Here is a 144,179-nt window from a genome sequence, read left to right on the forward strand (position 1 = left end):
AGAAGGGGGCGCCCCTACGGTTACTGCTGGGATCCTAGACTTGATTCTAGGAGTTATTCCAAGAACAGTGCTCTTCTCCAACCCCACAGCTGCCTGACAAACCCTAAATCTATACTTGGGCTCCACACTCATCCTGTAACAGATTGCTGGGCTTCAGGGAGGCATGATTTGCTTTGTGATATTACGTGGATGTGTGCAGTGATTAGCTCTAACACAGCAAGACTCTCCTGTTCATTTTATTAAGGACTCACTATCGGTCAGGGGATACGAGATGATGATGACAACAACGTAAGAGGGATAGGACTAGAGAACTGGGTACAGTGGCTCACACCAGCAATCCTAGCATTTGGGGTGGCAGAGGTGGGAGGCTCACTTGAGCCCAGGAGTTTGAGACCAACCTGGGCAGCATAGCAAGACCCCATCTCTACAAAATAAAAATAAGAATAGTTGGGCATGGTACTGTGCACCTATAGTTCCAGCTACTCAGAAGGCTGGAGCAGGAGGATTGCTTGAGACCTGAAGGAGCCCAGGAGTTTGAAGCTGCAGTGAGCTATGATTGCGCCACTGCACTCCAGCCTGGGTGACAGAGCAAGACAGCCCTTTCAAAGAAAAAGAATAATAGCACTAGAAGCAGTAGCTGATGCCTATATATTGCTTACCATGTGCCTGACCATTTTAAACACTTTCTAGGCATTAGCTCATTTACTCTCCATAACAATCCTGACATGGGTACTGTTATTAACCCCATTTTACAGATGAGGCACTTGAGGCCCAGAGACATTAGATAACTTGCCCAGACTCATACAGCTAGTACTTGCTCAAGCCAGGACAAAGAAGAAATCACTTCTGTCCTCTAAGCTACTCGGGAAAGTCCTCATGTAAGTGGACCATTTGAATGCCCAGCATCTTATAAGACTCATTCCATGCTATTTGCAATGTTATGACATCTTTAAGTATTTCCTTTTGATGAAGAGAAACTGAGGCACACCCAGGCCCTGGCTGCCATTACTCCCACCACCTTCCTATGGCCAATGCAGGCTCTCCCTTTTCCTCCTGCTGAGGTCAGGTCCTCCATAGCCTGGACAGCATTGGAAGAAATCTGAGGACTCCTACACAGCGAGAACGTCAGTGCCATCCACCAGGACCACACCAGCAAGGTAGCTGCAGAGCCTGCCTGCGCCTGTTTGTATTCTAGTATTATGAATCCCCAAATAACAAATGTGTTAGCTTGGCTTTGTGAGTGAGTTTTATCCATGTTGCTGAGAGGGAAGACTGCATGGTTCTAATTATTTATTTTTCACTGTAAATATTTACCATGGCGTATTTGTGATGGACAGTGGGGATGCTTCAGGATTTTTTTTCTTTTTGCCATTGTATATAATGTCACTGTGAGCATTCTTGGGAACTGTATGGCACGTTCTCTGTCTCAAGGACATATTCAGAGGGCATCCCTGGGCCCTCTGAATATGAATCAGGAGCGTCTTCAGTTTTATCAGAAACCAAATTGTTTTCCAAAGTGTTTACAACAAATTGACCCCCAACACTACAAGCTTCCCACACTTGTCAAAATTGGAGTTGTCAGACTTTCAGATTTTCATCTGATGAATTTTAAACAATATCTCATTCTGGTTTTTCACTCTTATCTCCCTGGTGATGAACAAGGTATCATAACTTTTCAGTTTATTGATCATTCAAGTTTCCTCTCCCGTGCAGTGTCTATTTATGTATTTTGCCCTGTTAAAATTTGGGTTGTTTTTCTCGTTCTTACTGTTTTACAGGGTTTTATTTACATATATTTTGAACACTAGTTGTTTGTTGGTTGTAGGTATTACAGCATCTTCTTTCTGTTTGTGTTTCGCCTTTCATCTTTATGGTGTCTTTTGGTGTGCAGATGTATTTTATTTTAATACAGTTCAAATCTACCCATCTAATATGTTATCTTTGGAAATTTGGGGTCTTACTGAGAAATTCTTCTCTAACCTAAGGTCATAAAATATTGTATTTCTCCCTAAAGTTTTAATTGTGCCTTTTCATGTAAGTCTCCTGGAGTTGGTGTATGCCTATAGTTTAAAGTAGCAAAGCAATTTCAGTTTTTCCAAGTGGCTAACCTATTGTCCTGACACTGTCTATTTAACAGTTAATTTTTTTTTTTTTTTTTTTTTTTTGAGACGGAGTCTTTCTCTGTCGCCCAGGCTGGAGTGCTGTGGCACGGTCTCAGCTCACTGCCAGTCCCGCCTCCTGGGTTCACACCATTCTCCTGCCTCAGCCTCCCGAGTAGCTGGGACTACAGGTGCCCGCCACCACACCCAGCAATTTTTTTGTATTTTTAGTAGAGGCGGGGTTTCACTGTGTTTGCCAGGATGGTCTCAATCTCCTGACCTCGTGATCCGCCCGCCTCGGCCTCCTAAAGTGCTGGAACTACAGGCATGAGTCACTGCGCCTGGCCAACAGTTAATTTTTACATGACTGAACTGCCATCCCTCCTGTCACATACAACATGTCTTTGTATATGTCAGATGGTTACTGGGCTCTCTATCTCTGTCTTTAGTTTGTTCTCTCCTTCTCTCTCTCTCCCAACACCACACTGTCATCATCACTACAGTAATCCCTCAATATCCATGTAGATTGGTTCTAGGACCAATACCCACAAATACCAAAATCTATGGATGCTCAAGTCCCTGATATAGAATAAGTAGTATTTGCATATAAGTTACACATATCCTCCCATATGCTTTTTTTTGTTGTTGTTGTTGAGATGGAGTCTCACTCTTATTGTTGCCCAGGCTGGAGTGCAATGGTGCAATCTTGGCTCACTGCAACCTCCGCCTCCCGGGTTCAAGTGATTCTCCTGCCTCAGCCTCCTGAGTAGCTGGGATTACAGGTGCGTGCCATCACGCTTGGCTATTTTATGTATTTTTAGTAAAGACAGGGTTTTACCATGTTGGTCAGACTAGTCTCAAATTCCTGACCTCATGATCCGCCCCTCTTGGCCTTCCAAAGTGCTGGGATTACAGGTGTGAGCCACTGTGCCTGGCCCTCCCATATACTTTAAATCATCTCTAGATGACTCAGGGTGCCTAACACAATACTTACACATCACTTCATGTGCGTGGCTTCAATGTAGGAGTTGGTGCATGGTGAATTCAAGCTCTGCTTTTTGGACATTTGTGGAATTTTTTTCTGAATATTTTCTATCTGTGGTTGGTTGAACCCATGGATTCAGAACCTGCAGATACAGAAGGCAGACTAAATGTATAAGAAGGCTTAAAATCTGCTAGAACAAGTCCCCCACCTTGTTGACTTTCAGAAGCATCTTGGTTGCTCTTAACCCATTGCTGGAACTTTACCTTGAGTTTACATCCCTGCCTGGCCCTCACCTCTCAGTTTCCATCAAATTCTCTAACCATCACAGTTAAGTCCTTTCTGGCAGGTGTTTGCTGCAGCTCTGGGAACTAATGTGTGGGTCCTTGTGTTGTAAGAGAAGATCCACCTCTGAGGGCTGAGCCTACATTCTCCCACCATGGGCATCTCAGAACCTTCCGCCATGGAGAGCCAAGTCCTAACCCCACTCTGACCTCTCTCATTCCCAGCACCTTTCCAGCCAGTCCAACTCACTGGCTTCAGGTTCCTGCTCTACCACCTGGGAGGACTGGGGCAAGCTGTATAATCTCTCCATGCCTAAGTTTCCTCCTCTGTGAAACAAATCGTAAGATTATCAGCCTGATAGGGTTGCAAGGACTCAGTGACATCAGATGGAGCGCTTAGCACAGCACCTGGTGCATGGAGGGTATCATCTATGCTTTGCCACAAGTGTAGCCATTTGCATTTCTTCCATTTCTCTCAGCTCTTGCCTCCCCTGTGTCTCCTTTGCTAGAGGAAAGCTCTCGTAGGACCCTGCAGAGCCAGGTCAGCTGTGCAGGAGGACACCTGCAATTGAATGGTTCTCAAGTCAGATCCAGCCCATCTGCCACGTGGATCTGAAATGCATGCATTTCTCATCTCTGCTGCACACTGGCTATGTTCTCTTTTGGCTCCCTGTGGCCTCCCACAGGGAGGCTCCTTCCCCGCCTCCCACCTCCACTCCTGCACTCTCCACAGAGCAGCCAAGGTAATCATTCCGAAAGACAGATCAGATCATGTCATCTCCTGACTAAAGACAAACAGATGCTTTATTAAGGTATAATTTACATACCTTATGTTCACCCTTGTAAATATACAATTCAGTGGTTCTTCTTATATTCACAGTGTTGTACAACCATTTCTGCAATCTAATTTTAGAGCGTTTACATCACTCCAAAAAGAAAGCCCTAGCCCATTAGCAATCATTCCCCATCCTCCTACCCTAGCCCCTGGCAACTGCTAATCTGGTTTCTGTCTCTATGGATTTGTCTGTTCTGTATATTTCATAAAAATAGAATTAGGCAATATGTTGTCTTTTGTGACTGGTTTCTTTTGCTTTGCATAACGTCTTCAAGATTCATCATGTTGTAGCTTGCGTGAGTATTTCATGCCTTTTAATGGCTGAATAGTATTCCATTATATGGATAGATCACATTTTGTTTATTCATTCAGCAATTGATGGGCATTTGGGTTGCTTCTACTTTTTGGCAATACTGAATAATGCTGCTGTGAACATTCACAAATAAGTTTGTATATGGGCATGTTTTCAATTCTTTGGGTATATACCTAGAAGTGGAATTGCTAAGTCACACGGTAACTATGCTTAACATTTTGAGAAACTGTCAGACAGTTTTCTAAAGGGGCTATATCACTTTACAACCCCACTAGCAATGTATGAGGGTTCCAATTTCTCCACAACTTCACAACACTTATTGCTCTTTTTTTGTTTTGTTTTGAAGCCATCCTAATGAGTGTGAATTGTGGTTTTGATTAGAATTCTGCTAATGACTAATGATGTTGAGCACTTCTTCATGAGCTTATTGGCCATTTGTCAGTCTCTTTGGGGGAAAAAATGTCCATTCAGTTTTTTTGCCATTTAAAATATTGGGTTGTCTTTTTATTACTGAGTTGTAAGAGTTATTTATACATTCTGGATACCAATCCCTTATCAGAGATAGGAGTTGCAAATATTTTCTCCCATTCTGTGAGCTGGCTTTTCACTTTCTTGATGGTGTCCTTTGAAGCACAATGAAATTTAATTTTGATGAAGTCTTATTCTCTTTTTCTTTTGTCTCTCATGCTTTGGTTATCAGTTCTCAGAAACCATTGCCCAGCCTGAGATCATGAAGATTTGCACTTGTGTTTTCTTCTAAGAGATTAATAGTTTTAGCTCTTACATTGTTTTTATTGTACATGGTGTGAGGTAGGGGTCCCACTTCATTCTTTTGCATGTGAATATCCAGTTGTCCTAGCACCTTTGTTGAAAAGACTTCTTTCCTCATTTATTTGTCTTGCTACCCTTGTCAAAAATCAACTGCCACAAATGTAAGGGTGTATTTCTGGGCTCCTAATTTCATTCCATTGACCTATATGTAAGTCTTTAGCACACTACCCCGCCATCTTGATTCCTGTAGCTTTGCAGTAAGTTTTTACATCAGGGAGTGAGTCAATCTGAGCCCACACTCTCTCCATCCGTTTCCCCTCTTGCTCTGCGAGCCTTGGGACAAAATCAACATTTACTGCTGTGTTTCCTTCTGCCTGCAAGGCCTTCCATTCTTGACCTGATGAATTCTCAGTTATCCCAAAATGCCCAGCTAAAACTTCCCAACTTCTTGGAGCCTCTCAAGTCATATGGTTATCCCTCTTCTGTGTTTCCCACCTTTGTAGTAAACCACAAAGCCACCCACTGCACCAAAGTTGTAGGCCTTTCCTTCCTGCTCCTTAAGGTCAGTGAGGTAGCCTACTTCATCTTGGTATTGCCAGCACCCAGCACAAGGCCTGGCACCAAAGGACCACTCAGAGAAATGGAAGCATAAACAGGTGAAATATCTGGGACCCATGGAAGAAATGGATGTGCAATGGGGAAGACTCCAGGGGGACTCAACTTAGGAGGAACTTCGAGATTTCACCAAATAGTCAGTGTCAGCTCAACAGGTTGAATCTTAGCTCTGGAATTTAGAATGATGATTAGAAAAATATACAGACAACCACTTCTTTGTGGCATTGTCACAAGTGCCACCCTGTGAATTTAGAAAGCCAGGGTGTGACAAAACAAGAGAAGGTTCTGTTGGGGGTGGCAGGCAATGGTATGCAGTTGTGTCATCTTCAGAGACACCACAGCCCTGCTTTGAGAGGCCTCTGCCTTCAGGTTCAGTCCCAGGTGCTACTTGGCCAACATGAATTTAACCCGAAGGTCCTCCCAATGTTTTTTTTTTGCATAAATCCAACAGATGACAATGGACCTGCACCCTTGTGGTGAAACAGAGCTAGCACACCCTCCCCCAGGGGCCTGGTCTACTCCATGATACTGTGCTTCTTCATGTTGCTACAGCTTCAAAGAAATGTGGAATCGAAGGGGATAAGCCAAAGGCCAAGGTCTGGGCTCTGATCTAGGGGAATTCTCCAGCCAGAGTAGAGCCAGAGTAGAGCCCCTTTTCCTTTCTCCTTTACTGAGACCCAGACACTGCCAACCATTGCTTCCCTGAAGCAGAAGCCCAGTCCAGCCCTGAGGCACTGAGCCTGGTGGAGAAGAACGCACATCGTAGTTTCCTTTTCACAAGATCAACTGAGGCTGCAAACATCTATTAACGCCTGTTCTTGTCCCCGCCCCTGTCCCCCACACTCTACCAGTGGGCAGCAGCCATCAGCAGCAGTAAAGAGTTTCTTGTTTTCTTTTTATGTTGTTATTTTTAAAGACAGGGTCTCACTCTGTCACCCAGGCTGCAGTGTAGTGGTGCAATCACAGCTCACTGCAGCCTTGAACTCCTGGGCTCGAGCGATCCTTCCACCTTGGCCTCCCCTGGGTAGCTGGGACCACAGGCACATGCCACCATGCCCGGCTAATTTTTTTTATTATTTATTTATTTATGTATTTATTTTCTTAGTAGAGACAAGGTCTGTGTTGCCCAGGCTGATCTTGAACTCCTTGCTTCAAGCAATCCTCCCGCCTCGGCCTCCCAGAGTGCTGGGATTCCAGGTGTGAGCTACTGCACCCAGCCAGCAGCTAAGGGTTTACATGTACCGAGTGTTCTTTGTATGCCAGGCCTGCACTGGGTGTTTCACTCCTTTTAATTTTTGCAGCATCCCTAGAAAGTGGCACATTGCCCTTGCTTTACAGATGAGGAAACTGAGGCTCACAGAGGTATCACCAGAGGGTCCTTGATGAGCAGCCAGGATGAGACCACGGGCCTCGCTGGCTCCAGCTGAGCCCTGGGCTGGGCTGTAGTGTTTTCTCCCAAGCCAGGCAGCCTGACAGAGTCTGCACCAACAGCAGAACCTCGGGGACCTGCTGGAAGTTCATGGCATTTCTGGGTGTGGCTGAAATTGTTTCGCTTTAGGTCTGAACCAGGAATCAAGGGACAAGTCAGCCTCTTTCCTTCAGAGGATCGGCCTCTCCCCAAGGGAGGGGGACAACAGGTGGCACCAGAGGGACCCCCCACTAAACAAACCACGAGAAAGACTAACTGCCTGAAAGGTGTTGGGAAGTGAAACAGAAGAAGCCACATAACGGATCTGGGCAGGGAAGGGCCAAAGAGCAGCGAGGGAGACCAGCCCAAAGGCCCTTGCTCTGTCTGGGTTACAGATTTGGGGTGAGAATGGAAAGTGCCCCGCAGGCTTTCTCTCTGCAGCCTCAGCTCCGTCACAGCAGCTGACAGCTTTATGTGCCTGTGTCTGTGGAGCCGGAGCTGAGCCAGGGAGCGTCCCAATAAATTAAACTCTAAATCACAGCTGCCACCTTCCGGCGAACAGCCAGAAGCTCCCAGAGAGCTCCAGGGCATCTGAGCTGAGCCCACATGGCTCCGGCCTAGCAGCTTCAGCGAATTGTCTCTGGGAAGTGAGCCAAGGCCACAGACACACTCAGCGCCTGTGGTTAGAATAACCCTGTGCCGTGGGGCCTGTGGAAGCTCTGCCATGGCCAAGCTTGTCCCCAAGACACCAGAGAGCGTCTGCCTAGAGAGAGACAAGTGCCCTTCCCCAGCGTGTACTCTGCACCTACCCAGACCTGATGCCTGGAATCTCCGGCCCCTTGGGACAGTGGAAGATGCCCAGGCTGTGGATTCAAGTGGACCTAACCTATGATCCTCGCCCCTCACTTACCTGCTGTGTGACTCTGGGTAAATCACTCTGCCTCTCTGAGCTGTGGTTTGCCCATATGTAAAGTAGAGCTGGTAGCAACAATTGAGGTTGGGAGGATTCAGTGTCCAGTTCTCATGAAGGGTGCTCACCAGATGTGCCCTCCCTTCTCACGATGGCAAACAAAGATTCCTCATTCCCCACACAAGACTCCCACCTCTGGTGTCATCCGAAATCCCACAGGAGGTGCCCTGGGCATCTGGTTTATGGCACACAGTGAGATGGCAGGGATGAGACAGCGGGACAGGCCTGTGGGGTGGGAGGGGATGAACGACCTCGCCAGTGAATCCAGAGGAGGAGTTGGACACTGGCAATGCAGGCCCAGATGAGGCAGCAACGCATTCACATATTAACCAAGCCATGGAGGCCACCAGCTCCAGTCCCAGTCCTATTGCACAAGGTCGTCAGTGGCTCCAGGAGAGGCAGGAGCCACGATGGGAGGGGATTAGCCCCAGCTCCACTCAGCAGGCCTGAGCTGGCCTTTGTCCCTCTGGACTTCCCCAGGGCCGAGTGGACAGGAGCTGAGTTCATGAATGGGATGGCTGGATGGGCCTCCTATCAGTTGTCCCTTCACCCAAACATCCCCACAACAAGCCACTGGACTTTGTCCCCTCTGTCCCCTGACCCTAGAGTTCCTGGCTGCAAATCTGAGGCTGACCTTCTCTGAGGCTGCCTTTTAGCCTCTCTGTTCACAGCCTCAGCTCTCCGCCTTTAATATGCAGAAGACGTTACATTTTCAAGGACACAGCTGTGAATTGCTCACTTCCCTGGATGATCCTCACCATGTTTCCCATGTCGCTGTTCCCCGAGTGCATGTACAATAGTGTGAGAGCCTGGACTTCTGGGTGTCAGGCAGACCTGGCTGGGATCGATGCCCTAGTTACTCCATCCATCAAAAATGCAGATACAAATGCTAGGTCTGACATTGCACTGGCATTGAGAATGTTGACTTTGTGGTCTTGGCTTTTCAAAATATCTATAATGAACATTTAGTTCTTTTATTAAGGGGGTAGTGGGAGGAGAGCTTCAGTGTGTGTGTGTAGGTGTAGATTTGGATGGTCGTGCCTTGGTAGGTGAGTTTCTTCCTGGCCCAAGAAGCATGGAGCCCTCCCTTTGCAATTACTGGGGCAGTTCTGCCATCATTTCTAAGGATAAGAATCTGTGACCACAGACCCCAACCCAGAACTCTGGTCCCCATTGGCCGCTCAACCCTTAAAACAATCAAGGCTTCCCAAGGTGTAGAAGGAGATGCATTAGCACTGTCTGTAAGGAAATTAATCTGGCAAGAACCTGCTGAAGTTAAAACTCCACTTTCCCTTTGCCCCAACAATCTGGAGAGGCTTTGGGATTAAGACATTTGCTATAGTGTGGCGTGTGGTGGCGCGACACTGAAAACATCCCGCATAAACACCGAGAGGAAAACGGTGGAATAGCCTGTGGGCCTTCCCCAGCCTGGACTTCCACGCAGCCACTGAAAGAATGACCTCCAGCAATGTCTGCATGGCCTGGAGGGACTCCCAAGCTACAGGGAAGCCACAAAGGCGAGCTAAGGGGCACAGCCTGCTGAGAATGAGGCCCTGGTTTGTAAAGAACTCTGCTCAGAGCCTGCACTCAATCAATGTCAGGTATCAAGATGACTGTGTCCCCCACCCCCACCCTGCCTGGCCCCACACCCTCCTCCACCCTGTCCCCTGCAGCATCTTCTTGCAGTGCCTCGTGGGCTGGATCAATGACTTTTCGTTTCTGACTCCTGTTTGCCTGCCAGGAGAACAGCAACCTCAATCCCAAGATCTTCACCCACATGTGGCGCTTCAAGCAGCACGTCTAGCACTGGCTCATCCCCAGGGGGGCTCTGCCCTGAGGCTGGACTGCAGGGAGTCAGAACCTGATGCCTTAACCATCCCTCCCTGTGGACCCACTTTACAGGGTCAGTTTGGGCGGTCCCCAATGTGGCCCTAGCAGGCAGAACACCAGGTCTCATTTGCAAACCCGGCTCCAAGTCCTGCCCACTCTTTGTGGGTGACCAGGGGCCCTGAGTCCTCTCGCAGAGCTCCTGGGACCACACCTCTTGGCATCATGAGGAAAATAGACACAGAACCCATCCCTCTCCCCACCCTGCGTGCTGGGGACCGGGTACTCTGTGTTGGGAGGGACTCCCCAGCAAAGACTTAAGGATAGGCCCAGAGCCTGGTTCCCTGTGGCTTTCTCTCTCAATTCTCCTCTCCTTGTCTCTTTCTCCGTGGGAGGAGAGGGTGGTGCCTGGGACTCTCAGGGGAATGCCTCTGTCACTGTGTTCAAGGATGAGGCCCTCCAGATCTTCAGGTGGGAATATTAGGAAGAAGGAGGATTAGAACAGAGGGACTCTCCTCTGAAGAGGAGGATGCCTAGTGATATGAGACAACTGTGGCCAGAGATCCGAAGGGAGCCCCGGATTCCATGGGGCCCCGGGGGCCAGATGAGCAACAGGTAGATCTTCAGGGAGACACCCCCACAGGCTCTGCTGCTATGAGGAAGGGGCCTCGGAAGAGCTGGGAGCCCCTGTCACAGCCACATCCAAGGGCGGCTGAGGCCTTCCGAAGCTGGGAACCTGCGCAGAGTCTTGAGGGAAGGCTCCCAGAGATCCCTTCCCACCCTGAGTTCTGGATTCTGTCCCCTTGGGCTGAATGCAGAAAGAAGACCACAGGGGCCCTGCTGGAGATGAAGGCCATGCTGGAGGCCCACCCTGAGGTGGTGTCCCACTAACCGGTGGGGGTGCGCTTCACCCAAGGGATGACATCATACTGAGCCCCTGCTTCCAGCAGGACAGCTGCTACCTGAACATCAACCTGTACAGGTGACAGCTCACTGGGAAGTGGAGATAGGCCTGGGAGTCAGCCCTCAGAGTTGAACGGACCCCTCTCCTTCTCCAATTTTTCTGTATCACTTCTTTTTCTCTTTTGAGACAGTCTTGCTTTGTCACCCAGGCTGAAGTGCAGTGGTGCGATCTCGGCTCACTGCAACCTCTGCCTCCTGGGTTCAAGCAACTCTCCTGCTTCAGCCTCCCTAGTAGCTGAGATTACAGGAGTGCACCACCCCACCTGGCTAACGTTTTGTATTTTTAGCAGAGGTGGGTTTTCGCCATGTTGCCCAGGCTGGTTTCGAACTCCTAAGCTCAGGCAATTCACCCACCTCGGCCTCCCAAAGTGCTGGGATTACAGGCATGAACCACTGCGCCTGACCTCAATGTCACTTCTAATGTCACCTTCTCTAGGGGAACTTCCCTGATCCTGGCAGCTGGGGACAGTCTCTCTCTCTTCTGAGTTTCTATAGCTCTTCTGCTCCATAGACCTTTCCTTCACATACCATTTCCAGACTGTATTGTGTTAATATAAAAATCGTATGAATTCATAGATAATAGGAATAGCTACCATTTATGAAGCTGATATGCTGGAATGACAAATGTACTCTATCTCATGTACCTCCTCTAGTCAGTGATCCTGACAGCCTGGAATGCTGTGTTGAGAAGGATTCTGGGGCCAGATTGAAGTTCAGCAGAAGAGACCATCACATTCAATGCCAGGTGCCCATCACGGACTCATTTGCCCATCAGCCAGCCCTGCCTGCACCTGTGCTATGCCCACGCCCTTGACTGTGTCCTTTTCCCAGTTGTTTAGGCAGTGTTCTCCCAGATGAGGCTTATGTGCCCGGGTCATTTAAGAAGTTGATCTTGGCTGGGCACCGTGGCTCACACCTATGATCCCAGCACCTTGGGAGGTAAAGGCAGAAGTATTGCTTGAGCCCAGGAGTTCGAGACCAGCCTGGACAACATAGTAAGACCCTGTCTCTAGCTAGGCACAGTGACTTGCACCTGTAGTCCCAGCTACTAGGGAGGCTGACGTGGATCGCTTGAGCCCAGGAGGTCAAGGCTGCAGTGAGCCATGATTGTGCCAGTGCACTCCAGTCTGGGAGAAAGAGCAAGACCCTTTTTCAAAAAAAGAAGTTGATCATGAAAAAGGCAGGGTTAAGGGGCCAGCCCCACTGCACCCAGGTAGGACTGCAGGTGAGAGCCTCGCGGAGCAGCGGGGCAGCTGCGGTGCACCATGCACTGCCATGTCCAGCAGAGGGCACTGCTCTTCTCTGAGCCTCTGCCTTACCCACTACCTGGGAGATACGGGGCTGAGCCCCAGCTACCCATCTCCCCTCTCTTGCGTTCTTGTTCCAACAGCGCAGTGACTGCGATGCACTCAGAGTTTTCAGAGAAATTTCTCATCTTTCAGTCTATTTGATTCTCATAGAAACCCAATGAGCAGGATAAGGCATCATGAGCCCATTGAACAGATAGGAAAGTGAAGGTCTCTCAGAGGGGACAGGACTTATGTATTAATTAGCAGTGGAACTGGGGCCAGAACCTCCTCCACTATGTATCACACTGCTGGTTACAATGGAAATAGGGAGGTCAATACTGCATTTTAACATCCCCCTTCTTTACTGTCAAAAATGCTCCTCCGTTCTATTGGGATCTCTACATTGTGTGTGCGTGTGGTGCACACATGTTTGTCTCAGGGTACTAGTGTCGCACATGGAGGGTCCTGGACGCATACGTGCCTGGCTTGCAGCCCTGCTGACATGCCAGCCCTGGGACCAAGCCCGTTGCACCTGGTTGCTTCTACAGGTGCCACACTGTACCCCAAACAACTCTGAGAAAATGCATCCTGCCTTCCCAAAGTTCTGTGCCATCTGAGAAAAGCTAGACCCCACTGGGATGTTCCTTAATTTGCATCTGGATAAGGTGTTCTACTGAAGTCAGAGCAGAAAACAAGCCACCCCCACGCCTCTCCCCAGGCCCCCCTTGATGAGGCTGGAGCCCCAGCGTACCATTGGCCCAATGATGGGGGAACAGATGTCCCGTCCCAACCCCACAGTGATGAACTAGGTCCTGGATAGGGGCCCCCTTTATCCTCCCAAACCCCGCAGCTGGAGGTGGCCCGGCACCCACATCCCTGTTTACATCTTCAACAGGCACCCCATTCTGCAGTCACCTGCAATCGCCACATCCTCCTGTTTTCCCAGGAGAAAGAGGAGCCCTGATGTGTTATGTTTGACTAGGAGGTCAGGGGTTCAGTCACTCACAGATTCCACCCGGGTGTGGAAGTAAAATTTGCAGGGTCTGTAGCCTTGGGGGTTCCCTCTCCAGCCCTCTTTGGAAGGAGGCTTCTTGGCAAATGTTGGGGCACAGGGGTGGTGTGCACCCTGCTCTGATTTCTCTCACCCTTGAGGGTCTCTCAGGTGCTCAGGTGAAAGTCCACCTGCCCGGGGCTGCCCTCTGCCAGCGGGGTCTGCCTGGACATCAGCTCTCCCATAGCCTGACCAGCAGCATGTCTATTTCAGGGGTGTTTGGGGAATGGGACTTTTCTCACCTTCTTCTTAATAAAGACCAAGAATTGATTCCCTTCCTGTCTCCTCCTCTGCACCTCCAAGGTCATTCTTTGGAAGCAGGAGGCTCACTGATTACCCCAGGAGGTTTCCCTCCTAGGGTAACCAGTCTTGGACTTGCCTAGAAAATGCTTTGCATATCCCTTTTTTTCAAACCTCATTTCAATTTGCCTCTGATCTACCATGCCTTGCAGACTTCATGGAGCGCATTCCTTGATCACAGGCCATGCAGCAAGTGCTTGAGGGGAATAAAAAGAACCTTAAGGTAGGCTCCTACCCTCAAGCAATGCATATTCTAATCATTTATCTCATGAGAGATTAATATCCAAAATAAATTGAGAATTCCAATTCACCAGTGAAAATACAAATGATCCAATCAAAAAAAAGTGGGGAAAAGATTCAAAATAGACATTTCTCCAAAGAAGATAAACAAATAATATTTAAAAAGCACATGAAAAGATGCTCAACATCATTGAGCATCTTAGGGAAATGCAAATAAAACTACAATGAGAGACCACACTCCTTAGAATTAAAAAAAAAAAAAAAAAAAAATACCCAGAAAATAACAAGTGTCTGGTGAGGATATGGAGAAACTGGAACTCTTCTGCCTTGGGGGTTCCCTCAAAGCACAAATGTAATGGAAATGTAGCAGAAATGTAAAATGGGGCAGCCACTGTAGAAAATGGCACAGTGGTTTCTCAAAAAATTAAACAGAATTCCCATATGATCCAGAAATTCTACTTCTGGATATATATTCAAAATAACTCAAAGCAGGATCTCAAAGAGGTGTTTGTACCCCCATCTTTATAACAGCATTATTTACAACAGTCAAATGTCTATCAACAGACAAATGGAGGAACAACATGAGGTATATTCATACAATAGTATTATTCAGGCTTTAGAAGGAGGGAAATTCTGACACATGCAACAACAAAATGAACTTTGAGGACATTGTGCAGACTGAAATAAACAAGACACAAAAAGATAAATACTGTGTGATTCCATTTATACGGGGTATCTAGAAGAGTCCAATTCAGAAGCAAAGTAAACAGTGGTTCCCACAGGCTGGGGGTGTTGGGGAAAGAGCCGTTAGTGTTTAATGGGTACAGAGCTTCAGTTAGGGAAGATGAAAACGTTTTCTGGAGAGGGATGGGGGTGATGGTTGTGCAATAGTTCTAAGGAACTTAAAGTCCTTGAACTGTATACTTAGAGTGCTCACGATGGTAAAATTTAGGTTCTCTGTATTTCTATATATTTCTCTATTTCTATCAGGGCAGTAGGACCGGCTACATAATTTGCAGGCCTACCCAGTGCAAAATGAAAATGGAGGAGCCCTTGTTCCAAAATGTTTAAGAATTTCAAGAGGGTGACAGCAGTGCATTAAACTGAGTGCAGGGTCCTTTGGAGCACTACCCAGGTCATCCCCCATGAAACCGAGTGCAGGGTCCTTTGGAGCATCCCCCATGAGCACAGGGTCCTTTGGAGCACTCCCCAGGCCATCCCCCATGAGACCGAGTACAGGGTCCTTTGGAGCACTTACCCAGGTCATCCCTCATGAAGCCAGCCTGGCTGGGAGGTTTGTAACAGTTAGTTTTCTGTGTCAACTTACCAGGCTACAGTACCAAGTTATTTAATCAAACACACATCTCCGTGTTGCTGTGAAGATATTTTGTAGATGTGGTTAACAATCAGTTGACTTTAAGTAAAATAAATTACCCTTGATACTGTGAGTGGATCCCATGAAATCAGTTAAAAGGCCTTAAAAGCAAAAATCTAGGTTTTCAGGAGAAGATGAAATTCTGCCTCAAGACCAGAGCACTAACTCAGCCTGAGTTTCCAGTCTTTGGGGCTGCCCTACGGATTTCAGGCTTGCAAGATTATGCGAGCTAATTCCCTGAAATAACTCTCTTAATAGAAATATATATAGGTTCCATTTCTCTGAAGAACCCTGACTGATAGATAAGAAAGAAAAATGGATTGGTGAAGTTAATTAAAACAAAAGCACAGCAGGTTTTGAAAATCATCAAGTCCAAATCACCCGGATGTTCTGCATATGAGGAAACCAAGGTTCAGAGAAGTGATGAAACTTGTCCAGTGTCACACAGCAAGTTAGGAAAGGCAGTGTCTTCACACTTCTCCACCAAAGAGTGCCTGGTAGCCGTGTGTTTTCTATAGCTTATATTTTAATTTCTAAACGTCTATGAATTTTGCATTCTATTCCATTATATTATTGCGTTTTCCATTTTTAAGTAGTGTTTTATTTTCCAAATCGTTTTCCCTAACATTTCTGCTCTAGGAAGGAGTGCCACGCCTGTTTCGCGGCCTTCTGACCCCGCACGCCAACCCGATGGAAGTAGTGAAGACAGCAGGGACGCACAGCACAGTGGCTTAAGCCTGAAACCCTGAGGCTCAGTAAAACTTCAATTCCTAGAAGCCTAAGGCAATCGAATGTTCTGGAAATAGACTTTCCAGAACCAATGCACTTTCGGTTCAGCTTTTAGAGGCATATAAGACACTCTTTCTTTGATGTGGGATTTTTTTGGTGCTTGAGATCGTCTTTCCAGAGAGTTCTCCTTGCAGAGATCTTTTGATATAGAGCGGCGTGAATAGAGACCCTAAGTTGGGCGCTGAGGGGCATAGCTGATTCGATCCACCTGCCTCCCCGACCTCAGGCCGCTTCCTTTCCTGGTTTCCAGGCCCTCGCTTCTCCCAGCGCTGCTGTCCCCATCTAAGCCCAAGGCGCCGTGAGCCCGCGCTGCCCCCTTGTGGCCAAAGCCCTTCCCAGTTCAGGAAACGGGAACGCGTGGCGGCCAGGCTGGGAGGGGGGTCCGTGCGCATAACCCGGCTTCTGCGGGTAGCATCCAAGAAGTTGCAATCGCGTGGAAGGATGGGGAACGGCGCCTCCCTGGCTAGCGTGGAACTCAACCACAGCACAGCATTGAGACTGTTGGCCGTGAGCGGCTCTCAAAGCTGAATTTGAGGTGAGAGGTCGCCTGCCAACAGGACATGCGCAAATCTCACCATGTAGAGTGAGTGGCCTCTCCCCTCCAGGCGGCCACCTGGCCCCGCACTCCTCAGGTGCAGGGCAGAGAAAGGGAGGGGTCCAGGTGAGCTCTGAGCGTCCCGGGGTATACAGCACCTGACCACCACTCAGAAAGCCCCCCCACGAAAATACAAAGACTGGGAATTGGAGACAGACGCCACCTCACTTCGCTAGTGGGGGTTGGGTGGGGATAGCCGGACTTCGGCAGAGCCAACCTGGCCACCTGCATGGGAGGGGCCCCGGGGTAAGATGAGGCTTTGTGACCTAAGGAAGGCGGGTAGGTCGGGCTGACGGGGGAGAGGGGCCAGTGAAGCCCCCATCCCTAGGGTCACCGCTCAGCTGAAGGAATCTCACTCTGGGCCTTCACAGGGGTAGCATCCTGTTGGCCCCTGCCCGGGGGGATTCAGGTGGCCCCTGGTGGCAGCTGCCTGAACCCAGGCGAGGCACACAGGAGGACACCAAGCCCCGGCCTCCGACCTCAACCCTGCACAGCCTGCTAGCCCCACGCTAAAGTGATTGAGGAATGGCACAGAGACGGGAGCGGACCCCCAGGCAGGCACCAGGGGAATTGCCGAAAAGGAAGAGTTCGCTACAGGACAGTTGGTTTCAAACTGGAAGGGATGTCTCCGAGTCCCCTGCGAGAAAGGTCTTATCCTTAGGTCTGCGGTTACTATTTTATTTAGTTTAGTTTAGTTTTTTGAGACCAAGTCTCGCTCTGTCGCCCAGGCTGGAGTGCAATGGCGCGATCTCGGCTCGCTGCAACCTCCGCCTCCTGGATTCAAGCGATTTTCCTGCCTCAGCCTCCCAAGCAGCCGGGATCACAGGCTCCCGCCACCATGCTCAGTTAATTTTTGTATTTTTAGTACAGACGGGGTTTCACATGTTGGTCAGGTTGGTCTCGAATTCCTGACTTCAAGTGATCCACCCGCCTCAGCCTCCCAAAGTGCTGGGATTACAGTCGTGAGCCCCCGTGCCCGGCCAGGTCTGCGGTTACTAGAATGAGGCCAAAGTTGGGAGCTATTCCCAAAATGGAAGAATGGAAGACAGAAGAATAGCTGAGTACCCTCACCACAAAGTCCAGGGTGGGGCCTTGAGTCAGTAAAAAGGAAGAACTTCAAGGCAGTATCTCAGCAAAGACGCAATAAATATCTGAGCCTGGTGGTGTATCTTAGTTTCCACCCTGGTTTTCTTCCCCATGTGGCAGGGGTTTTCAGAGATTAAGAGAAGTCCAGACATTTCCAGAAAATTCTAAAACAGACTTACTGACATTTTGGTTGAAAATTTCTGACGCACACAGAGTGAGATGATTTTGTGCTGTGCTCGAGGTAATTGCAATTACAGTTTTAAAAACCAGTACCACCAGGCGTGGTGGTGTGCACCTGTAGTCCCAGCTACTAGGGAGGCCGAGGCAGGAGGATCACTTGAGCTCAGGAGTTGGAGGCTGCAGTGAGCTATGATTCCACCACAGCACTCCAGCCTAGACAACAGGGCAAGAACTCATCTCTATTTAAAAACAAACAAACAAAAATACCTCGTGTTCTCTAAGCATGTGGGCTAGTGAAGGGCACAGGTTTCAATGTGGAAAACAAATGCCTTCCTTTGACGGTGTCAGTGCATCTCTGTGGTTTTATACTCATGAAGTCATTTGTAAATACGTCAATGTCTTCTTATGAATGTGAGGCTGGAGTAAGTGTCCCCCTGCCACCCCCTCCTCATGATTAACCTGAAGGATGGGGGCTAGTCGTTATAGTATTGGGCATCTGAGTAGGACTAGGGGTGAAGGTGGGGTTCTGGGAGAATGTCTGGTACCAGTTCAAGGCCATGGTCTTTGTTCCTCTGGGTGTTGATGGCAACAAATGAGGACAGGCAGGTAGTATTGCTATACCTCTCCCTGTCCCCTGTCCTACCCTGAGGAGGTCCCCACCCTGCCTTGGGCTGGACCAGAGCTAGCTAGTGGCAGCTGTTGGAGCCCCAGTGAGCTAGCCCTCAGCGTGGCATGGTGGGGGCCGGGGCAGGAGGAGCTGTCCACACTGCGACGTGGCCCCAGCCAACACTGAGAGATGCTGTCATCTAGGAGGATTAGGACCAAGGAGCTGGGTTACAGATTAACCAGATCAGCATAGGAGAAGAGCAAACAAAGCGTTCATTATTAACCTTGTAAATGTGTCCCCAGGCTTGGCCTTCGTTGCTATCACATCGGCTGACTTAGTAATCATTGGTTCTTTAATAAACCCTGGAGACCCAAGCCCTCTGCATTGTCTCTAGAACTACTGTGTACTTCCTGGGTTTGCCACTATCCTATTTTCTAATGAGGCCCTGTGACCTCAGAGTCAGACCTGGGTTCATTACTAGCTTCAGCACTTACCAGTGGCACAACTGCAAAAACGTGGTCCCTGTTATTCCCACAGCCCAGCCTCTCTCACAGTGACCTCGCCCTGTGATGCGTCATGTCTCAGCCTCATGTTTCATTGTGGATAACAGCTCCTGGAACCGGTTTATTGTGGAGGCTCAGCTCATTTGAAGACACAAATGTGAACCTTTTATTCACTTTAAACAGTGTTCCATCACCTGGTAACATCTCAAGCAGACTCTATGACTTCCAGATAACTCCACAGTTAACAGAACAAGCCGTTTGCTTGAGACTGTCAGGCATTTCCACATCAAAGCGCTTTGCCTCCCACTCTGCTGCCTCCGATTCTACACCAGAGCTCTGCTCTGCACACCTGGGTGGCTTCCCGGCTCTCACCCCTTTCCTACTCTGGGCCACTTCACAGTGAGGGGCGGGCAACCCCAAAGTCCCTTCAGCAGCCTTTGTGGGCCACAGAGGCTTGGGGTGGTGCTCCCACATTCTGGCCTTACTAGCCACAAGACACTTATCTGATGCAGGTTATTCTGGGAAGCCTTTGTAATGTGGGGAAAATAACCCCTGCCTTGGAGAGAATTATGGGAACCTAGTGAAATTACGTGAAGTAATTGGCCCAGGGCCACTGTTACAGTTGTGCACACCGTGCACTGCACAAGTCCAGCGCCGTTTCACCTTGTATCCATGCGAGATTGTATCTTATTACGATTTTCTGGCAGATGACAGTCAAGTGTCAACATAGGGGCTCAGCAGGGTTGGTGCTGCTTCCCTTTCCAGACAGATGTCAGATCCCTCTCTTCTCAGCACATCAAGCCCTGCTCCCGCTTTGCCACAAGAGTCCTAGAAGCCAGACACTGAGGGCTCAGAGTCCGCAGTCCCCCAGCCAGAATGAGCCTCATCTCATCCCCACACCTTGGTGAAGTCATGTCGTGACTCAGTCTTCCCAGTGCCTCAGGTTGGAACCTCTGTCAGGGACGGAGGGACATCTAAGGACCCCCAAGCCCAGGTCACTGTGCAGAGGGAGGAGGTGCAGAGAAGGGGTCTCAGGAAGCCTCAGAACCAGCTCTGGGATCTTTCAGGGTGCTAGTATATAAGAGTGTAAAACAAACAAACCAAAAAAATCCAAAACACTGGATATAAAAGCTGGGCATGGTGGCTGATGCCTATAATCCCAGCACTTTGGGAGGCCGAGGCGGGTGGATCACTTGAGGTCAGGAGATCGAGGCCAGTCTGGCCAACATGGTGAAACCCCGTCTCTACTAAAAATACAAAAATTAGCTGGGTGTGGTGTTACGTGCCTGTAGTCCCAGCTACTCAGGAGGCTGAGGCAGGAGAACTGCTTGAACCTTGGAGTTGGAGGTTGTAGTGAGCCAAGATCACATGCTGCACTCCAACCTGGGCAACAGAGTGAGATTCCGTCTCGAAAAAAAAAAAAAAAAAAAAAGCAGCAACCAAAACCCCACTGAATATAGTGACTGCCAGAGTCTAGTAACATAAAAATGGAAGAGAGAAAGTAACTTTTGAACCAGTGTGACATTAATGTGACATATACTTTACAATTATGATCACTTAAACAAATACTTCTGACCCCATAATCCTAATTAACGTATATCAATAAGTGAATCACACTGACTTTACTCTGAATTTCCTCAACAGCCATACTAAAATACTTACCTTGGACATAAGCTAAGCTTTAAGTTTGTTGTTTATAACTTCAAAGAGAGACAAGGGACAGTGACTTAAGAATATTCTAAGCTATAAATTTACATGTGGACTTTGCTACACACCTCGGATGCAGACAGATGAGTTTTGTTCCATTGCAGTACGTCTGATGACCAGAATTCTATAGAGAACATTAATGAACGAAAAGCCTGAGCTTTAAGACTGAGATTGGTACCATGAGTAGTCATGGCCTCATGGCCACCTGCTGGCAGCGTAGGGTGCTGCAGCCCAGCTATGGTTCAGACTAAAAGCAGAGAAACTGCTGTGGTCCAGGGAAAGATAGGAAGACCATATAAACTGGCAGTGGACAGGAAATGCCAGTCAAGAAGGTGCCCCTGGGATGCTGAGCTCTTACAACTCGCAGTCAACAGCTCTTATAAATAAAACTGCTGCAGAAGTAACAGCTCTTACAAATAAAACTGGTCATTTGGACTTCTGGGCACCAAATGTTTTCACAAGGAAAACATCAATTTTGCATTATAATACCAAGTATACCTTACTGTTACTGCTTCTTCGCCTTAACTTTCAGCATATTCCTTTAGGAGATTGCCACGCCTTGGTCAGAATACATCGACAGTTTTGTTGTTTTTTTTTTTTTTTTTTGAGACTGAGTCTTGCTCTGTCACCCGGGCAGGAGTGCAGTAGCTGGATCTCAGCTCACTGCAAGCTCCGCCTCCCGGGTTTACGCCATTCTCCTGCCTCAGCCTCCCGTGTAGCTAGGACTACAGGCGCCCGCCACCTCGCCCAGCTAGTTTTTTGTATTTTTTAGTAGAGATGGGGTTTCACCGTATTACCCAGGATGGTCTCGATCTCCTGACCTCATGATCCGCCTGTCTCGGCCTCCCAAAGTGCTGGGGTTACAGGCTTGAGCCACCGCGCCCGGCCGACAGTTTTATAATAGAACAGAAAAGCTTCAGTTTTCAGGAATATATTTTAGTCGGCTTGTTGAAACACATCTCTCTTCCTGAAAGCAAGCAATTCTTGAAGTGGATCAACCTTGTCATCATATCCCTTTTATTCTCCACCGTATGACAGTCCCTGTAGCATCTTAGCCACTGCTTTTTTGTTTTTACTTATTTTCCACCCCAACCCCCCCACCCCACCGCCCACCCCCAGTAGCAAAATGAAGGCATGCCGGGACGCAGCAACTCAACATAAAAAGAGGACCCTCCATGCACTCAGCTCACAAGACAGTTTTATTGAATTAGTTGCATGCAGGAGCAGTTCTGTTCTTCCCATGAGCAGCAGATTCGAGTGTTATCGTGCAGGATCCAGAGCGGGGAGTGGCTGGGCGAAGTTGGGGGCCTGGAGGCTGGGGCCTGGTCACTTGGTGACATGCAGAGCTCTCTCTGGGGGGCTGCAGCTCATCTCGGGGGAGCTGGACTCAGATGCCCCCGTAGGTCCAAAAGCAACATTTACATCTCACTTCTCCCTGAAATAAAAAAGAGTTATCCACCAAATAAAACATCCTCCAAAGGAAAAATAAAATTCCCAGTAACTTCCTGGCTTTGTTCTTGGGCTCTGGCTCCAGGTGGAGTCATTCCCACCAGGCTATGGAGTCTGCACTTCGTCTGGTTTTTTGTTTTTGTTTTTTTGGCTCCCAGAGACTCACTGGGCCCTGCAGGCTGGCAGGAAAGGCCCGCCTGCTCACCTTTGCTTTTTGCGGTATTCCTGCAGCGCTTTCTCCACCACAGTCTCCATAAATTTAGGGTTCTTCCTGGAGACCTCTACAGGGACCGTCACAGTGATGGGATCAGAGTCAAAGAGCTTCACGACCACCTCAGTGACACCGGAAGGAACACCTGAGTCAGAAGTGTGGGAAGCCACCTAAATTGAACAAAAGAAAAGAGCTGAAACACTGTGGTCAAAATGTGTGCATTTTGCAACAGAAGTCAGGCTTCTGATAGGAAAGTCCTCCCGCTCCTCTGAGAAAACCCAGAGCGCTGACCCCAGTGCTTCTTACGCATCTAGACATCACTACAGCTCAGTGGACAAGTGAGCTGGTTCCCAGACACTCATGTGTTGGGGCAAATGCCATCTGCAAATGACCAGCCCAGGGAGCACCCCAAAGAATAAAAGTGGTTTCCAAACATTTGCTCTGGGCAGCCATTGACTAGAGTAGATGTCTACTCTAGAGTAGGTCAGACTAGAGTAGAAAAGGAATCCAGGGGACCTGGAGGGAAGAAAGAAAAGAAAAAGAAGGGTGCCCAGTACTAGAAATAAGTGTTTTTTATTTGATTTTTTTATTTTATATTTTATTTTGGTTTTTTCTTTTGGTTTGTTTGTTTGTTTTAAGAGACAGAGTCTCACTCTTCACCCAGGCTGGAGTGCCATGGTGTGATCACAGCTCACCGCAGCCTCCACCTCTGGGCTCAGGCAATCCTCCCACCTCAGCCTCCTGAATAGCTGGGACTACAAGTGTGTGCCACCACACCTGGCTGATTTTTGTATTTTTTGTAGAGAGGGAATCTTGCTATGTTGCCCAGACTGGTCTCAAATTCCTAGCCTCAAGTAATCCTCTTGCCTCGGCCTCCCAAAGTGCTGGGATTACACGCATGAGCCACCATATCTGGCCGAGAGAGAAGTTTTTATCACTGGCAGAGAATGATGTACTAATTCACAAGCCATTTTACATGCCAGAGGGCAGCCATGTAGCTTTGAGGAAAGAACAGAGGCTTCTGGTTTATTCATAGGTCTGTGCACCAAAACAAAAACAACAACAACAAAATACAGGCTTGGCAGTCAGGCAGTCAGGTTCGAACACCCACCCAAGTCACCCATCAGCTATCACACCTTGGACCTGGGCCAAGCTGTGGAACCTCTCTTAATTTGCTCCTCTGTAAAATAGAGTTATATTTTCCCTGAGTGGGTGATGAGGCTTCAAGGCAACAAGGGCACCTAACGTTTTCTATTTCCTGCCGTGTGAGAAATGCTTGGTCAAAAGCACACGTGCCCCTGCTCCCGATCACAGCTCAGGGTCCCCAACCACAGCATGTGGCTGGGACACAGCTCACCGTGGTGACCCGCAGATAGTACTGGTCTTCGCCTTGCGTGAGGTTTGCCAGCTGGGACACCCAGTTAAACTGCTCGTTCAGCTGCTCCAGCAAGGAGGAGGTGTTGAGCATCTTCCACTGGTAGGACTGCAGCAGCTCGTTGTATTTCCTGGTCAACCTCTCAGCGACCTGGAGGGACTCACTGAGCTCCCGCCGCAGCTGAGCCTGGGCGGGGTTGTTGGCCGAACAGTCTGCCCAGAGATGGAAGAAATGAAAGGCAGAGGTGTGAAGGAAAGGCTACAAAGGGATAGAAGTATGAATGAATGGAAGTCAGGACATGCAGCCGGGAACAAAAGCAGTGCTTCCCTAAGGGAAGGGCCACAAACTGGAATTGTCCACAACAAAATAAAGGTTTTGCCTCAGACTATGAATCTAGATGCTGCTTCCATCATCCAGAAAGTCTTTTGGGTTTTTTGTTTTTGTTTTTGTTTTTTTGAGACAGAGTTTTGCTCTGTTGCCTAGGCTGGAGTACAGTGGCGAGATCTTGGCTCACTGCAGCCTCGACTTCCCACACTTAGGCTATCCTCCAACCTCAGCCTCCTGAGTAGCTGGGGCTATAGGCACATGCCACCATGCCCAGTTAATTTTTGCATTTTTTGTAGAGATGGGGTTTCTCTATGTTTCCCAGGCTGGTCTCAAACTCCTGGGCTCAACCAATCTGCCGAAAGTGCTGGGATTACAGGTGTGAGCCACCATGCCCAGCCTGAGAAGCCTTGCTCTGGAAAAATATGTCAACTGACCTAAACAGTGTGCTTCATGACATCATTGATTTATCTTTGGGTGCCAGACCGTTATCTCTTTGGTGACAAACTGTGTTGACCACACTTCCAAAAGCACTGATCTCAAGTTCTCCATGTTCTCAGATCTGGAGTGGCTCTCACTGCCCTAGTCCCTCCCAGGAATCATTTCCAAAGAGGAGGAATATTACTCACAGCTGCCATTTGTGTGGTACCACCTGTGTGGTACCACCAGACACCACAGAAAGTTCTCTCTGGATATCCTTTTTCCCTAAGAATTGGATCTGTTCTGACTTAAGGATTAGCACTCCTATTTGACCAATAATGAAACTGAGGCCCACAGAAGTAGTAATAAGTAGCTTACCTACAGCCATAGAAGAAATGATCTCTGGGCCCAGGATCGAACCAGGGTCTTCAGCTCCAAAGCCTGGGCTCTTCCTACCCTGGGTCTGTGGTTCTGGACAATCCTCTAAGCTTGTCTTTTTTTTTTTTTTTTTTTTTTTTTGAGATAGTTTCACTCTTGTTGCCCAGGCTGGAGTGCAATGGCATGACCTGGCTCACTGCAACCTCCACCTCCCGGGTTCAAGCAATTCTCCTGCCTCAGCCTCCAGAGTAGCTGGGATTACAGGTGCCTGCCACCACCCCCGGGTGATTTTTTTGTATTTTTAGGAGAGACGAGGTTTCACCATGTTGGCCAGGCTGGTCTCAAACTCCTGACCTCAGGGGACCCGCCCACCTCGGCCTCTCAAAGTGCTGGGATTACAGGCATGAGCCAATGCACCCAGTCCAAGTTTGTCTTTTGAGCATGTCTGCAGAGGTGGCAGTTCCGGTGCCAAGAGTTCATGCAGCTGACACACTGGCACCTGGTGGCCAGGGGTCCTTGCCCGCCCACCTGCCCGCCCATGGCTGGTCACTGAGTTCATCAAGAGGGCAGGGAAAAGAGAATTCATTCCTCTTGGCCCTGAGCTGCAGGTTGCCAGATTCATTAAGAGCTGGAAACTGCCCACTAGCTCTTAAAACTACTATTTTTCTCCCCCTAAGTTATTTCAAAAATATCCAGAGGCAGGTATATCGGATGTGAGTTAGGGGAAGGGAGATTGTGCCTATGCTTTAGGATGATGACTGCAATTATTTATAGTAAAATAAAATGTTAGGTGGGGAAAGAAACAGAATTACTAACAAGATGCCAGGTTGAAAATAAACATGTAATGAATAATCTTCACTATTTTACCAAAAAATAATTTAAAAATAAAAAAAATCAGCCAGGCGTGGTGGCTCACACCTGTAATCCCAGCACTTTGGGAGGCTGAGGCAGGCTGATCACTTGAGGTCACGAGTTTGAGACCAGCCTGGCCAATATGGTGAAACCCTGTCTCTATTAAAAATACAAAAATTAGCCAGGCATGGTGGCGCACACCTGTAATCCCAGCTACACAGGAGGCTGGGGCAGGAGAATCGCTTGAACCCAGGAAGCAGAGGTTGCAGTGAGTGAAGACTGTGCTGCCGCATTCCAGCCTGGGTGATAGAGTGAGACTCTGTCTTAAAAAAATAAATAAATAAAATAAAATAAGAAAAATCCTTGAGAGCCGAGGATTAGTCTAGAATAGAGGTTCTCTACTGGGGTGACGCTGTCGCCCAGGGAGATTTAGCAAGTTCTGAAGTTAGTTGTCACAACGAAGGGAAGGGAGCTGCTGCCCTCTAGTGGGTAGAGGCCAGGAGTGCTGCCAAACACCCGTGACTGCTCAGGACAGCCCCCCACGACAAAGAATGACCTGGCCCAAAATGTCGGCACTGCTCACACCTGTAATCCCAGCACTCTGGGAGGCCGAGGTAGGAGGATCACTTGAGCCCAGGAGTTGGAGACCAGCTTGGGCAACATAGCAAGACCCCATCTCTACTAAAAATAAAAAAATTAGCCAAGCATGGTGGCGCACCCGTGTAGTCTGTTACTCAGGAGGCTGAGGCAGGTGGATCAGGCTGCAGCCACTGGGTGATAGAGAGCGACCCTGTCTCAAAAAAAAAAAAAAAAAAAAAAAAATCAATAGCACTGAAATTGAGAAATCCTGATCTAGAGGTCCCAGGCAGTACATGCTTATATGGTTGCAAGCACCTTAAATAACAGTAGGCAGTCCTCTTCAGTGTGGACTATTTAGCTCAGCTTACAGAATTACTCTTACCAATAATCCTCTAAGAATCTATCTCAGGCCAGGCACGGTGGCTCACACCTGTAATCCCAGAACTTTGGGAGGCTGAGGCGGGCAGATTACTTGAGGTCAGGAATTCAAGACCAGCCTGGCCAGCAAAGTGAAACCCTGTCTCTACTAAAAATACAAAAATTAGCTAGGTGTGGTGGTGCACACCTGCACTCCCAGCTACTGGGGAGGCTGAGGCAGGAGAATCACTTGAACCCAGGAGGCAGAGGTTGCAGTGAGCCAAGATAGAACCACTGTACTCCAGCTATAATCAATGACTGGTAAGACTGGCACCAGCTGCACTCTCAGCTGTAATCAATGACGATTAAGATTGGCGCCAGACCTGAGCCCAGCCTGCAACAACAGAGTAAAAATCAGCACAAGAGGTCCAACCTGGGCCCAGGCATCTGGACATCTTTTCTTCAGGCCCTAACGTGACTAACTTTCTTGTGGTGAGGTACCATGTAATTGATGCCACTCTATGATATTTTTATAGAAAAAACCCCAAGGCCTGGTTGTGCACTCATCTGCAGCGACTTACACTTCAGCCTCTTAAAGCACGACTGTTTATTTTGCAGTGGCTTCTAAAATTACAGGAGTGAGGCTAGGAATGTTTAACTAGACCCTGGCGGCCTGCCATGGGAAACTCAAACTAAGCATTAAGTAAGAGCAAAGCCACCAGACCGATGAGCTGTTTACAAGGGGAAACAATTAACTCTTTCTGAGTATGAACTGCTGTGTACCAGGAACTAGTCCGAACACTGTCACAGCTGTTATCTCTAAGTGGAAAGAAGTTAACCCATAAAGAGAGCTGATGAAACGGAGGGAGACAGTTGAAGGGAAATATTCCCTTTGCCTAGGGGACCAACCAGCCAACCAAAGGGACTGTTGCTTGGATTCCCAGGTACTGAGATCTGTGACTTCTGTGGCCAGAGGCTGCGAGGGGCCCTGGGAGAGAACACAGTGCCCTAGGATTGAAGCCCAGCTACCCATGTCGGGGTCAATCTTGGATAAGTTGTTAACCTTTTTACGGCTCAGTTTCCTCAGAGGGTCATTCTGAGGAAATGTATGTCGAGTGTTTAGAACAGTGCCTGGCCTCTGGTCAGTTTTGTTAAACAAAATACATACTGTCTGCAATTTCATAATCTGCAGAGGAAAATGAAGATGCCTACAATGCTTGGCACTTGGGAACAGAATCACTGGGGAGTCCCAGGGGGATGACTTTTTTCGACAAGCTTTTTTCAACACGGGCCCGATGGGGTGGAGGGCACTTTTACATCTCTATCGACGTCTCACCGACTTCAGGGACAGCCTCGCATCATCCTCTCATTCTAAGATGAGGAACCCAAGCCGCGTGAAGCTCAGGACCTGCCCCAGGTCACAGCTCAAAGGCGGCAGAGCTGGAATCCAAACGCTTATCTGTCTGACACCATAAAGGCAGTACCAGTGAGGCCCCAGTGACCCCAGGACAAAAGGTATAGGAAGGGGCAGCTTGTGGTCTGGACCCCGACTCACCCACAGACAAGATCTCCCGGCACTTGTCACACTGGTCCTTCATCCGCAGGCAGCCCGTGGAGTTGTGGCGGATCTCCCGGCACACAGTCCGGTCGTCGTCACCTTCTGGGGACACACGAGGGAAGAAGAGTCAGTCATCCAGCCATGCAGAGATGGAACCCACTGATTCCTATTGTTATTTTTATTTATTTTTTATTTAGAGACAGAGTCTCACTCTGTTGCCCAGGCTGGAGTGCAATGGTGTAATCATAGATCACTGCAGCCTCCAACTTCTAGGCTCAGGTGACTCTCTTGCCCCAGCCTCCCAAGTAGCTGGGACTACAGGTGTGCACCACCACACCCGGTTAATTTTTTTAAGTTTTTATTTTTGTAGAGAGAGGATCTCACTGTCTTGGCCAGGCTGGTCTCAAATTCCTGGCCTCAAGTGATCCTCCCGCCTTGGCCGCCCAAAGTGCTGGCATCACAGGCATGAGCCACCATGCCCAGCTCACTTTTCTTCCTCTTTAAATAAGGATAATATCACCCTTGTGATATTGCTGGGGAAAAATCGAGATGACACCCACTGAGCCCTCGGCATGGTTCTCAGCATCTAACGGGTTACTCAAAAGGCCGTGAGCTTCCACCCCTTCTCACCTCGTATGAATTCCGTGGGCGGGTGCTGGAAGGCCGGGCTGTGGAAGTGGATGTCCATGGCCTGCTGAGCCTCGTGTATCATCTCAAGGAAGGGCTGGAACATGGCGTGGAAGTTCAGGGGCTCATAGGGAGAAAAGGGCATCAAGCTGCGGACGATGCGGGACTTGGGAAAGAAGAAGTGAGGCCTCCGGTGGGGCAGGCTGAAGGGCAGGAAGTGGTAGGAGTCCTGGGGCTCCCGGGCGAAGAACCTGTCCTGGAAGAGCTCGTCCATGATGCTGGATGCGCGGCTGAAGCGGTCCTGCATGACATCCATCATGTGTGTCTGCTGCCGGTCGTTCTCCAGCAGGGAGTCTATGCGGTCGCCGTTTATCCAGAAGTAGAAGGGTGAGCTCTGGTTCAGGAACTCCTCGAGCTGGGACAGCCAGCATGGGCACAATTAGGAGAAGCTCACCAAGGCCATGGCCTTCTGGCCTCCCACTCCCTCGGGAGCCAGGCCAGGCCCTGCCCATGGCTGTAACAGTCACACAGCAAGTGACCAACAGCCCAGCGGGACCAGCCCCCAGCACCCCAACTGTCAGGTCCATGCCCTTTCCTTTTACCTCCCTCCATGGGGGACAGTTTTGAGACACCTGGGAGGCCATAAGAGTCACAAGGCCCAACATTTCAGGTTCATCCACGGTCATCTTTGGCCACCAATGATATCCACCCCCTGCTCAGCTAAGGGCCAACTGATGTGACTTCAGGGACTGGAGCAATTCACTGAGTCCCAATCAAAAAAGCCCTGCAGCAGAGGACAGGAGCAATACTAATACACTAAAAAAATCTTACATTGGCTGGGCACAGTGGCACACATCTGTAATCCCAACAATTTGGGAGGCTGAGGTCGGAGGATTATTGAGCTTAGGAGTTTGAGACCAGCCGGGGCAACTTGGCCAAACCCCATGTTTACAACAAAAATACAAAACTTAGCTGGGTATGGTGGTGTGTGCCTCTGGTCCCAGCTACTTAGGAGGCTGAGGTGGGAGGATCACCTGAACCCAGGAGGTCAAAGCTGCAGTGAAACATGATCACACCACTGCACCCCAGCCTGGGTGACAGAGTGAGACCCTGTCTCAAAAAAAAAAAAAAAAATTCTTAAATCCTTCCACATAAGTGGACACAGGGCTCTGCCATCCCACAAAGCGGTTATGTCATCCAGCTAAGCACTGCTGCATGAGTTTTCTAAGAGAAGGTAGATACCTGGCCTACATCCTTTTGATGACTCCACTCTCACTACTCATGCCAGACATCACCAATGGAGCATGGCACTCTGGGACCCAATGCAGCCAGCCAATACTAATCAATTGCATCTGGCATGTGGAATGAAGCATATTTCACTAGGCTCCCGTCCTTCCCCACTCAGCCTTGGCCACTGATGTGTCCCTTTTCACCTGGCGGCCAACCAGGCCCGAGCCACTTCTGCAGACGCGTGCGTAGAACTTCATGCAGGTCTGTTTCAGGCAGGGCTTACACTCTTCCCAGAGGGCCATCATGGTCTCATTGCACACTCCTGGGAACTCCTTCAGCTTTGTCTCTGATTCCCTGGTCTCATTTAGGGCATCCTACAGGAAGACACGAGGCTGGCTGAGCCACACAGAGACCACAGGCTCACACACTCAAGGAGGTGCTGGGTGCCAGGCCCTCTGCCCAGGGCAGGCCTTCCCACAGGATGGCCACCCAGCATGCAAGTGTGCACCCCTGCTCCAGTTCAGGCTTCCCTTCATTCACCCACCTGGAATCCCCTTCCCACTGGCTTGAAGAATCCACTCACCCTTTAAGATCCAACTGTTCCCTAACTCCTAGAAGCTTCCCAGCTCCTGGAACCCATGTGGACAGCACCTCTCTCTGATTTAGTGCGCTGATCATCTACTCAGTGACTACCCTCTCACTGAAGCCTCATTTTCTATTCTCTGCTTCTGGTATTTAAATTTCATCTTCCAAAGCAGGCTGCAGACTCCCTGAATCTTATCTTTCTATTGCAACCATGCCCCCTGGCATGCAAAGGGAATGGCAGGCTTTCAACACCAAAGCCACACCAGCTGTCAAAATTCTCTAATGGGTCCTTGCCATTTGACCCAATAATTCTCTAAGAATCTATCTCAGGCCAGGTGCAGCGGCTCACACCTGTAATCCCAGCACTTTGGGAGGCCAAGGCGGGCATATTACTTGAGGTCAGAAGTTCGAGACCAGCCTGGCCAACATGGTGAAACCCCGTCTCTACTAAAAATACAAAAATTAGCTGGTGTGGTGGTGCGCACCTGCACTCCCAGCTACTTGGGATGCTGAGGCAGGAGAATCGCTTGAACCCACAAGGCGGAGGTTGCAGTGAACCGAGATCAAACCACTACACTCCAGCCTGGGTGACAGAGCGAGACTCTGTCTCAAAAAACAAAACAAAACAAAACAAAGACTCTATCTCAAAGGAATCCCCTGACAAAGAAAAAGATGCTTAAAAATATTCGGTACAGTATTAACTTATGGCAAAAAAAATAAAATCAGAATCAACCCAGATGCTTAAAAGAGACAGGTTAAACAAACTGTGGTTCCTACAAAGAGTAAATGGTACATCATTACAAAGGATGTTTATAGTCCATTTTGAATATTATCATATGTACTGTTTATGTGAAAAATTCATAATTTTGTGCATAGCCACTGTCAAAAAAGCACAGAGGAAAAGAATAGGAAGAAATAGATCAAATGTTAACAGTGACTTGTCCTTGGGCAAAAGGATTATGGAAAAACTTTTCCTCTTCTACTTTTCTATATTAAAGTCTCTATAAATAAGTGTGTTAGTCTTCAAAAAAAAATTAGCCTATCCACACCCCAGAGTTACGTGAGGTCTTTGTCCTGCTCCATCATCCCCTGTTCCCTGCTGGGCAAAGACAGCCCACCTCCCTCTGAGCCAAGACACAAGTGCCACCCATGCTGCCTACTTCCTTTCCTTCTGGCTCACCTACTCCTCAACTAAGAAGTAGCTCTTAGTTGTAGCTCTTTGAGACACGCTCTTTTCTCCAAATGTGATGTGCTTTATTATAAAACCAGAATTGTTGAAGGTCAAACTCCAGTGATAACCACAAAAGTGTGAGCATGAGACATGCTCCTTCCCCAGGAGCTATTTGAGGATTCTCACAGAATGGTGAGAACTGGCCTGTTAATCCCAGCACTGTGGGAGGCCAAGGCAGGCAGACCAAGAGGCCAAAGTTAAGAGTTCGAGACCAGCCTGGCCAATATGGTGAAACCCCACCTCTACTAAAAATACAAAAAATTAGCTGGGTGTGGTGGCGCGTGCCTGTAATCCCAGCTACTCAGGAGGCTGAGGCGGGGAATCACTTGAACCCTGGAGGTGGAGGTTGCAGTGAGCTGAGATTGTGCCATTGCACTCCAGCCTGGGCAACAGAGCAAGACTCCATCTCAAAAAAAAAAAAAAAAAAAGAACGCTGAGAACTGATACTGAGGCCAAGAAAGGGCATGAAGCTTGAAAAAAAGGTAGAGCTGCATCCAGGCCAGCATTCCCTGAAGTGGCTTCCATGGAGCTGTGCTCAAAGCAGCCAGAAAAAAAAAAAAAATGAATTCCCTGGTCAATTTGGAAAACTCTGGGTTTCATGGAGTTACACAGGTTTCTTTACTGCACAACATCTCAGAGCCTTTGAAATGCTTTTAACATGCATGATGGATCATGAAGCTGGCAGGTAGCTACATCTTAGCATCTGAAGTAGGGCGACCGTGAGAGGAGGTTTGTAGGATACTCTTAAGGAGACTTGATTTCTTAAATAAGTTGTTCATTGAATTATAGTGTTTTAGTTTTGTCGAATCATTAAGCACAGGCTAGACCTGCTATATCCACTACTGGGCTTAAGATGTTTCTTCATGAAGTAGTCCAGAACTCTAGGAAGACGTGGGGTGCAGTGTGCCTGCCTTAACCCTAACCGTATCAACCCGACTAGATAAGCTTCCTGAAGGTTGGACACCACCCCCGTCTGGGCCCCCGCCGCCACCCCATCCAGAGCCTGCTTGGAACTACTACGTGGTCAGGGTTTAGAAGCATCTATTGAAATGAATCTGGGCATTAGGCCCTGGGCCAGGCTTATAACAAAACCTGATCCAAGATCTCACTCCCTGATGCTTTCAAAAGCGAATGAACCTTTCCTACTTCTTAACTACAGCCCCAGCATCAGCTGACACAGCCTGGGAGGACCGCGGGTCACCATGGCAACCCAGCAAGGCACCGTGCAGTGACCCCCTCCCTCCTTTCCAGTGGGATGGTCGAGGCAGGGCGGCGTTCGTGGCTTCTCCTGACCTCTTTCTTCTTCTTGGCTTCCTCTAGGTTGCTGAGCAGTGTCTTGCGCTCTTCGTTTGTCTTTTCTATGAGAGTCTTTATCTCTTTCACCCCGTTGACAGCATTTTGAATTTCCTTATTGAGGTACTTACTTCCCTGATCAGACATTTCTGCAAGAGAAGTGCAAGAGGTAGCATGAGGCAAGAAGAAGACGTGGCCTCGGGATGTAACCCTGGAATGAGCTGGAATGGCCAGAAAGGCCCGTTCAGTTCAGGGGCTGTCAAGGCTGGGACCCCCACCCCTGCCGGCAGGCAGCAGCATGGCCCCAGCCTTTCCCTGGCACAGGCTCCCATCACAGGCTCCTTGCTGACTACACCCTACTGCTCAGAAATGCAGACCATGGGAGCTGGCACACCCAGAGCTATGCCCAACCACTGCCATGTGCCCCTGGAGAATGAGCCGGGTGCAGAAGAAACTTGTCAAGGAAAAAAAAAAAAAAAAAACCAGAAGTGTCAGCTCTGAAGCATCAAAATATAAAATTTGTCATTTTGGACACAAATCTTTCTAGAGTTCAGTTTAACCAGACATGTGTATTTCTTTGTTCCAATGCAGTGCCAGGTGACAGGAATAAGATGAGTAAATAAGGCGTAGCACTGATAACAAATGCAGTGAAACACTGTGTCACATAAGTGCTACTTCACTGGTATTTATCCCATGCCAAGCACTGCGCCAAACACTTCATGTGCAGTTTACATAATGCTCCAGCCCCCTACCATGCCCACTTCACAGAGGGAGACATGGGAAGTGTGATATGATAGGTAGGGTCAAAGTGTCAATCAGGTAGGAGGAGTACATTGTGGAGGTCTAACATACAGGTGGTGCTTATAGTTAATAACACCATATTATAACTGGAAATTTGCTAAGAGAGTAGATTTTAAGTCTTCCCACCATCCCACCATACAAAGTGGTCATCATTTCAATGTATGTGCGTTTCAAAACATCATGTCATATACCTTAAATACACACAATTTTTATTTGTTAATTGTATCTCAATAAAACGGGGGGTGGGGGAAGTGTCATGAGATCAAGATAGTGGCCCAAAGTCACCCAGCTGAGAAGAGGTGAAACAGACTCACACCCATGTCTGATCTGGGTTTTTAACAATGATCCTGCAGAAGCAGTCAGCTCACAGGAGGGACAAGCTCTGGGCACTCCAAAGGGGAGAGGGATAAGAGCTCCAGTGGTCCAGACACAGCTTCGTGGAGGAGGCCTGGGAGCTGGGCCAAGGGGCCTGGGAAGGGAACAGCTGAATGAAATGCAGCAGCTGAAGGTGCTTGGGAAATGCCTGCAAATGCCGGCAGTCTAATGCACGCAGAGCCTGAACCAGGGGCCTGGGAGCAGAGGCTCAGAGGGGGCCCAGACACAGGCACCCAGACCCAGTGCAAAAGATAAAAACAGTCTGTAACACTGGGGCCTGATAGAGAGGCACTGAGCGGAGTTGGCTACCCTGCCCTCTGACCTCATCACCCTGTGGCCAGAGGAACATCACGCTTGGTGTACTCACCCTGGAGCTCATTGTCCGAGACCGTCTGGTCCCCCAGGACCTGCCCACTCTCCCAGGTCAGCAGTAGCCCCACAAACAGCAGCAGAGTCTTCATCGTGCCTCCAATTCTGGAGTCCTCGCACGCCTCTGTTTGCAGAGAACAGGAGACCATCATGGGAACAGCTTAGACAGCCTGCTGGCGTCCCGCCCACCTGCCGCCTGCAGCAGCTCCCCAGGGCCTCACTGCCCTCAGCTGTCCCCACAGCAGGCACTGCTGCACTTTTATTCCTGAGGAAATGGGGGAAAGAACCAGACTTGCCATGGACACCTCAAATGAAAGCGAAGGCAGGAGGTGCAGAGAGGGAGGGACTGCAGGACAGCAACGTTGAGTGGCCAAAACAAGAACCCTGGCATTGGAGGAGCCAGGCTCTTGTCCAAGCCACATCCTCCCCCGCAATCAGCGAGGCACACAGGCTTTCTGCATCCTGGCCTCCTTGTCCAGAGTGGTATCGATCATGTCAGACACTGAAAATACCCGCCTTAGGTCACGCATCCGTCCCTCCCCATGCCACCTCCACAGAGGGACTGCATCCCACAGACCAGCCACGTCCTCTGCATTGTGCATCTAAATCTTCACCCCAGCAGACACTCCCCATCCACCACAGCGCTGCAGCCCCCAGGGGGTCTCAGCACCACCTGAACTTGATTTTCAAGAGCTGGAGGCAGCAGCAGCCATTCCTTCACACTGAATCCATCTGCATCCCTAGTGGGAGGCTTGGACCTGGCTGCCTGTGCTTTCAGGGGTGGAAGTAGTGGAAGCCAGGAAGGACAATTCCCTTCAGAGAGTAGAGCGAGTTCGCAGTAGCCCGAGGAGCAACCTTCCCAGAGAAAACTCCCTTTGGAAGGATGAGTCCTTTTGCTCTGCCAGGCGCTCCACACGGCCCATCCCCTCTAAGCCCACAGCAGGCTGCCCTGCCAGTGTTCCTGCCACCACTGGGCTGGCTGCCCTGAGCCAGGGGGCACAGGCCACAGCCCCGGTCTTACACAATGGACCCTTTCCCAGAAGCTGAGGCTGTTGCATAAAACAGAAACCCCTCCCCCTGCACCCCACCCCTACCATCTCCCCTCCTAAGAACTGCTTATCTGAGCTCACCCATTTCCCATAACAAAACCAACAGGAAGGTGGGGTTCCCCTTCCTGCAATGGTTCACATCCAAAGCCCGCTCAACTCAGCAGGCCCATCTGGACACTCAGTAGCACATTAACAAGGAGTGCCTCTCACGAGAAGTAATCAGACACACAGAGCCAGGGAGCAGCGTGGGAGAAGAGATGGGGTCAGCGCCTTCCCCACAGACGGGGTGGGTGGTGGAGACCGGGCTCACCAGGAAGGCTGTGGTCTCACGGGCTCTGCCCCAGCTGCCCACTGAGCCCTGAAATGCCTCCAGCAGGAACAGAGCCTTTGTCATGCCGGAGAGAAAAAGCCAGCCAGAAACATCTCGGCCAGGGGCCCCTGAAAGCAACAACTTCTGGAAAAACCCATTCAGAACTAGGTTCTGACCAGAAGACAGGGTATTGGGCCCTGAAGAATGGGGCAGCCAAAGGCAAGATACAGGAAAGGAATTCCAGACTCAGCAGCGGGCATAGAGAGCCTGGGGTCCCTGGTGAGCCATCCAGCTCAGAGCTGGGAAGGGGGTCGTTCTCTCACCCAACCCCTCCACCTTAGCAGTGAGGCTGAAGCCCAGAGAGGGCATGGGACTCCCTAGGGCCCACAGCATGCTCATGGTAACCCCAGGATGAGCTCCCAGCCCTCCCGACCCCTAGTCCAGTGTTCTTTCCTTGATTCCAAGTCACTTAAATATCTGAGCCTCAGTTTCTTCATCTGTAAAATGGATCTAATCCACACCTCAGAGAGGAGAATGTGTTCTGTAAACAAGAGGGTCTTATGTAATCATAGTAAATTCTGACTACTTCAAAATTAGACTGAGGTCTGAGGCTGGGCATTGGCAGTGTCTAATCAACATGTCTGGAGAGGGGCAGGAAAACCGAGACAAGCACACAGAGGCCACCTGTGGTCCCCCGGACTGTGTGGCTCTGCTTTGGTGAAATGATTGACCACTTTTTAACGTACTTATGAATCACTGCAGGGCTGGTTATAATGTTGGTTCTGAGTCAGAATCGGCTTTTTCAGCCAGTCTGCAGGTGATGTGGATGCTGCTGATCCGAGGAATGTTCTAGAACCATGACTACAGAGCCGACCTCCTTTCCTTTGCTCAGACTCACCACCCCCTCATCTCCTCTGCCTCCTGGGAGCCTGGCTGCCAGCTGCTCTGGGTGGAAGAGCCATGTCAAGGCCAAGGCCCTCGAGTCCCCAGCACTCCCACACAGCCTTATTCCCCCTAAGAAGGCTTAAACCACCTGGCCTTGCTCCTTCTACCAGAAAAGGCCAGTTCTGTGGACAAAGGGGCTGTGCAGATGAAGAGGAGGAGGAGATGGGGTGGGGAGCAGGCTGACTTTGAGAGCAACTCTGCTCCAGGCACACTCTCCTGGGAGCTTTGAACTGAGCAACTTCCCAAAACATTTCCAAGCAGGGCAGGGCTGGAGGCTTAAGAAAATCAATGACCTGGTGGGGCGCAGTGATTCACGCCTGTCATCCCGGCACTTTGGGAGGCCAAGGCAGGCAGATTACTTGAGGAGTTCGAGACCAGCCTGGCTAAGGTGGTGAAACCCTGTCTCTACTAAAAATACAAATATAAGCCGGGTGTAGCAGCTTGTGTTTGTAGTCCCAGCTACTCAGAGGCTGAGACACGAGAATTGCTTGAATCTGGATGGCGGAGGTTGCAGTGAGCCGAGATCCTGCTACTGCACTCCAGCCTGGGCAACAGAGTGTGATTTGATCTCAGAAATAATAATGATAATAATAATAATAATAGAAAGAAATGAAGAAAGAAGAAAGAAAGAGAAAGAAAGAAAGAAAAAGAGAGAGAGAAAGAAGGAAAGAAAGAAAGAGAAAGAAAGAAAGAAAGAAAGAAAGAAAAAGAAAGAAAAAGAAAGAAAGGAAGAAAGAAAGAAAGAGAAAGAAAGAAAATCAATGACCATGAACAGGGAGCTGTGGGGAGGACGGGAAGACAGCGAAGAGGGCAACGGCTGGTGAGGGTTTTAATCCCAAAGCCCCGGCTCCTATCTGCCTCTTCAAATGGAGAAAACTAAACCAAAAGGAAAATAAGAAAAATAGTCACCTGTAATTCATACCACCCAGAGGCAAATGTTAGCACCGTGGTATATTTCCTTCTGTCTTCCATGCAGTTTATACAATCAGATCCTTCACATTCACCATCTTCAAATATTCTTTAACAACATACTTTTGTGGCTATGTAATACTCCACTTTCTCACGGACCCAAGTTTATTTTACTATTCTCACAAGATTGGCCGTTTCAGTTGTGCCCAATGCCCCACTACTATTATAACTTACATTCTCATGGGCATCTTTTTTTTTTTTTTTGTATCTGTACTTACCTTTAAATTCCTAACCTCTCCCTTTAAAAAATAAAAATAAAAATCAGCTTCTTTTTTTTTTTTTTTTTTTTTAACTAGGTCCAGAAATTCTGGAAGGTCAGGAGGCTTTGGCTGTAATCCCAATTCTGATACTTATTTGCTGTTTAGTGTTGGCACCAGTCCTAAACCTCTCCAGGTCTCAGATTATCATCTGTAAAATGAAACCGTGGAATCAGAGGTCTGAGGCCTGGTGGAGCTTGTGTGACTTTTCTCTGATGCACCTCAGATGCATTAGGAGGCAGAAAAAGTAGGATTTCGGTGGTTGCAGCATATACTTAAATCCGCAGGCTCATACTTACAGGCACAGTGTCCAGAGAGCTAGAGAATTTAGAAGAAGACTGGATGACTCATGCATGCAAGCCGAGAGCCACAACTGAGAGATCCGCATCTTCGCAGGGGACATGCTGCAGGAAGGAGCTCCGTGCAGGCCAGCTCCGTCACCTGCTAGCCTGGGTCTCCCGCAACGCGGCAGGTCTCCAAGTCTCAGTTTCCCCATCTTTGCGAAAGGATGATCATTATATCCGCTCTATTTATCCACCACAGAATTGTGGTTGGAGCTCGTGCGCTCAGGCAGCGGTTGCGCCGGGGCCCCTGGTTCAGCTGCCTGGTGATGGGGCTTCGGCCACCTCCCCTCCCTGGCTTCCTGGGCTCCGTCGAAAGCGCAAGGGTTGTGACTGCGAGCTCTGTCATCCCTCTCTGCCTGGCTACCAAACCCTGCCCGCCCATCCGTCCCGGTGTAGCTCTGCGCAAGGGTAGGGAAGATGGGGACATCTCACCGGTCAGCGGCACCCGGTGCCCGCGCGCTCCTCCTGGCGACGCCGCGTGGTGAGCACTGGGAGGCGCCTTATTTATAGCGGTCGGCTGGCACACACCCCCTTTGGGGCTGGCTGCAAACCTGCATGACTCACGCCCAAAGAATGCCGCGGAACTCAAGGGGAGCTTTCTGGAAGCCGGGAGGTGGGGGCCGGTGCAGCACCGGGCTAGGGGCGCCGGGGGGCGCATCATCACCGCGAATGGCTGTGCTGGCTCCAGGGGAGACCCTGAGGTGCGGCCGCTTGGTGCTCCCGGGAGGGAAGAGCCTGAACTCGCTTGCCCAGCTGGGCGCCCCTCTCACGCGGTTAGCCCGGCCCTCTGTCCCAGTCCAAAACACAGTCTCACAGTTCCCTGGCCCCATTGAACTTAACCTTCACATTACACACGCGCCACTTGGCCCATTTAAATAGTAAAGAGTCAGACATAAAGAGGGTGGGATGGAGAGGGGCCTTGTGCTGGAGAAGAGGGCACAGGAGGTATTGAAACGCCTTCTCCTGGAAACATCACACTGATGAGGTCCTTGGACTGAGCCGCCAGGCCTGGAAGAAACAGAATTGTGTTTAGGAGTGATCAGAGCAGATACGTGGAGAGCCTGAAGGCCTCTCTGGGCTCCTTGATCCACGGAGCTTAAGCAATCATTGTCCCCATCCTCTTGGAACCCAGCCAAGCAGGGTGGGCTTCATGGGTGTGGGACCCTCGCAGATCCACGTTTGGTTTAAGGGGCTACTGTGACAGTCTTGAAATTCTTCATAGTTTTTGAACCAGTGGCCCTGAATTTTTATTTTGCACTGAGCCTTCCCAATTAAGAAATCAGATCTGTGTCCAGAGGGGTTTGCTGGTCTCCAACTGCTGAAGTTCCTTCTGCTGAGAGCAGGGAGAATCCTGTGGCAGCCACCCCAACCCCTGACAAGGAGGGGGAAATCCAGGAACACTGGAGGTGCAGCTAATTCTTGGGGAAGAAACTGAGCCGTCCATTTTGGAGCCAGGGATGTTTGAGCCCCAGGAGAGAAGTCAAGGGGCTGACAGTTGGGGCAATGGGTCGACAGGGTGGGCACAGGCAGCCCCACTGGGGGTGGCAGACTTTGAAAACCGTGTGAAACAAAGGGGCTTAAAGGAGAGCTGTGTGGTCAGGGGCTGAGTTTTCCCGTTCAGGATCAGGACTATGGAGGCACAACATGGAGGCCCAGCGCCTTGTTTGCCCAATGTCCTAGAGCCGCTAGGACCCCAGCCCTTTTCAGGAGGCAGCCTGGGGGAATCTTCGAGGTCCATGAAAAAGTGGGAGAACCCGGACCAGGTCCATGAAAGCCTGATTACAGTCCTAGGTGTGCCCCGAGACACTGGGTGACCTTGGACCAATCACTTTGCCCCTGGGCCTTGGTTTCTTCCATCTGGACAATAAAGAATCGGGAATGGATCATCTCCATGGCTCCCTGCAACCTAACCTAGTGCCAAACCAAGTATAAGAACATTAGCCCAGAAGAAAAAAACAATGCCCCAGAAGAAGCTTCACTTTATTTTTCTTTAAAAAAAAAAAAAAAAAAAAAAAAGGAAGTCTAATTATCAGTAACAGCTACATTTTCTGTGGACAGCGCCTCCTCCTTATCAATGCCTGAGGTTAGCAGAATTGTTTTTGAGCTCGCTCCTTGTAACTTTTCTGTTCTGTAGCTCCCCCAGCATCCGGAACAGGAGGCATAAATCTAGTTATATTTTTAAAAATTAGACTTTGGAGGTCAGTCAGTGAGATCTGCCTTAGCCATCTGAATTAGGGGAAGGGAGGAGAGGAAGAAAGGATTTGGGAGAACATAGCATGATTCACAGAGTCACAGTTGATCCCTTGGGAATAACTACTTGATTATTCCCACTACTAATCAAACAAGGTTCAGAAGATCAAACTTTGAGGGAAAAAAAGGGTGAATTTTGAAAGCGCCATAAATGCATCACCAGATGTTTAATATTCTAAGTAGATCATAGAGATTGATTGGTTCAGGACTTGCACACTGCCTGATTCCTACTCCATCCCCAGCATCTGCACCAGGTGGTCATCCTGCCCGTGTTTGAACACCACCAATAACAGGCAGCTCACTACCTTCCGTGCAATCATTTATCTAGTAAAGCTTTTGATAAAGTTGGGGCCTTTTTTGATTGAGTCACAGTCTGGCTCATGTATGGGCCAATCCCGAGCCCAGTTCTGCCCTCTGGAGCCACAGAGAGAAAATCCAGCTTCTCTCTCCCATAGTGCCCCTTCTGATATTTGAAGGCAACTTAGTCTGCTTTTCCCAGTGACCTCCAAGCTTGCAGCTCCTTGCCTTGCCATGGTTTGCAGACTTTTCCCCAGCCCTTTGGCATTCTGGACCTCATCTCTCTTGAAACTCTTGGCCCAGCCCTGGGCCAGCCAATGTCAGCGGGGAGCCTTGGGCCAGCCAATGCCTGGGGGCCTGAGCACACAAAGCAGAGCAGAATCACTCCTTCCCTTGCCCTAAACACTCCAAATAAGCTTTATCAGATGCTGAGTCACTGGGCTGATTCATACAGAATGCATCATCTTCTTGGCAGGTGCTGCTGCTTTATCCTCTGTCTCCCATCATAGCTTTAGCTTGATTTCCTTTATTGGAGAGTCGGGGCCATGGGGAGGGCCAGGGAGCGACATGTAAAGACCCTTGCATTTATCTGTTTATCTATTTATGCTTTGTGCGCCATCTCTGGCTGCCTGGATGTCTCTGGGGCTGCTTCGCTACGCAGTGTCCTTATTACACATCCCCAACCAGGCTTTGTCTGGCTCAGCACCACGAGCAGCACAGCTCAGCCAACAGTTTGATACAGCTGGAACAAACTAGGAATGGGCAAGAGCAGTATCCTGTGGCCTGTGATTAAGAATCACTCTCAAATTGGCGTGGTGACTCATGCCTGTAATCCCAGAACTTTGGGAGGCTAAGGTGAGAGGATTGCTTGAGCCCAGGAGTTCAAGACCAGCCAGGGCAACGTCGCGAGACCCCGTTTCTACAAAAAATAAAAATAAAAAATTAGCTAAGCATGGTGGTGCACGCCTGCAATCTCAGCTACTCAGGAAGCTGAGATGGAGGATCGCTTGGGCCCATGAGGTCAAGGCTGCAGTGAGCAATGATCGCACCACTGCACGACAGCCTGGGCAGTAAAGTGAGACCCTGTCTCTGAAAAATAAAATAAAATAAAAAGGGAATCACTCTCTAAGGGGAGTGGGGAGGGAGGATGATGAGAGATTGGTCAACCAGTACACAGTTAAAGTCAGATGGGAGGGATAAGTTCTGGTATTCTGTTGCACAGCAGAGTTGACTATAGTTAACAATAATGTATTGTGTATTTCTTTTTATTTAACTTTTATTTTAGGTTCAGGGGTAAACGTGCAGGTTTGTTATAGAGGTAAACTTGTGTCATGAGGGTTCGTTGTACAGATTATTTCCTCACCCAGCTACTAAGCCTAGTGTCTAAAAGGTGTTTCTTCTGATTCTCTCCCTCCTCCCACCCTCCACCTTTATCTAGGCCCCAGTGTCTATTGCTCCCCTCTATGTGTCCATGTGTTCTCATCATTCAGCTCCCACTTATAAATGAGAACATGCGGAATGTTGTTTTCTATTCCTGTGCTACTTCACTTAGAATAACAGCCTCCAGCTCCATCCATGTTCCTGCAGAAGACATGATCTCGTTCTTTTTTATGGCTGCATAGCATTCCATGGTGTATATGTACCACATTTTCCTTATCCATCTGCCACTGATGGGCATTTAGGTTGATTCCATGTCTCTGCTATTGAGAATAGCACTGCAATGAACATATGAGTGCATGTGTCTTTATGGCAGAACAATTTATATTCCTATATATACCCAGTAATGAGATTGCTGGGTCAAATGTTAATTCTGTTTTTAGCTCTTTGAGGAATCGCCACACTGCTTTCCCAAATGGTTGAACTAATTTACATTCCCACCAACAGTGTACATTAGCCTTCCCTTTTATCCACAACCTCACCAGCATCTGTTATTTTTTGAATAATGTATTGTATATTTCAACATAGGTAGAAGAGAGAACTTACAATGTTCTTGCCACAAAGAAACGTTTGAGATGGATTTGCTAATTACCCTAATTTGATCATTACACAATGTGTATACATATCAAAACATCACATTGTACCCCACAAATATGTACCATTCTTGTGTCAATTTTATTTTTTTTTAAGACTTAGTAAAAGGCTGGGCGCAGTGGCTCACACCTGTAATCCAAACACTTTAGGAGGCCAACGTGGGGGGATCACGAGGTCAAGAGACCATCCTGGCCAACGTGGTGAAACCCCGTCGCTACTAAAAATACAAAAATTAGCTGGGCATGGTGGTATGCGCCTGTAGTCCCAGATACTTGGGAGGCTGAGGCAGGAGAATCACTTGAACCCGGGATCTGGAGGTTGCAGTGAGCTGAGATCGCGCCACTGCACTCCAGCCTGGCAACAGAGAGAGACTCTGTCTCAAAACAACAACAAAAACAAACAAACAAACAAAAAACCTTAGTAAAAAAGAAACACTTTCCAAGCTGTAATTATTTAATGGGTATATACATTTATTTAATCAATTACAGGCCCATGATAAACTGGTGGCTAATAAAATCATATCCAGTGAAATCAGCCCACAGACGATACAGAGGTATTCTGAGTGATTTTCCCCCGACCTCCATAAAGTCCAGAAACTTTCACTCCATCAGTGGGTGTGTCTCATCTTCCCATTCAGGAGCTTCTTGGGGAAAGTTCTGAGGCCAGCCAATCCTGAACTGCTTAGCATGTGCCTACAAGTAGACAAAGGTTGCTTATGCTACCTTCACTATCCCTCATGCTATTGACTGGCTATGTGGTCTGTATTTCACTCCAGAGTTGCTTTACCGTGACCTTTAGCTCCAATTATTAGGTGAGTGATCCCTTAAAAAAAAAATGGTGCCAGATCTGCCTTAAGTCAAACCTGCTTTTTCCACAACTACCCAGATGTCAATTAATAATTATTTTAGACCAATGGTTCTCAGCTACACAATGGCTATACAATGGAATCACCTGGGAGCTTTAAAAATTATCAGTGCCTGAGTCCCACCTCCAGAGGTTATGAATGAATGAATTGTGGGTGGAGCCAGAGCATCAGGATTTTAAAACTCTCCAAGTCATTTTAATGAGCACCTAAAGTCAAGGACCACTTCTGAATTTAACCCATCTTCTCACTGCACCTCTCTGTCATTATTAGAGCATCTGATATGGTTCTCATTTTACAGAAAATGTAAAGGGGTGCAAAGGAATCTTAGCAGGTTTTGTTTACATAGAGCTGAAGTCTGCCTCTTTATAACTTTTTTTTTTTGTTTTTTATTTTGTTTTATTTTGTTTTTTGATATGGAGTCTCACCCTGTTGGCCAGCCTGGAGTGCAGTGGCGTGATCTTGGCTCACTGTGACCTCTGCCTCCTGGGTTCAAGCGACTCTTGTGCCTTAGCTTACTGAGTAGCTGGGATTACAGGTGTGCGCCACCACGCCCAGCTAATTTTGTATTTTTAATAAAGACAGTGTTTCACCATGTTGGCCAGGCTTGTCTTGAACTCCTGACCTCAAGTGATCTGCCCCTCTTGGACTCCCAAAGTGCTGGGATTACGGGTATGAGCCACTGCACCCGGCCACCTCCTTGTAACTTCTTTGCCCCATATCTTATTTCTAAGGCAATACATAAGTTGACCCCTCCCCCACAAGAAAGCCCTTCAAACATTTGAAAACCAATATTGTATCTCCACTTAAATGTATTTCCTTATAGCATAAGGTCCCTCAACCTCCTCGCATTGAGTGGAGTTGCCAGATAACCTCACTCTCCTCATCCCTGCCCCCAAGGATGCTGCATTTCTTCATTGTCCCTCTGTGTGGCTTTTACACCAAACACGGGAGAACTGTTTTGACTGGCCAGGGGAGAGAGTGGCAGGACACTTTCTACCTGTGATTTGAGAGGTGTCACTCCCTGTGGTCCCAAGGCACTCTCTGCTTCCTTTTGTATTATCTTATAATACATTGTGCTTCTCAGATTGGCTCAAGCTGACTTCTGGGGAGGCTGTACTGCACGCAGAGACAAAGAGGCCACTGGCTCTGGTATTATTCAGAGATTTCGGGGGGAAAGTCAATGTTTGGTGAGTAAACTTCCCTTTCCCTTCCCTTTCTCCCTCTGGCTCTCCATTCCTTTCTTCCCTCCTTCCTCCCTTCCCTTCTCTTCCCTTCCCTTCCTTCCTTTCTCTCTGCCTTATTTTCAATTCCTCGCTAAATCTCCTGCTTCTAAAGTAAAGTGGTTGTCTATTTATATACATACATATACATATATTTATATTTAGAATATATGTGTGCATGTGTGTATATATGTGTGTATGTATATATCTATCTAGATATTGATATCTACTAAATGGATTTTGCCTTTTTATCTTTTCCAAAAAATAAATACAAAATTATATGATACATATTGCTTGGCTATCTACTCTTTTCTACTTAGTAAAATATTATGAACATCCCTCTGAGCTAATGCACAGACAGATCTAACTCATATTTTTAATAGCTATATAATATTCCATGGTGAGGCTGAGCATATGTTCTTCAGCCATTCCCCTTGTCCAAGTTTTTCCTGTCACTCTGAGCACTACCACAATAAACAGCCTTCTGCATGCATCCTAATTTGTTAGAGCCTTTATGGCTCTATATGAGGTAGAGAGTCCCACTGAGACGCCTGGATGAAAGAGAACATGTATTCCTAATGTTCATATATCTTACCTGATGACTTTCCCCAAAAGCTGCTGTGGCTTCCACCCTGTCTGAGAATGTCCATTACCCTATGTTGATCAGGCTGGTGTTGATCCTTTGAATTTTTGCCAATCTTGTGGGTGAAAAATGACATTTTTACCACCTTAATAATCTCTTTGTATATTTTTTGTTTTCAACTATTTATTTTTAAATAAAATTTCCCCTCTGTCACTTGTCTATCCATATTGTTTGCTCATTTTATCAAGTTATTCATCTTTTTTTCTATCAATTTATAGGTGCTCTTTAAATAAATAGAGAAAGTGACCCTTTGTGCGTTGTCAATGTTTTTCCAACCAGATTACCATTTTTTTAATCCTTGATTACCAAGGACTTTTTAAACTTTTTATGCAAGTGATTTTTGTTCATCTTTTTCTTTATAGTTTCTAAATCTCATGTCTTGTTTAAGAATGTCTTCTGCTGGCTAGAAGACAGCTATTCTAATTTCCTTCTAACTTTCTATTGCGTCAATTTCTTATTAGATATGTAATCAAAATGGAATTGATATGTTTATGGTGTATGTGTGTAGGACTGTGTATATGTGTGTAAGACTGTGTGTATGCAAGTATAAGAGAAGGATGAGGTAGGATCTAACTTCATTTTCTTCCAGATGTATAGCCAATTATGTCAACATAATATATCAAATAAATCACCCTAATCACACTGAGTTGAAATACCATTTTTTCACACATAAATTTTCCCAAATAAACTTGGATCTGTATCAGGACTTTCTAGTTTATTCCTCGGATTCCTCTCTTCTTGCATAATATACTGTTCTAATGACATAGCTTTTAAAAATATTATTTTATTTATTTTTGAGACAGGGTGTCACTCTGTCACCCAGGCTGGAGTGCAGTGTCATGATCACGGCTCACTGCAGCTTCGACCTCCCTAGCTCAAGCAATCCTCCCATCTCAGCCTCCCAAGTAGCTGAGACTATAGGTGCACACCATCAGGCCCAGTTAATTAAAAAAAAATTTATTTATGAGACAGGATGTCAGCATATTACCCTCCTCAGCCTCCCAAAGTGCTAGGATTACAGGTGTGAGCCGCCACTCCCAGCTGTAACTATCTACCTTAAAACTAATATTTAATATTGAGAAAGTCATCTTCTTCACTCTTCCTTTTCAAATTTTCTTGACTTTTCTTGGACATTAATTCTTCTATATAAACTTTAAATTAATTTTGCCCCATTGAAAAGACACGGCATTAGGCCTGGTGCATTGGCTCTTGCCTGTAATCACAGCAATTTGGGAGGCTGGGGCAAGAGGATCACTTGAGGCCAGGAGTTCAAGACCAGCCAGGGCAACATAGCGATAATCCCATCTCTACAAAAAATAAATTAAGAAATGAGCAGGGCATGGTGGTGTGTGCCTGTGGTCCTAGCTAGTTAAGAAGCTGAGGCAGGAGGATTTCTTGACCCCAGGAATTTGAGCCTGCAGTAAGCTATGACTGTACCACTACACTCCAGCCTGGGCAACAGAGGGCGACTCTGTCTCTAAAAAGAAAAAAATAATTAAAAGAAAAAACATGGCATTGTAATTATAATTGCATTAAATGTACATATTAGTTTTAGAAGAATTCACGTTTGTATTCTTTCTTCCTGTGTAGGACAATAACATATGTCTAGAGTTAATTCAAACTATTATTTTTATTTGTAAATGCATTTTCATACAATTTAAAAATATCAGCTCCTACCCTCAATTCAGTAAAACCATTATTATTGAATATTAAAATATATATTTTTTCATTGTGGTATGGCATGTAACTCTTATACAGTTTTTAAAAATAAAATGAAAGACTTCAAAGATATGTTTGCTACTTCTTTTCCATCATTATGGCAATGGAAAAATTAAAGAAATCCTGACTAAGCATTTTATATTGAAATTTATCAGATGATTGTTCACACCTTTTTCTGTCATTCAGCATTCAACTCCTGTCTTAGTCTGTTTTTTGTTGTCTACAATAGAATACAGAAAACTGGGTAATATATAAAGAATGAGAATGTACTTTTTACAATTATGGAAGAGGAGAAGTCCAGGTTGAGGGACTGCATCTGGTGAGGGCCTTCTTGCTGGTTGGGACTCTCTGCAGAGTCCCAAGGCAATGCAGGGCATCACATGATAAGGGGGCTGAGTGTGCCAGTTCAGGTCTCTCTTCCTCTTCTTATAAAGCCATCAGTCCCACTCCCATGATAATTCATTCATCCATTACCCCACTTATCCATTAATCCATGAATGGATTAGTCCATTTATGAGGGCAGAGACCTCATGACCCAATCACCTGGTAAAAGTCCCACCTCTCAACACTGCCACATTGAGGATTAAGTTTCAATGTGGATTCTGGAGGGGATAAATATTCAAACCACAGCAGCTCCCCTTCTTTAAGACACAGTTTAGCATGCAGTAGGTGCTTAATGAATGCTTGTTAAATTACCTGAAATAACTTTTCCATTAGTGCAATCTAAGATCCTATTTATTTTTGATTCATATCAAAGCTATACTATCCATGAGGATAGGAAACATATCTCTGGTTCATAGTACTTGGCTACACAAGCAAAATATATTAATTTAATAAATGAACAAAAGTCATGCATGACCAAATATCAACTAGATCTTTTGCTCTGAATTACTAAGCTTCATCCTTTACTAGTGAAAATGATGTGATACTAAATGTGGGGTTTTATCTCTCTTGAATTGTATCTTATCAGTGCACTATAGCCCTCTGTCAAGATTGTTCTGAATTTTGTTCTTCCAGTTTTGAGTAAGAAACAAACAGGTAAGCTGGACTTCTGGGTCTCCATCCAGAACACGGATAGAAATGTCCATCATGTCCTTCTTATCATGTTAAAAGCCCAACCTGCTACAGGGCTCCCATGAAGACATTTCTGTGTACCAAATGCTTTGGAGAATACCTTCCCCAAAGCAGTCCCATCTCTCCAGCTCTGATCCTTCTATTTTAATATGTCTAATTCCTCAACACCTGAAGACAGAGATGTTTCCAGTCCTATTTGCAGTAACCTAAATCGTAGGACTTCCTGCAGGGATCCCTTTTCATTGTCCAGTGGATCATTCAATTAAAAGACGCTTCCCATTCCCACACACCCTCAAGCCTCTTTCTTTTTTCATCTACATCCAGCCCCAAATGAAGTCAGCCACTTTCTTGCTGAATTTATAATTGATTCAGATGAAGAACCTAGGTAGTTTGTCTTTGCTGTTATTATATTAATCTGTGAGGGTTAAGCGCTGAAATATCCTTTGTAATTAAGCGACTTTTCTCAGAACTGTATCCTTACAGAGTTCATGAAATAAGGTTCATGAACCTAATTAATGAACCCAATTAATACCTAAGGTTCATAGGTATTAACTTGACCCTGTTAAACCCTCTGAAGATTTATCAAGCTACAAGAGGCCATGTTATATAGCATCACCCACTGGTTTAAGAGTGGTATTGCAATACACCTCTTTGCCATTATAGTACTCAAAAATTCCAGTACTGGTAAATGTACAGTGAGGCAAGAATCCATAGACATGGGAGATATCATAGGGGAAGTTCTGGGAGGAAGTAAGAAAAGAAAGGAGACTCTTGAATTGTGAAAATATCACATAGTTCAGAGGATGGCCTTTAAAAAGTAAATTTAACACTTAATCTGGACAAGTCTTCAATAGAGTATGTTGATGGACTTTTTTTTTTTTTCAGGGCATTCTATTTCTTATTGTAAATTGAAGTCAATATTAGAACTAAATTGAAGTTTTCACTTGATAGCCAACTTTGCTAGAACACAGTTATGACATTCCCTTGACTAGTCCTCTGTGTTCTCTCAAAAATATTTCGTTCTTCAACTTCCAAAGGATTGATTTTTGGGGGAGAAACCAAGGCAGCGACACTGCATGAAGCTCCAATTCATGACATTAGAAAGCTCATTAGGGAGAAAAGGTAAAAATTCTGCAGAGGTCTGGGTTGGAGAGGGGTTCGTTAATGAGTTAGGGTTCACCAACATCTTTGTTTCCCTTTTCTTCAGGGAAACAGAGCTAGGGGATTTTTTTCCCAGCCCCCTTAACCTCTAGTTGGAGCCATATGACCGAACTAAGGTCAATGGAACAAACGTGCCTGATAGCAATTGTGTGACTCCTCCAGGCCTAGCGCATGATTTTCTACACTGCACACTCCTCCTATCTCTCTCCTTTCTACCAAATCTTAGAGGCTACATATTGAAGATGGCAGCATCGCAAGATGGAAGGACACTGGATCCTTGAGTCAACATTTATAAGACAGACACCGAACTTGCCATGGATTGTGATGTGAATGAGAAGTAAACGATTATTGTGCTGTCACTAAAATCTCACAGTTATTTGTCAGAGCCAGGTATGACCATGTATGGTGCTACTTGCTCTAACAACTCTAGAAATTGATAGCTTGAAATGACATGCTGCTATACTAAAAATGGAAATATGGAAATACTGCATAGCAGGTGAGGACCCTGACATTAGGAGGCTGAAGATGATCCTTGGTGTTATGATAATTGGTAAACTGGGCCTATGATATTGAGGATAGCAGGCCCCATGCTATCTACCATGGAGTCAGCGTGCCTAGGGGCATCTGTTAGAAATAAGCAAAGTAGTGGTGTGTTCTCTGCTATTGCCTGTATTTAACGAAGGAACACAAGGAAGAGAAAAGTGAAATAATTGACTGGTTTGCAAAGAGAAGTGAATGGGAACAAAGTTCGGAAAATTTAAGCCTAAAGGGAAGGAAAACACCAACTGCCTGTAGATCCCAGATAACAGAAGTAAATTGCAAAACTTTCCAGTAGCCAAGGCCCTCTTAGACTTAGCCAGGTGGAATGATTAGATTAAGGATGTGGCTTTTCCAGTCAACTCTTGTAGCATCAAGGTAGCTGACTGCCCTTAGGGAGAGAGGCCTGGGGTAGAGGAAACAAATGAAAATAGTAGGTTTGGAAACTACAGCTAGGAAAAAACTCTGGGTGTGGTCACCGGCCCATGGAATGGACTAGAAGCAAATAGATGAGATTTTGCTAAGTGTTGAGGGACTATCATTGCCCAAAACCCCTACACGTCCAGACCTTCACCTGTACCTTTGAGGTAGAAAGTGGGACTTGACTCCAGAGATGGGGCTTGAACACCAGACCAAACTGAGGACTAGCTAAAACAGGGGCATGGCAGAAGGAACTTCCCATAAGACATGCCCATCAGGATGCCATGTCAATTTACCACTGTCATGCCAGCACCCAGATGTTACCACCCCTTTCCATGCAACGACCTGCAACCCAGAAGTCACCATCCTTTTCCTAGAAATGTCTGTATAAACCACTCCTTAATTTGCATATAATTAAAAGTGGGTATACATATGACTGCAGAACTGCCTCTGAGCGGCTAATCTGGGCACACTGCCTGTGGGGTGGCCCTGCTCTGCAAGGAGCAGTCCCTCTGTTGCCGATGTGCACTGCCATTTCAATACAAGTTACTGTCTAACACCACCAGCTCTCCCTTGATTCTTTCCCAGGTGAAGCCAACAACCCTCCCAGGCTAAGCCCCAATTTGAGGGCTCACCTGTCCTGCATCATCCTGACCTGTGGAGCTAAAAAACAACCTTGCTCCAAGAAGAAGTGGGCTGTGAGAAGTGAACAGCCCTCAGGAATGACTCATTCCCCAACATCCACTTTAGATGTGCATAAAGAGGGTGATACACCAGGAAGCACCTTCCAGAGGGCACATCTAAGGTGTCATGGACAAGAGAATTCTTCCAGAGATCTGCATCAGGGCCTAAACAAGCAATTTTCCCCACCCCAGGGTTAGAGATCTTTAGAACATCTGAGGGATCTCAACATTTCTGTAGATCAGTAGCAACTCTGTGTCTTTCATTCTTCCATTTTCTAAATGGGCATTTTGATTGTGATTATCAGATCCATATTCCTCCCATTTTATATGGGAGCTACAGGCTGACCTGATGAATAAGGATTACACAGAGAGCCTGGACTTTGATCTCAATGCAATGACCAGATGGGACTTTGAGTTGCCTCCATGGTGAGGGGTGAATGTGTTGTATATGTGAAAACAAAGGAGTGAACAGGTATTTGGTGACCAGGAAGGTGAACTATGTGGAGAATGCTGGTACCCCCTGATCTGTGTTTCTTCTCTCCTTCCAGGGCATATGGCTGCCTCTGTTTTAAAGCCCTCTTGCTGTTAGGTTGAGCCCAGTTTAGTGGGCTCTGGCCAATGGAATGTGGGTAAAAGTGCTGTATCCCACTTCCAGCCCAGTCCATAAAATTCTCCTATGCATGATCCTCCATTCTCTCTTCCATTTTGTAGCAACCTTAGGGGCCATTTGTTACAGATAATGGTATTACAAGATGGAAGAACCCTGGGTCCCTGAGTCATCATTTGGAAGAGAACTGCCTAACCCATATTGAATTGCAATGTGAGTGAGGAATAAGTTTTCATTGTATTAAAGATAATGGGGTGTGGGGATGGTTGCTACAGCAGCGATTGTTACTTACACTGACTAACATAAGGGTAGGGAATGCCTGTATTTAGAAAATACACCAGTTGGGCATGGTGGCTCATGCCTGTAATCCCAGCACTTTTAAGGTGGGCGGATCACCTGAGGTCAGGAGTTCTAGACCAGCTTGGCCAACATGGTGAAACCCTATCTCTACTACAAATACAAAAATTAGCTGGGCATGGTGGTGCACGCCTGTAGTCCCAGCTGCTCGGGAGGCTGAGGCAGGTGAATCACTTGAACTGGGGGGCAGAGGTTGCAGTGAGCCAAGACTGTGCCACTGTACTCCAGCCTGAGTGACAGAGTGAGACCCTGTCTCAAAAGAAAAGAAAAGGAAAAAGAAAAGAAGGCCAGGTATGGTGGCTCACACCGGTAATCTCAGCACTTTGGGAGGCTGAGGCAGGCTGATCTTGAGGTCAGGAGATTGAGACCATCCTTGCTAACAAGGTGAAACCCGGTCTCTACTAAAAATACAAAAAATTAGCCAGGTGTGGTGGCAGGCACCTGTAGTCCCAGCTATTCAGGAGGCTGAGGCAGGAGAATGGCGTGAACCCAGGAGGCGGAGCTTGCAGTGAGCCGAGATAGCACCACTGCACTCCAGCCTGGGTGACAGAGCAAGACTCCATTCCAAAAAAAACAAAAAAACAAAAAACAAAAAAGGAAGGAAGTGAGGGAGGAAAGAGAGGGAGGGAGGGAGGGAGGGAGGATGGAAGGAAGGAAGGAAGGAAGGAAGGAAGGAAGGAAGGAAGGAAGGAAGGAAGGAAGGAAGGAAGGAAAGAAAGAAAGAGAAATAAAAAATATGCCAATAGGAGAAGCTAACAGCGAAAGTCAAAGAAGTTTAGAAGGAGGACCAGAAGTATGTAGGATCAGATAAGCCAGAAAAGCGTCAAGAAGGAGCTGTCAATGGAGTTTGTGATGGGTGATTTTGTGTGTGAACTTAGGCCACAGTTCCCAGATAGCTGGTCAAGCACTATTCTAGATGTTTCTTTTTTTGTTTTTTTTTTGTTTGTTTTTTTTTTTTGTTTTTTTTGAGACGGAGTCTCACGCTGTTGCCCAGGCTGGAGTGCAGTGGCGCGATCTCGGCTCACTGCAAGCTCCGCCTCCCGGGTTCCCGCCATTCTCCTGCCTCAGCCTCCTGAGTAGCTGGGACTACAGGCGCCCGCCACCGCGCCCGGCTAATTTTTTGTATTTTTAGTAGAGACGGGGTTTCACTGTGGTCTCGATCTCCTGACCTTGTGATCCGCCCGCCTCGGCCTCCCAAAGTGCTGGGATTACAGGCTTGAGCCACCGCGCCCGGCCTATTCTAGATGTTTCTAAGATGAAGGTATTTTTTAGATGAGATTAACATTTACATCAGCAAACTTTGAATAAAGTGAATTACCTTCCATAATGTGATGGGTCTCATCCAATCAGTTGAGGGACTTAAGAGAAAAAAGATGTGGTGCCCTGAGAAAGAGAGAATTCTGCTTCCAGATTGCCATTAAACTTGAGCTGCAACATCACCTCTTTCCTGGGTCTCCAGCCTGTCAGTCTGCCCTGCAAATTTTGGACTTGCCAGCCTCCGTAATTGCATGAGCCAATTTCTTAAAATATTTATTTCTCTCTTTATCTATATAATATTTCTCTATACACCTATGTCTATGGATATGGATATATATATAAAGAGATGCATACATAGCTATATACATATGTCCTATTGGTTCTGTTTCTTTGGAGAACCCTCACTAATGGTGTTAAATGCTACAAAATGGTTGAAGAAGTTGCGGATTTTTGAGAAGGGTATTATATTTGGCAACTACGAGGAAGAGATCCCACCACCACGCCCGGCTAATATTTTTTTTTTGTATTTTTAGTAGAGACGGGGTTTCACCTTGTTAGCCAGGATGGTCTCGATCTCCTGACCTCATGATCCACACCCGCCTCGGCCTCCCAAAGTGCTGGGATTACAGGTGTGAACCATCTCTTTGCTGATGTGTTTGAGTTATCATAGCAACAGCTCAGGATGCCCACACCCTTTAACACCACAGGGGCAGGGTTAGGCCATTTTTCCCACCAACTAAAGAAAGCTTGGATAAAAACCAGGGTCATTTTTTGTTATTTCCTTTTTTTTTTTTTTTTTTAATGATGTAAGCTCTAATTTTATTTACTTTTTTTCTTTTTGATATGTCATAGTTGTATATATTTAGGGATACATGTGATATTTTGAGGCGTGTATGCAATGTGTAATGGCCAGACCAGGGTAACTGGGACATCCATCACCTCAAACATTTATCTTTTCTTTGTGTTGGGAACACTCCAATTTTTCTCTTTCAGCTATTTTTGAAATACACAATTAATTGTTGTTAACTCTAATTTCCCTACTGTAGTATCAAATACCTGTTCCTTCTATTTAGCTGTATTTCTGTACCCCTTAACCAACTTCTCTCCCTCTCCCCACCCACCTTCCTTCGCGGCCTCTGGTAACCACCGTTCTATGCTTTACCTCCATGATGTCCGTTTTTGTAGCTCCCTTATGTGAATGAAATCATGCAGCATTTGTCTTTCTATACCTGGCTAATTTCACTTAACATAATGACCTCCAGTTCCATCCATGTTGTTGCAGATGACGGGGTTTCATTCTTCTTTATGGCTGAATGGTATTCCATTGTGTACACATGCCACATTTTCTTTATCCATTCATCTGCTGATGGACACTTAGGTGGATTCCATATCTTGGCTATTCTGAATAGTGCTGCAATAAACATGGCAGTGTGCAGACGTCTCTTGGATATGCTGATTTCCTTTCCTTCGGGTATGTACCCAGCAGTGGTTGCTGGATCATTCAGTAGTCTATTTTTAGTTTTTTGAAGAACCTCCATACTGTTTTCCACAATGGCTGTACTACTTTACATTCCCACACTTTTTGTACTTTTCGTCAACAAATATTTGAGCACCCTCTGAGAGGCAGTGTGGTGGACCATGTCTTAGCATACAGGCATTGGGTTCAGCCTGCCTAGGTTCATATTCCAAAGGTCTCCACTTACTAGCTCCGTGGTGCTAAGGACATTATTTACCCTCTTCATACCTCAGTTTCCTCATCTGAAAAATGAAGGCAATAATACTGCTTACTTCATAGAGCGGACATGAAGATTAAATAAGTTAGCATACAGGTAACCTCCAAGGTAAATAAGTTAGCATACAGGTAACCTCCAAGGTGAGTATCTCCCTGGTGTTTACAAAACACTCTCCTGATCCATGCCCTAGTCCTGGGAGACTCAGATCGTGCGGCAAACTCGGAATCTAGATACAGGTAACAGGAGCACATGACTGTCACCAGGCAGGCAATGCCCTCTCTAAACCTCAGTCTCCTCGTCTGTAAAATGGGCAGCACAGTCCCTGGGATACCTCCCTCAGGTGAGGTGTTGTGAAGTTCTGCTGAGATCATGAAGAGAAGGGACTTTGCAATCTGTAAACTTGCCATGGCAAAATGGAGATTAGAGAAAACACAGCATTACCCTTGCTGATCTGATGGGATCTACAGACAGGGGTGGCTGTCCTTGTCCTCTTCTCTACTCCAGGCTTAGGAGACACTTTCTCTTCCCCTTGGGTCTCACCTACTTCACATCAGCATTAAATAGGGCTTGGGGATGGGGAGATGGTGCCGACTGTGGCATCAGGAGAGACCAGGCTGGCCTGTGCCACTTTGTGGTCCCGTTTCTCCCAGAACTTTTCTTCTTATAACATTCATCCCACTTCTGCACTGCTACTTGTTTCATTATCGGCTTTCCTAACCAGACTGGCCATGTGACATGTTCTCACACTTCCGGAGCTTGGGGCAGAGGCTGGTCCCTTGTAGTGAAACCGATTTGATATGGTCTGGCTGCCCTGTTTGCTTTTGGTTGCTTGCTTTTTGTTTTTTTGGTGTTTTCTTTTTCTTTTCTTTTCTTTTTTTTTTCCTTTTTCCATGAAGCTGAAGGCTACACCACTGAACACTGAAACTTAAAACTTAACCTTCATTCGCTACTTGATAGGTAACATTCATAGGTCACCATGGTAATGATCTCTTCAGTTGTTTTTTAGGAACTTGGACCAGCTCCTGCCCATCTCAAACTGGTGAGACCACTGGCCCTTCAACTGGGCAAGTGCCCCAAGAGGTGGCCTTTCAATGTCGGAGAGCCAAAAAACTCCACCCGTGGATCATGCTAACACTGCCATTTTCTGCACACATGTCCTATAAAATACCATGAGCTCAGACTACACTGGCATGGAATGAACCTGTTTCTTCATTTGTCTCCACTGCCAATCGCCTTTCCCCATGGCTTAGACCACTCTACTTCCCTAACCCATAAATATCCTTAAGTCTTACCTTCTGGGAGGTGGATTTCAGAGCTGTTCTCCTACCTCCTCTCTTGGTGCCCTTGCCAATGAGTCTTTTCTCTTTTCTAAAATCCATGTCACCTGATTGATTTCCTGCAGAGGCAGCTTGTGGGGTGGGCAGAGCAGACCTAGACCTGGCCAGCACCTGGGAGTTCAGTAAATGTTTGTTCAATCAATGAAAAATGACACGTGAGAATCCAGAGGGGCACGTATGACCAGTCTCAATTCCCTGCCTGCAGTCACTTTCCTTGTGTGTCACTGATTACCCCAGAGGCCCCTCCAACAACAAAATCACAGAATCTGATGGCCAGGTGCAGTGGCTCAGGCCTATAGTCCCAGCACTTTGTGAGGCTGAGGTGGGTGGACCACCTGAGGTCAGGAGTTCCAGACCAGCCTGCCCAACATTTTTAGTCTCTACTAAAAATACAAAAAAACAAAAAAAATTAGCCAGGCGGGGTGGTGCATGCCTGTAATCCCAGCTACTCAGGAGGCTGAGGCAGGAGAATCACTTGAACCCAGGAGGGGGAGGTTGCAGTGAGCCGAGATTGAGCCACTGCACTCCAGCCTGGACGGCTAGAGCCTCAAACAAATAAAAATGAAAAATAAATCACAGAATGTGGCACACTCCAGGTCCCGTTCTCTCATGTAGAAAGCGGAAGCTTGGAGATGTGAACTGGATGCCCAAAGTCACTCAGCTAGGCAGGGGCAGAGCCAGGGTGCTCACAGGGTGGCCAACCTCCCACGTCTGCCCTGGACACGCGACTTTCAGCACTAAAATGTGCGGTCCCAGACGTCCTTCTCCCAGGTCCTCTACACCATAGATGGGTGAGGAAAAAACATGCAGGGCTAAAATCTGGGGGGTCCCCACCCCTGCCCCAGCCACGTGGCGGTCCCGATTGTGAAACTGACTAAGATCAAAGAGCTCTCCCAGTAAGTGCCCCATTGCAGCCACAGCGCGGGCAGGGAAGACGCAGCGGGGCCCGGGTTCGAGGCCGGGCTCTGGGGCTGCGGGGGCGCATGGGCGAGGCGGGGCGGGGTGGGGTGCGGGGGGCGGGGTGGGGTGCGGGGGGCGGGTGCCCGTGGCTGCACAAAGAGGCCGGCCGCGGCAGTTTTGAAAATACCAAGGAAGTTGATCTGGGCCAGGGCCCAAGAAGTGACGAGGAGGGAGGGAGGCTTGCGAGCGAGGGAGGGAAGGAGGGAGAGGGAGAGGAGCAGGCGGGAGGGAGGAAGGGAGGACGCGCGGGGCGAGGGGCGGCGGCAGACCTAGCCGGGCCCCAGCGGGAAGCGCGGGCGGCGGCGGGATGAGCGCTCTGGGCGGCGGGGCGCGGCGCTAGGCGCCCGGCGGGGCGTCCCCAGGCTGCGACCCCGCGGGACCCTCCACTCCGCCCGCCGCCTCCGCAGCCCGCGCGCCGGAGCATGAGTCCGGGCGGGAGCCCCACGGCCGCGGGCGGCGCCTAGGACGGCGATCCGCGCCCTGGAGAACCCGCTGGCCGCCCGGCTCCACTACAGCTCCAGCCGCCTGCAGCGGGGCCCTCCTGAGGCCCCGAAGGAAGGGACCATGAAAGGTAAGCGCGGCCGTTGGGGGGCAGGTCCAAGGGGGGCCGCCTGCCCCCCGCTCCACCCAGGGCCTGGGGGCGCCTTTTCTGCAGTCGAGGCTGAGAGGAGGGCAGGGCGCCTCTGGCTTTTCCCCTGCCTTTTTGGGCATCCTGCGAGACAGGACGGATCCCTGAAGACCGGAGGAAGCAAAGAGGAGAGGGGGGATGGGGACACTCACACACGCCCCTTGCAGTCCTGTTCTCATCGGCCGTTGCTCTAACCTCACAAATAATTTTAAAGTCCAGAGAAGTTTCTGATCCCTTTAACCAATAGGCGCAGAAAGGTATCACCAACCCAAATTTCCAGCAGTGTAAATTTCGACCCTGGGGACCCATCAGAGAGGCCCCTGCAGCACCCTCCCGCCCAACGGAGCTTTCAACCGGCGCCGGGCTTAGGATTCTCCCCTAGGACCTCCAGCCCTTCCCCAAAAGAGACCTGCAGTGTCAGAGCCCCTCAGCCCAGGCCCTGCCCTTCCCAACCCCTGAACCTTGCCTGACCCACCCTCTGACCTCCTTGTGAGGAAGCCGCTGGGGAAGCTTCATGGCCCAGGACTGAGCTCTCGCCAGGGTGGTGAGCCAGCACCAGGGTGGCCCTTGCAGCCAGTTCTTGGGATAGAAATAAGAACCGGACATGATCCCAAGTGGCCATTTCCAGGGCCTGGTGTCTTTAGGCCCCTACTTGGTCTTCGAGTTCATTTTGAGGCTAGAGGAGAAGCAGGCTTTGGAGTCATGAGGCAGGGAACCTTTGAGGTTTTTAAGGCCATTCCGGGTGTCTTTCAGTAATCCTCCTGTAACACCCCTGGCAGATGCTTGTGTTCCTAGCAGTGAGAACCTCACCACCTCATCCACTTACGGAAAGTAGAAACTGAAAAGGGCCTTTGAGATCATCTGCAGGGCTCTCAGCCACACTCTCAGGTGCCACTGACGGGTATGGAGGTGGGGTCAGAGCTCTCAGCCTACTTCAATCAGACCAGCTGTTTGTCTCTTGTATGTAGAACGGCCTGAGGGTTCATTGGAAGAAAGGGCTCCACCGACAAACTTCTGACCAGATGCAGCCTCCACATTGCATAGTTAGGGAAACTGAGGCCCAAGCAGGTAGGGTTGGCTTCATGGATTCGGCAACCAGTGCCATCCTACAAGGTCCCACACTTGGTTTAATGCTCTGCAGGTGCTATCTTGAACTTTTTAAAAATGTATTTTATTTTATTTTATTTTATTTTAGCAACAGGGACTCACTCTGTTGCCCAGGCTGGAGTGCAGTGGCATGATCATAGCTCACTACAGCCTCAAACTTCTGGGCTTAAGTGATCCTCCCACCTCAGCCTCTCATGTAGCTGGGACTACAGGTGTGCACCACCATGCCTGGATTTTTTTTTTTTTTTTTTTTTTTTTTGGTAGAGACGGGGCCTTATTATGTTGCCCAGGTTGGTCTAAAACTTCTGGCCTCAAATGATCCTACCACCTCGGCCTCCTAAAGTGCTGGGATTACAGACTTGATCCACCATGCGGCCTGAAATTCTTACAATTTTTTTTTTTTTTTTTTTTGAGACAGAGTCTGGCTTAGTCGCCCAGGCTGGAGTGCAGTGGCGCGATCTCGGCTCACTGCAAGCTCCGCCTCCCGGGTTCACGCCATTCTCCTGCCTCAGCCTCCCGAGTAGCTGGGACTACAGGCGCCCGCCGCCTCGCCCGGCTAATTTTTTGCATTTTTAGTAGAGACGGGGTTTCACAGTGTTAGCCAGGATGGTCTCGATCTCCTGACCTTGTGATCCGCCCGCCTCGGCCTCCGAAAGTGCTGGGATTACAGGCGTGAGCCACCGCGCCCGGCCAATTCTTACAATTTTTTAACAAGTCATCCCGTCCCACCAACACACAAACACACACACTTGCATTTTACACTGGGCCCCACAAATTATGTAGCTGGTCCTGTGGACAGAAGTGAGTTGTTACGAATCACAGTTAGTCGGGGTGACTAGAGACCAGGACTCCTGACTTCTAGTCTAGAATCCACTCTGCCTTTCTGTGGTTTCCTTCCCTCTGCCTCTGGCACCTTTCTGTGCTTCCCGCTGGCCTCTCCAAGTCCTAGGCTGTGCGGGATGAGCCAAGCAAGTTATAATCAGCCCTAGGGAGCACCTGGCAGGCAGCGAGGGGAGCCTCGCCCCAAGTCCTGCTCCTCACTGAGACACCTTTGCAGCTGAACCCTCTGCAGTCAGCTGGCCCAGGGCAGACCATTACTGGAAGCCTGTAGAAAGGTCTTGGACCACATCTAACAAGGGGCCACACAGCCCTGAACCTTGATGATAGTGGTAAGATGTTTCACATTCTCAGAGTGGCTCCACCCCAATTCCAGACAAGCACTATAAGAGAACCAGCCGGGCATGGTGACAGATACCTGTAATCCCAGCTACTCCGGAGCCTGAGGAGGGAGGATCACTTGAGCCTGGGAGTTTGAAGTATAATGAGCCATGATTGCACCACTGCATTCCAGCCTGGGCAACAGAGTGAGACCCTATCTGTAAAAAAATAAAATTTATTAAAAAAAAAAAAAAAGAGGCAGGGCCAAAATCCTGTGAAATAGAGAAGAAAAGAGCTGGTGTGAATGAATATTTAAAAGAAGGTGCCTGAGGAGGACCCGCTGACACCACGCTGCCGAGTTCCAGGCTGTCCTTGTGCTGTGGGTTCCTATACAGGAAGCCAAGCCCTACCTCTCTCCTCCTTTCCCTTGGATCCCACAGCCTCTTCATGTGTGGGGCGGGATTCCTGTCTACGGAGGCCCTGAGGGCAGCGCTGGTGTGTTTTTCCTCCAGCCTTCGGAAACCCCTCAGTGGTCTCCCCTAACATCCCAGGGGCTGCCCAGGCTGCAGGACTGGGGACTGACTTCCAGCAATTCCCTCCCTGGCAGCCGGGAAGAGCCGCCGCCTCTACCTGAGATGGAAACGGCAGGGCAGACAGCAAATATTTGTCTTTTGGGATCTGTGGGGTGTAAAGAACCAACATTTTTCCCACCCGAGTGGAAAAAGTAAAGTGCCTGGCAGAGCAGGGCAGGCAGCCCCTTCCAGAGAACCCTTTCCGCGCTCCTCCAAAGGCCACATCAATCTTCGAATTACATCTGTTGGCAAAGGATCATGCCCTGCTCACAATAAACACGTGATGTGATGTGATGTGATGTCGTATGGAGAACAGGTGATGGTGGGGATGGTGATTAAGAAAACACACTCGTTGGGCTGCCCAGCCCAGCAGTGGCCGAGCGCCAGGGCCCACTCTGCCGGCCAAGCCATTTCCACCTCCAGGCCCCTCCTGCCCCATGGCCAGCTGACTGGGACTCCTAGGCCACCGCCTCTTTTGATCCAAGCTGGCACCTGGCCCTTCTCGCACGTGGCCCTAAGGGGACACTCAGATGCCACCAGCCCCTTGGTGACAGGCCCACCTTGGAGCTTCCCACTGGCTTGTCCAAGCCACTAGCAGCCACCTGTGGAGCTGTTTCCACACCTCCAGTGAGAAGGACCCGCCCCCAAGATGCCCAAGACACAGGCTGGTGCATTGTGAAGACTGATTTAAGAGTCAAAAACATGTCTATTCCTGGCACCATCATCTGCCCTCTTCAGCCCCGTTGTCCTCCTGGGTGGTCCCTGAGGCCCAAGGGCTCTGCGCCTGAGCACCACTTGGGGAGCGGAAGTGACTCAGTGGTGAGATGGCTGGAAGCGGGCCCACCATGTGGCCCCTTTGCCCCGAGAGACTTGTGCTTGGCTGCGGTGGCCAGGGCAGGGGGCAGCCCTGTGTTCCTTAGGCGTGGGAGGAACAGCCCCTCCCTGCAGAATCAGAGAGCAGTGCCCACTTCATGTGGGCAAAGGGTGGAGGTGGGGAGAGGAGGGACTGTGAAAATACAGAGAAGCAATCCCGGGAGGAATCCACCCTGCACCGTTCCTCTGGCAGAGAGGAGAGGATCTCCACTCACGAGCGGCCAGGCTGGGGGTCCCAGAAAGCCTGACCTCCTTCCCCAGGGGCACCGGAAGGAGCCAGGGCTAGAAGAAAAGGAACTGATGTGGTGAAGGTGAAAAGAGCCACCAGACGGCCTGACTGAGGGGTCCAGGGAGCCCCGCAGCTCAGATGTTGGAGTTTAGCTCGAAACCCTTAAACATCCGCCCCACCCCCAGCCCCGGCCAAAACAGTCATCTTGCCCTCTAGCTGGGGGTAAGCCTGGTAACTGAAGACTCAGGTCCCAAGGCTCATTTGAGACGAGGAAAAAGCCTTCTGTTTCTCAGTAGGCTAGGTTGATGGATAGTTTGGCAGTTTCCATGAAGGACAGGCAGCTGTTCTGGGTGTTAGAATTGGTGCACAGTGTGGCCTAGCTGGGCATGCCTCTCATACATGCACTGCCCATGTTTGATCATGTTTAATTTAGTGATATGTGTGTGTGTGTGTGTGTGTGTGCTCGCTTGTGTAGAGTACTGAGTCCCAGGGTCAGGCCCAGCCCTGTCGCAGGCCAACTTTATCACTGGGATGAAGTCTGTGGTACTCCCTGGGGTCAGTCCCCTCATCCAGGTGGACCAGGTGATCCCACAGGATGGTATCAGAGTGTAAGTTTCATGAGAGTGGGGTCTCTGTTCCTAGCACTTAGGGGTGTCCACTACATCTGTTCAGTGTGCACATCTATACTGTACCATGGTATCCTCAGAACCTCACACAGGCATTTCGTAAAGATGCAGAAAGATGCCTGTATTCAACAAACATCCATGGGGCGACTGCCAGGTGCCAGGTCTGTATGTCTATATATGTCTAAGGACTGAGGAAGCTGCAAAGAGCTCAGATGCTGTCCCTTCTCTCAAGGAGCTTACTCTTTACTAGGACACGTAGGATTTGTGTCCAAGTCACTTAAAAAAACACTAACAGTGATAAGTGTCTTAAGGGAGGTCCCAGCAAGGGAGTTTGGGGGTGGGCTGGGCTCCTTTCCTGGCTTTCCTTCTTTGCTGCTGTTCTTCGAGATGCGTCCTCGGTTTCAGCCACAGACAGGCTCCTGGTTCTTGCTGGCACCTGTTCCCTGAACAATCTCTCCCAGCCTTGAAGATGTGACACGTGGAAGTCGGCAAATCTGACGGCACCAGATTTGCTTCTCTGGGCTTCACAGCCGTATTTCCATCAGTGTCCTCAACGTCTCCAGGTAGAGACCTGCAGGCATCTTCTTCATGGTTCAGATGAGATACCTTCCCTCCACCTGAACCCAAGCTGAAAAATGGGTTATTCTGGGATGTTGCCCCAGCCCACACTTTTCAGTCAGCCGACAAGCATGGAGTTCCTGCTTTCAGGGAGGAAGCACACTAGTTGGAAGGCAACCCTGGGTACTTTTTGCCCTTCCAGCAGAAACAAGATGTGCACACCTGAGAGGAGAACCGAATCATCCAGGCAGATGCCACAAAAGAACAAATGCATGGCATATACGGGAGACTGGATGAGAATCCTGGGAGAGAAAGGGAGCATTTCAAGTTGGGCAGTTCAGAAAGGCTTCAGAGAGGAGCTGAAGGCTGGGGGAAGACTTGGATGGGGACAGTGAAGAAGGCAGGAAGGAGTGCTGGGAAAAGCTGGATAGCCGGACTGGGGGGAAGAGTGGTGGTGGGGGAGAGAGATGGCCTGCAGTTGAGGGAGCCCTAAGCCAGAGAGCACCTGAGTGCTCCATGTAGGACATGCGGTTGTGTCTGGTTGACATTGGAGAGCCCTGGGAGGGTTTGTCAGGAGAAGGCCTGTTTGCCACTTGCCCCTGGAGATATTCTCTCGGCCTTAGCCCATGTTGGGAAACCTCTACTTTTAGAGAGTGGGAGGAAGAAAATGAGCTTGTAAAGCAGCCAAGAGGAACAGTCAAGGGCACAGGCAGAAAACCATGATGGTAATGTCATGGAAATTGAGAGGAGAGAGTTCCAAGGGGGAGGAAATGAACCCCAGCGTTGACTGCTGATCAGTAGAGTTAGCTCAGGATTTGTGGATCAGAGAAGGCCAGGTTGCAAGGGCCAGAGGGGCAGGGTAGATCAGAAGCAAAGGCGCGGGAGGAGCTATGTCCTTAGAGTGGGAGGCAGGGCCCAGCTCAAAGGGTTTTCAAGGCAAGGATGACCCGTGCTCATTGGAAGGTGGAGGGACAGAAGAGCAGGCGTAGGGGGACTTGGAGACAGAGCAGTGGAATTGGGGGAGACTTGCTTTGAGAAGAAAGAATCTCTTTATCGGGAGGCAAGGGAAGGAGAAAAGATGGTTACAGGCAAACTGCATTACTAGCAGCTGCATTTAACCTTTTTATAACACATTTATTATTTTTTTAAAAAACCAAAACATTCTGAAAAGGAGAAACATTCACTCACTTGAACTCCTACCCTTTAGAGATAATAAATGACAAAATGTAGACGAACATTCTTCAGAATTCATTCTGTGTATGTTTGCACAGACTTTTTTCATGTAGATAAGATTATACTATCCATGTTATTTTTGTTTTTATTTTATTTTGTTTTGAGACAGTCTAACTCTGTGCCCAGGCTGGAGTGCAATGGTACCATCGTAGCTTACTGCAGCCTTGACCTCCTGGGCTCAAGGATCCTCCCACCTCAGCCTCCCAAGTACCTGGGACTACAAGCAGGTGCCACCATGCCCAGCTAATTTTTGTATTTTTTGTAGAGATGAAGTCTAGCTATGTTGCCCAGGCTGGTCTCAAGTTCCTGACCTCAGGCCATCCTCCCTCCTCAGCCTCCCGATTACTTGGGGTTTTTATTGGTGGTGATGGTTTTTAGTTGTTGCTTGTGTTTTTGTTTGTTTGTTTCTTTGCTTGAGACAGGGTCTTGCTCTGTTGCCCAAGCTGGAGGGTAGTGGCACTATCATTGGCTCACTGCAGCCTCGACCTCTTGGGCTCAAGCAATTGTCCTACCTCAACCTCCCAAGTAACTGGGACTACAGGTGTATGCCACCATGCCCAGCTAATTTTTGTATTTTTTGGAGAGATGAGATTTCACCTTGTTGCCCAGGCTGATCTCAGACTCTTGGGTTCAAGTGATCCTCCTGCCTTAGCCTCCCAAAATATTGGGATTACAGGCATGAGCCACTGCACCCACCTTGCAGTATTTTTAAAAAATGGTTTCATAACATCCCATAGTAAGACTCTGTGATAATTTATGTAACCAATCTCCTAGAGATGGACACTTTAGCTATTTGCCTTTTCCCCCAGGTGTATCATAGCATGCAGTGATCACCTTTACACATACACCTTGGCCTAGTCGTATAATTATTCTCTTAACATGAAGTTCCTAGAAGAAAGATTACTGAGTCAAAGGGCACTCGCCCTTGCAGTATTGACAGAGGGTGTCAGACTACTCAGAATACACAAGAAGGCCTCTTTCCCCATCCCTCTCCCAGGCTGAGTTTGAAGTGTAGGCATCTGTACAGAGTTAGTGGATCATAAAGAAAGGAGTTGGAATCTCATGGTCTTGATCCTTTCAGAAAAGGAGGGGATGAGCTCATCTTTAGAGAATGAGGTGGGCTGACCCCCGAGGAACCCAGGAATAGGAAGTGAGGCTCCAGACGGCAGGACTTGGTTGAAGCCAAATGTGTGCCACCCTCTGACACTCTCCTGCAGCTCTGGGCTTCCCTAGTTCAGTGCTAAGAAAGCAGGCTGAGGATGGAAGTGACAGTGCCCAGGAGAGAGAACTATAGGCTCCAGGGGGCAGAAGCCAACCCTGGGGACTGGGCTGGTCTTGGAGCTCAGGGCGAATGAGAGCCTGGAGGAAGGAGAGTGAGGAAAGGCTTAGTGCACTGGGGATAAAGAAGGGAAGGGGCTGGAGATCAAGCAGATGGAACAGCGATAAGCCTTAAGCTCCAGAGGGCAGGCCAGATGTGTAGAGATGAGACAGTAAGTCCCATGTCCAGGAGCCCTGAGTTTCAACAGAAAAGCTGCCTCCATTCAAGCTGATGGCAGGAGACAGAATGAAGAAATGATCCAATCCAGGTGATGTCATTATCCAGAACAGTGTTCCCTAAAGTCAGAGTCCCTCTGCCTCTGAACATAGGTCCCAGAATGAAAAGATATATTTATTTTTCAAGATCTGCAGGAAGTTCCATGGCCAAATAAGTCTGAGAAACATGGAATTAAACACAGATTTAAATGGGCTTATTATTATTTTTCCAGCACTTTTCAAAGTGTTTGCTATGTGAATGTGAATCTCTAAGATGGCGATAGAGTATGCCATGTTTTCCACACTTACTTGATCAAATAATCCTTTTTCACAAAGAATAATTTGGGACTAGTGTCCCATAGGATATGTTTTGAAAAACTGATTTCTTGTAAGTTGGAAATTGGTCCTGGGAGTGATAGGGGTTGGGAGATGACCATAAATGAGAGCATTCATTGGAATAGTATAGAAAAATAATCCTAATAAAAGTGACTACTACTATTTATTAAGCATTTACTATGTGCCAGGTACTTTTCATATATATCTCATTGGATTTTCACAGCAGCTCATTGAAGCAGACCATCTCCCCACCATTTACACTTAAGGAACATGAAGCTCAGAGGAGGGAAGTGGGGTGCCCCTGCGAGACAGACTAGGGTTTGCAGGATCAGAGGTGACAAGAGGGATCAAGACAACTGGTGATTCCCAGCCAGGCACGTTGGCTCACGCCTATAATTCCAGCACTTTGGGAGACCCAGGGAGGAGGATCACTTGAGGCCAGGAATTTGAGACCAGCCTGGGCAACATAGTGAGACCTTGTCTCTACAAAAAATAAGCAAGATTAGCTGGGTGTGATGGTGCACACGTGTAGCCTCAGCTACTTGGGAGGCTGAGGTGGGAGGATCATTCGAACCCGGGAGGTCCAGGCAGCACTGAGCCGTGATCACACCACCGCACTCCAGCCTGGCCAACAGAGCAGGACCTTGTCTATAAAAAAAAAAAAAGAAAAAAGAAAAAAAAAGAAAAGAAAGCCGGTGATTCCCACCCCTCCCATCCCTCTGAATTCTTGGGGTTCAGGGGAGTCGGGGGGAGTGCTGTGTACACAGAGGAGACCAATGTGTAAGTAATGGGGGGAGAGTGCCTGTTGTGTTGGGTGAGTAGCCTGGGTTCTTGTCTCAACTAGAGGCAGCACCAGGCTGCGAGCAGGTATTTAGAAATGGGTGGGCATTCGGGGTTGTCACAATGACCAGGGATTGCTACTGGCCTTTAGTGGGCAAGGCCAGGATGCTGAATGTCTGTGCAGAGTGGGCCATGCCCATCTAATGAAGAATTGCACCACCTGGAATAGGGTCCCAGTTAGAGGAGTGGAGGGCAAAAAAGGGGAGGAAAGTTGTTTAGGTTAAAGAGGGTTTAGGATAAAGCAGGGATTTACCCACAACCTCTGTGGTTACCAAGAACAGACTGGGAGGCAGCCGAAGGGATTCAGGTGGAGGTAGCAGGAAGCGAGAGAGAAGCCTGTCTCAGAGCAGCAGATGTGGTTTTAGGGATGCAGAAGCTTGAGGATGGGGACCAACAAAGGGGCAAGTGCTGGAGGAGAGAAACTGGCGGAACCATGGAAGCAGAAAAGGACAACTTGTTGAGCAGGAAGATCTGAAGGGAAAGGACCCGCGTCTTGAGACCTGAGTGGGCAGGCGGATTCCCAACCGATTACAGACAAACCCACAAAGGAAGCCTGTGGAGAGGGGGTAGTGGCGGAAGGGCTCTAATGAAAACAATTTTGCAGTCTTACTTATAGCATTCTCCAACCTTAAACTATAGCTATTCTGCACTTTAAATACAGCATTGGCTCCAGAGAAGACTCTTAAATCTTTATTTTTACTGATCCAATTGGCTGTTTTGAAAACCCACTCTGTGAACCCTGCAGAAGATAATTATCAAAATATGTTCCTTGAAGTGCCCAAAGAAAGACCTTTTATTCAATTCCTCGAATCTCTCCCCCTTGTTGACTCAGATGGAAGAATGCAGTCCCAGAAAGGCGAAAGAGGGAACCAAGGACACATCTGTGGGCACCAAAAGAAAGCCGGCATCGGTGACCACAGTTGAGTTAGCAGTTGGTTAACAGGTCCGGGCTGTTTTCTACCCGCAAAGGGAGAGCTAAACCAAGCTCAACCCCAGTGGAATCAGTGGCCGTGCTTAGCAATGTGCCAAGACATGCACCCTCCATCAAACTTGCTACGTGGCTCTGTGGGAGCAGAGGCTTAAAAAAAATAAAATAAAATAAGGAATTTCTCCTCTTATGGCTGTCCTTCTTTCTGGAGTTTGAGATGGATATTGTGACCTAAGAGGTGACAGGAAGAGAGGCCCTTTCAAATCTCTAGTGGTTGCCACTATTTTATGGGTCTGGGCTTGCAGCCTTGGCCTTGGCCTTCCCAGGCTATTTAACTTTTTTTCTAAGCACCCTGCCTGTGATTCGGATAGTAATCGCTGCAATAAGATTGGGACCTGGCTGTGCCTTTCACTAGGAAATCCATGGGGCTGGCTTCTTTGTGACAGGGACCAGGGCCCTCCCTCACAGCAGCTGTGGTCCCTTGGGGCCTTGGGAACAAGGCAGGCAGAAACTGGCTCACCGAGTCTCAGATGTTCATTCTTTGATGATTCCCATGCTGTCCCAAGTTTGTCCCCAGAGAGGAGTTTCCCCGTAGGTTTTTAGGTCCCAGCATCACCGTACCTTCTCCAGTGTCCTCTTCCAAGCCCATCCGCTCCTGCTAAAATAACCTTGCTCCTGGAAGATGAAGAAAGGAAGAGGAGAGAGAGAAAGAGAGAGAGAGAGAAAGAGAGAAGAGACAAAAGGCAACCAATGCTATTTCTGCCTTCCTACAAATGGAGCCTCTCTCCAGACACCTAGAGCCTATCATACATGAAGATTTCATTACCCCTTCCAGACACCCAGCATGCTTCACACTCAGGCACTCCTCCATTTGCAGCATGGCAAGAGTCCTCCATTTCTTTATACATGACACAGACAAGAACCAGTGCCTTACTTTAGAGAGTTATAGACATGTTACATACAGGTGGTATTGTAAGGTGATTAACTGGGACCACAATGGAAAAACATGAGCCCCACAAACAAGAGCCCTTGGAGCTTTAGGAGGAGAGTATGATGTCCTTTGTTCTGTTCTGAGAAGGGGAGGAGAAGCAGAGCCAACATTTTGCTCCTACCCATTCCTCCACCAGCTCATTCTTTTGCAGTTCAAACATCAGCCCTTGGTCTATGAATTTCACCTTCATTGCTTTAAGCCTTGCACCCCAAATGCATCCGTTGTCTCCAGCACTCCCTAGTCATGGAGAATCCTAAGAATAAACCAGATTTCAACCCTATTTTAAGTCATCAATCTTCATTTTTTAAAGACACATGAGCTCCTGATTAAAACAGCAGAGGATAACAGTTAACTGAAAACATAGGCCTTTGCAGAGGGTCGGAAAACCCATCTTTATGAAACATCCACTATGTGATCAACCCGGTGCTGAAAGCAGCTGAGGGGAGCTTTCCTGATTGCAGGGATGTAGCAATTGCTAGGAGTGTGACCTGTCAACTGATATCAGGCTTGTATGGAAAGGCCTTGTGCCAGTTCTGAGATGGGCATGCGCAACTCTGCAGACACTCGAATGCGTGTTTGGATCCTGCCTCAGATTCTTGGATATTTAGGAGCCACTAACCAGCTTCCAGGTCACTTAACGTATCTGAGCCTTTGTAACATGATGGAGGTGAATTTGCAAATTCCCTTCCCACCCTCTCAGGCTGTGGTTCTCTATCCCTGAAACACCTTTGGAGAGCTGGTGCACCTAACACTAAGTCGGTTTGCCCTTGATGGCAGGAGAATAGGCGTAGAAGACGGAGAGGGGAAGGAAATTATTTTGCCATCTCTATTAACTCCGCTTGGCCTAGTTCAAGGAGGGACTACGGATGCCTGCCTAATCAGTCATCCTCTAATCAATCACTACTCTGGGGCCTCAGCCAGGGCTTTTTCATTCTTGATGTCTGTTTCTTCATCCATACATACTCTGATCAGAACAGTCTTGGTATAACGTGAACATAATGAGCTTGTGCTTGCAAAGGGCTCGGCTTATAAGAGCCTCACAAATGCTTTGGATTATGTTCTTATTAAGTGAACGAGGCTACAGTGGTGAGTTACTACAACATTCCAGACATAGATGAGTCAGGGGTCCCCATGGTCCGGGGCTTAGTGCTGGAAGACAGGAAATCCAAGGGATTAGAGAGAGAAGAACTCTTTGTGGATTGGGGAGGGCTGTGAGTTATGGAGCTGAGATGTCAATGGAGGGAAGATGGCCAAACATCCGTGGTCTCCCTCGTCTAGAGAGATCCAAGATCCTGGCTGGAAGCTGCCACTTCCCTTCCCATGGGTCACTTGGTGCAGTACTGGAACGTCTTGTTAGCAATTTCCACTGGCTAACAGTTGCTAATTTGGGGGGCTATCCACTGGGAAAGCTGGTTATAACAAAGCTCTGTGTTTTTTGAGAGGGTGTTTGCTGAAGCCTGGTGTCAGCCTTGCTTGATTTAAGTCATCCCAGATTCCCTGCAAAGGCTATAAACAGTGAAGTGATGAAATTGGCCCTAGAGCCAGAACAGGGAGGAGGCCCAGTCACGGGGGAGGGCAGAGGAGCTCATCAAGGATGGGGAGAGATGAGGAACTGGGCCGAGGAGGCAGCTCTGCTCTAAGGGATGGAAGGAATACTACCCCACGGTAGCTCCGGGGCGGTGGTGAATACATCCCACAGCCCACAGCGTGGTTCTGACTGGGCTCTCCGAAGGTGAGAGGCCATGGCTAGTAGGGGGAGGTTTGGGTCAGACAAACAGAAGGTACCAAGGAATTCCCCTGCCTTGCCCCAGGCATTCATTTATGGGAAAGAGATCGTAATCCTGGTGACCGCCCAGGCCAGGCTTCCTTGTAAACTGTTGGCAGATTGATGACGGGACAGCTGCCCAAGGAGAGCTGAAAGTGATGCTTCTTAGGATATGCATGAAAAGGAACTTCTCATGCTTCCTTCCTTCTCCTGCTTTACCCTCCAAAGCGCTTGCCTGCACCCCCGCCGCTCCCACACACGCACGAGTGCCCCAGTAAGCAAATCTACCTGGAATCTCCTATTGTGGAGAGGAAAACCAGGCTTCAGGAAGCTTTGCCACTGCCCAACTCTGTGACTTGAGCCAGGCATTAAAAACCTCACACCACACATACACAGGTACACACACATGCACACTCATGGGCAAAAATGCACGTGCACACATGTGCAAGCACAGCATGCACGTATACTCACACATGCATCACACACACCCTCACACACGTGCCCACATACACAAAATTTACTTTCCTCACCTGTCAAATCAGGAGAAAATGTGCTCACTCTGTCTCTCGGGCTACTTGTAGGGATCAAATGGGGTAATAGATGTGAGAGCGCTTTCAAAGTCCTAAACCCCAGGTCTCCTTTGTCTCTCCAAATTAATTCAATCTCTGGGGGTGGAGCTCTGACTGACATTGGTCCCTTGAAAGCTCCCCAAAGAGCTCCAAGGCAGGCGTAGAATGGCTGGAAAGCATAATACCAAATCCTTCGTTGGTTTATTTGAAATTGTGTTTGTTGAGCCTTTCTCTGTGCCAACCACTGTGCTTGGGGTGTTGGATAAAGCAGAGAACAAAACAGATGGTCTCTGCCCTTGGAGCTGAAGTGCTGGGGAAGAGAGCCACCGCATGGACAGGAGAGGTGCATTCTTCCACAGGAGAGCACAGAGCATGTGAGGTGTGGGCAACAGGGCCTTACACTAGTCTGGGAGCTCAAGAAAGTCTGCTGGGGAAGTGATGTTTAAGCCATGCATGAAGGCCAAGCAGAGGACGTTCATGGCCGTGATGGTAGCATCCGTAATTTGGGGTCACCCTCAGTCCTCTCCCTACTGAGTCCATTCAGAGCTGCCTTTGCTTACCAACGGCGCCTTGCCGACTGCATCTCAGCTCCTATGTTGATCACAATGGCTGTGGCATGGCATTTGGGCCCCAGGTGCTCACAGGTCTAGGATGCGACTCAAGATGCCCATCAGTCATGGTCAGGAGCCCCCAGGGCTCCGCAGCTCATTCATGTGCCACCCTCTTCTTGTCTACCCGCTGACCTTGCTGTTGCAGGAGCAAGATCTCTTAGCACTTTGTGGAACCTTTGCTCATTACCTCAAGGTGGTTGTAGGTATGATAGAAAAGATTTCCGAGTTCACATCGTGGCTTCACCACTTCTATTCTGTGGGCTGCTAAGCAACATTCTGAACTTCCCTGAACCTCAGTCTTTTTGTCCATAAATGTGATTCTCTGGACTGTAAAGTTTATAAGGTGTTGTGAAGATTGCCTTGAGGCAAAACCCAGCACTTTATTGCATTAAAAACAAAAAGGAAAAAAGCAAAACTTGAAGCTTCTACTTCTAGCATTACCAACTTAAAATATTCTCGGGCTATAAAATGTAGGCATTAAATAAACTACAGACATTCTGCTAAGTGCATAGCTAAAGGTGAAAGAAGCAGGGAATCCTTAAGGACCCCCAAAAACAAGCAAATAAAGAGAGAAAGAGAAAGAGAGAGAGAGGGAAGAGAGAGAGAGAGAGAGACAGAGAGAGAGATAGGAGGGAGGGAGGGATAGAAAGAAAGTGAGGGAGAGGGAAGACAGAAGGAGGGAGAGAGAGAAAGAAAGTGAGAGGGAGGAGAGAGTAAAAGGAAGAGAGGAGGGAGGGAGAGAGAATGAAAGGAAGGAGAAAAGTAGGGAAGGAAGGAAAGAAGGAAAGAAAGGGAAGGAAAGGAAGGAAGAAAGGGAAGCAAAGAAGTAAGGAAAGGATGGAGGATAGTAGGGAGGGAAGGAAGGAAGGAAGGAAGGAAGGAAGGAAGGAAGGAAGGAAGGAAGGAAGGAAGGAAGGAAAAGGCCAGGTCTTACTTACAAGGAGTGGGAGGTGAAGGGTGTCTGGGGAACTAGAGGAATCTTCTGAGTGAGGGATACATCATTTAGGTCTTAGTTAGGGACCATATTGTCCCAGGGAATAAGAACCAAATCAGCCTCTGACAGGAGACCTGCTCCGCCCAAGGCCCCTTGACACTTGGTGGGTCCTGGGTGAGATTGTGTGAGGCAGGGATCTGCACCCATCCTGTCTCCTCCTCCCTCTGACTGCCTCCTCCCTCTGGCCTCCTCCTCTTCACAGCCTTCCAGCTATACTGGAGGCAGAGTCTTGGTGGGGACTATGCTGGAGCCAGATTCAGCCTTGTCCTGGAGAAGAGAATTCTGCTTCAGTGACCAAGTGTTGGGGAATAGAAGGACACTAAGCCGTAGCAAGCAGCCAGCTCTTATTTCTCCTTACTCCACCTCCAGGGGTTTCAACAAGCTGTAGAGAGAGCAGGCGCTGGGCTGGCCCATGTGTCTTTCCCAGCGTTTGGGAAATGGGGAGCTCTCCTTATCCAGAGGGGCAGGACATCCCAGCTCCTCAGCCACCTGATTCCTACATCTACCCCCTTTTTGCAGCTTACATCAGGCCACCTGGAGCTCAGTGAGCTGGCTCAGGGGTAGAGGTGGGCACGGGATGTGGGGACTGGTAAATAAAAGGGGCTGCTGGAGAGGGCTGGGATGGCTCTGGATCTGACGGCACTGGTTCCATTATAGTGAGGTCAGCCGGCGGCGATGGAGATGCCTTGTGCGTTACGGAAGAGGACCTGGTGGGTGATGACGAGGACATGCCGAGCTTCCCGTGCACCCAGAAGGGTAAGGACTCTGGGCTGCCCCTGATCTCCACTCCGGGCTGAGAGATCCCTGTCTCCATCCCCAAGCCAGTGAGAGACGTGTCTCTTTAGGTGGTTTCAAAAGCCTGGGTGTCCTTTCCGCACTGCTTCCTGGATGGTTAAAGGGCAGAGTTCATGGCCCTGGGCGTGCAGTACCAATGATGTCAAAGGAGTTTAGAATTTTTTTTCTTAAAGACATGGTTTTGCTGTGTCGCCCAGGCTGGTATGAGTGGTACAACCATAGATCACTGCAGCCTCAAATTCCTGGGCTCAAGTGTTCCTCCCATCTTAGCCTCCCAAATAGCTGTGACTATAGGCGCACGCCACCATGCCTGGATGAATTTTTTTATTTTTTGTAGATACAGCGGTCTTGCTATGTTGCCCAGACTGGTCTCAAACTCCTGGTCTCAAGTGATCCGCCTGTCTCAGCCTCCCAAATTGCTGGGTTTCCAGGTGTGAGCCACTGCGCTTGGCCTGAAATCAAAGCTTCGCACAAGTGCCACCTGTCTCCTGGGCTCTTCCTGAGACCCATCAGGGATGTCTGCCATCTCCCAGAGCTACATACTCTGTCCCTGGGGCCCATCTTCTAGCTAGCCCAGAGTTGTCTCCTTCATTGTGTCCCATGCTACCTGAACCGCTGTTTGGAGTGGGGCCCGTCAGTGCTTTGGTGCAGGTTAGAGCAGTTGTTCTCAACCTTAGCTCTTCATTACAGTCACCTGTGGATGCATGAGACCAACCCTTGGAAATTCCTATTTGTTTGGCCTGGAGTGGGATCTGGGCATCAGGATTTTTAAGCATCCTAGTACTCAGAATGTGTGGCTACAGTTGAATTCACCTTAGGAATTTGCAGCTGGGCCATCACTGCATTCCCACTGGGTGATGGCCGCCTGCCTGCATATTCAGGAACATCTGGCTCGCTCCTTCCTCCATACCAGTAACTCCACTGGTGGACTGTGACTATTTGTTTGGTTTCCAGTAGAACTTCTGGTTCCCTGAAAAGTTTGGGGACTGGTAACCAACATTCTGGTTTGCCAGAGACTGAGGGGATTCCCAGGGTTTGGGGCTTTCCATTTTCTTTTTTATTTTTTAAAATAGAGATGGGATCTTGCTATGTTGCCCAGGCTGGCCTCAAACTCCTGGGCTCAAGTGATCCCCCTGTCTCAGCCTCCTAAAGTGCTGGGATTACAGGCATGAGCCATTGCACCCTGAAGACTCAGTTTTAAAACCTAGACAATCTTAGCAAACCAGGATGATTTGCACCATGCTGAGGAGCTCCCGTGACAGGAGACTTTCAGTGCTAAAACCCAGAAGGTCCTGGGCAAGCCCAGACAAGTTGGTCACTCAGTGGGGTCTCAGGCTGGCTGCTCATCTTGTGGGTCATCAGTAGGACCAATGGAGAGGGAAGAGGTGTTGCCCCTCCCCATGGGCCAAATGAGGATGCCATAGAGAGAGGATGATGGTAGTGATGGGAGCTGTTCTTTGAAGTCCTGACTCCGTCTCCTGCATTCCAGAAAGCGCCAGCACCTAGAGAAAGGTGGTAGGACAGGTAGAGAATGAGGGTCGAGAACAGCTCCCCTTCTGAGCCTGGTTTAAATGTGATGAGACAGGCCAGAGCAGGAATATGGAACTGACCCTTCAGCTCCGGCCTGGGCTACTGGCCTAAGCCATTGTCTCCTTGTATGCCCTACAGGTCGGCCAGGGCCCCGCTGCAGCCGCTGCCAGAAGAACCTGTCTTTGCACACATCAGTGAGGATTCTTTACCTCTTCCTGGCCCTGCTCCTGGTGGCTGTGGCTGTGTTGGCCTCTCTGGGTGAGTCCAGGGCTTGCCCACCCCGGGCTGTAGTGGGGTGTCTGGTCAGGGATCCAGCACCAAAAGCTCCCCTGCAAAGACAAACACTTGATATCTGTATCCCAGGGCCCAGAGCCAGCATCTTCCTGGCTAGGGGATCTCTATGCCTAATCCAAACTGCAGACACTGACAACTGATGAGCTCTGTGGCCTTGAGGAAGGCACCCGCCTCCGGGGACCCTTGCTGTCCCCTTGGTGTAATGAGATGATACAACCAGGTCAGTGCTTCTCAGTTTCAGCTCCATGTTACAGCCACCTTGGAGCTTTAAAGAATATCGATGTAGGCCAGGCGCGGTGGCTCACGCCTGTAATCCCAGCACTTTGGGAGGCCAAGACGGGTGAATCACGAGGTCAGGAGATCGAGACTATCCTGGCTAACACGGTGAAACCCCGTCTCTACTAAAAAATACAAAAAACTAGCCAGGCGAGGTGGTGGGCGCCTGTAGTCCCAGCTACTCGGGAGACTGAGGCAGGAGAATGGCGTAAACCCGGGAGGCAGAGCTTGCAGTGAGCTGAGATCCGGCCACTGCACTCCAGCCCGGGCGACAGAGCGAGACTCCGTCTCAAAAAAAAAAAAAAAAAAAAAGGAATATTGATGTCTGGGCCCCACCCCAGTCGTGGAATTAATTCAGTATCTTTCAACTCTCCCGATGGTTCCGTTGTTCACCCAGGATTGAGATCACTGGATTGAGTGACTTCTAAGCCCCCTTTCATGGTCTATGTGAGTGTTTCTCAAAGTGAGGCTGGATGCCTACCTGCAGCAATTTCACCTCCAGTATTTGTTAAAATGCAAATTCCTGGGTCTCCCTCAGCCAGACCTGCTGAGACCAAGGAATCTGGGGGGTCCTGCAGGTAAGACCCAGGGATCTGAGGTTTGATTCTTCTCATACACATTAGGGTTTGTAGTAGTTGACCTAGGTCACAGCACACAGCCAGAGGTAGGTCACTTCTGCCTTCCAGATGCTGACAGATTGTGGTAAACTGGTTACAACAAATTTGGTGTTTGTAATCCCATTTCACTAAGAGTGCTAGGAGTGCAATCCCATTCCACACTTAGCTTCAAACTTTGAAAATCCAGGCTCTGGTAAATTTATTTATTCCAATCTACTAGATTTTAGAAACAAGGCCGGGAGTAGGGAGAGGCAGTCGAGGCTCCGAGGGGGCGCCCCCTGCTCTCATGCAGACCCTGAGCCTGAGCGCATCCCTAAGGAGAGGCGCCTCGTCCTGGCCCTGGCTGGAGATATTCAGTTACCAGCCTTCTTAGCTTGAAGGCAAGAGGCCAGCATACTAATGATTTGAATAGACACAAGTCGTCTTCCAGTAATCCGAAGGCATTAATTAATCCAACACAAGCCGAGCACCTGCTCTGTGCCAGGCACTGGGAACACTGAGTTGCGTCAATTACATTTCACCATCAAGGGGTGTGGTTCTTCCCTCTTGTCAGGGGATATTGGAATCCCTTGGAAAGCATTTAAAAATACTAGTGCCAGGGTACCCCCCTCCCCTCACTCCAGATGAATTAAATCAAAATCTCTGGGTAGGACCCAGGCCTTAGTCATTTATAAATCCCCTCGAGGGTTCCAATGTACAGCTAGATTCAAGGACCAAGGGTTTCAGAACTTCCCAAGCCCCTCACCACCTGTCTCTGCTAAATCAATTCGCAGGGTTTGGCCTTTCAGAAAGTGGCCCAAATCCCAGGCCAGAGGAGGGAAGGAGCCACGGTCTGCCTATCAGAGGCCGCAAACTTGCTGTCAGAGAACTTGTCAAGATTTCTGGCCACCCCTTTTAGGGCCTCAGCTCACAGCACCCAAGGGACCTGGAGCCATTATCAAAGCTCCAAGAACCATAGGATCAGGCCCAGAGAAGAGCGTAGGCACTAAAGAGTTCCCGAGAGGACGACAGAATGTGAGACACTGTTACATGCATAACGTCCATGAGTCAGCCTGGCAGGCCAGAGCGGGAGGCTGGCCCTACTCCTCGAGGGAGGGGACAGTCCTGGGGAGGGGACAGGATTTGCCCCAAGATCCAGAGTGACTGGACAGAGGATCAGAAGAACTGGGGTGAGGAGTGCGTGTTTGTGAACCATGGGAGAACTTTGGGTTTCCTTTTTTGTTTTTGCCTCCAGCTTGAGTATCCCAAGTCCCTAGATCAGTGTTGGCACCATCCTGGCCTAAATGGCAGGTGCCCAATAATATCTGTTGAAAGAATGACTATAGATGGGTAAAGCATGTGTGTGTGTGTGTATGGTGTGTGTGTGAGTGTGTGAATAGACTGGTCAATGCTTTACAACCAGGATTGTGATCAAAGTCCAGAGGGTTGGGAAAATCAGTCAGCAGACATTATAAACCAACTCTATTCATTTTAATCAAGTATTTTTTTTTAAATCAAGAGCATACAGGGGGCCAAGAACTATATTCTATACTAGGCAGTATACTGCTTAGTAAAACACAGATCCTGCCTTCATGGAGTTTATAATCTAGAGCTGATTATGGCCATATTTTTCTGTAAAAGGCTATATAGTAAATATTTTAGGCTTTTCAGGTTACATACGATCTTTGTCACAACCAGACTCATTGCAGAGCAAAAGCAGCCACAAGCAGTCTAAATGAATAGGGGTGGCAACTCCTGTAAATCAGGCATTGGGCTGGATTTCACCTGCAGGCCGTAATTTGCCATCCCCTGGTTTAGATCACTGATCTCTAAACTTTCTTGACCGTGCATCCCATCAGTAAAAAATTCATTTGAAATGCATCCAAAAATTTACATGGATTGATGAATGGGTGAAAGAGATGGATGAATATAAAATAAATACAGAAACATGCTACTTGTAGAATCTAGGTGATAGGCACATAGGTCTTCACTGTACAAGTCCTTCTATTGTTTGAGAAATTTTTAAATTAAATGTTGGAAAAGAAAAATTTGATAGAGTCACACCTCCAAAATATACCTATTTATTTATAAGTGATACATAAGTACTATTTGCCATATTGTCTGCATTATAAATATAATTTTATAAGGATGAAGAAAAATCATGTCTAGAAAGTAAGTAAAATGGCTTATAAAGAAATTTATAATTATTAAGCGTGAAATGCACAATGAAAAAATAAGCAAGGCCAGGTGCAGTGGCTCATGTCTGTAACCTCAGCACCTTGGGAGGCCAAGGTGGGAGGATCACTTGAGCTCAGGATTTCGAGGCCAGCCTGGGCAACACAGTGAGACCCCACTCATTTCAATTTAAAAAACATTGAAAATTGACTGGGCATGGTGGCATATGCCGGTAGTCCCGACCACTTAGGAGGCTGGGCTGGGATGATCACTTGAGCCCAGGAGATTGAGGCTGCAGTGAGCTCTTTTCACACCACTGCACTCCAGCCTGGGTGACAGAGCAAGACTCCGTCTCACAAAAAAAAAAAAGAAAAAAGAAATGAACAGGTGAATGAATTACACGGAGTGGAGTGAGCCTTGGCTGTTGGCTTGGAAGTAGACTTAATGAAGCATAGGAATAGGAATCAAAGTCACCTAATCTCTCTGTATCTTTGTTCATCTATGCTTGAAATCTTAATTGTAGGGAGGCTCAAATGGAATAATAACTATTGTAAACTGTAAAGTGCTTGTCTCATGTAACAGCATGTGCTTATTCCCAAACTCTCTCAACGTGTCGCTGTTACTAATTAAGTAAATCTCCTGACAGCTCTGAGATGTACAGTATTAACTGGAACCTGGAGATTCCAAATAATTTGAAAGCATAGAATTTTGGCGCTGAGGAGAGCCTCAGCATCATCAAGCTCCACATTTTTGTTTTACGTGTGATTGAATTGAGCTCAGGAAAGGGTAACTGACTTGACCAAAGTCACCCGACAAATTGTGATGTAAACTAGGACTAGAAGCTGTGTTACTCAGTGCTCTTGGTGGTGCTAATTCTTTCCCCTTGTACTTGATCTTAAGAGGATCTGTGGGAAACATCTTGCTGAACCTCAGAACAACCCATGCCCTTCCTCACTACCAGGCCCATTCAGGCACCCACTGGAAAAAGCCAGGCGTCCTGCTACTGCCAAGATGTGCTCTAACCACCGGCCAACATGGCCCCCTTAGTAGAGTGCAAGGCTGCCCGTGGGCTATAAATTGGTATAACCTTTTCTGGGCAGCAGTTTGGCAGCTTGTATTAAGGACTTCAAAAATGTTAATACCCTTGGGTCCCATAATTCTACTTTAAGCAATTTATCCCAAGAGAATTATCATATACATACAACCATCATATATAAGGATTATTTCTAGAATTAAGTGTTACTTATATTTATATATCAAGTTTTATTTATGAGCTCAGAAGAGGAGGTACTTTAAGTGTCCCCAACAGTAGGGGATTCATACATAATTGCTGTATTATTTATATAGAGTGCCATGCAGATACCAAAAGTAATGATGTTAAAGTGATTTAACCCTGGATGGAAAAATATCCATGACATGATACCGATAAAGCAACATCAAAGAAAGCAGATGAGATGTTCAGAGCATCCCAGTTTTGCTTTTGTTGCCTAAGAAAGTACAACAGTCCCTGCTTATCCACAGTTTCAGTTACCCGAGGTCAATCGGCCACATCACAGCTTGATGATCCCCCTTCTGACATACGGTCAAGGTCAGTAGTAGCCCAACACTAAGTCACGATGCCTATGTCATTCACCTCACTGCATCTCTTCACACAGGCATGGTGTCATCTCATGTCAGCACAAGAACAAGGGTGAATACGGTACAATAAGATATTCTCAGAGACACAGAGACCATATTTACATAACTTTTATTATAGCATATTGTTCTAATAGTTCTATTTTATTATTAGCTGTTGTTAATCTCTTACTAGGCCTAATATATAAATTAAACTTTATCTGAGGTATGTATGTATAGGAAAACACATAGTATATATAGGGTTCCATACTCTGAGGTTTCGGGCATCCACTGGGGGTCTTGGAATGTATCCCCTGCAGGTAAGGGGAGAACACTGCATATATCTGTATAGCTGAAGAATGGTTATCAATGTAAACAAAACTAGAAGAAATACATGAAGACACTGATGGTAGCAATCTTTGGGTGGTAGGAATAAGAATAATTTTTTTAAAAATGTTTTTTTCTGAATTTCCCCTGTTCCATTCTATGATCAGGTCCTATTTCTAAAATGTGGGGTGTGGGGTGAGTGATTATGTCTCTACAGGGCCTTGTGGCAAACTCTGGCCATAAGAAGTGTCCTCCCTAACCACCATGAAGAAGCCTGAGAGGAGAAGGGTGAAAGGTTTTGGTTGCAGAGGGGCTGATAAAGATGCCTTCTCAAGGAATGACTGCTGTTTCTCTGAGCTTAGACCCTGCCCCAGCTTCTCATCTGTTTTCCCTACAGTTTTTAGAAAAGTGGACTCTCTCTCCGAAGACATCTCCTTGACCCAGTCTATTTATGACAAGAAACTTGTGTTAATGCAGAAAAATCTCCAGGGCCTGGGTAAGTAGATGGACTGATGACTGTGATGCAGTGATCATCAAGGTAGGGCAAGGGTACCCTCCCCACACCACAGTGCCCCAGCACCAAGCAACCTTCATCAGCCTTCTAGGCATAGAGGACATCCCCGGCTCCCTGCTCCCTCCCTAGCTGGTTCTCCATCCCCTGGATGTATTTTTAGTAGAGACGGGGTTTCGCCATGTTAGCCAGGATGGTCTTGATCTCCTGACCTCGTGATCTGCCCTCCTCGGCCTCCCAAAGTGCTGGGATTAGAGGTGTGAGCCACCACGCCCAGGGTCTACATATATTCAATCTTGCTCCCACTTATAAGTGAGAGCATGTGGTCTTTGGTTTTCTGTTCTTCCATTAATTTGCTTAGGTCATGCCACAATTCTTGATGTTGTTTATCCCCTGCTTTAATCTGGAACAATCTAAGAGAGAATGAGACAGAAGGAGCAATGATAGAAGGGTTTACAGGGGTATTCTTCTCTGACTCAAATAGAAGATTCTGGTCTGGCACCAATATACGTGGCTATTTGCCAAGCCACTTCTCTATGCCTCGTTCCTCTTGAGTCACAAGTCAAAAATCCCTGTGCCACCTTCTCTGCAAATTTATTATTGTAAGAGGATTGAATAAGATAACAGATATACAAATATTGGGAGAAATTTTTATATCAAGTTTAAGTGGGAAGTTCCTGGTCACCTAAGAAAAATTAAGAAGATATGTTCTTGAGAATTTGGTGGTGAGAAGGAGAAAATGTCCTAAACGCTACATTTCAGATCAGAGTCAAGACAGTTGGTAAACATGAGATTCCATAGAGGTGGCAAGGCTTTTCCAAGAAGGGATTCATAAGAGGACTTCAGGAAGGAAGCAGGTTTGGGAAGCTACTTACCAATTCCTTATGCTCTGAAATATTTAATTTAAAGAGGAAGCGTCGTACCGTGGCCCTTCAGCAACTCAAACTGTTGTCCCTTTCCCCTAAAGATCCAAAAGCCCTGAACAACTGCTCTTTCTGCCATGAAGCTGGGCAGCTGGGGCCAGAGGTCCGAAAACTGCAGGAGGAGCTGGAGGGAATTCAGAAGCTGCTTCTGGCTCAGGAGGTGCAGCTGGACCAGACCTTGCAGGCCCAGGAGGTGCTCTCCACCACCAGCAGGCAGATCTCCCAGGAGATGGGCAGTTGCTCCTTCTCCATCCACCAGGTTAACCAGTCTCTGGGGCTCTTCCTGGCCCAGGTGAGAGGCTGGCAGGCCACCACAGCTGGCCTGGACCTCTCTCTGAAGGACCTCACCCAGGAGTGCTACGATGTCAAGGCTGCAATGCACCAGATCAACTTCACCGTGGGGCAGACTTCCGAGTGGATCCATGGGATCCAGCGGAAGACGGACGAGGAGACCCTGACCCTCCAGAAGATTGTCACCGACTGGCAGAACTACACCCGGCTCTTCAGTGGCCTGCGTACCACCTCCACCAAGACCGGAGAGGCAGTCAAGAACATCCAGGCCACCCTGGGGGCCTCCTCACAGCGCATCAGCCAGAACTCCGAGAGCATGCATGACCTGGTACTCCAGGTCATGGGCTTGCAGCTGCAGCTGGATAACATCTCGTCCTTCCTGGACGACCACGAGGAGAACATGCATGATCTTCAGTACCACACCCACTATGCCCAGAACCGCACCGTGGAGAGGTTTGAGTCTCTGGAAGGACGCATGGCTTCTCACGAGATTGAAATTGGCACCATCTTCACCAACATCAATGCCACTGACAGCCACGTGCACAGCATGCTCAAGTACCTGGATGACGTGCGGCTCTCCTGCACGCTGGGCTTCCACACCCATGCCGAGGAGCTCTACTACCTGAACAAGTCTGTCTCCATCATGCTGGGCACCACAGACCTGCTCCGGGAACGCTTCAGCCTGCTCAGTGCCCGGCTGGACCTCAACGTCCGGAACCTCTCCATGATCGTGGAGGAGATGAAGGCGGTGGACACGCAGCATGGAGAAATCCTTCGCAACGTCACCATCCTACGAGGTAAGAGCTGCGTCCAGGTAGGGCTGCTACAAAGCTTCCACTGAGGCTTGGTGATCTTGCTGGACACAGAAGTACCTGGTTTTAGGCAAAGTACTAGTGGGCTAACACAATCCTATAGCAAATGCCTAGAGCAATAGGCAGCTTTAAGAAATGTACTTGCATTAGCCAGGCATGGTGGTGTGTACCTATACTCCTAGCTGCTTGGGAAGCTGAGGCAGAAGGATCACTTGAGCCCAGGAGGTCAAGGCTACAGTGAGCTATGATTGCACCACTGCAGCCTGGGAGACAGAGTGAGTCCTCGTCTGGAAAAAAAAAAAAAGAGAAAAGAAAAAAAAAGGAAGAGAACATCCTTGCGAACCTCTTTTGTAAAGGTATTATGGCTTCTAACTTTGCCTATTACACAAATCTGAACTTTTATATTTAGATTTGTTTAACCATGTCCTAATAGAGAAACAAGCAGATCTTGTGTTTTGAAAACTGTCTCCTCTTTTTTTCTCCCTTCCCACCCCCTCATTAATGCTCCCAACCACCCAACCCTCTGCCCGGGAGGCTGTCACTCTGACACACTCTTCTACTCTCATCCACCTCATGTCTTCCGTATTTATCAAGGTTCTCCAGAGAAACAGAATCAATACTGTATGAGAGAGAAAGAGAGAGAGAGAGAGAGATCCACAGAAACAGAATCAATAGTGTAGAGAGAGAGAGAGAGATAGACCCAGAGAAACAGAATCAATAGTGTATAGAGATAGATAGATAGATAGATAGATAGATAGATAGATAGATCGATCCAGAGAAAGAGAATCAATAGTGTATAGATAGATGGATAGATATATAGATTGATTGATTGATTGATCCAGAGAAACAGAATCAATAGTGTATAGAGATAGATGACAGACAGATATGATAGAGATAGATAGATAGATAGATAGATAGATAGATAGGATAAAGAGATAGATAGATAGATAGATAGATAGATAGATAGATAGATAGATGATAGATAGATCCAGAGAAGTAATCAATAGCATATAGAGATAGATGATAGGTAGACAGATCCAGAGAAACAGAGTCAATAGTAGAGAGAGAGAGAGAGGTGATAGAAATAGAGATGATAGATAGAGATGAGTTAGATAGATGATAGATATAGATGGGTAGGTAGATAGATAGATAGATAGATAGATAGATAGATAGATAGATAATGATAGAGATAGATGGATAGATGGATATTATAAGGAATTGGCTCCTGTAATTAGAAAGGCTGGCAAGTCCAAAATCTGCAGAGCTGATGTTCCAGTTTGAAGACCATGAGGCAGGAAGAATTCCCTCTTACTTGGGGGAGGCTCAGCTCTTTGTTCTATTCAGGCCTTCAACTGATTAGATGAGCCCGCCTACATGAGGGAGGGCAATCTGCTTGATGCAGGCTACCTATTTAAATGTTAATCTTATCCTAAACACCCTCACAAGGAAGACCCCAGAATTATATTTGACCAAGCATCTGACCTAGTCAAAGTGACACATAAAATTAACCATCACAAGCCCACCCCTTGTCAACTTGGCACCTGTACACATCTCCTTAAACCACACTTAATCTCCAAATAAAGACAACAGTAAGGTCATAATTCCACCTAATGTGATACAACTCTCCTGTGTACAACCAAAAACACACACACACTTTCCCCTGAAGAGGAGTTAAAGTCCTTGAGTGAATTTTATTCTTTTGCTGATACCCTGTAACTTAAATAATATGATGTAAAGTTAACAATATTTAACTATGCTATAAAGTAGATACATGTTATTTTACACAATAAGGGAATAAGAGAAGACAGAAAACAAAATTGTTGGCTATGCACACACATATTTTTTAATATATTCATTAAAAAAATAAGGAGGATTGATTATATTCAGAATGTCCAAATGGAGAAATAAAATAAAATATAAGGAGGACGTACCATAACCATGACAGTCCTTGTTGCTGTCATTGGTCATATGGTTGTAGCTGGTATTCATCACCACCTTCTTCCACTCCCCATTCTGTATTCCCTTTGTCTTCAGCAAGCCCCTCATCTGGTCCTGGCTCTTTATCTGCTGGGGTGATCTAAACCTTCCCCCCTGAAGAGTCTGGGCTATAGTATTTCTACCTGGGTGGGATTATTGAATACTCCATTCACCTTAATCTCAGGGCTTGGTAATACTATGGGACACCCCGCGGGATCTCCTGTATTCCAGACATCCCCTTCCTTACTTCCATTGTGGAGTAGTAGTCCAATTTCCCCTTGGCAGTCAGGATCCAGTCACCCACACCAGCACAGAAACTCTCTATTTTGCTTGTTGATTCAGAGGCATGAGGAGCCCAAAGTGGCCAGGTGGCAGTCTTAACTTCCTGTTCAATGGAATCATGGTTGTGTCTCCTGGTGGCAGCATTCCTCCGTTTGGAACTAGATCTCTATCTCAGCAGAACATAAGATCATAGGAACAGGAAGCAAAAATTTTCTGGTGGGTCACCAGTATGAGAATAAGAGTGTCACTGCCATTAACTCACCTTGATTTCTGGACCTGTGAGTCTGACTTTGGGAGAAACACCACTACGTATTGGATGCTGATTGAGAGCATATACAGCCTCCTGGAGAACCATTCCTAAGCCCCGCAAGGTACTGCCACCTAGCTGGTGCTGTAACTGAGTCTTCAAAAGGCCATTCCACTGTTTTATCAAGCCAGCTGCCTCAGGATGGTGGGAACATGATAAGACCAGTGCATTCCATGCCACATTGCCACACTTCGTCTGCTGTGAAGTGAGCTTCTCAGTCAGGAGCAATGCTGTGTGAATACCGTGACTGTGGATAAGGCATTCTGTGAGTCTACGGAGGGTAGTTTTGACAGAAGAATTGTGTACAGGGAAGGCAAATCTATATCCAGGGAAAGCATCTATTCTGGTAAAAATATTGCCCTTTCCATGATGGAAATGATCCAGTGTAATCAACCTGCCACCAGGTAGCTGGCAGATTACCCTGGGGAATGGTGCCATGTCAGAGACTCAGTGTTGGTTTCTGCTGCAGCAGAGTGGGCATTAGCAGTGGCTGTAGCTGGGTCAGCCTTGGTGAGTGGAAGTCCATGTTGCTAAGCCCATGGATAACCTCCATCCCTGCCACCATGCACACTTTGTTCATGAGCCCATTGGGCAATGACAGTGGTGGTGGAGAAGGAGGCTGACTGGTATCCACAGAATAGGTCATGCTATCCACCCGATTATTAAATCCTCTCCTGCCGGGGTCACCCTTTGGTGAGGATTCACGTAGGATGCAAATAGCTTCAGTATTTTTGCCTCTTCGGAGAGGCCCGTCCACAGACCTCTTCCGTAAATCTTCTTGTCACCAGTTTTTCAATTGTGTTCCTTCCATGTCCCTGACCATCCAGCCAAACAATTGGCCGCAGCCCATGGATCAGTACATAGTCACACATCTGACCATTTCTCCTTCCAAGTAAAATGAACAATCAGGTTCACAGCCCAAAGATCTACCTACTGGGAGGCTTTCCCTTTCCCACTCTCCTTCAGGGATGTCTCAGGAAGGGGCTGCAGGGCTGCAGTTGTCCATTTTCAGGTGGTACCTACATATCCTGCAGAACCATCTGTAAATCAGGCCTGAATCTTCTCTTCCTCCACCAACTGATCATGTAGAACTCCCCATGAGGCCACAGGTGCAGGCTGGGAGAGAAAAGATAGGATAGCAGGAGCGGGACCTCAGGGCATTTGGGCCACTTCTTTATGTAACTTACGTGTGCCTTCAGGGCCTGCTCAGGCCAGATCACATGTATATACCACTTATGATGATAGAGTATTGCTCTGCACACCCAACTTTATGAATTAGTGGATCAGCTACCACCCAGTTTATGATTGGTGACTCAGACCACTGGTCACTTGGTGGCCCATGGTTAAGTGTTTAGTCTCCACCAAGGCCGAGTAGAAGGTCAAGAGCTGTTTCCCAAAAGGAGAGTGGTTATCTGTGGAGAATGGGAGGGCTGCTTCAAAATCCTAAGGGATCGTGCTTTGATTCACCTACAGGGGACTGCCAAGGGCTCCACACAGCATCCTTATCTGCCACTGACTCCTCAAGCACCACTGGATCTGCTGGGTCCTATGGCCCAGGCAGCAAAGCAGCTTGCATGGCAGCCTGGACCTGTGGCAGAGCCTTCCCCTGTTCTGGGCTCCACTCAAACAAGAAGCTTTCCAGGTCACTTGGCAAATGAGTAGAAATACACACTCCAATGATGAATATGTTACCTCCAAAGTCCAAATCAGCCCATTAGGCATTGTGCCTTCTTTTTAGTTTTAGGAGGGGCCTGATGCAACAACTCATCCTTCACCTTAGAAGGGATATCTGTCTCCACATACCCATACCACCCAACCTCTGGAAATTTCACTGAGATGGAAGGCTCTCGAATTCTCGTCAAATTTATTTCCTGTCCCCTGACATGGTAACGGAAATCTTCCCAGAGTATTTCACCTAAAATATGTATGTGCATGACCTCTAGGGCACAATGTTCCAGGGAAGGGCATTAGTAAATAGTTCTTATGGTTCAGCCCCTGGCAGATGTGTGGTTTCATTGAGTTCAACCTAAGAACAAAGGCAATTTAAAGCTTTCCTGATTACAATGTCCATTTACAAACTTTGTTTTATTTCAGCCTCATGACAACCCTTGCATGGTAAACAAAGCAGATGTTGGTGACTCTATTTATAGAAAAGTAATCTGAGGATAGGGTAGGGAGTTCAAAGGAATAAGCACAGGGTCACTCTGATTTAAAATCCTGACCGCTCCCCAATGCTCTGAAATGGACACAATCCAGTGCCCATCCAGGAAAGGAGATGCCCAGAGCATGAGTTTGTAGATGCCAACAAGACATTTCTGCTCAGGTCCTGCTAAGCTATAGGGTGTTGGGCAGGGAGTGGGGAAGAGGGAGATGGTACCAAAAGTGTTGACAGAGGAACCGTTCTAAGTGTAACCAATAGTACTCTTGGAAATTTACATTTGCTGCTGTCCTAGTCATGCATAGAGTTTTCATGCATGGAGTTGCATGACTAGGGGTCATAGTCATGCATGGAGAACAAAACGGGGCATCTGTTTGAGCTACACCTGAGTCTTGGTTCGACGTCTGCACATTTGTTTAAATTGTGCAGCCTCTCTCCTGGTTGTTAAAGTCACCACATGTAAAATCTCTCACATCTGAAAGCAAATCTCAGGGACACAATGCACATCCCTTTCTCTGGGGACCTGGTCACTCATTCATTCATCCAGAGACAGGCACAGACAGGCTGGGACACAGGAGCTGGCAATGAGGTCTCCACTGGGCCGGAGCTGAGCGGCTATCTGGAATAAAGGGAGGGATTGCAGTGGCGGGGGCTGTGTGGAAGGTGCCAGGTCCTGATGGAAGAGTTGGAACTCTGAGACTGCACAGGCAAGAAGCCTGGCTTCTGATGTGCTCTGGATCTTTAGGCAGAATCGCTTCATCCCTCCAGGGCTCTGCTTCATTCATTTGTAAATGAAGGGGTAAGACCAGCTGATCTCTGAGATTCCAGCTCTAATTAATTCTAAGCCCCCATTTACTCAACAGAAAGACTGTGGTAGTTTCATAGTGTTTGTGCCTCTCATAAAATATTTATCTCCTCCTACTCTGTAGGGTAATTTCAGTGTCTGTGCTAGACAGTGATCGTGCTAGGACTATCATTTGGGAATTGTAGACTAAAACCATCTTATCCTTATAGAGACAGGATCTCACTTTGTTGCCTAGACTGGTCTCAAACTCTTGGGCTCAAGCAATCCTCCCACCTTTGGCCTCCCAAAGTGCTGGGATTATAGGCATGAGCCATCACACCCAGCCACACTTTGAACTCAGTTTCTTCATCTGCAAATAGAAATATTAATGCCTTTCCTGCCTGTATCCCATAGGGTAATTGTGAGGATCAGTGTTCACAATGGGTGTGAACAAGTTCCTGTAAAATATGAAAGGGTGCCCTGCATAAAGGATTATTATGCTGATAAATTTCTTGGAGACCTGGGCTCCCTGTGTTACTCATCGAGGACCCAGCAGAGTGCTTGGCTCTTGGAAAGTACAAGAAATGTTTGCTTGGTGAACAAATAAGTGAAAGTGTGAACAAAAGGTAGAAGCCCAAGATGGGCAAGACACAAAGGGATTCAATCTGCAAATGTGTTCTATCATCACCACCCTCCATCCTTCTTCCACACTGAAGTGTTCAGGAGTTTACATGTGAAGGAGGAAAAAGCAGACTGTCACATCATTCTGCTGGTCAGGCCCAAGGAGCAACCTGCGGAGGTGACAATGAAGAGGGCTTGGTGGCCCTGCCCCAGTTTTTGTTCTCTCAGCCCTGTGATACTGCTGAAAACTCCACTCAGCTTCTCAGCCTAATAGCTGTAGCCTTTTGTTGGTTTCTAAGCCTCTCTGCCCAAACCAATCACAAATCCACAAATGCCTGGAGAGGAAAAGATGTCAGGCTGACTTCAACGAGGCCTCTCTTCTCCGGGACCTTGGCCCTTGGTATCCCTCCAAAGCCTCCAGAAGGATGTTTTGGTCTTTCTCTAACCGCTCTGTTTGTTCTCCGTGGGAGGTTGAATCTGTCATAAACTAGTCCATCGTAAGCTGAAGTAGAAGCCCATGGGCATGTTTTTAACAGCCCTCAGTTGGCAACAAGCAGGTTTGAGAGTCCCTGAGCCAGGCCAGTATTCTCATGGAGCATAGGGGAGCCTGAGCCCAAGCCACCCGCTTTGCTAATATGAGAGCTGGGACTCAAACACTGGGCACCCGATGTCCACGCCAATGTGCCTCCCACAACACCAGGCCAGTCCCTCCAGAGGCACCCCTTTGTTTTATGTTCTTCTGTCCTTGTAAGCCGGCCAGTTGCCTCTGACCATAAGATGTACTGTGGGTTCCTCCTGGGCCATGCACTGCCCCTCCCATGGGTGGGCAGTGCTGATGCCCCGAGACACTGGGCACTCTGCTCAGCCCACCCCCTCCTCCCTATCCCAAGCGCAGACCACAGAGCCAGCCACTCCATGGTCCCAGACGTGAGGTCAGCTGTGGCTGGACCCTAATGAGCCTGGAGAGCCTGATTACAGTCTGTGGCTTCCTGAGTAATCATGGCCGCCCCCCTCCACCGGACTCCAGGGTGCGCCGGTCCCTCTCCTTCCCACGCACCTCAGCCACTGCTGCCCGTCTTCCCTGGTGGCCTGAAGTGCCTTCCCTCAGCTCAGAGCAGCCACTAGCCCTCCTCTAGCCTTTCTCTCCTCTGCCCCTCACCCCTGCCTTGTTACTGGCAAGATCAGTGGCACCCCGGCCTGGAGGGTCCTTGGTCAGTCTCTGTCCACATTCCTTGCCCCCACACTAACTACTAAACTACAGTTGTTGACTTCCTCCCTAGCCAGACCAGGTCACGCCTGCTGTCAGTCCTCTGCCTGCATGACTCATGGCTGGCCTGGAGGGCAGGTGGGGCCCTGCTCACCTAAGGAAGGCAGACTTCTGAGTCCCCTTCTCAGTCAGTGGGGACCCCGAAGCACTCTTTAGAAAAAGGCTCTGGGGTCCTCCTCCTCCAGGCAGTGCCTAGGATTGCAGCCTCTCCCTCCTCCAGGCAGCACCCAGGCCTGGAGGCCCCGGCACTGCTGGGAGTGACACAGGAGCCAAGGTAGCAGCATGGGGGAAGGAGCTTGGGTCTCAGAGCCTCTCGGGCCTGGACTAGAATCCTGATCCCAGCGCTGTGGTCTTCAGCACGTGGCCAACTGCTGCACCTGCCCTGTCATCTGTAAAATGGAGCAACAGCCTCCTGCCTGGGACATAGCAGACACTCAGTTGATGAAGTTGGCAAATGTCAGCGCTCTCATGTCCCTCCCTTCTCCACCCTGTGGGAGATTCGAGAAGGCACGGAGCAGGCAGAGAGTGAGCAGGGCTGACTATGGCACACCAGCACCGAGCAGCTCTGTCCACCAGCCGTGACACAGGCGGCAAGGGAGGCTTCTGTCGGCACCACAGGCACCTGTCAGTAGCCCACGCGGAGGCCCACAAGATGTAGACAGGCCCCCAGTAACATCGTCCACTCTATCTTCTCACAGCCACTGCCTGGAACACCTCCCACCCACATCTGGGTTCCCAGAGATGGCGTCAGCAGCAGCAGCTGTGGCTTAGGGGTGGATATAGAGAAGGAGGGAACCCTTCTCCCTGCATTCTCCCTCCACTCACGCTAGGCTGCAGCTCCTGGGCAATGAAGGGAATGATATGACTGAGGCTTCTGCACAGACATCCACCAGCAGCATGTGGACGCTTGGGCCTCCACACCTAGGGAAAGACTCCCCAGAGCTTCCCAGGAAAGACGAGCTGGAGGGGGCTGCTGGGGAGGAGGGAGTGTTTTTTCCCCTTTGCTGCTGGCATAGAATCCCTTAGAAATCACAGATATAGGCCAGGTGGGATGGCTCATGCCTGCAATCCCAAAACTTTGGGAGGCCAAGGCAGAAGAATCACTTGAGCCCAGGAGTTCGAGACCAGCCTGGGCAACATAGTGAAACCCCATCTCTGCCAAAAAAATAAAAAAATCAGTTGGCCTGGTGGCATGTGCCTGTTGGAGGATCATTTGGGCCCAGGAGTTCAAGGGTGCAGTGAGCTGTGATTGTGCCACTGCATTCCAGCCACAACAGAGCAAGACCCTGTCTCTGAAAAAGGAAGAAATCCTCACAGCTGGCTGCTGTGTTCTTAGGGACCAGGGAGGCGAGGTTGTCCACCAAAGATGGTGGCATAGAAAGGAATGGAGTTCCGGAAGAAGGTGAGGGGGCCCCAGCTGTGTGTGGGTGCAGGGCAGGGTGTCCTTGTCCCAACAAGTCTTCTCAGGCTTTTCCTGAGCCAAGGCTGGAGATGGGGATTGTGAACTTGTCCACCCAGAAGGTGAGAGTGGAGAGAGTGGAGTACCAGGGAGCAGGGGACCAGCCCTGGGAGAGAAGTGAGCCCAGAAGGAGTCAGGGCAGAGGGAGGAGGCAAGTGCCCACCCCGACAGGGAGGAGGGAGTGGCAGGAGAAGGGGTCACGGAGCTGCAGGGCCCTTGGAAGCTCAGTGAGCACACGATCTTGTGGATGAAATCTGAGTTTTGGAACAGGACAGTGCTGCCAGTGTTGCCACACCACCGACAGCTTCGGGGGGCCTCTCCGCCTCTGTATGGCTCTCTGCTTTTCCAAACCGCAGCTGGCCCAGGCACCAGGAGCAGAGGTAGGGTGAAGACAGACGCTATGGCTCTGCTGGTTCCCTGCAGGTCCTGCCAGGGTGGGGAGGTGGCTCCTGTGCAGGCGTCAGCCTGGGCCCGTGGCACTCTGGCTGCCAGGCTGCCAGGGGCTCCTGCAGGCCAAGGGCAGCTCCTGCAGGCCAAGGGCAGCTCCTGCCTCCCGGCTTCTCTGAGGCCAGGCTGCTGCCACTGCTGCTGGTCACCCTTCATCATTGGCTAACTCAACAATGGAATCTCAGCCTTGCTGCTGGCAGGCCACGTGAGCCATGCAGGGCCACATCCCCATGGCGGGAAGTGGGCAAGGGCAGGTGGTGTCAGGGAACTGACTGGAAGGTTTTATTGGCTCTGGTGGGGCTGGCTCTGTCTGGGCTTTGGTTTCCAGTTTAGGTCATAATAGAGGACGTATTCACTGACTCTGCTCCACTTAGAAACACTCTGGGAAGAAAACGGAGAGGGGCACAGAAGAGGGCTCAGGTAGCATCAGCCAGGATGAAGGGGCCTGTGCCACAGAACTGGATACGGCAATGGAGGGCTCCCAGCTCCCAGCATGCAGAATCCCTTCCCCCGAGAGGCCCACTTTCTGCCTTGTGTCCTCAGGGTTGGCACAGCTATGAGGGGTGGAGACTCTCAGACCCACACAGCCAGAAGGACGTGAGGTCATCAGACCCCTGTCCTGGGCGCTAGACAGGGCTCTTTAACGAAGGGCCGTATCTTCATCTTGGCATCTCCCACAGGCCCTCATGCAGAGCCAGGCTCGAAGGAGGGTCCACGGCTGCTTGGTGAATCACCCCTTTCAAGCACATACTGAATTTTCCTGACTGCATGCCAGGCTCTCTGTGTCCAGGGCTGGGATGTGAGCCGTGGCTCCTGCCATCTTCCTGGGGCTGCACAGTCTAGCAGGGCCCGCCAGATAGTATCCAGTGTTCGCTTTCAGTGTGCGGTGACTTCTCTTTCTATGTGTCAATGAAAAGACTCACAACGTAGTAGCCTTAAGAGCTCAGCGAAGAGGCTGGGTGATTAGGGTGGGCTTCCTGGAGGTACTCACCTTTTTCTGGGCTGTCACTGTGCCTGCTTACTCACATTGGGACACACCTATTTCTCATGCCGCACTTTCTTGGTTTTCTCCTCCATGTGACCTGACTCCAACCCTGTTCCCAAATGTCTGAGAAGTCATGGGGGTGGGGTAGGGGTGAATACAGTGGTCAAAGACCATGCGTGAGAAGGAGGTCAGACCGGCCTCAGAGCAGGACAGGCAATCCTGGATAACCTTGGCCCCTTCTTGAAGCTGACCAGCCCCTCGGTCCCTAACCTCATTGTGTGTGTGGAGCTATCGGCAAGCCTTGCAGTGAGAGATGAGTGTCTGCTGGGCTTGTCCAGCCCTCATGCTGTCGCCGTGCCCGCTCTGCTCGTGGGCGAGCCTCGGGCAGGGAGCCCCTCAAAGACTGACCTCTCCCATCTTCTCTCCAACCTCAGGTGCCCCCGGCCCTCCAGGACCAAGAGGACTCAAAGGAGATATGGGCGTGAAAGGGCCTGTTGGCGGCAGAGGCCCAAAAGGAGACCCCGGCAGCTTGGGCCCCCCGGGATCCCAGGGTCCTCAGGGGCAACCTGGAGAAGCCGGGCCTGTGGGAGAGAGGGGCCCTGTTGGCCCTCGAGGGTTCCCAGGCCTCAAAGGCTCAAAGGGCAGCTTTGGAACAGGAGGGCCAAGAGGACAGCCAGGCCCAAAAGGGGACATAGGGCCCCCAGGGCCAGAAGGGCCCCCAGGGTCTCCAGGGCCCTCAGGGCCTCAGGGAAAACCGGGGATCGCAGGGAAGACAGGCTCACCAGGCCAGCGGGGAGCCATGGGGCCTAAGGGTGAACCAGGGATCCAGGGTCCCCCTGGTCTCCCCGGGCCTCCAGGCCCACCAGGAAGCCAGAGCTTCTACTGAGGAGGGCTGGGGCGGAGACACTGTCACACAGAATGCCGGAGGGGCACAGAGCAGATCCAGGCCCCAGAAAGGCTCACCTACAGACAGTTGTGGTCCTCTGATTCCAACGAGGGGGTTCCCCAGGGCTGACCCTGCAGCTTTGGGCTCCCCCTTAGTAACTGTACCATAGGAAAGCAGCCCCTACTCACACATTCATGCACACATGCACACAAACGCATGCACACACACGCATGCACACATACACACATACACATGCATGCACACATACACACATACACATGCATGCACACATGCACACATGCACACAAACGCATGCACGCACACACATGCACACATACACACACGCATGCACACATACACACATACACATGCATGCACACGCACACATGCAGAACATCCAGGCACACACGCATGCACGCATACACATGCATGCACACACACATGCACACATAAACACACGTGCACAGTACACATGCAGGCACACATGCACACGTATGTGTACAGGCACACATGCACACACACACACATATGCGCATGCACAAACACACATATACACATGCACATACACAGATTTTTCTGCTGGCCAGGTGGGCCAACTGGGTTTCCCTGGCTAGGCAGGAGGAGAGGGCAGAGGAAGACCCCCCTCTCCTGTGACTGAGCCTGCCAGGGAGGCAGCTACCTCGGGAGGAAGATCTCACATCTGTCTCTGGGCACCCATGCTGACCAGCAGTTTCCCAGGGCTCCCCGGGGTTAAAAAGCCCCAAGGAAACCTTTGCGGGTGGGCGTTACTGCCAAAACTCCAGAGGCAAAGTGGACCTGGCAACCCCAGACCCTCCCCACAAGCAAGGGAACAGCATACCCGGGAGCTGTCCCTGTCTGTCACAGCACAGTGGGGCCACGAGGCTGACATTCTCTGGCCTTGCACACAGCGCCCCCTGAGAAGTTCAACATTTATTTCTTTACATGTCCAGAAAATTCCTCAGTTCATCCTTGCCTCTGCCCTTCAGGAGCAGCCCGGAAGGAATCCAAGCAGGAGTTTCATCTGTACGGGAGCACTCTGTAGGCCCTGAAACACTGGGCCTGAGTGGAGATGGGAGACAGAGGCAGGCCAGAAGGTTCTCTCTGCACAGCTGCCTCTTGCTGTCCCTGAGGCTGGCCTGCCCCATTCCCCAAGGGAGTTCCTCTGGAGTGGTGGGGAGGAACAAGCTGCAGAAGGGCCAACCCCTTGCAACAGGGCAGCTCTCACCTCCTGCACCCAGCTCTCCTGATCACAGCTGCATGCCGACATTGTCCCACCAGGACCCACAATGGCCCGAGCCCTCTTTTCATGGGCAGCCAGCTGGGCTAGGAGTGGGAAGGGCCTGGACACCCACAGAGGCCCCCCGTGTCATCACTCCTTGGCACCCACCAACTTCCGGCACACACTGGCAGAGCGGGGCGCTGGGAAGTCACCCCGCAGGGTGGAGGTCTCCTGTTGGCTGCACTTGCTCTAAAGCTGCTTTGCCTTTATGTTCAAACAGATTCAGACCCCCTGTCCCACCCAGGGTGAGGGCATAGAGTTTCTCCTTCCCAACACAGACCCAGAGAACAGCCCTTCCCTGCCCAAAAGCCTTTCTGCACCTTCCTGACTGTCCTGGATGTGCAACTGGTTTGCACCACACACCCCATGGCCATGTAACTCTCCTGTCCACATATGATAATACCATGCTGCATAGTATTACTGACTCAGTAAACAGCTATTTCCAGGAGTGAGGTGTCTTTGAGTCCTTTCTGCCTGACTTGGGGGCATGATGCCTTCAGGGCTGCACTCCAGGTGAGCCTCTGAAGGAGAACCAGTGACAAGGGTCCCCCAGAAATTCGATCTCACTGTGGAGTTGGGTCTAACCTCGTTTTAGAAACACTGAGTTCGGCCAGGGACCAAGAGCGTCTGAGGGAATTACCTGGAGCGAGCAGGAACAGAGCGGGAAATGGTAAGCCCCGTGCATCTTGCAGCTTGGCCCTGGAGCTCTTTGGTTAAAACAAGATTAGAAAACAGGGCAGGCCTGGACATGTGAGTGACACCTCCTGCTTCTGGCTTTTGTCTCCAAGACAAGGAGATAGAACAGGAAAGGAGGCAGAGACCAGGCCAGACCTGCCCCAAGGGGCCTGGCTTGGCAGGGTCTGCGGATTACGGAAGAGGACAGCTGGATCCTCTGTGAGTCGGCACAGCAGCTTCACTTACTGGCAAGACAGATGTGACCTAGTGCAAGCCTGGGGCCCTGTTTTTTGTTTTTGGGGTTTTTTGTTTGTTTGTTTGTTTTTTGGTGGGTTGGTGCTTAGTTGAGGAAGTGAGCAAAAGGGCATGGGAGTGAGGATGGGGCCAAACATGGCTGCCTCACATGGACCTCACCGCTTCCTCTGTAGTGTGTAGCATGAGGTCCCTCCTCCCTACTGACACCTGAGATGTCCGCAGCACCTGACAATATTCAACACACCATAAACGTCAGCCATTGTCACGGTGGTCCTTATTATATGGGTGAAGAGCCTCCTGGGCCACGGTGGGTGTGCTCCGTGCTCCTCTGCAGGTGAGTGGCCAGCACACCAGCCCCTGCAAGTCTCATTTCACACTCCCTGAACTGTGAGAGCTGGGAGGGATCGGGGGCGGGGGGGTCTGAGGCTCAAGTCTTACTTCTCATGGGACAAACCAAGGACTGAGAGCAGTGGAGGGGTTTGCTACACATCTGAGGCTGGAACTCTGGTCTGGTGTCTCTGGCTAGGGGTAGATCCAGTTCTCAGGCTACTTTCCTATTGGTGAGGGTCCTCAGGAGGCCTCTTACCACATATTTCTTGGGAAGTGTTCCTGCCCCAGTGAAGTCTGAACCCACATTGAGTGGTAATAGCCAGTAGAATTTCAGTCCCCAGATTAGAAGCCGAGCCTTCACCATTGGGATGATTTTAATCCCCACCAGACTTGCAAAGCCCTGAAGTCACTCCTGGGCCCCCCCTTTTTTTTTTTTTTTTTTGAGATGGAGTCTTGTTGTGTCATCAGGCTGGAGTGCAGTGGCGTGATCTTGGCTCTCTGCCTCCTGGGTTCAAGCGATTCTCCTGCCTCAGCCTCCTGAGTAGCTGAGACTACAGGCATGTGCCACTATGCCCAGCTAATTTTTGTGTTTTTAGTAGAGACAGGGTTTCACCGTGTTGGCCAGGATGGTCTTGATCTCTTGACCTCATGATCCACCCACCTCAGCCTCCTAAAGTACTGGGATTACAGGAGTGAGCCACCGCGCCAGGCTGCCTGGGCTCCTTCTAAGGAGAGCAGGGGCCTTTTGGAAACCACAGACCTGGCCCATGTCCTTTGAGTGCCTCTAAAAACCCCAGGTCGGCTCACTCATTTCACCCCGGCGACCTCACTACCTCTCCAACCCAGGCAGGACAAGGGGGCTGGGCAAGCCTTCTGCCCTCCCTCCAACTCGTCCCTAGTCAGGGCTGAACTGACAACTTCTGCTGCGCCAGCCCTGGATACACCTGTCAAAACAGAGCCACGGGAGAGGAGAGCAGAGAGCTGAAAAACATGGTCTGACCACAGCGAACTTTCCAGCAGGGCTGGGCTAGGCTGGGCTGGCAAGCCTTGACTTGTGGGTGGTGTGCTGAGTAGCCTGGCTGGGGATTGTTTGACCTGCAGGAGCACAGGCCCTTTGTTTTGCTTGCTTTCTCCTGTCTTGCCCTTTTGTTTTCTTTTGAACACTTCCAAGTGCAAGACTCTGTACTTGGTGTGGCAGGTGGTATACACAGACTGGTGCAGTGCAAGCAGGCAGGAGTCCCTCAAAATGTAGATTGCCGGGCTGGGTGTGATGGCTCATGCCTGTAATCCCAGGACTTTGCGAGGCCATGGCGGGTGGATCACTTGAGGTCAGGAGTTCAAGACCAGCCTGGCCAACATGGTGAAACCCCATCTCTACTAAAAATACAAAAATTAGCTGGGCAGGGTGGTGTGCACCTGTAATCCCAGCTACTCAGGAGGCTAAGGCAGGAGAATTGCTTGAACCCGGGAAGCAGAGGTTGCAGTAAACTGAGATTGTACCACTGTACTCCAGCCTGGGCAACACAGTGAGATGCCATCTCTAAATAAATGAATAAATAAATAAATGTAGATTGTGGGCCTCCACCCCAGAAACTCTGATTCAGAATCAGGGATGCAGTGGGATGGGAGGAATGGGGCGGTACGGGGTGTGGGGAGGTTGGGGCAGAACGTTTATTTCACCCAGTTTCCCACGGATTCTGATGCCCCATATAAAACTTGAGAGCCACAGGTGCAGGAGATATAGAAAAATACTGTTTTTTTGATTTATGTATATAATCTCAATTAATCTTCACAAGCAAAGTGTGTTTGCATTTTATAGATCGGAAAACAAGGCTCAGAAAAGCTGACTCATTCACTCAAGGCCACATAGATGTTAAGTGGTTTTGAACCCAGGATTTTTAGAAGCCACTCTACTGAGCCACTTCTTACAGAAAGATGGGATTGGAAATTAGATGAGACCTGTGTTTGCATCTGAGATTGCTGAGATCCACAGAATCAACTTGCTGAAGGTCCCAGAGCCAGCCAGTGACAAAGCTGTGACAAGGTTTCACACTGAGGGCTGCTGGGTTTCCCTGTTCCAGCTGCCCTAACACTACCAGTGAGAGCAGTGCAGGAGATGGCAGCAGGAGCGTGTTTCTGGCTGGGAGAGTTGGCAGCTTCTCAAAGGAAGCCAGGTGCTGACCTCAGCCAGGCCCCCTGACTTCCCTAAGGCCTTTTCCCTAAGCCAAAGGTCTCCAACATAGGTGTCCAATGAAATCCCCTAAAATGAGAAACAAACTATTAAATATTAGAACATCTCAAGGTGTTTCATCTATTCTAAGTCACACTTTGTTTTCACATAATCGGATATGATATAAAGCCAGCCATAAAGCCCAGGATGACCAAGAATATAATTTGAGAATGAATTTGTTTACTATCCTTAATGGTAAGCATCATCTTAAGTGCATATTATGCCTTGAGACACTAGCCAATTATGATACCTGAAAATAATTTATAAATAAATAAATGTACCTATATTAGGAAGATGATTTAAATTTCTATTTTACTAATGGGGGATGTGATTAAAATATTTGGACACCACTGCTCAAACCCAACTCTGTTGCTTCCAACACTCTGCCTTTTGATAAAACAGAGCTCCCCATAGGAAAAGGGAGAAAGGGAATATCCACATGATTTTACCCAGATGTGTAATATGATGGTTTCTTCTTCTTCTGAACCGCCAGACAAGCTTGTTCCCCAAGTTTACAACTTGGGACTTGCTTGTTCCCCATCATCCATCATCGTCATTATTTCAGCTTCACAGGCTTCCCTTCTTCCAGACGTAGATACATTTAAAACCTTAACAGGCAGTGTGCGGATCCCACTGAATTCCTTCACTCATTCAACAAATAGCTATTGAGTTGTAACTAGCTGCCCCATACTGTACTACCTACAGAAAAGGCTAGTTCCAGATTCACCTTAGCTTCCTGTTCGGGGCCACTTTCCAAACTACCACACAGAGAAGTGGAACCCAAACAGAGCTATGGTCTCATGGGAAGAAGAAACGGTGCCTGCAGTTTGGGGCTGCCAAGGCAGCTGGAATTGGATGGGGTACTGTGCTGTGCACAGAAGGAGCTCAGATATCTGCACAGACTTCCCCTTGAGTGATGTATCAGCTCAAATCTGTGGGGCAAAAATCTGTGAGCTGACTAGAGATGCTGACGGGTATACAGCAGTGGGGAACTGTGGAGGTCTGACCAGCTAGGCCTTACTAAACAGCACCATGCATTCAGTTGAGACACCAGAAAATCCATAGCTTAAAAGTAAAACCACTGTAGTTCTAGAGTAAGAGCTATTCTAGACTACAGTAACAAAGACAAAAAACAGCATCTCTCTCTCAATAACTGATAGAATAAATAAACAGAAAATCAGTAAGGATATAGAAGACATAACTGTCGGCCAATCTGACCTAATAATATGGGGAAAATACTGCACCAGCTGTGGGTGAAGATCATTCTTTCAAGGGCAGATAAAATATTTACCAAGTTAGAACATGATGTGAGTCATGAAACAAGCCTCAACAAATGTAAAAGAATTCAGATCATGGAGAGTATGTTTTATGACCACGTGGCATTTAATTAGAAATAAGCACAGAAAGATACTACTGTTTTCAAATAATTGGAAATGAAATAGCACACTTCTAGTTGCTCATGAGTCAAATAAAAAAATCACAAGTGAAATTAGAAAATATTTTGAACTTCATGAAAATGAAGACATAACATATGAAATTTCTGTGATACAGCTAAAGTAGAATATGGAGGGAAAATTATGACATTAAACATTTGTATTAGAAAACAAGAAAGTTCTCAAATCAATGACCTAAACTTTAACCTTAAAGTTTAATACAAGAAGGACAAATTAAACCCAAAATAAACAGAAGAAAAGATATAATAAAGATAAGAATTTAAAGAAAAAGCAAATAGAAAAATATAGAGAAAAACTCATGAAACCAAATACTGATTCATTGGGATCAACAAATGAATAAGTCTTTAGTCAGACTAATCAGAAATAAAAGAGGGAAGACAGAGATTATCAAGAGTGAGACCATCACCACAAATCATAGATATTAAAAGGATAGTAACAGAATATTATGAACAACTTTATGTCAATAAAGTTGACAACTTACATGCAAATGGACAAAGTTCTTAAAGAACACAAACTACCACAGCTCACTCAAGAAGAAATAATGTGGATAGCGCCATTGCTATTAATATAACTACGAAATAAATGAACTTTATAGGTAAAAGCCTTCCCACAAAACAACTCCACACCCAAATAGGCTCACTGATGAATTCTGCCAAACATTTAAGGAACAAATAATACAAATTCTACACAAAGTCTTCCAGAAAATAGAAGAGGAGGAAACACTTCCAAACTTCTTCTGAGTCTAGCATTGCCCTAATAGCAAAACCTGATACAAATTGCAATAAAATAAAGCCATTATAAGAAAAGGAAATTATAAACCAATATCCTTCATAAATATAGAAGTAAAAGCTTTAAACAAAATTTTAGCCAATCAAATGCAGCAATACTTAAGATGGATAATATATCGTAAGTGGGATTTATCTCAGGATAAGTCTTGTAGTTGTTTTAATGCTCAAAAATCAATGTAGGCCGGATGTGGCGGCTCACACCTGTAATCCCAGCACTTTGGGAGGCTGAGGCAGGCAGATCGCCTGAGCTCAGGAGTTCGAGACCACCCTGGGCAACATGGTGAAACCCCGTCTCTACTAAAATACAAAAAATTAGCAGGTGTGGTGGCTCACAGCTATAGTTCCAGCTACTTGGGAGGCTGAGGCATGAGAATCACTTGAGCCCAGGAGGCAGAGATTGCAGTAAGCTGAGATCGTACCACTGCACTCCAGCTTGGGCTACAGAGTGAGACTCTATCTCAAAAAATAAATAAATAAAAATGTAATTCATCACATTAGTAAAAATAAACTAATACAATCATCTCTGTATATACAGAAAAAGCATTTGAAAAAAAATTCAAAATTTATTTACATGAAAGAAAAAACTCACAGAGAAACAAGAATAGGATGAACTTTTCTGATGAAGGGCATCCCCCAAAACTGTTATAGTTAATATTATACTTAATGGTGAAAGACTTAATGTTTTTCCCTAAGATCAGAAAGGAGGTAACATGTATGCTTCTACCACTTTTATTTAACCATGCTTTGGTGATCCTAACCATTGCAATAAAGAAAGTAAAAGAAAAAAGGAAGGTATCTAGATTGAAAATGAAGAAAGAAATCGAACTATCTTTGAAGACAGCTTGATTATCTGTGTAAAAATTCCCCAAAACTTACTAAAAAAGCTACTAGCAGTAATGAGTGAGTAAGCAAGGCTGCAGAACACAAGGTCAATATACAAATATTAATTTCCATATACTAGCAAGGCAGAATTTGAAATTGAAATTAAAAAGCAATAACACAATGGTATAAAAAATGTGGAATGGTAATAAATTTGAAAAAGATGTATAACTTCAAATTTAGAAGACTGAAAATTATAAAACTATTACTATAAGATTTTAGGGAAGATCCAAATAAATGTAGATATATACCGTGTTTATGAACCAAAGACTCAAGATTGTTACAATCTGAATTTTCTCCATATCAATATATATATATATTCAATGTAATTCTAAGAAAAATTCCATCCAGATTTTTTTTTGTAGAAATTGATTAGCTGATTCTAAAGTTTGTTTGGAAATGCGAAGGACCTAGGAGAGCCAAAACAATTCTTTAAAAGACGAACCAACTTGGAAGACTAACACTACCCAATTTCAAGACTTCTTATAAAGCTGTAATAATCAAGACAGTGTACTGTTATTACAGAGAGATACTTATAGGACAATGAAACAGATTGGAGAATTTAGAAATGGATCTGCATACATATTGTCAATCAGTTTTCAACAGGGGTTCCAAAGTAATTTGATGGGGAAAGGATAATCTTCACAACAAATGGTGCTGGAACAACTGTATAGAAATGATATGAACCTTGATTCTTACCTCACAACATACATAAAATTAACTAAAAATGGATACACCTAAATGTAAAAGGCAACACCATAAAAATTCTAAAATAAACAACAGAAAAAAACCTATTCAGTTAGGCAAATATTTCTTAAATACGACATGGAAAGCACAAAGATGGACTATAAAAGATTTTTATATAGGTAAAAGCTGAGCAAGTTCATCAACAGTAGACCTGCACACACACAGACAATAAAAAGAAGTGCTAAGGGAAGATCTTCAGGCTGAAAGGAAATAGGGAATTATATCGGTTAGAAAGTTGGGTTCTGCACCCCCTTCCCCCATGAAAGATGCCAGACATGGTAAGTATATGAATATAAAATACTTTTTCTTTCCTCATTAGTGTAGTGGTGAAAATAAAGACACTTTTTTATTTCTTAATTTCTCTAAAACATGTGTTGTTAAAGGGAGAATCATCATTGTGGGGTTTATGACATATGAAGGTAAAATGAGCAGTAACAGTAGCACAATGAAAGGGAAGTGGATAAGTGGAATATCTTGTATCATATTCACTTCTGATAAGTCAAAAATATTAATGCAAGGTAGGCTATGATAAATTAAGAATGTATATTACAGTTTTTAGAGCAACCCTGTATCAACAACAACAACAAAATTTACCCTCTCAGGAAATGATAGGTCAAATAGACTAAAAAAAATCTATTAGATTTGAAAAGATATGATTTAGGTTAACTATGTTAACATTATTGACATTTACAGAACACAATAACCAACAACTCCAGAACATACATTATTTTCAAAGGCACATCAGATATTAACCAAAATAGACCATATGCTGAGCCATAATGTAAGTCTCAATGCATTTCAAAAAGACTTAAATTGCACAGATAATACTCTCTCCACATGGAAATAAATTAGAAATCAGTAAATGAGAGATACATGTAAAATCCACAAGTACTTGTTACAGCAGCACATAGACTAATACTGGAATGATGCAGAGATTAGCCTGACCCTTGTACAAGGATGACATGCAAACTCATGAAGTCTCCCTTTTTTTTTAATCCACAAGTTCTTAGCAATTAAAAATAAAAACCTCTAAATAACCATAGATCAGAAAGAAAAAATATCACAGAGAAAATTAGAAAATATTTTGAACTGGATAGTATTGCAAACATAACATACCAAAATATGTTGGATGCAGATAAAGCAATGCTTAGGAAATTTAGAGTTTTAAATGAGTAAGAAGAAAATAAAGATTTAAAACTTACTGATAGGTGTTTCCACTTTAATAAGATAGAAAGAGAAAAGAAATTTAAACCCAAAATAAATTGAAAGTAGAAAACAATATTAAAGCCAGAATCAATAAAACAGAAAAAAGAAAATAAGGGAAACCAACACGATCAAAAGTTACTTCTTTGAAAAGATAAATAAAATTAAGAAACCCCTAGATAAACTGATCAAGACAAAAAGGGAAGAAATAACAATATTAGTAATGAAAAAGGGAACATCACTATAGAATCAACAGACAGTGAAGGATAACAAAGAAACATTTTGAACAAGGTTATATCATCAAACTCAATAACCTAGATGAGATGGGCAAATTCTTTGAAAAATAAAAATTACAGAAACTAATACAAAAAGAAAAACTCCATTAATATTTAAAAAATTGAATTCGTAGTTTAAAACTTTTTCCTAAAGAAAACTCCAAGTCCAGTTGGTTTTATTACTGATTTATTTCAAACATTTAAGAAATAAATAATGCCAACGGTAAACAAACTCTTTCAAAAGAGTATGAAACCAGTAAGGTACAAGAAAATAAAATCATAGACAAATAATTCTCAGGATTATAAATGCAAAAATTCTTAACAAATTGAATTAGCAGCCACCAAATCAAATTTAGTCATCATAAAAAAGATAATGTACCATGGCTAAGTGGGGCTTACCACAAGAATGCTAGGTTAGTTTAACATTTTGAAAATCAATCAATATAGTTTATCATATGTACAGCGTTAAGGAGAAAAATAATTTTATCATCTCAATAACTACAGAAAAAATAATTGTTAAAATTTAATATTTTATAATTAAAACTCTCAGCAACCTAGGAATCAAAGGAAACTTTAAACTTAGACAAAGCCCTTTTAAAAATCCTTTAATTAACATCACACTTAAAGGTGAAAGACCAAATGCTTTCTCTCCAAAATCAAGAACAAAGCAAGAGTATTGACTCTCACCACTTACAGCCAGCATTGTACTGGAGGCCCTCTCCTGTGAAATAAGGCAAGTAAAGTAAAGATAACTTATAAATATTGGAAAAGAAGAAGTAAAATTTTCTCTACTTACAAATAAAGAAATTCCTGAGGAACTTACAAAAAAACTCACTGTTAATAAAATATAAACTTTGATCAAAGCCTACAAGGTCAATATATAACAGTTAATTGTATATATACTAGCTAAAAAAAAAATTTAAAAATTAAATTCAAGAACTGTCACTTACATGATCAGCAAAGAACATAAAATACTTGGTAACAAATTTGACAAAATTTGTTTAATATCTCTACATATGGACTGGGTGCAGTGGCTCACTCCCATAATCCCAAAATTTTGGAAAGCTGAGGCAGGAGGCTCACTTGAGGCCAGGAGTTTACAACCTGCCTGACAACATAGTGAGACTTCATCTCTTAAAAAAAAAAAAAGAAAAAATAGCCAGGTGTGGTGGCATGCACCTGTAGCCCCAGCTATTCTGGAGGCTGAGACAAGAGGACTGCTTGAGCCAGAATGTCAAGGCTCCAGTAAGCCAAAATCATGCCACTTCATTCCAGCCTGGACAACAGGCTGAGATCCTGTCTTAAAAAATAAAATAAACAAATCTCTACATATAAACTTGAAAAGCATTGCTGAAAGAAATTTTTAAAAGCCAGACCAAATGGAGAGATATACCATGTTCATGGATGATATATCTCTATACCCAAATTGATCTATAGTCAATGTAATCTCAAACAAAATTCCAGCATGTGTTGTTTTGATTTTTGTTTTTTTGGTAGAAATTGAGAAGCTGATGATAAAATGTACATGAAAATGCAAAGGACATATAATAGTAACAGCAAAATAAAACAAAAATATCTTGAAAAAAAGAACCAATTTGGAGGACTTACATTGCTGGTTACTATAAAGATATTATAATCAAGACAGTGTGGTATTGATGTCAAGATAGGCAGATAGTCAAATGGAACAGAACAGAGTCAGAAATGAATTTAATAATAAATAGTCAATTACATTTTTACAAAGGCACCAGAAGAAATGAATGGAGAAAAAATTCTTAAAAAATGGTGCTGGAACAATTGGATATCCATATGGGAAAAAATGCATCTTGATGTTTACCTCATCACATACACAAAAATTAATTTGAGGTGGATCACGACCTAAATATAAAAGTTAAAACTACAGAGTCTCTAGATAAAGGAAAATACTATCATGAACTTGGAATGACAAAGATTTCTTAGCTAAAACAAGAAAAGCCTTAACCATAAAAAATTGATGTTGTATTTTATCAAAATTAAAATCTGCTTATTAATAGGTCTATTTAAGTAAATGATAAGGAATGTTACACGTTAGGAGAATATATTTGACAAATAATTTATAAATACAATATGTAAATATCTCTTGCATCTCAATAAGAAGAAGATAGTCCACATAAACAGGTGAAAGGTTTAAACAGATACTTCGCAGAAGGATACTTAGCATGTGTAAGGATGGTCAACATTAACACCTATCGGCCGGGCGCCATGGCTCAAGCCTGTAATCCCAGCACTTTGGGAGGCCAATATGGGCGGATCACAAGGTCAGGAGATCGAGACCACCCTGGCTAACACGGTGAAACCCCGTCTCTACTAAAAAATACAAAAAACTAGCTGGACGAGGTGGCGGGCGCCTGTAGTCCCAGCTACTCGGGAGGCTGAGGCAGGAGAATGGCGTGAACCCGGGAGGCGGAGCTTGCAGTGAGCCGAGATGGCGCCACTGCACTCCAGCCTGGGCGACAGAGCGAGACTCCGTCTCAAAAAAAAAAAAAAAAAATTAACGACTATCAAGTGATCAAGGAAATGCAAATTAAAACCACTACACTCATAATAGAAGAGTTAAAATTAAGAAAACCATACCAAGTGTTGGCAAGGATGTAACTCTCATACACTGTTATAGGGAATGTAAAATTATGTAACCACTTTGTTTTTTTCCTTTGGTTTTCCTCTTCCCTTCTTTTCACAGGTATTGATAGATAACCACTTTGAAAAACAGTCTGATCGTCTCTTGAAAAGTTAAACAAACACCTTCATATAGTCTAGCCATTCTACTCCTAGGAATTTACACAAGAGAAATAAAAACGTAGATCCAAAAAATTATTGTACAAGAATATTCATAGATTTGTTTATAATTAGCCAGAAATGAAAAAAAAAACAAATGTCGATCATCAGAAGAATGGATAAACAAGTTGTGGCACACCCACAGTCAAAAGGAATAAATAACATTAGACTCAAAAATATGGATGAATCTCAAAAAAAAATTGTGCTGAGAGAAGCCATACAAAAAAAGGGTACAACATGTGTAATTCCATTTATGTAAAATTCTAGAACAGGCAAAACCAAAATAGAGTGGTAGAAATGAGATTGTAACCTGGGGCAGAAGTGGGTGTAATTGACTGTAAAGAAGCATAAGGAAATCTTCTGAGGTGAGAGAAATGTTCTATATCTTGATTAGGGTGGTGGTTACACACACAGGTGTGTGCATTTGTCAAGACTTGCCAAATTATGCCCAACAATATGTGTGTCTTTTTTGTATGTAAACTATACATTATAAAATCATAAAACTAATTTAAAAACAACTAGAATATAATATTTTACTCACTAGAATAATTAAAATTAAAGATATAAAATGTCAAATATTAGGATTTTCCTGGTAGGAGTATGAAATGGTAGACCTTCTTTGGAAAACTGTTTGGCTTCTTATGAAGGTAAACACCCATCTACCAGATGACTCAGCATTTCCACTTCTAAGTATTTGCCCAAGAGAAAGAAAAACATAGTCTACAAAAACACTTGTACAAAAACACTCATACCAACTTCACTCGTATTTGCCCCAAACTGGAAACAGCCCATATATCCATCAACAGGAGAATGGGTAAGTAAATTGTGGTATTTTCATGAAATGTGACACTATGAAGAAAGAGGAGGAGGAGAACAAGGAAGAGGAGGAAGAAGAAGAAAAACAGGAAGGAGGAGAATGACAATAAAATATAAGCAACGACATGAAAAAAGCTCAAAAACAATGTAATGAAGAAAAGAACCTAGACGTAAAGAGAATCATATAGTATGATTCCATTTATGTTAAATTTTATAAAAGGCAAAGCTATTCTGTGATGCTAAAAATAAAAATAGTCCTTGCTTCACGTCGTGCAGGGAAGAGAAAGAACTGATAGAAAAAGCATACGTTTTTGCTGTCATGAAAATGGTCTCTATGTTAATAGATGTGTGATTTAGACAGGTATCTACATTTGGTAAAACTTATCAAACAACACACATGATCTGTGCATTTCACTGAATATAAAGTAAAACTCAACTTTTAAAAAAGTCATAAAAATAGAAATTAACTTCCTAATGCTCATGAGCCAAAAAAAGAAGCAATAAAAATTAGTTTAAATAAATATAGAAAACATTTTCAAACTATTTTATAACGAAAATAAGTACAGGAATGTGACTGAGGCAGCAACTGGAGAGAAAATTAATAACCTTGAACATCTATATTAGAAACAAAAGTCTGGGTACTGTGGCCCATGCCTGTAATCCCAGCACTCTGGAAGGCTAAGGCAGGAGGATCACTTGAGGCCAGAGTTCTAGACCAGCCTGTGCAACATAGGGAGATCCCATCTCTACAAAAAATAATAATAATTAGCTAGGCATGGCGGTACATACCCATAGTCCCAGCTACTTGGGAGGCTGAGGGAGGAGTTCAAGGTTACAGTGGGCTATGATTGTGCCACTGCACTCCAGCCTGGGCAACAGAGCAAGGCTGTGTCTTAAAAAAAAAAAAGTAAAATGAACTAAGTATTCAACTTAAGAAGTTTGGCTGGATGCAATGTCATCTATAGTCCCAGCTACTCAAGAGGTTGAAGCGGGAGGATCTGCTTGAGCCCAGGAATTTGAGGCTGCAGTGAGTTCTGATAGCATCTGTGAATAGTAACTACACCCCAGCCTGGGCAACATAGTGAGACCCTTCTCTAAAAAAAAAAAAAATTAATTAATGTAAAGAAAAAAAGTTTAAAGAAGTGTACCAGAACACATACAAAGAAAGTAGAAAGGAAATAATAAAGGGTAGAAATCAGTGAAAAGGAAAGTTTAGAATGGAGAAGACGATGAAAACCAAAAGTTCCACACGCTCTTCTTTAGGAAACAACAACAAACCCTATGCAATATTGATCAAGAAAATGAAAAAATGCGTAAGTACAGAATATTAGCAATGGAAAAGGTAACATTAAAAGGAAATATTATGAAAATTTGATGCCAATAATTTTGAAAACTTAGATGAAACAAACTAATTCATAGGAAAACATAACTCACTGAAACTGACTTAAGAAGTAAAAAACCTGAATAGGTCTGAAACCATTCAAGAAATTGAATCAGTGGCTTTAAATATTCCCACAAGGAAAACACCAGGCCCACATAGTAAGACCTACAAGCAAATTCTACCAAAACACTCAAAGAAGTCAAAATTCCAATCCAACACAAACTCTTCCTGAGAACTGAAAAAACAGAGCTCATCCCCTAACTTAATTTATGAGGACAGAAAATCCTGTTATCCAAAGCGGAAAAGAAAATACCTAAATAGATGCAGAAAGGGCATTTAGTAAATTAAGCATCCATTTACAGTTTTTGAAAAGTCTTATCAAACTAGGAATAAAAGGGAACTTTTAGATCTAATAAATAGTATGTACCCAAAATGCCCACATCTTTCAGAAAGCTGAAGCAGTGGAAGTATTCCATTTAAAAGAACCAGACATGGCCAGGCACGGTGGCTCACGCCTGTAATCCCAGCACTTTGGGAGGCAGAGGCAGGTGGATCACGAGGTCAGGAGATCGAGACCATCCTGGCTAACATGGTGAAACCCTGTCTCTACCAAAAATCAAAAAATTAGCCAGGCGTGGTGGCAAGCGCCTGTAGTCCTAGATACTCGGGAGGCTGAGGCAGCAGAATGGTGTGAACCCGGGAGGCGGAGCTTGCAGTGAGCCGAGATCATGCCACTGTGCTCCAGCCTGGGCAACGGAACGACACTCCGTCTCAAAAAGAAAACAAACAAACAAACAAACAAAAAGAGAACCAGACATGACGTGCCCCCTGATATGATGCAACGGAAAGTACACACCACCACCTATGAAGTTGACTTGTCAAAAAAAGAAAGAAAACAAAAGAAAATTACCCAAAGTGTAATCAAGCCTCTAGAACTATCTTCAGTTTAGAGGCAAGAGCTCCAAAGAAAGAAACATGTTAAACAACTCAATTTTTATGACTGGGGAGGTGCTGCCCAGTCAAACCCTGTAAAATCCAGTTTCTTCAACAAATAAACACATGAGAAATGAGAACAGAGGATGTTAAAGATTAAAAGAGACTTAAAGTTAATCCTCAAAAGTTTATTGAAAAAAGAGGACTTAAGAGATACATAACCATATGCAATGTGTGAACTGTGTTTAAATCTTAATTAAACAAACCAACTTATAAATAAAAGTGGGTTTTTTTTGAGAAAATCATAGAAATTTGAATGCAGATTTTATTACTAGATTATGTTAAGAAATTATTGTTGCTGGGTGTGGTGGCTCATGCCTGTAACCCCAGCACTTTGAGAGGCTGAGGTGGGAGGATTCTTTGACCCCAGGAGTTAGAGATTAGCCTGGGCAACATAGGGAGACCCCTTCTCTACAAAAAAGGAAAAAATTAGCCAGGTGTGGAGGCGCACACCTGTACTAGTCCCAGCTACTTAGGAGGCTGAGGTGGGAGGACTGCTTGAGCCTGGGAGGTCGAGGCTACAGTGAGTTGTGATTGTGCCACTGCACTCCAGCTTGAGCGACAGGTGAGACTCTGTCTCTTAAAAAAAATACATACATACATACACACATATATATGTATACATAGGCAAACTTTAAAGACAAAAAATAATAATAATACAAACAAGTATTTTAGTAAGAAACAAGGAGGACACAAGGCTTCTTTGTTCACTATCATGGGGCCTCCTGGGGGACCAGGCTGCTGGTTCAAACGTCTACACTGCACCTCCCTGGCTTCCACATGTACCATTTATTTTTCCCTTGTTCTTTATTGCTCTGGGCTTAAATCCTGTCCATCCTGCAAACCCAGCTCAGACGCTGCCTATAGCAGGTAGCTGTTGTGTTAGTTTACGAATATCCACACCCTCTTCTTCAGGTAACAACATGCCTATTTTCTGTTTATCTTCAACTTTTATTTTAAGTTCAGGGTACATGTGCAGGATGTACGGTTTGTTACATAGGGAAACATGTGCCGTGGTGGTTTGCTGCACAGATCAACTAGGTATTAAGCCCAGCATCCATTAGCTGTTCTTCCTGAGGCTCTCCCTCTCCCCACCCACCCCTTGACAGGCCCCAGTGTGAACAACAATCCTATTTTCTTTTGGATAAACACCTTTAATAACTTCATGCGGTTCAAATGGGGCTGACCTCACCAACCACTTTCCCCCAGGGGTGGGCAGGTGACTCAGGTCTGACCAGTGATAATATCACCTTGATCGCAGGAACAGGCTTTTTACCCAGGCTGAACCAATTAGCCAAAGAGTGTTCACTCCCAGAATTTTGCTGGAAGTATTAGAAAAGAGGCACTTTGTCTTCTCTGGGTTGATAATTTAGAAGACTGAAAGCCTGGAGTTGTTGTGGCCATCTGTCTGAATAGGAGAGAAGACCCTACCTCAGAAAGAAGCCACCATAAGAAAAGTAGAGAAACAGAGCCTGATGCCAATATTAGAGTTTCTGAATACAGCCATACTTCCCCTGCGCTAGCCAGTCTCCTTCCTCAATCGTGCAGGATATTCATTAATAAAAGGCCCTGGGTGAAGGGAGAGATAGAAAGAGAGAATAAGAAAGAGAGGGAGGAGAGAGAGAGAATGAGAGTAAGAAAGAGAGAAAGGCAGAGAGAAAAACAAGGAAGGCAGGAAGAGAATGCATTGTCTTTAGAATCAAGAACAAGACAAAAGTCTACCTGCATTCACCACTTATTCAATACCGAACTGGAGATCTTATAAATTTCAATAAAGAAACATAAATGGTAAAAGGTACAGAGGGACTGACTCTATGGTATCTGGCCCCAGAGGGGCAGAGGATGCTTAACTTAGAAAAAGAAAAGTAGGCCAGGCATGGTGGCCAATGCCTGTACTCCTAGCACTTTGGGAGGCCAAGGCAGGTGGATCACCTAAGGTCAGGTGGCTGGCTAACATAGCGAAACCCGTTTCTACTAAAAATACAAAAATTAGCTGGGTGTGGTGGCAGGCACCTGTAATCCCAGCTACTTGGGAGGCTGAGGTGGGAGAATTGCTTGAACCCGAGAGGCGGAGGTTGCAGTGAGCTGAAATCGTGCCACTGCACTCTAGCCCAAGTGACGAGAGTGAAACTCCACCTCAAAAAAGAAAATGAAGGAAGAACTAGGAATCTGATGGCTTCTTTAGTAACCAAGAGGAAGAACATTCTGGACAGGAATAGTAGGAGCTATTCCAAGAAACTTTCAACTATTCAAAAATATTTATTAAATGTCTCCTGTATTTCGAGTATTCTAATGAAAAATGATAAACAGAACTGGATTATGCAACCAGTCTGTCCCTGTAATTAGTGGCCTGTGTATGGTTTGTACTCTACAATTATTTCCATCTTTGGGAAGGAATGATTTGTTGTATTCATGAAAGATGGTCAGTGATGACTTATGATGGGGAAGGAGGGGAAAAGTGAATAGAAAGCAACAGATAAATATAAAGGAAAAAAGCTAGAAGTCCTTGACATTAGCAATAAAAAAAAAAAAAAAAATCCGCCAGATGCAATGATTCACACCTGTAATCCCAGCACTTTGGGAGGCTGAGGTAGGAGGATTATTTGGGTGCAGGAGTTCAAGGCTAGCCTGGGCAACACAGTGAGATTCTGTCTCTACAGAAAATCAAAAAGTGAGCTAGGCATGGTGGCGTGTGCCTATAGTCCCAGCTAAAGGCAAAAGGATTACTTGAGTCCGGGAGGTAGAGGTCAGGGGTAGGGAGAGAGCAAAATTTCGGAGCCTCTGAGACCTGGAGAGATAACGCGAACATACAAGATTTAACAGTGAATATGGCTATAGGGGCATTCAGGAAAGAATCCCTTAACCCAGTATTTTTCAGACTTGCTTAGGAAGGGAGCTCTTAGCTGCAACTTTAAACATCTAAAGTAGATTAGGGAGGGCCATACAGGGGGCTTTTAGGGTTCTGACAATATTTTATTTCTTGACCTGGGTGAAAGTTACACAGGTATTGGCTTAATAATTATTTTTCAACTGTACACACATGCGTATGTTTTTGTTATTTTCTAAAAGTATGATATATTTCACAGTGTTTTATAAGAAGGGGCTGGGGAGCTCTGTGTTTAAAGAGGCTCTCTGTAGCAGCCCCCAAGGCACCTACTTAGAACCTGGAATTCCATGGGAAATATCCTGAAAATGTTAGTGACCACAGCAAGTCAATCAGAACAGGTCTGAAAATCCAAAGCGGAGTCTGGGAGGAGTGTGTGTGTCGAGGCAGCCTAAAAGCATCCTGAGAAGTGAGATGTGATAAACCAGTTCCAGAAGTGTCCATAGGAAATGGAGCCACTGTCTGGGTCCAGGGTCTAAGGACCCCCAGTTCCGACGGAAGGGCGGGCTTGTGGAGGCAGTGGGAACTAGTTTTGTTTTTCGAGAACCTGGAACGCTGAGAGTGAAAGGGCTTTATTCCAGGCTGGGGGTGGAAGTTCACACGGAAGAGGAATGAGGAAGGGAAACAGGGGCGGCTGATGAAAAGCGTGATTATCCTGAGCCGGTTCCAAGCTAAGCCAGTGACCCAACGCAATGCTGGGAATGCACTGAGCTGTGACCCACTCATATCTCATAACCTCCCCACAGCACAGAGGGCAGATCTGGGTGGGAGGACAGGATTACCAAGGTCCTGTCTTTGAAAACACAAGTGCTGTTGTGTTTGGATGTGGGTGTGTGAGCATCAAGAAAACACCTAATTGCTCTAGAATCTGGGAACCGCATGTTTGGGGATGGCCCAGCTGGGTCCTCGAAGGGCCCCAGGTCCTCGCAGAACCTAGTGGGATGGGAGACCTGGTGCTCTCTCAGCTGTGCTTACCCTGGGCCGGACCTAGCAGAGGATCCTGGGCCCATCCCAAAGACCAGTGTGGACCAGAGAGGCGGTTTATGTATTTATCATGAGCACAACTTCCTTCTAGGCTGGGCACAGTGGCTCCAGCTGGTAATTAATCTTAGCACTTTCGGAAGCTGACCCAGGAGGACTACCTGAGGCCAGGAATTCAAGACCAGCCTGGACAACATTTCTACCAAAATAAATAAATACAATAAAGATTTTTTTAAATGACTTAAACTTCTAGAGACCAAATATCTGTATCTGTTATCCAGAGAGGCTACCTTTTCCAATATTAGAGTGCCCAAGAGACTGATCAGAAGTCACTGTGTTACTTTGGAATTTCTAGCCCCTTCTGATCTTGACACTCTGTGATAAAATACAGGAATTACTCACCTCCATGCCTCACCATGTTGTCGCAAGAACTGAGACAAACAGCATGTATCTTGGTATTTCTGACGGTTTCTTCCCATCAGACAGGGAGTCCACAGGCCAGCTCCACCTAGTCAGCACATGAGTAGCCTGTGTGCATTTAAAGAAGGGGGGCAAACATTGTCCATATCTCAAAACGCTCGTGCCCTTGACTGCATCTTCACGTCTTCTCTCTCTTATTCTCTCCTTCTGTATCTCTCTGTCTCCCTCTTTCTCTCACACACATGACGTGATGTATGTTCAATGATATTTATTGAAGCAGTCTGTAATAGCAAAAGATTGTAAATTAACCTAAATTTCCATTAACAGGAGGCTACCTAAATTATGATACATCTCTCTAAGATGGAAAATTATGTGGCTGTTAAAAAGTAATAAGGCGAGCCGGGCGCGGTGGCTCAAGCCTGTAATCCCAGCACTTTGGGAGGCCGAGGCGGGTGGATCACGAGGTCAGGAGATCGAGACCATCCTGGCTAACATGGTGAAACCCCGTCTCTACTAAAAAATACAAAAAACTAGCCGGGCGTGGTGGCGGGCGCCTGTAGTCCCAGCTACTAGGAGGCTGAGGCAGGAGAATGGCGTGAACCTGGGAGGCGGAGCTTGCAGTGAGCCGAGATCGCCACTGCACTCCAGCCTGGGCCACACGGCGAGACTCCGTCTCCAAAAAAAAAAAAAAAGTAATAAGGCAACTCTTTATGTGCTGATAAGGAATAATTTCAAAAATACATTTAAAAAGTTAAAAAGTTTAAAAAAGCAATGTGCAGAAGAGCTATCATTTGTGTGAAAAGTATAAATATATGCAGTTTAAAAAATTAATGTACAAGCCATGCTCTCGTTCTGTCACCCAGGCTATAGTGCAGTGGCAAGATCATAGCTCACTGCAGCCTCAAATTCCTGGGCTCAAGGGATCCTCCCACCTTCGCCTGGCTATTGGCACACACCACCATGCCTGGCTAATTTTTTAATTTTCCGTGGAGATGAGGTCTCTGTATATTGCTCAGGCTAGTTCCAACCTCCCAGCATCAAGTGATCCTTCCTCCTTGGACTCCCAATGTGCTGGGATTACAGGCATAAGCCACCACGCCAGGCCATATGCATAGATGTTTTTAAATGCTGAGACTACCTTTGAAAAGATCCATAGAAGCCTGGTAATAGCAGCTGCCTTCGGAAAAGGGAACTGAAAATCAGATGAAGAAGGGAGAACAACTTTTCCCTGTATACTCTTCTGCCCCTTTTGAATTTTGTGAAATTTAAGCAATCTTTTATATTTTAAAATATAAAAAAGTAAAGAAGGCAGGCTGCTTTCCAAAGCAAGGAGTATTTACATTTAATCCAGTTTGGGGAAAGCCTAGGAATTCATCAGTCCTCATTAGAAAGTACAGCTTTCTAGGGATCATGCATCTGGACCCCACCCCAACTCCAGTCTTACTTCCTTGGCCAGAGCAGCAGAATCTCAGAGAGATTCTTACTTCCTTTTACTTTCTTCTCTTTTTCAAACTGATTCCCTTCTTTTTGTGCGTGTCATGACATCGTGTTCATTTCAATATACTTTCCCAATATGCTAACGTTTCCAGCCTGACTGCTTGTTTCATCCTGATTATAGTTCACGTTGGCAGCCCCTGTGGAGCCAAGGGCAGGCTGGTTGCACCCACTGAACCGCTGTCTCTTTTGGGAAGTCCCTCCCTCTGCTGCTTTAATTCTACCTCTGGTGATTCCTGTAAATTTCAGTGCATAAATAGCCCTTTTGTCATGTAAGGGTTCTGTTCTTCCTGTTGACTTCATCCTCAATCCCTTTTTCTTCTAGACCTTGGGCTCATTTCCTTGTGTGTCCTATGATTCCCTTTCTGCACTTCTTAGTTACTCAAATCTCTGACCCTTTCAGCTAAGTTCTCCCACCCTTATCATTCACCAGTGCCTGATCACAAAGCCTCCCAGATCACTCAGGTTTCAGGTAGGAGGTTATCATAAAAGACCCCTAAGATCCAGCAATTCCAATAAGACAATGCCAGACCATGAGTCTACTTTCCTATGTATCTCCCGTCCTTCATTCTGTAAACCAAAAATAAACTTCCAAACCCCCTAAACAAAGGAATGGACCCCTCCTCTCAGCCAAGGACATTCCAAAATTAACCTGAAAAACCAGTTCAGACATGATGGGAAGGGGGAGTTGGACATACCTCATCATACCCTCCTCTCTTTGAAATTCAAGCACAACCACCAGCATTCACATTAAAACAGAGATCTTAAAACTGATAGAACAGGCCACGTCAGATGACTCACACCTGTAATCCCAGCACTTTGGGTGGACCACCTGAGGTCGGGAGTTCGAGACCAGCCTGACCAACATGGAGAAACCCCCGTCTCTACTAAAATTACAAAATTAGCCGGGTATGGCGGTGCATGCCTGTAATCCCAGCTACTCGGGAGGCTGAGGCAGGAGAATTGCTTGAACCTGGGACGTGAAGATTGTGCTGATCTGAGATCATGTCATTGCATTCTAGCTTGGGCAACAAGAGTGAAACTCTGTCTCAAAAAAATAATAATAAAAAAAACTGATAGAACAGACTATTTGTAGCAATAAGATACATCATGTGACAGCAGGTTCTGAAAGAAATCAATGTATTTTACCCTAAATATATATATCTGTTATGAATTTTGAAATGGTCCTGCAAAGCTGTCTCTTGTGGGGAAAATCTACATTCTGTAGAGAATCCTCTTTCCTTTCCAGATCTTTCCCTGATCCAGGAGAGAATTAACTGTCTGGTATCTTTTTAAGTCTGATTAAAAAAAAAAAAAAAAAAAATTGGCCGGGCGCGGTGGCTCAAGCCTGTAATCCCAGCACTTTGGGAGGCCGAGGCGGGTGGATCACGAGGTCAGGAGATCGAGACTATCCTGGCTAACATGGTGAAACCCCGTCTCTACTAAAAATACAAAAAACTAGCCGGGCGTGGTGGCGGGCGCCTGTAGTCCCAGCTACTTGGGAGGCTGAGGCGGGAGAATGGGGTGAACCCGGGAGGTGGAGCTTGCAGTGAGCCGAGATCACGCCACTGCACTCCAGCCTGGGAGACACAGCGAGACTCCATCTCAAAAAAAAAAAAAAAAAAAAAAAAATTACAGTGTATTCTCTCTGAAGCCTGCTGCCTGGAAGCTTCATCTACATAATAAGAACGTCAGCCTGCACAATCCCTTATCTTAACCCAGACACTCCTTTCTATTGATTCCAGGTCTTTAGATAATAACTTAACTCTTCCAATCAGAAAACATTAATCTAGGCTGGGTATAGTGGCTCACACCTGTAATCCCAGCACCTTGAGAGGCTTAGGCAGGTAGATCACTTGAGGTCAGGAGCTCGAGACCAGCTCAGCCAACATGGCAAAACACTGTCTCTACAAAAAAATACAAAAATTAGCCAAGTGTGGTGGTGTGCACTTGTAGTCCCAGCAACTTGGGAGGCTGAGGCAGAGAATCACTTAAACCCAGGAGGCAGAGGCTGTAGTGAGCCAAGATCACGCCACTGCACTCCAGCTTGGGGAACAGAGAGAGATTCTGTATCAAAAAAAAAAAGAAAAAGAAAGAAAAGAAAATCTTTACCCACCTATGACCTGAAACCCTCCCCAGCTTTAGGTTGTCCTGCCTTTCTGGATCAAACCAATGTATACCTTATATGTATTGATTAATGTCTTAAGTCCTCCTAAAATGTATGAAACCAAACTGTAGCCTGACAACATCGGGCACATGTTCTTAGGACCTCTTGAGACTGTGCCTCCGGCCATAATCACTCATATTTGGCTCAGAATAAATATCTTCAAATATTTTACAGAGTTTAAAATTCCAACTTCATGAGTCAGGGAACTACTTACCTTTTGATCACATTTCTTAACTGACTCTTTCTGGGGAGAGACTGTTATAGAGTGGAAAGAGTTCTGATTTGAGCTGGAGAGATGTTGGTTTTGTAAAAAAATATATATAAAATTCTAAGGCTCCCCGAACTATCTGAATGGATCACTCCTCTCAGCCAAAGGCATTCCAGAATTACATAAAAATCTTGGTCAGGCCATGATGGAAGTGGGGGTTGGACATGCCTCATTATATCCCTCACCATTAATATCAACACAGATCTTAAGTCTGATAAGAAACATTTACAGTAAATTCTGTCTAAAGCCTGCTACTTGGAGGCTTGATCTGCATGATAAAAACCAGATCTCCACAACCCCTTCTTGTAATCCAGACATTCCTTTCTACTGACAATAACTCTTTCAACCAATTGCCAGTCAGAAAGTGTTTAAATCTACCTTTAAGACCTGGAAGCCCCTCCTTCAAGTTGTTCCACCCTTCCAGATAGAACAAATGTATATCTTACAGGTATTGATTGAAGAATTATGTCTCCCTAAAAGGTATAAAAGCCAGCTGTATCCGACTACAAGTCGTCAGGACCTCCTGAGGCTATGTCATGGGTGCATGCTTAACCTTGACAAAATAAACTTTCTAAATTAACTGAGACCTGTCTCAGTTATTTTGGGTTCACAATTTGAATCCTTGCTCTGTTGCTTACCAGGTGTGTGGTCTTGGACATGTTACCTCTGCCTCATTGAACTCCGTTTTCTTTCTGAAAAATGAAAGTAAGAATCCTTACTTCATAGGGGAATAATGAGGATTAAATCAGATTTCTACGTAAAGAGTATATTTTATGCCTGGACTCAGAGTCAATGCTTAGCAAAGGTAGTTCTCTCCCACTGAATATCCTCCAGCCTTATTCTTCCAACTTCATTCTACGGAAAATATGCCACATACACTCTTACCAGCATATGCAGGAACGCCTGCCATGTGCTCATGTATATACAAACTGATCTACACAGAGATATAGAGATACATATTTATATGGCCCAAGAAACAAGAAATTTAAAAAATAATAATTTTAAAAATACAGTAATGACATATGTTATCCTATTTTAATATCCTAGGAAAGAAGTTAAGGTGAGGAAAACCATGTGTTGAAGAAGAAAGGAATGAGCCGGAGTTGAGGAAATGGACAGTTGAGAAGCAGAATTAGGGGAGTGTATGGGAGTAAGAAGTACACGGAACTCTGATCAGCAAGAAGCTTACCTCCATAATAATTTGGTATGTACAGGTGGTTTATGACCTAATTTGTGAACTTGGCCCATCCAGGATAGCAGAAGACATGGAGGAGGAATGAAAGTTGACCACAGAAAGACAGAGATTTGTGCCTATAGATGGCCTACTAGGAGATGACCCCTTGCTGAGCTGGGGAGTCAAGAATTCAGAGTTTGGGGTAGCTGAAGCAACTGGAATCTGAAGGGCAAGGCATTGTGAAGAAGAGAGAGACGTGCAGGGAAGGGACCCTACAGTTGTAGGTTTGGGTCACCCATGGGGTCTTAGATGAGGGTTTGGCTGCACATGCACAATGTATGACCGTGTAGGATTATCAGAGAGGCTGATAAGGAGTTAGAAATTGAATAGAATATAAGAGATAAAGAAGCCCTGGGGATATTGGAGATCCAGACCAGCCAGAATGGAGAGATGCCATTAACACCTTGTTATATCTCAAGCATCAGACTGAGACATCACAGAAGCTGTGCTTTAGGAGTAAGGACTACACCCTAGAGTATGGCCTATTATAGATCCACCCTAAAAACAAACTAACTAACTAAAGCCAAGCCCTGAAATAAATCTGAGTTTGGAGGTTGAGTGCTATGAAGTCAGAAGGTCTGGGTTTTTCACAGATTTGCCATAACAAAGCATGAAATACAGTCAAGACAAGTTCAGGGGGATCAGCTAGTGACTGAAGTGTATGCAAGACCAAAAATTAATGTTCTTCATGAGTAAATAACAGACTCCATAGTTTCTAAAGCATGTCCTTGACACACTTAGAGAACTGACACACAATAGAAAATAAAAAATTTCTAACTATAGGGAAAAAACCAGAAAAATGTGACCCATTGTCAAGAAAAAAGTTAGGCAATAGAAATGAATCCAGAGGTGACCTAAATATTAGCAGACAAACACTAAAATATAATATGTTCAAAGAACTAAAGGAAAATGTGGTCATAATGAGTGACAAAATAGGGAATCTCAGCAGAGAATTGGGAGTTATGAAAAAGAACAAATGGAAATTCTAAAATTGAAAATTACAATAAATAAAATAAAACATTTACTGAATGAATTTAATGGCACATTGGAAATGAAAAAAAAAGTCAGTAAACTTGAAGACAAATCAAGAGAATCTATCCACACTAAAGAATGAAGAAAAAATACAGTAGAAAAATAAACAGAACTTCATGGGCATATGGGAAAATATCAAATATTCTAACATACATGAAATTGGACACTCAAACAAAACTTTGAGGAGAAATACAAACAAAAATCACGCTTATGCACCTACTACTCAAAACCAGGAATAAAGATTTTTTTTTAATTGAATTTTTTTTTTTTTTTTTTTTTTGAGACAAGATTTTGCCCAGGCTGGAGTGCAGTGGCATGATCATAGCTCACTGTGGCCTTGAACTCCTGGGCTCAAGCAATCCTCCTGCCTCAGCCTCCCAAGTAGCTGGGACTAAAGGCACATGCCACTATGCCTGGTTAATTTTAATTTTTTTTGTAGAGACAAGGTTTTGCTGTTTTTGTAGAGACAAGGTTGCTGAGGCTGGTCTTGAGCTCCTGGCCTCAAGCAATCCTCCCACCTTGGCCTCCCAAAATGCTGGGATTACAAGCATGAGCCATCATGCCTAGCCAAGAGAAAATATTTAAAACAGCTAGAAAATGAAAGCACATACAGAGGAACACTGTTATTAAAAACCACTGAATCTCATCAGAAATAGTAGAAATCTTTGAATCAGTATTTTTTGTTTTGTTTTGCTTTGCTTTTAAATTTTTTTGGAGACAGAGTCTCACTCTGTCGCCCAGGCTGGAGTGCTGCAGCAAGGCTCACTGCAGCCTCGAACTTCTGAGCTCAGGCAATCCTCTTGTGTCTGCCTCCCAAGTAGCTAGGACTACAGGTGCCTACCAACACACCTGGCTAATTTTTTTTTTTTTTTTTTTTTTTCCCTGTAGAGACAGGTTCTCACTCTTGCCCAGGCTGGTCTCAAACTGCTGATCTCAAACTATTGGCCTCAAGTGATCCTCCTGCCTCAGCCTCCCAAAGTGCTGAGATTATAGGCCCTTTGAGATTGTAGGTGAACCACTGAGCCCAGCCAGTTTGTTTCTGTTTTACATATATTTTATGATTCTATTTATATGAATTGTCCAGAAAAGGCAAATCTAGAAAGACAGAAAGTAGATTAGTTATTGCCAGGGGTGGGGATGGGAATGGAGAATGACTATCATTGGGCATGAGGTTTCTTTTTGAGGTGATGAAAATGTTCTAAAATGATATTATGGTGATGGTTGCACAGTTGTATAAATGAACTAAAAATCATGGAATTATACACTTAAAATGGGTGAATTTTATGGTATGTAAGTTGTATCCTGAATAAACCTGATTTAAAAAAAGAAAAAAGAAAGAACAACCCTGAGATAACCATCAGAGGATTTCTTCATGGTGGACACTCAGTGTCTATAAAAGGCATCCTTTCTTCCAGTATGTTCTAAGGCAGTTCACTTCCCAGAGCGAATGGAAGATGGTGGATTGGGGCCTCAGCAGATGCAGCCTGCAGCTGCTCAGTGAGAGCATGCATGATGACATCGTTCTCCAGTTTATAGCCCATGTCATCTAAATTCTCCTTATCAAGCATCACTGAGGCCTCTGAGCAGGAATCCCACACCTGTATTTCCTGAGATGCTCTGTAACTCATGTTGCAGATGTGGTCTGAGGCATCAACACTACTGAGAAGCCTGCAGACTTAGGGGAAATGGAGCTGAACAGTTGCTGTTTTTGTTTCTCTAGTACTTCATTTGGACCCAATTCTAGCAACAGGACTTTCTTGTCATGAAAGTAAATATCATATCCCACTCTGCCCTACTCAGAGCCCCACTAGGCCTGCATTGGGCAGTGCTTCCAGAGAGAACCCTCCTGATATGGTTTGGCTGTGCCTCCACCCAAATCTCATCTTGAATTATAGATCCCATAATTCCTATGTGTTGTGGGAGGGACCCGGTGGGAGATACTTGAATCATGGGTGTGGTTTCCTCATACTGTTCTCCTGGTAGTGAATAAGTCTCACAAGATCTGATGGTTTTACAAGGGGAAACCCCTTTCTCTTGGTTCTCACTCTTTGCCTGCCATCATCCGTGTAAGACGTGCCTTTGCTACTTGTTTGCCTTCCACCATGATTGTGAGGCCTCCCCAGCCATACAGACCTGTGAGTCCATTAAACCTCTTTCCTTTATAAATTACCCAGTCTCGGGTATGTCTCTATTAGCAGTGAGAGAACAGACTAATATACCTCAAACCCCACATCACCTCTGCTATATCCTCAGAACTGGAAATCTGAAATATTTGATATTTTAAAAAGAAAATACTGTTAACAACAAAATTTTATATACAGTGAAAACAGTCTTCAGTAATGAGAGGAAAACAAAGACATTTTCAGATCAATGAAAGCTTACAGAATTCATAGCCAGTATATCTGTGCTATAAAAACTGCTAAAGGGTATTATTTATGTTAAGTGGAAACAGAAACTTGGATCTGCAAGGAGTAGAGAGCAGCAGAAGTGGTAAATTAGCACATAAATATTAAAATGCATGAACTTTTTTCTCTCTGAATTTTCTTGAGAGACAACTGACTACTGTAAGGCAAGATTATTTTAAGACTATTTTAAGATAAGACTGGAGATTGGATTTATAATGTGTCAAGTTGATATGACAACAAGAGCACTAGGGATGGCTAATTGCAAATTTAATGGTGGAAGACTAAATGTTTTCCCTTATAAACCAGAAATAAGGCAAGGATCTCATCTCCTACCACTTTTATTCTATTTGACTGGAGGTCCTCCCCAGTGAAATAAGACAAACAAAGAAATAAATATTGGACGGAAAAATATAAAGCTGTCTTTATTCCCAGACAGCATAGTTGTTTATATAGAAAATCCCAGGGAATTTACAAGAAAGTAACAATTATTAAAAAGTGAATTTACCAATGTCATAATATAGAAGGCCAATATACAAAAACCCATTGCATCTTTATACACTAGGAGCAAAATTTAGAAAATTAAAATTAAGTAACCATTTAGCAATAGCATAAAAATATAAAATACATAGGAATTAAGTAAACGATGGGCATGACCTTTATAGTAAAAACTACAGAATATTGCTGAAATTTTTAAAGATCTTTATAAATGTGTATATATACACATCTAGATATAGATGTGTATATATATGTATTTCATTATATATAGATATAGATGTGTATATATATGTATTTCATGTTCATGTATAAGAAAACTCACAATAATAAGACGTTCATTTTCCTATATTCTTCTACAGATTCTACATATTTCCAATAAAAATCCCAGTAGCCTTCTTTTTCTTTCTTTCTTTTTTTTTAAGTGACAAGGTCTTGCTCTGTCACCCAGGCTGGAGTGCAGTGGCGTGATCATAGCCCACTGCAGCCTCGACTTCCTGGGCTCAAGTGACCCTCCCACTTCAGCTTCATGAGTTGTTGGGATAACAGGAGTAAGCCACTGTGCCAGGCCTCAGCAGCCTTCTTTTTAAAGAAACTGACAAAACTGATTCTAAAAATGTATGTAAAAGTGCAAAGGATCTAGAAAATCCACAGAATTTTGAAGCTTTCAGTTGGAGGGCCTATACTACATGATATAAGACGTTCTCTAGGTCAGTCATGGAGGCTCACACTTGCAATCCCAGCACTTTAGGAGGCTCAGGCAGGAGGATCACTTGATCCCAAAAGTTCCAGACCAGCCTGGGCAATACAGTGAGACCCCAACTCTACAAAAAATACAAATTTTAAATTTCAGAAAATAAGAAAAGACTTACTCTAAAGCAGCAGTAATTAAGACAATGAGATAATGGTGTAAGGACAGACATATAGATCAATTTAACCACACTGAGATCCAGAAATAGATTTACACATATAAATCAACTGATTTTCCCCAAAGACACCAATGATTTCAATAAGGAAAGAAAAGTCTTTTCAGCAAACGATTTTTATATGCAAAAAACAAACTTTGATACTACCTCATATAATACACAAAAATTCATCTGATATGGACCACAAACCTAAATGTAAAAACTAAATCTATAAAACTTATTTAAAAATACGTAAGATGGCCAGGCGCGGTGGCTCACGTCTGTAATCCCAGTATTTTGGGAGGCCAAGGTGGGCGGATCACGAGGTCAGGAGATCGAGACCATAGTGAAACCCCGTCTCTACTACAAATACAAAAAAAATTAGCCAGGCATGGTGGTAGGAGCCTGTAGTCCCAGCTGCTCAGGAGGCTGAGGCAGGAGTATGGCATGAACCCCGGAGGCGGAACTTGCAGTGAGCCAAGATCGTGCCACTGCACTCCAGCCTGGGCGACAGAGCAAGACACCGTCTCAAAAAAAAAAAAAAAAAAAAAAAGTAAGATAATTTTCATGACTTTATAAAATATGGTCATGAAAGTCACAAGCCATAAGAGAAAAACCTTGATAAACTGGATTGTATCAAAATTGAAACTCTCTGTTCTTCAAAATATTCCTTTAAGAACATGAAAAGAAAAAAAATCCCAGAATAAGAGAAAATATTTGCAATACATATATGAGATAAAGGACTTGCTTTCAGGATACATAAAGAACTCATACACCTCAATAAGAAAAAGACACGCAGCTCAAATTAAAGATGGGCAAAAGTCCCAGCACTTTGGGAGGCCAAGGTGGGCAAATCACTTGAGGCCAGGAGTTCAAGAACAGCCTGGCCAACATGGTGAAACCCTGTCTCTACTAAAAATACAAAAATTAGCTGGGAGGCCGGGCGCGGTGGCTCAAGCCTGTAATCCCAGCACTTTGGGAGGCCGAGGCGGGCGGATCACAAGGTCAGGAGATCGAGACCACAGTGAAACCCCGTCTCTACTAAAAATACAAAAAATTAGCCGGGCGCGGTGGCGGGCGCCTGTAGTCCCAGCTACTCAGGAGGCTGAGGCAGGAGAATGGCGGGAACCCGGGAGGCGGAGCTTGCAGTGAGCCGAGATCGCGCCACTGCACTCCAGCCTGGGCAACAGCGTGAGGCTCCGTCTCAAAAAAAAAAAAAAAAAAAAAAAAAAAAAAAAAAATTAGCTGGGCATGATGGTGGGTGCCTGTAGTCCCAGCTACTCAGAAGGCTGAGGCAGGAGAATCGCTGGGACCTAGGAGGCAGAAGTTGCAGTGAGCTGAGATCGTACCACTGCACTCCAGCCTGAGCAACAGAGCAAAACTCCACCTCAAAAAAAAAAAAAAAAAAAAAAAAGGATGAAAGACATGAACAGACATTTTGCAAAAGAAAGTATATGAATGACCATGTAAGCACATGAAAAAGTGTTCCAGCTTCATTAATCATCAGGGAAATGCAAATGAAACCACTCTGAGATACCAATAGAATGGCTAAAATTTCAAAAACCAGCAACACCAAATTTGTGAGGATGTGGAGCAACCAGAACTCTCATGCATTAACGGTGAAATTGTAAAGTGGTACAACCCTTTTGGAAAAGTTAGGTGATTTCCTATAAATCTGAACACATACTTAATCTATGATCCAGCAATTTCACTTGAGTGTTTACCCAAGAGAAATGAAAACATTTATCTATACCAAAATTTGTACATAATATTCATAACAGCCTTGTCCATAATAGCAAAAACTGGAAACAAGTCAAATGTTCATCAATAAGCAAATGCATGGAAAAATTATGATAAATCCATACTAACCAGTTAAAAAAAAAAAAAAGAACAAACTAGTGATATGCAAACGAACTTGGATAAATCTCAAAAGCACGTTGAGCAGAGGAAGTCACACTCAAAAGAGTACAGACTGTATTATTCCATTGAGATAACATTCTAGAACAGCTAAAATGAATCTATAGTTACAGAAATCAGATAAATGGTTACCTGGGATGGGATGGTTAGGATGAGATTGACTACTACAAAAGAAACAGGGAAGTTTCTGGGGTGCTATAAATATTTTGATTGATGTTAACAATTACATGAGTGTATACATTTGTCAAAATTCATCAAAGTCTACATTGAAGTGTATGCATTGTCTTATATGTAAATTATGCCTCAGTACAGTAGATTTTTAAAAATTTTTTCTCATAGCTCCCCATTGAACACAGGTGTCATCATGGCAAGACATTTCCTAGCTGAGAGATGCTTTTTCATTTTTTCATTCAAAAAGTAGCTTTTTCCCTCCTTCCTTCCTTCCTTCCTTTCTCTATTTCCTTCCCTTCCTTCCTTTCTTCCCTCTCTCCCTCCTTCCCTCCCTCCTTTCTTTCCTTCCTTGCTTCCTTCCTTCCTTCTTTCCTTCTTTCCTTCCTTCCTTCCTTCTTTCCTTCTTTCTTTCCTTCCTTCCTCCCTTCCCTTCCTTCCTTCCTTCCTTCCTTCCTTCCTTCCTTCCTTCCTTCCTTTCTTTCTTTCTTTCTTTCTTTCTTTCTTTCTTTCTTTCTTTCTTTCTTTCTTTCTTTCTTTTTCTTTCTTTCTTTCTTTCTTTCTTTCTTTCTTTCTTTCTTTCTTTCTTTCTTTCTTTCCTTCTTTCTTTCCTTCTTTCATGGCATGGTCTTGCTCTGTCACCCAGGCTGGAGTGCAGTGGTGTGATCATAGCCCATAGAGGGTGCACAGGCATGGGAGCTCAGGTGAGGCAGAGAGCTGAGCTCACCTGAGCTCCCATGCCTGTGCACCCTCTATTACACCACTCATATGTCTACCATTGTTTGCAGATCATGAGCTGCTTGATGACTGATGCTAAGATGACCAGCCAACAAGGGGTTTCCTGGGCTTCCTGAGCTAAAGGATGTTCAGTGCTAAAGCTAGGAGGCCCAGGCAAATGGGGATGATGGTCACCTTATCTGAGACCTTGTGCTACTCATCTCTGAAACCATTCCCAGGCTTAGCCCCCTATCAGGTGGGTGATGTATGCTCAGTAAATGTTTCCTGAAAGCCTAGAATATGTGTGAGTAGGACATTTGAAATTCTCCTTTGGTTTCCCCATGCAAACTGAGGCCTAGAGTGAGAAAGCCAAGTGTAGTGGCAGATCCTGCCCCAGACACCAGGCTCACTTGCGTCCTACCTAGGGCGCCAGCCTCTCTCCCATGCAAATGGGTGTTCCGGAAGGCAGATAAACAACTGACTTCAAGTCCTATTTAAGTTTTATGGAGTAGCCAAGGTCTTCCAGGGCTCCATCTCCAGGAAGCCCCCTCCCTGCTGCCTGGCCGGCTCTTCTTCTGATGAAGTCATCCGACCCCAAGTGGTCCACAGTTTCCTTTCTCTCCACACCTCCCAAACCCGCTGCCCAGTGCTGGCACTGCCTGGGATTACTGCTGACCTTTCAGGGCTGTTTGCTCAGAAAGTGCCTTTATGTCAACACAAACAGCCTTCAGTTTTGCCAGGACCTGGCTCCTTTTCTCCCTGGGGTCTAGGGTAGAAAAATAATAACCAGTGGGAAGGAGAGTGAGCCACAGGGGAGTGACCCTGCATCCCTGGACCTTGGGTCTCTGTCCTTTCAGGCCTGTCCCTCAGGGCCTCCTTTGTCAGAACTCAGTTCAGTGGGGAGAGGGTACGGGGAGGCAGCGGCTTTAAACAATGCCACAGTGTCTGGCAGGGAGCTGCGTGCTTGACCTGATTAGGCTCAGTGAGCCCGGGGGAGGGAGGGAGTGAAGGCAGGCTTGGGAAAGTGTTTCCATCCCCACCCAACAGACTTTGCTTCCTTGTGTCTCTGCCAAGACCTCTTTTTGGGGAGGAAAGGCCAAATCGCCTCATTTCTGCAGGGGCACTGTGGCCTCACTCCTCTAAGCCTGGGTAAGCTCTTTGACCTGCCTGTCCCCCTCCCTCTTGTCTTTCCTTCCCACCAACCAGCTCCCAAACAGAGAGTGTTTTTCACACTCGCAGCTCTCCCTCCTCAGGCCCTGCCAGGCCCGAAGCTGGGCCCAGAGGCCAGCTGGCACCCACATGAAAGGCCTTCCTGTCGAGAACCGGCATGGAACCCAGAGCCTCAAGGCTGCCCACACCGCAGCCCTGGCCCAGGGTCCTGAGCACAGGGCCACGGAAACTTGGCCACAAGGCTCTGGGGAAAAAAACAGCCTGAGCCGAACAGGAGAGGAGCCTCCCATCCCCGCAGCCTCGCTGGGCACATCAAGGGAGAAAGCGTCCTGCCCAGAATCCTTTGAACATGAAGCCGCAGCACCTGCACCTGGCAGAGGACCCGGGAACCAGGGAATCGTGCTGGGGGCAGCACTTGGGGTTTGTTAGTGCAGGTGGAGAAAAAACAGGAGTATAGCAATTTCCAATCCATCAGCAGAAAAAAGTGAAAGCTGAGAAGTCAGGGTGAGGCTGGAGGGGACAGGAGGGGATGGCTGGGTGGGCCCAGAATCGAGGTCTGATTTGCAAAATGGTGGCAAAAGGCAACAGGCTGGGGCTCCCTTGAGAGAAAAACCTGGTCTCCCAACCTGCAATGGGTGTGGTTATCGAATGCACAGCCAGGCCTGTTCCCAGGATGCAGGTGCAGTCTGGGGAAACTGAGACCAGGGTTGGGGGTGATCTGTTCAAGGTCACACAGCCCATTCAAGATGGGGCTTGAACTACAAACCCAGGACTCCTGACCTGGAAAGAATTTCCTAGTAGGTTCTTGAGGATTCATTCTTGGACAGAAATCTGGGAGAAACTACAGCAAAATGGTAACAATGTGATTGTGGGTAACTTAAAGTGTCTGGTTTTGTGTGTGGTTTTTTGTTTTTTGCTTACCTGTGCTTTCTACTTTTTCTTTTTCTTTTTTTTTTTTTTTTACAGTGAGAAAAAAATACCTGTGGAAAAAAACATATTATAAAGGAAAATAAGAGTTTTGATGAAATGATACACTACACATAAGGTGTTAAGCAGGATGACGAGCTGGCATTTAATAATAGATAAATAAAGGTTAAAAGTAATTAGCTTAAGGGGAGAGAGGGCAAGGAAGAGGAAGCAGAAGGAAGGGAGAAAGGGGAAAGAGGAACATCCAAAGTGAAGAAGAAGTCAAAGCTAAAGGAAAGGAGTGAAAGAGGAAAAGGAGAAAGAATATTAACAAGAAGAGTGAATATTCTTGGCCAGGTGCAATAGCTCGCATCTGTAATCCCAGTGCTTTGGGAAGCAGAGGCAGGAGGATCACTTGAGCCCAGGAGTTTGAGACCAGTGTGGGCAACACAGCACGACCTTGTCTCTACAAAAAATGAAAAAATTAACCAGGCTTAGTGGCATGCATCTGTAGTCTCAGGTACTTAGGAGGCTTAGGAGGAAGGATTGCTTGAGCCCAGGAGGCTGAGGCTGCAATGAGCTATGATTATGCCACTACACTCCAGCCTGGGTGACAGAGCAATACTCCACCTCAAAATGTATAATAATAATTTTAAAGAATAAATTTAATTTTCTTAAAAAGTGAATATTTTCATGGATTCCTGGATCTCAGTGCTGCCTCGCAAAGACAAAATAAGTATCAAAGTATCAGTCATCAAATTAGCACACCCCTCACCTTCCTTCAGGTCCATGTGAAAGACCCTGGGTTGGGCTGGACTAGAGGGAAGCTTCCGGAACTAGCTGTGGTTCCAGATGTGAAGATAGTTAGATGGTTACTAACAGCATTCACAGAGCGTCTGCAATGGAGGTTGTTTCGTATGTCTAGTTTCTAGGATTCCATCACACACACACACAAACCCACACCCAGAAGACACTGGGCACCTCGTTTCGGAAGCGTCGTGGCTCCTGTTTGGAAATGAGTGTTCTACGTATCCTCTCTGGAGGGAGGCTGAGCTGGAGATGGGAGGGCGTCTTTGCTGCCAGCGCCCTGCAGGGTAATCCAACCATCCTTGATGACATCATGTTTTCTGAGTGGATGTTTGCTTCAGAAGCTGCAAAATAACCTCAACTTTCAGCCCCAACTTCTCCCCAGGAGGGCAGCATCCTGTGCATTTGGCCAAAACGGAACTCACACTGCAGCTCATTAAGGGAGCGATCAGCGAGGGCACCAAAATGCTGCCTCCCTCACACTTTCCACCCTGCATCCCCCATCAAAACCCTCACAGCCTGTGTCTCTCTGGGTTTCCGAGGTAGAGAAAATGCATGTTCCAATGGGGTATTGAGGAAGGGAGAGGAGAAAGAGGGGCAGGTCGAAGGAGCCTGGTAGAGAAAGGGGGTGACCCCACCTGACTCCCTCCAGGGCTGGGGTCTCCTATGACAGGCACTGGGCTGATGGAAAGCAGCTGCAAGACCTTGGCAGACCCAAGTGGGGCCAGCTGGAGATAAAAACCACCACTGAGCGTCCTAGGAATTTAATGCCCACTGAGCCAGGGGAGCCAATGTCAGCATTCTCTGAGCCAGAGGCCAGGGATGAGCAAAGCAAATGCAGCTCAAAAGATGAGGTGCTCCATCACCCGACAGGGGCTCCTTGACTGTGAAGCCAGAAGTAACTTAGTTCAGATCCCGGCTGGGTGATCTTGAGTAATTTACTTGGCCCTTCCAAACCTCACCTTTTGCACCTGACGTGGGGCTCCAGTCATTTCTTTATGTATTCATTTGTTCAATAAGTATTCACTTAGTGCCTACCATGTGCCATGCACCGTGCATACAACAGTAATCAAACTATTGTTCCTATTGTCCCTGCTCCAAAGGAAATTGTGGCTAGCGAAAACAAGTAAAAAGGTTCTTCTAAAACAGAATGAGAGTTGCAACCCTAGCGATATATACCAGGCAGGACAGGAGTATAACTAGTCTTGAGACCAAAAAATCTTTCTGTAAGAAGGAACATCTAAGTCGAGACTTGCAAGATAAGTAGGAGTTCTTGAAAAAAGAAAGAAAAAGCAATGTGTTCACAGAGCTGGTGGTGAGAGAGAGCATGGCTTCATGGAGAACAGAAATAGTTCAGCATGGCTGGAGATGGAATATGTTTGGTGAAAAGGGGCTCAGGGAGGGTGAGGCTGAAGAGGGAAGTGGAGGTCTGACTGTGGAGGCCTTGTATACCATGCTTGAGTTTGTTTGGTTTTGGTTTTGTTTTGAGACAGTCTTGCTCTGTCACCCAAGCTGGAGTGCAGTGGCATGATCTTGGCTCATTCACTGCAAACTCCGCCTCCCGGGTTCAACAATTGTCCTGCCTCAGCCTCCTGAGTAGCTGGGATTACAGGCATGCACCACCATGCCCGGCTAATTTTGTATTTTTGGTAGAGACAGGTTTTCGCCATGTTGGCCAGACTGGTTTTGAACTCCTGACCTCAAGTGATCTGCTTGCCTCGGCCTCCCAAAGTGCTGGGATTACAGGCATGAGCCACTGTGCCCAGCCTCATGCTTGGGTTTAGATTTCATCCTGAGTCTACACTTGAATGAAGGTTTCCAGTAGGGGAATGAGATAATCAGATTTCTGTGGTTAGAGGTTGCAGAACCGATTGGAGGAGAGAAGGACACAAGATGGGGAAGAGACTATTAGAGGGAAGCTGTTGGAAGGATCCAGGCAAGAGGCAGCAGTGGTCTGAGCTGTGGAGGTGAAGAGAAGGCAGAGAAGACAAAAGCAGGTAAATGTGTGATGTGTTGGAGAGGGAGAATGGATGGAACTTGGGGACTGAGTGGATGTTGCAGTGGAAGAAGAGGAGGCTTGGAGGTGGGAGGAGTAGGGACTATTTTTGGACTGAGGAGGAGAAATGTTCTAGTTAGGAGTGATACCTATGAGAAAAGAATCAATCACCCCCACAGAGCTCTGAAGTAGCTCAGAACGTGAAGGCACCAGGTAGGGAGGAGGGCAAGGTGAGATATAGGAGGAAAATGAGGGCATAGGATGGAAAGCCACCTATCTTCAGAATGCTAGCAGTCAAATACCTACTCCTTAGGCAAGAGACGGGGTTATTCTTAGGAGAAAAAGAACAGAAGAGGTCATGGACTTGGGGCTCCAAGCACCAAATAGTGAGGGTGAGATTTAGGGCTGAAAAGGAGGTATCAATTGAAAGTCTAACCATGGGGTAGTCAGTTCTCCAGCTCCTTCCTCTTGTCCTACCAGCTGATGGGTATCTTTCCCTCAGGTTGGAAAATATGATTCTTTAGAGAAACTGAAGAGTCTACAAGGTTTTATTCTACAAGGAATAAAACCTCCAGATACTAATTGTTTTGAGTGGGGTTGAAGTCCCCCAAAGGAATGGCAACATCTCTTCCCTGTCACCCCAAAGTGATAAGCTACACGGACCTTCCAATCAACTTTTGTAGTTTCTCGTTCTTAAGTATGAACACGACAACCAGTCTGATATGCTCAGAGAAATATGAGACCATAAAACAAGAACTAGCTGCTATGAAAAAAGGAACAATCATTTAATAAGAGAGAGATTTTGAAAATTGGTAAGTAAAAAAAAAAAAAAAACATTCAATAGAAAGGCCAGAATATGTTCTTGAGGACATCTCCCAAAAAGTAGAAGAAAAAAAATGAGGACTAACAGAGAAAAGATAAGAACATTAGGGAATAAAACAAGAAGCTCAATAACTTATTAGCAGAAATTCCAGAAAGAGAGAGAAAATGTAAAGAAATTATCAAATAAATGAGAAAAATTTCCAGAACTAAAAAGTGCATGTCACTGAATTAAAAGAACCTGCCAAGAACCTGCCAGAAAAAATTTTAAAAGGCCTAAAATGTAGGAGTTTGATCTTACAAATTCGAGAACATCGAGCATAAAGAACTGAAAAACTTCCAAAAAAATAAGAAGAATGGCACTGAATGTCTCCAGAGCAAATGCATCTTAAAATGATGGGAGAAAAGTATCTTCAATCTGCATTTCTGTACCCAGTTAATCTATCAGCCAAATGTCAGAGCAGGAGAAATGTTTGCCGGACATGCAAAGATTCAGAAAATTTACTTCCCATCCACACTGTCTTGGGAAACTATAAGAGATTAGGCCAGCAAAGCAAAAGCATCAGCCCAGATGGAAAAAGTCATATATTCCAGGAAATGGGGTTGCAACTCAGAGGCACAGTAAAGAGAAGTCTCAGAGGACACTTTGCAGCAGACCTAAGGAATAACCATTTCAAACTAGAGAAGAATAGAGGGCTCTGAAAGGGAGATCTTTAGGAAAAACATAGGTTAATAACATAAATGATATGATAAGTTATACAATGGGCCTTTGAAAAGAAGTATAGAACATCATGCAGGTAAAAATATGGGCAATTAATAACTCAAGGAAAAACAAAAAGCTACAAAGGAAAGATAATGTAATCATAGCAGACTACTTGACTCTGCCACAATGTTTAAAAAGTCTTAATGATGTAAACCCTGATTGCTAACTTAAAATAAAAAGCAGTGATTCAACTATATTGAGAGGATGGGGTGGGGGAGATAATAACGGCTACACAATCTCATAACTCTATCATAACAAGAAATTTGTCTAAATATGTCTATAAATGTCCAAAATGACATATCAAGAAAAATAATAAGCATACTATTTTAATATTATAGAGATAACTACCAAAAGAAAGGGTGAAAGTAATTGTCTTGGTGGTGGGTTGGGGGACAGTTTTGTAATGTGGAGAGATACAAGACAGGTAATAACTTTAAAAAATTTCAATTTTTATTTTACGTTCAGGGGGTACACGTGGAGGTTTGTTACATGGGTGTATTGTGTGATGCTGAGGTTTGGGGGATAATAACTTGTTCATTACAGATTTTAAAAACCACATATGGATGTTTCTTTTATACAACTTTTTTAGTTAAAAAACTTAAATGTAAATAAAATAGCAAAAAAGAAATGTGAGTTTCTATTCCCACTTTCCCTCCCTTAGAGTGTGCGGAAATCTCAAGCAGAGTAGCTTTTTTTGGTTTCAAAGTCAAGAAAACGGAGAAAGGCAAGTTGCTGAAACACATCTACAGTCTATGACTGTCTTCTGGGTAGGAAGCACAGAGATGAAGTTGGTAAAGTACCCAGCACAGAATATGTCCTCAAGAAATGTTGACTTTCCTTTTCTCTCCACCTGAAGAAGCACTTCTCATATTTATTTATTTAATTAAATGAACATAGTCTTCAGAGAAAGGCAAGGAATCAGGCAGGAGCATTCTCCAGAAGCCCAAGTTAAAAGAAGATTTAGTGACCATCTTGTCGGGTGCAGGTTTCTAACCTGTGAGTGATCATCAGAATTACCTGAGGGATTTTTACAAGAAAAGATTTCTGGGTCTGACCCAGGTTCTGGGGTAACTTGGGCCCAAGGAGGAGAAGTCGATGACCAGGCCAGGAAGAGGCAAGCCTTCTGCCCACAGCACTGTAGCCTCCACGCACTCACCTGGGTTTCCATACCACCGTGGTTTTCTCTTTAACAGATACCATTGGGTTCTGGAGGCTCCAACCATGCACATCTTTGGATAGTAGTGTTGAGACTCAGCACTGAGGCGGGGGAGGGGTTTGGGGGCTGTTTGTGTGCAAGTCCCAGTGGAAGCCAGCTCAGATTCAACTGCTCACCCTCAAATTCCCTAAATCTGGAGGGGCAGTGGTGCTTCTTTGTCCTGCGTACTCAGAGACACGGGATGCTGGCCGGGGCTGGAGCCAGGAAATCCAGCTGTGTCATTTGCCAGGCCCCACCCAGTGCTGATGCCTGGTTCCAGCCAACTGTGATTCACCTACTTCATCACTTGGCCAGATGCCACCCACTATGCCCACTTCCTTTCCCTCCCTCCAGATCACCCTCCCTGCAGGTGGTTGAAGGAGTGGTCCAGGCAGTTCTGCCTTAGGACCCAGGTGTCAGGATCCCCAGGTCAGCAGATTCAGTGGTATTTGATTACAGAAAATCAAAGAGAGACGCTGACGCCTGTAATCTCAGTACTTCGGGAGGCCGAGGCGGGCAGATCATGAGGTCAGGAAATGAAGACCATCCTGGCCAACATGGTGAAATCCCATCTCTACTAAAAATACAGAAAAATTAGTAGGGTGTGACAGTGCACGCCTGTAGTCCCAGCTACTCAGGAGGTTGAGGCAGAAGAATTGCTTGAACCTGGGAGGCAGAGGCTGCAGTTAGCTGAGATGGCGCCACTGCACTCCAGCCTGGGCAACAGAGCAAGATTCCGTCTCAAAAAAAAAAAAAGAGAGAGACTTCTCTTATGCTTGAAGAATTCCCCCATGCTCTATTTCCCAATATCTTTATAGTGTGGGACCAAGAAAAATCCTCTTCAGGAGAAGGAATTGAAAATAAAAACAATATTGTCTTACATTCGCATATTATTTTATACATACAGGCTCTTTTGCATACATTACCTCAGATATGTGACCCTCACAACCACTCCTTAAGTTTGTTATTGAAAAAATTTAAAGCATAATGAAAGTAAAGATCAATGAACCATTAGGTACCGATTAAGTACCCGGATCAAAGAAAACCATCAACTCATGGCCGCATGTCTTTCAACTGCGTCATTGCCACTCCACTTTCCAAAACAAATGGATTGGTTTGCAGCAAATCCATAATACCATCAAATATCCAGTGAGTGTTCAAATTTCCCAAATCTATATATCACCTTTACGTGATGTCTCTCAAGTCTCTTTAAATCTGTAGGTTTCCACTCCCTCTTTTTTCTTTTTCCTTGTAAAGATTATTTGTTGAAGAAACCAGGCCATTTTTCCTACAGGGTTTCTCAGATTCGGAGTTGTGCGGATGGTATTTCTAAAACATGTTCTGCTGTTCCAGATCTTTCCTGTAAACTGAGAGTTAGATCTATAGATGTGAGATACGATTTTGAGCAAGAATCCCTCATAGGTGATTTTTTTTTTTTTTTTTTTTTTTTTTTTTTTTTTTTTTTTTTTGAGAGGGAGTTTCCCTCTTGTTGCCCAGGCTGGAGTGCGGTGGCACAATCTCGGCTCACTGCAACCTCTGCCTCCCGGGTTCAAGCGATTCTCCTGCCTCAGCCTCCCAAGTAGCTGGGATTACAGGCACGCGCCACCACGCCCAACTAATTGTGTATTTTTAGTAGAGATGGGGTTTCTCCATGTTGGTCAGGCTGGTCTCAAATTCCTGACCTCAGGTGATCTGCCCGCCCCAGCCTCCCAAGGTGCTGGGATTACAGGCGTGAGCCACTGCACCCGGCCCTGCGCTCTCTTTTTATGACGTTAGTAGACATTGATGATCATTGTTTAGTGAGCCATTAGCTCATAAGGGGTTTGCAAAATGGTGATTCTGCTATTGCATGTTCACTTACTAGCTGGAACTCTTCCAGAGAGAAGCATTTCAATCCATTGCACTTATTTTTCTTATTGTACTCAAATAGTCCCATCTTTGGCCTCCTCAAGTTGGTTCCTGAATTCCTCTGAACCAACCTCAGTAGTCTTCTGTAGTTCCCTGGCTTTCTGGAATGATAAAATCTTCTTGGCCTTTCTTGTATATCTTCTGTCTTACATCTGGAATCCAAAATTCTTTAAAGAACCTTAATTCCTTTTGGTGGAAAATAGTATTTAGAATTTATAATCTAGGTATAGGAAGTACTCATTGCTACTGGTTAGTCATTGTTTCTAAACCTCTTTGATGGACAGAGCTAGGAAATATATATTTTTGTATTTATTAATGTATTTAAAACAGCAATGAAAACATATCATAATTTAAATTATTATATATATTTAAAATAGACTTTTTTTAGAGCTGTTTTAAATTCACAGCAAAATTTAGAGGAAAGTACAGAGTTCCCATATACTCCCTGCCCCCACATATGCACAGCTTCCCCTATTATTAACCTCCCCCACCACAGTGGTGTGTTTGTTATAATTAATAAACCAATACTGACACACATTATTACCCAAAGTCCATAGTTTACAGTAGGGTTCACTCTTGGTGTTGTACAGTCCACAAGTTTGGGCAAACGTATAATGATGGGTATCCACCATTATAGTATCATACAGAGTAGTTTCATTTTCCTAAAAATCCTGTGTTCCACCTCTTCAGCCCTCCCTCCATCCTAACCCCTGGCAACCAGTGATCTTTTAACTGTCTTCATAGTCTTGCCTCTTTCAGAATGTCACATAGTTGGAATCATACAGTATGTATGCTTTTCAGGCTGGCTTCTTTCTGTTAGTAATATGTATTTAAGATTCTTCAATGTCTTTTCATGGCTTGATACCTCTTCCTTTTTAGCACTGAATGGTATTCCATTGTCTGGATGTACCACAGTTTATTTATCCATTCATCTGTGAAGAACATCTTGGTGGCTTCCAAGTTTTGGCACCGATGAATAAAGCTGCTATAAACATCCATGTGCAGGCTTCTGTGTAGACTTAAGTTTTCAGCTCCTTTGGGTAAATACCAAGGAGTATGATTGTTAGGACTTATGGTAAAAATATTAAAATATACATTTTAAAATGCTATTTTTTTTTTTTAGTTTTGGAAAAAAAAAATCTCAAACTCATGAAAAAGTTCCAAGTAAAGTACAAAGTACTGTTTCCCCTAACCATTTGAGTGTAAGTTGTTAATACAATGTCCTATGATTCCCAAATAATTTAATTGTATTTCACCGAACAAGGATATTTTCCTTCAAGCACAATACCACCATCAAAATCAGGAAATTAGCATTGATACTTTTACTAACTTCTAGTAATCATACTCCATTTAGGTTTTGTTGTGATCTCAATAACAGCTTTTATAGCAAAAGATCCAGTTCAGAATCCTGGGTTGTATTTTACCATCTTGTTTCCTTTATTAAAGTTTATATCCTTGACATTGTTGAAGATCACAGGGCAGCCACTTTGTGGAATGTCCCACAGTTTGTGTTTGATATTTTCTTATTATGAGATTCAAGTTGTACCTCTAGGGCAAGAATGTCATGGAAGTGATGTGTTCTCATTGCATCTTATTAGGTGACACACGAGTTCATTTGTTAGATTACAAATGATTAAGGTGGTGACCGCCAGGTGTTTCCTTTGTGGAGTAACTCTTTCCTCTTGTAATCAATAAGCATTTTATGGAGAGGTACTTTGAAACTGTGTAAATACTGTATTCCTTGTCAAACTTTCAAGCTGTTCATTTACAGATTTTCATCGGTATGTACTCATGGTTCCCTATTTTATCAAATGGATTATAATCCATTGGGATCCTTATTTGCCTTGATGCTCAGATTATCTCAGATGTGGTCATCAGAGGCCCCTTCAGACCAGGTTCTGTGTCTGTCTGAGTTGTCCCCATTGTTCCTGGACAGTTCCTTACTTTCTGTTGCTACAAAAAGATATTCCAGGCTCATCTTGTACTTTGCCTGCCCCAGCTGTGGAATCAGCCATTTCTCCAAGGAAACCAGTTCCTTTTTGTGAAGAATGGGATTTAGAAACCAAACTCAGGATGTGATAGAGTTTGGATATTTGTCTCCACCCAATTCTTGCGTTGAATTTTAAGCTCCAATGCTGGAGGTAGGGCCTGGTGGGAGGCGTTGGGATCACGGGGGCAGCTCCCCCATGGCTTGGTGCTGTCTTCGCCATCGCGAACTCTTGTGAGATCCAGTCATTTAAAAGTGTGTGACACTTCCCCTCTTCACTCTCTCTTGCTCTGCTTTTACCATGTGATGTGCCTGCTTCCCCTTTGCCTTCTGCCATGATTAGAAGGTTTCTGAGGCCTCCTCCCCAGAAGGAGATGCCAGTGCCATGCTTCCTGTACAACCTGCAGGACCATGAGCCAATTAAACCTCTTTTCTTTAGAAATTACCCAGTCTCGGGTATTTCTTTTTTCTTTTCTTTTTTCTTTTTTTTTTCTTTTTGAGATGGAGTCTTGCTCTGTCTCCTAGGCTGGAGTGCAGTGGTATGATCTTGGCTCACTGCAGCCTCCGCCTCCTGGGTTCAAGCAATTCTTTGCCTCCACCTCCCGAGTAGCTGGGATTACAGACACCCGCCACCACACCTAGCTAATTTTTGTATTTTTAGTAGAGATGGGGTTTCACCATCTTGGCCAGGCTGGTCTTGAACTCCTGACCTTGTGATCCACCCCCCCCCCCCCACCTTGGCCTCCCAAAGTGCTGGGATTACAGGCGTGAGCCACCATGCCAGGCCTCAGGTATTTCCTTATAGCCACACAAGAATGGCCTAATAGCATGCTAGCTGGGCTTACGGCTTTATCAAGTGTCTTGGTTCTCAGGCTTTCTCAAAGGACACAGTTAGGGGAGATAAAAACATACACACACACCCATCTATATTTATATTTATTTCAATTTCCATATCTATATCTATTTATAAGAAACCATGAGTTCACTTCCAGTCCAACACCACAGGACCCATTTTGTTTTCTGCCTTTCTGTATTTGTAATACTTTTCTCCAATGCTTGGAGCCAAGAAAAATCCTCTTCAGAAGAAGGAATTGAAAATAAAAACAGTATTGCCTGACATTTACATATCATTTTATACATACAGGCTCTTTTGTATACGTTACCTCAGATATTTGGCCCTCACAACCACTCTTTAGGTTTCTTTTTCTTTCTTTCTTTCTTTCAGACAGGATCTTGCTCTGTTGCCCAGGCTGGAGTGCAGTAGCATGATCATGACTCACTGCAGCCTCAAACTCCTGGGCTCAAGCGATCCTCACACCTGAGCCTCCTGAGTAGCTGGGACTATAGACACATGCCACCATGGCTGGCTAATTTTTTTTTTTAATTTTTTGTACGGATGAGATCTCTCTATGTTGTTCAGGCTGATGTCAAACTCCTGGGCTCAAACGATCCTCCCATCTTGGCCTCCCAGAGTGTTGGGATTACCGGCATGAGCCGCCCTGCTCAGCCCAGGTTTCTTATTGAAGGCTCTAAGTCCAAAAGCCTACAATGCCCGCTTCATTAACTTCATCTTTAAATTACTCTGGCTTTTATTCTCCTTAATATATTTATTCACTGGACCAACTCCCACTCAATCTCCCATAGCTGCTGCCACCTCCCGTCCTATGAGGTTCCCACTACTCACCCTACCGGGGTTCTGATACCCTGCACTGGGCTGCCACCACCAATGCTCCACGTGGATATCCTCCCCGCCCCACCCATGCTCCAGCACTCAGCAGCAGCTACTTCTCCACACAGGCACTCTCCTTACCCTGCTCAGGCTCTGACACCTGTGCCCACCCTTCCCACCTCACACCTAGATAGATAGATAGATAGATAGATAGATAGATAGATAGATAGATACAAATAGACAGAAATAGATAGATAGTGATAGATAGATAGATAGATAGACACATACATACATACATACAGATAGACAGAGATAGATAGATAGATAGATAGATAGATAGACAGATACAGACAGATAGAGACAGATAGATGATAGATACAGACAGATAGACAGAGATAGACAGATACAGACAGACAGATAGAAATAGATAGATGATAGATAGATATAGATAGATGATAGATAGATGATAGATAGATACAGACAGATATAGATAGATAGATAGATACAGAGATAGATAGATAGATAGATAGATAGACAGATAGATAGATAGAGACACACACAGACCGATAGACACAGACAGACACAGACAGACTGACAGATAGATGATTGATAGACACAGGCCGAAAGATAGGTAGGCAGACACAGACGGACAAACACAGACAGACAGATAGTAGACAGACACTGACAGAGATGAAAGAAAGAAAGAAAGAAAGAAAGAAAGAAAGAAAGAAAGAAAGAAAGAAAGAAAGAAAGAAAGACGAAAAGGAAAGAAAAGAAAGAAAGACACATAGAAAAATAGAAATGCAAAGGGGTATATGAGTATATCTCTACTGAGGGGGCCTGAGAGCAGCAACACTGCAGTAGAAATGAACACGCCTGGCCCTGACATCTTGGTCATTTGATATCACTCTCAGGCTGGGTGCAGTGGCTCATGCCTGTAATCCCAAAACTTTGAGAGGCTGAGGCAGGAGGATCACTTGGGACAAGGAGTTCAAGACCAGCCTGAGTAACAGAGTAAGACCCACTCTCTACAAGAAAAAAAAAATGTTTTTAATTAGCTGGGTGTGGTGGTGCATGTCTGTAGTCCTAGTTACTCGGGAGGCTGAGGCAGGAGGATCACTTGAGCCCAGGAAGTCGAGGCTGCAGTGAGCTGTGATTGGCTCCAGCCTGGGTGACAGAGCAAGATCTCTCTATATAAAGATCTCCATATATATATATATATATATATGTACACACACACACACAGACACACACACATAAAGAACAAGGAATCCATGAAGAAATGACTGGTCCCAGAGCTGGGCAGGGGAAGTACAAGAAGAGCCTGGATCTTTTAAACCAGAAAGTAAGGAAATGCTCAAAGAATGATGGGAACATGTCAAAAGGACATAAAAGTTAGCTTCAAGGGCCTCCTGCTACTCAAATCTGGAACAATTTGAGCATCACAAATTCATTGGATGAAATCGGAAATCTACTCTAATCTAAGTAAAGAAACAAGCAAATACATGGAAAAAGTTATTTCTGATAATGAAATGCCAATTAATAAATGAAGACGGAATGGCAAAGTTAGAAGGTCATCACTTTATAGTCATCATAGTATTAATTAATTCAGGCAGAAAAATCAATGGATGCTAAAACTAGTAGGTGAAAGTGGGATAAGAAATAGGATAATAACATAGTCTTAAAGTATCACCATGCCAAATAGCACTTCAGTACAAAATGGGATACAGAAATGTACAGTGGAGAAATCTGGCAGACATCTTCTTAATTGATTAAAACAAACACCACCAGGAATTGAACAAATCCACATCATGTGAAATCTCATAGGGCATGGTAAGAAGAACACGGCATCACCTTTGTGATTTCCCTGCCAAAGAAATGTATAATCTGCATCTAATCACCAGAAAATAGTGCATGAATCTAAATTGCAGGATCTTCTACAAAAACTGGGCTGTAATCCAAAAAAAAAAAAAGTCAAGGGCCTGAAATTCAAGGACTCCCCAAGGACCTGCTCCAGAGTGAAAGAGACTAGAGAAATGGGACAGCTGGGTGTGACATGGAACCTGGCTGGGATTGGGTCCTTTGCTATAATCTCATTTGGACAATTGGTGAAACAGAAACGCAGTCTCTAGGTGAAGTTCTTTGCAAATTTTCTGGAAGATGAAAATTGCTCCGCAATAAAATTTCATAGCTAGATATAGATACAGATGCAGATGCAGGTATAGCTATAGATGTTGATGCTGATATCAATAAACATCAGAATGACACCAACAAACAACATAATACAAGTGGTAACCTACAGCAGCAGAGTGGGAGAATGGAAGGAGTCAGGCGTGGGGCCCAGACTTCTCAATGTATGTCTTATCATGTAATTTTTATTTTGAACTATGTGATTGTATTAACTGTTCAAAAAAGAGGCCAGTCTCGGTGGCCCCTGCCTGTAATCCCAGCACTTTGGGAAGCCGAGGCGAGCAGATCACTTGAGGTCAGGGGTTCAAGACCAACCTGGCCAACATGGTGAAACCCTGTCTCTACTAAAAATACAAAAATTAGTCAGGTGTGGTGACACGTGCCTGTAGTCCCAGCGACTCAGGAGGCTGAGGCAGGAGAATTGCTTGAACCCAGGAGGCAGAGGTTACAGTGAGCCAAGATTGCACCACTGCACCACTGCACTCTGGCCTGGGAGACAGAGCGAGACTCCATCTCAAAAAAAAAGAAGAAGAAAAAGAAAGAAACCAATTTTAAGAAGTATAAAACACAGTTCTTACCATGCCCCTCCTCTTCCTAACGTCTTAGCATGGCATTAAGTCAGTCAGTCAGTCTGTCTGTCTGAAACCCTCCTTGCTGTTCTCATTCCCAACCATATCCTCTCAGTCCTACCTCCCCAGATTCCCAGGTGGTATAACTACCCCCAAACATTTAGGGACCCTTACTGTCTCTCCACGGTGTGCTGAGCAGCCTGCACATGCATGGCCTTATCTCATTTCATGCTTTTCCAGCCTATGGCCTCTGTTCTCTGCCAGACTCTGCCCAGCATGCTTC

At 46.2% G+C, this 144,179-nt stretch overlaps 2 protein-coding genes and 1 non-coding gene across 5 annotated transcripts; 2 read left to right on the plus strand and 1 right to left on the minus strand.

Moving 5' to 3' along the window:
• Window positions 1-21,970: 21,970 nt before the first annotated feature.
• On the minus strand, window positions 21,971-39,414 carry CLU (clusterin). 3 transcript variants are annotated; one of them, XM_005562916.4, is made up of 9 exons: window positions 39,110-39,414; window positions 34,802-34,927; window positions 33,259-33,407; window positions 30,353-30,523; window positions 28,923-29,334; window positions 28,290-28,394; window positions 23,807-24,036; window positions 22,444-22,619; window positions 21,971-22,224 (listed from the first exon to the last, which is right to left on the minus strand). In XM_005562916.4, exons 1-9 carry the CDS (start codon window positions 39,336-39,338, stop codon window positions 22,215-22,217), a joined length of 1,608 nt encoding a protein of 535 aa, XP_005562973.3. In that variant the 5' UTR covers window positions 39,339-39,414; the 3' UTR covers window positions 21,971-22,214. The 3 variants fall into 3 exon arrangements, with proteins under 3 accessions (XP_005562973.3, XP_045254003.2, XP_005562974.3); XM_045398068.2 differs by having other exon boundaries at window positions 38,633-39,157; XM_005562917.4 differs by lacking the exon at window positions 39,110-39,414 and adding an exon at window positions 35,477-35,548.
• An 18,679-nt stretch (window positions 39,415-58,093) lies between these two features.
• SCARA3 (scavenger receptor class A member 3) lies at window positions 58,094-96,444 on the plus strand. Its single transcript, XM_005562918.4, has 6 exons — window positions 58,094-58,399; window positions 74,037-74,135; window positions 75,843-75,962; window positions 81,384-81,482; window positions 82,465-83,508; window positions 94,245-96,444. Exons 1-6 carry the CDS (start codon window positions 58,393-58,395, stop codon window positions 94,694-94,696), a joined length of 1,821 nt encoding a protein of 606 aa, XP_005562975.1. The 5' UTR covers window positions 58,094-58,392; the 3' UTR covers window positions 94,697-96,444.
• Window positions 96,445-104,242: 7,798 nt separating this feature from the next.
• Window positions 104,243-104,346, plus strand: LOC123575361 (U6 spliceosomal RNA). The gene has a single exon (XR_006700657.1). It is a non-coding gene; the product is annotated as a U6 spliceosomal RNA (small nuclear RNA).
• Window positions 104,347-144,179: the final 39,833 nt, after the last annotated feature.

The sequence above is a fragment of the Macaca fascicularis genome, chromosome 8 (genome assembly GCF_037993035.2).
Source record: "Macaca fascicularis isolate 582-1 chromosome 8, T2T-MFA8v1.1".
In the NCBI taxonomy this organism is placed as follows: domain Eukaryota; kingdom Metazoa; phylum Chordata; class Mammalia; order Primates; family Cercopithecidae; genus Macaca; species Macaca fascicularis.

Coding starts and splice junctions, on each gene's coding strand:
- SCARA3 (XM_005562918.4), top strand. Junction 75,963..81,383: donor GGCTGTGTTGGCCTCTCTGG/GTGAGTCCAGGG, acceptor TTTTCCCTACAG/TTTTTAGAAAAGTGGACTCT. Junction 81,483..82,464: donor GAAAAATCTCCAGGGCCTGG/GTAAGTAGATGG, acceptor TTTCCCCTAAAG/ATCCAAAAGCCCTGAACAAC.
- CLU (XM_005562916.4), bottom strand. CDS start 39,338: ATGATGCGCCCCCCGGCGCCCCTAGCCCGGTGCTGCACCGGCCCCCAC. Junction 29,335..30,352: donor CGGGCCTGGTTGGCCGCCAG/GTGAAAAGGGAC, acceptor TGGCTGTCCCAG/CTCGAGGAGTTCCTGAACCA. Junction 28,395..28,922: donor GCCCACGGAATTCATACGAG/GTGAGAAGGGGT, acceptor GTGTGTCCCCAG/AAGGTGACGACGACCGGACT.